This window comes from Cololabis saira, chromosome 6 (genome assembly GCF_033807715.1).
Source record: "Cololabis saira isolate AMF1-May2022 chromosome 6, fColSai1.1, whole genome shotgun sequence".
Lineage (NCBI taxonomy): Eukaryota > Metazoa > Chordata > Actinopteri > Beloniformes > Belonidae > Cololabis > Cololabis saira.
Window position 1 is genome coordinate 18,820,557 of NC_084592.1, and position 144,179 is coordinate 18,964,735.

The 144,179-nt window shown below is 39.7% G+C and overlaps 7 protein-coding genes across 9 annotated transcripts; 5 read left to right on the forward strand and 2 right to left on the reverse strand.

The window, feature by feature from the left end:
* The first annotated feature begins 1,997 nt into the window (after positions 1 to 1,997).
* LOC133445930 (acetylcholine receptor subunit alpha-like) lies at positions 1,998 to 10,827 on the forward strand. The gene is made up of 9 exons (XM_061723500.1): positions 1,998 to 2,201; positions 3,061 to 3,203; positions 3,289 to 3,333; positions 5,144 to 5,253; positions 5,663 to 5,858; positions 6,536 to 6,773; positions 8,774 to 8,997; positions 9,184 to 9,423; positions 9,517 to 10,827. The coding sequence occupies exons 1-9, from the start codon at positions 2,159 to 2,161 to the stop codon at positions 9,643 to 9,645; spliced, it is 1,368 nt and encodes a 455-aa protein (XP_061579484.1). The 5' UTR covers positions 1,998 to 2,158; the 3' UTR covers positions 9,646 to 10,827.
* A 1,602-nt stretch (positions 10,828 to 12,429) lies between these two features.
* gpr155a (G protein-coupled receptor 155a) lies at positions 12,430 to 22,916 on the forward strand. 2 transcript variants are annotated; one of them, XM_061723498.1, is made up of 17 exons: positions 12,430 to 12,593; positions 12,776 to 12,819; positions 13,765 to 14,286; positions 15,267 to 15,666; positions 15,969 to 16,137; positions 16,251 to 16,406; positions 16,998 to 17,081; positions 17,193 to 17,313; positions 17,432 to 17,516; positions 17,808 to 17,898; positions 18,007 to 18,208; positions 19,121 to 19,210; positions 19,392 to 19,522; positions 19,833 to 19,928; positions 20,033 to 20,094; positions 20,186 to 20,323; positions 20,544 to 22,916. In XM_061723498.1, exons 3-17 carry the CDS (start codon positions 13,842 to 13,844, stop codon positions 20,737 to 20,739), a joined length of 2,466 nt encoding a protein of 821 aa, XP_061579482.1. In that variant the 5' UTR covers positions 12,430 to 12,593; positions 12,776 to 12,819; positions 13,765 to 13,841; the 3' UTR covers positions 20,740 to 22,916. The 2 variants fall into 2 exon arrangements, with proteins under 2 accessions (XP_061579482.1, XP_061579483.1); XM_061723499.1 differs by lacking the exon at positions 12,776 to 12,819.
* Positions 22,672 to 26,518, reverse strand: scrn3 (secernin 3). The gene is made up of 8 exons (XM_061723501.1): positions 26,482 to 26,518; positions 26,065 to 26,232; positions 25,779 to 25,960; positions 25,373 to 25,572; positions 23,739 to 23,951; positions 23,490 to 23,652; positions 23,218 to 23,398; positions 22,672 to 23,123 (listed from the first exon to the last, which is right to left on the reverse strand). The coding sequence occupies exons 2-8, from the start codon at positions 26,218 to 26,220 to the stop codon at positions 22,962 to 22,964; spliced, it is 1,257 nt and encodes a 418-aa protein (XP_061579485.1). The 5' UTR covers positions 26,221 to 26,232; positions 26,482 to 26,518; the 3' UTR covers positions 22,672 to 22,961.
* A 459-nt stretch (positions 26,519 to 26,977) lies between these two features.
* On the forward strand, positions 26,978 to 36,625 carry cir1 (corepressor interacting with RBPJ, CIR1). The gene is made up of 10 exons (XM_061723503.1): positions 26,978 to 27,147; positions 28,391 to 28,485; positions 30,500 to 30,573; positions 30,693 to 30,709; positions 30,871 to 30,923; positions 32,823 to 32,871; positions 34,007 to 34,127; positions 34,582 to 34,688; positions 34,953 to 35,038; positions 35,346 to 36,625. The coding sequence occupies exons 1-10, from the start codon at positions 27,076 to 27,078 to the stop codon at positions 36,133 to 36,135; spliced, it is 1,464 nt and encodes a 487-aa protein (XP_061579487.1). The 5' UTR covers positions 26,978 to 27,075; the 3' UTR covers positions 36,136 to 36,625.
* A 1,431-nt stretch (positions 36,626 to 38,056) lies between these two features.
* On the reverse strand, positions 38,057 to 40,732 carry sp9 (sp9 transcription factor). The gene is made up of 2 exons (XM_061724463.1): positions 40,605 to 40,732; positions 38,057 to 40,083 (listed from the first exon to the last, which is right to left on the reverse strand). The coding sequence occupies exons 1-2, from the start codon at positions 40,623 to 40,625 to the stop codon at positions 38,770 to 38,772; spliced, it is 1,335 nt and encodes a 444-aa protein (XP_061580447.1). The 5' UTR covers positions 40,626 to 40,732; the 3' UTR covers positions 38,057 to 38,769.
* A 3,120-nt stretch (positions 40,733 to 43,852) lies between these two features.
* LOC133446441 (obg-like ATPase 1) lies at positions 43,853 to 98,242 on the forward strand. Its single transcript, XM_061724464.1, has 11 exons — positions 43,853 to 43,990; positions 44,105 to 44,196; positions 49,780 to 49,923; positions 53,387 to 53,514; positions 73,572 to 73,747; positions 76,987 to 77,067; positions 77,377 to 77,474; positions 91,032 to 91,172; positions 91,723 to 91,819; positions 95,439 to 95,561; positions 97,562 to 98,242. Exons 1-11 carry the CDS (start codon positions 43,976 to 43,978, stop codon positions 97,661 to 97,663), a joined length of 1,197 nt encoding a protein of 398 aa, XP_061580448.1. The 5' UTR covers positions 43,853 to 43,975; the 3' UTR covers positions 97,664 to 98,242.
* A 9,033-nt stretch (positions 98,243 to 107,275) lies between these two features.
* Positions 107,276 to 121,349, forward strand: sp3a (sp3a transcription factor). 2 transcript variants are annotated; one of them, XM_061723505.1, is made up of 7 exons: positions 107,276 to 107,432; positions 110,428 to 110,519; positions 111,775 to 111,861; positions 114,916 to 116,113; positions 118,108 to 118,291; positions 118,405 to 118,601; positions 119,450 to 121,349. In XM_061723505.1, the coding sequence occupies exons 1-7, from the start codon at positions 107,426 to 107,428 to the stop codon at positions 119,740 to 119,742; spliced, it is 2,058 nt and encodes a 685-aa protein (XP_061579489.1). In that variant the 5' UTR covers positions 107,276 to 107,425; the 3' UTR covers positions 119,743 to 121,349. The 2 variants fall into 2 exon arrangements, with proteins under 2 accessions (XP_061579489.1, XP_061579490.1); XM_061723506.1 differs by lacking the exon at positions 111,775 to 111,861.
* The last annotated feature ends 22,830 nt before the right edge of the window (positions 121,350 to 144,179 follow it).

Genomic DNA, 144,179 nt, shown 5'->3' on the forward strand with positions numbered 1-144,179 from the left:
AATTTTAAATGTTGCTCAGCTTGAGTTCAATCCACGATGTAAAGGTGTGATATCTTGTATGTGTATGCGTTCCTTGCAACATCGCACATTCAGGGTTTAATCCAAGGGAATAGTTCTGGTATTTCTGCATTTATGCTCACATTTTGTGTAATTTGTGTCGCTTAAAGCGCATGATAATCTCTCCCGTAAATGCTGTCTAATCTTCCTAATCTTCAACAAGGCATAAACATCCAGTATGTCCATTTCTCATCAACCCCCTGCAGATATTACGAAGATGCTTTCTTTCAGATTCAGTGAGCATTTGAGCAGGAGCAGAGCACATGTAAACACGTTGGGTTATAGTCGTCCAGAGAGTGAAATCACACTGAGACGAGCTTCACAGAGTTATAATTAGCCCCAGACCGAGCACCGAATGTGTCCGTCTCCGGCGAGGGTGACACAATGGAGGCTGTTACTTCCCAGAGTTGGAAAAAGGAGAAAGCGTTGAGGTAAATTTAGGTGACCTGAGTGACTGCAGAAAAGGCTGGGTGTGTGTGTGTGTGTGTGTGTGCGTGTGTGTGTGTGTGTAGATGGAGTCAAATCTCTCTTAATTCAAATGTTGCCAGATTGGTCATTTTTCTCTAAGTGAGATGAATGAGGCGTGTGGTTGAGTGGCTGGCTGATTGAAGGGATCGGGGATGTGAGGAAATTGAGTTGCTTGACCCGTCACAGGCCCAGCGGGGTGAGGGGCTGCAGAGCACAGAGGAGACGCGGCTAGACGGAAAAAGAGGACAGAACAGAATAAAAGTTATCATGAAAAATGATATAACGTGATGTTTGTCTGCTGCCTATATGTTAATGAACACTTAGAGCATTATTATATTTATTTACAACTATGCTTTGGTGTCATATAAACCCATTTTATTAAATGTAGCTGTAGTGGTATTTTTTTTTTATAAAATGCAGTTTTGTAGGTTTACACTCATGAATGAGTGTCTTATTCTTTACAGATCATGGTTTTACAATGAAAATACATTTCTTATCACATTTGAACAAACCCAGAACAAGTTTTAAGTAACCATATTTTACGTAAAAAAAAAAAACTGATCCTGTTTCATACCATAAACATCTAGAAGAAAAATAGAAATCACATCATACTTTCCTCATATATCTAATGATAGCAAAATCAAATTCAGTGGAGCGGCAAAATGCACTGTAGCATACGTTCAGTTATAGCTCCTGATGCTTTTTTGTTATTGAAATTCATAACATACATTTTTGAAAAATCCCTTGTTTCCAAAGAGATGTGGTTTGGAGTTTTGTCATTTTTAATTCAGTACAGAAGTTCTTTATGTGATATTTAAATACAATCCGCCAAAAGTGAAAAGCAGAACATCTTTCATTTTTCACATCATCTTTTGTTTCTTTCAGCATGTCCCTTCATTTGCTTTTTACTGTAGTTTATTGATGCCGGCATGTCATCAAGAATCAGTGTTACAATGAAATTACAGAATATTACTGATATTATTTATAAGGTATGTATTACTAATCAAATTTAAAAAAAGTAATTGTAAGAAAAAGCTGTTGATTCTAAAATATTCTATAAATCTACACTTTTAGCGTTAAAAACGTCAATTTTTCCCTATTTTCAGACTTATTCACACCATGTGCCCACCACAACCTGAGGATGGGTATTTATAGCTCATGTCTGAGGCTGTTTTGCAGTAAAGAACTGTTAACAAGGCTTTTGAAAGTAAAAAAACAAATACTATATGATTTAACTTCACAAGCACAACTGAGAAATATGTTTTTGAGTCTCAAGCTTCGATACAAGAAAAACATAGACGTGAGTGGCTGTGCGTCACCTCAAGGATGTATGATGTTGATGGTGAGATGGTTCAGGGTTGGGTTACATTACGCTGGTATGTTGAACTTATAGCAGATGACGAGGAATGTGTCCCTCTCAAATGACTCGCATTGGAGGGCAGTTATTTGCATCCGGTGTCAGACAAATACAGCAGGGTTTTCCAGTGGAGAGCCTGGAGCCTGTACGGTAGGTCATTTACCAACGCTCACACAGTTTTCTGGTGGGTCAAACCTCTTTTAACTCTCAAATTACCAACGGCCAAAGCGTCAAAGCTGGATTGTGGTTATCGAATGCCTGAGCTTCTTGGGAAGAATGAAAAGTGAATTATTTGTTTTTCATCTGGTCATTTTGGCAGGTAAGACGCTAAATAAAGGGTGCTTGATGCTTGCAGAAAGTAATGCATTTAATTTGATTAGAATTCAGTGTTGTAAGCGTAATAAGGCTGTTCATTTATGGAAATAATAAACCTGACTTCAATGGCTGTTTTCAATGCAACTTCTCTCAGATCAGATAAGCTAATTAATGAATAACTAATTCAAAGAACAAAACTAAACAGCACGTTTAAATTGTATACAAGAGGCTGTTTGGCAAGTGTGTAGTTCTCTTTTTTCTTGAGTTTGTCTTCACATGGGGTCATCTGCATAATCATAGGTTGGAAATTCTTAGTTTACGGTGTCTCCAAGAATCAGTGAAGCATTCAAGCAACACGTTGCTGTAAGGTGACCTTCCTCTCGATGTTGGCTGAAGAGTGAAAGGAGATCCAGCTGGGGCTTGTGGCAAAATAAGTTGTGGAAACAGTGAGAGTTCACATATCCAAGACCTTACCTCGTACGTGTAAATGTTTCTCCATCAACAAAGCCTTTGTAAAGCTCGATTACACTCACGACATCAACACCGGTCAGATCCAGTCTGTTATACAAGCGCACTCACGATGTTACACCTACAGGAAGATGCTTTTCAGAGATTTTCAGAGAAGTCATATTAGTTCAAGTTCAATTTCAAAGTCAGAAATCCCCAAAAGGAAGTTAATCAAATCAGTTCACCTGAACTATCAGTATCAATATCAATATGTTCTTTGGCACAAGAAATATTTTGAGACCTCTCGACGCTTAAGGGGGTTCTTTTACTATTTAAAGTGACTCCAAATACATACTGTAGCTTGTCAGGGAAACAGCTTATGAGCCTTTATCTGTACGCCGTTGCTTCTGTTGCAGGTGCTGCCTTGGCCTCCGATAATGAAACTAATCTGATTAAAATCCTTTTCACTGGTTACAACAAGATCGTCCGTCCCGTCAATCACTTCAAAGATGCAGTGGTTGTCACTGTGGGTCTTCAGCTCATTCAGCTCATCAGTGTGGTGAGGCCTCGTGTTACACTGTATCTCCAAATATGCATGAATATCTCTTCCGACTGTCATCACCTGCCTGTCTCTGGACCCGCAGGATGAGGTCAACCAAATCGTCACCAGCAACGTGCGGCTGAAACAGGTTTGATTTTTATCTCTTTCTTCTGTTCTTCTGTCATCAAGAGAGGTATCGGCTCTGTAGAGATAAATAAAAATATCATCAGCGTGAAATCTGTGTGAAAAAGTGACGAGACAAAACATGAATTTGAGGGACAGCAAATAGTAGAAACAGAATACGGTAACTGCAGACAGAGGTGTCAAAAGTATTCACATTCATTACTCAGGTAGAAGTATAGATACTAGAGTTTAAAAATACTCCTGTAGAAGTTGAAGTATCAACTCAAGTTTTTTACTCAAGTAAAAGTATAAAAGTACTGGTTTCAAAACTACTTAAAGTATAAAAGTAAAAGTAATGTAAGGGGGAAAAAAGCCATTAAGGACAAAAGCCATTGAAAATTAATGCATCTTAGTATAATGCAAATAATTAAAGAACCATATATGTGAACTATTGAGCATTAACATGTGTTTCAGAGAGCAGGAGATATGATGACTAGTTGCCTATAAGTATTGTAATGGTGCAAAAAGTCAAACTTCCGAGGCATGTTATCATTTATCCTAACCTTTATTGGAATGTACATCCAAGTTTAGTTGCAGGAATCTGAGGGAAACGGATGTAAGAACAAAACTGGACAAGAACATCTGAAACAACCACAACCAAATTCACTCTATCCGGATGGAGCAATTTAACTGGATAGTTTTTTTTTAAAGGCTGAAATGAAATAGAGTAACAAGGCTGTTTTTAAAATGTAAGGAGTAAAAAGTACAGATAATTGTGTGAAAATGTAAGTAAAAAGTCGTCTGAAAAATAATTACTCCAGTGAATTATGGATAACCAAAATTTCTACTTAAGTAAGGTAACGAAGTATTTGTACTTCGTTACTTGACACCTCTGACCGCAGATTACAAACACGCTAATGTGGAGCCCGAACGAGGGAGATGGGAGGAGAGCTGCTCCTCAGCCGTGCATCATGGGAGGTCTAGAAGCCTGGAAACACAGGATAGCTAAGAGATGGATCAAGTCAGGCCTATAACTTATAAGCTTTGTACAAAAATTAGAAGAAGGATTTCTGTGCTGGAAGGTGAAGATGGCTTACTGAATCCAAAGATAAGGTCGGTTCCATGAAACATAAAATTACAGATAATTGTGAACTTTAGGGATATTATTCTGTGCTGAATGGTATAAAATACAACAGAGCTTTATCATGAAGTGGTATTTATGCAAGGACTTATACAGAGAATCAGTGAAGTAAAGCTGATCTGAGAGTTTAACACCGACGAGGCTGATCTTCTTCCCGTCTCATCATCTAATGACACTTTATGAGCTGATCTGTACTGAGACTTATTTACCTGCTTTAACCTACTTTGTTATGTTGGATAGTCCTAACCAGTGAATTAGCACTAAATGAGACAAAACCTACAGGCAACTGGAGCCACAAAGTTGGTTTAGAAACCTTGAGAAACGTGTAATCACGTGGTTTCCAGGAATACAACATAACCCTGTTTCCAACAACTGGGAAGAAACATCAAACACATCAAAAGAAAGCACGAGTAAGTACAAAATAGGGGAAAAAAAGGACAATAATGTCGTTTCAGATCCTCTCTATGAAAGCTAAAGTCTAGAGTCAGATGTTAGTCAGGTGAATCGCTGATGCGGCAAAGGTTTATCAAGAACAACATCAGTTTGGACAGAATGATGGTAAAAATAGTCTCTGAGTTTTCTGTATGTTATGCAAGATGTACGATTCACATTGGAGAGGCACTCTGGGAGTTTACGTAATGTTTTCTGGTCGATCCTTTACAGAGTGGTTCTTTATTGCTGCTTATTTTTCCAGAAATGGAAAGACGTGAACCTGCAGTGGAACCCGGAGGATTATGGCGGCATCAAAAAGATCAGAGTTCCCTCCACTGACATTTGGCGTCCAGATTTGGTTCTCTACAACAAGTATGCCATCCGGCTATATTTGCTCCGGCTATAAGTCCTGTCCTTTTATTTTTTTTGAAAGCTTAATCTTTAATTACAGTCAGCTTCACAGTGACCGGAAAATCCTGACCCTGTCCAGACAATCAACACTTTTGCTCAGGATATTTTGGAACATGCTTTCCTATATTGCACCATGTAGCCTCTGAAAGCTCAGATTTCATCTGGGTAGATCTGCCCTCTCAGTGCTGAACACCCTCCCCTCTCACATACACACTACAATGACCATATGCTGTATCTGACACGCTGACGTTTAGACCCGACAACCAGCTCTGCTTCAACAACAGCTCTATCCTCAGGCGCTGGTGTCTCTCTGCATTAATGTCTGAGATAAAGTTGTGTTAATGTGGCCTGTGTTTGTCCGTGCCCGCAGCGCCGACGGTGACTTTGCCATCATTCATGAGACTAAAGTCCTGCTGGAGCACACTGGAATGATCACGTGGAACCCACCTGCCATCTTCAAGAGTTACTGTGAAATCGTGGTGCTGCATTTCCCCTTTGACCTGCAGAACTGCAGCATAAAGCTCGGCACCTGGACCTACGACGGAAAGTTGGTCGTCATCAACCCAGTAATACTACACATAAACACTCTGCTACTGAGAGTTAGATTACAAGATTGTTCTGTTGTATCTGTAAGCACGAGGACAAATCCAGCTTACCGTCAAAGCCCTTTAAAAAGACATCTAGACTCGGATCAGAGAAAAACAGCACTGCTTGGGCAAAGCTTTCATATTTTATAAATACAGCTCAATCAACACTGAACAAAATAGGACTTCTTTTTCAGATGCAATCCCAGTAGGAGATGTTAAAACGTTGCATTCGGAGCATTTAAGCCATTTATGATCATACACAATACAAAATACACATGCAACAAACCCTAAGAGGTTGAAAAAGGTCAACTCTACTTAAATAAAACACAATTCCAGCGTCAACCAGCTCAGGAAACATATTGTACAAAGACAAGAACATGACATGCCCAGAAGCAACCAGCTGCTTCAATCTACAAAAAAATTAATTAACCATAAAATAACTGGGGATGTTTTTAACACTCCCTCCAATGAAGAAGATTATATTTACCCAAGAACACTTAAAAATGTTGGTTTTTTTGGGGGAATGTAAAATTTTCTTTAACTCATTATCTGAAACATTCTTCTTGAAATCATCACCTATTCTACCTTAGAATAGAAAGAATAGAAAGACAATGAACCAGGAGCGATGCAATCACTGGGTGTACTTCCTCTAACAGGAAAACGACCGCCCTGATCTGAGTAACTTCATGGAAAGTGGAGAGTGGGTGATGAAGGATTTCCGTGGCTGGAAACACTGGGTGTACTACGCCTGCTGTCTCGACACCCCTTACCTGGACATCACGTATCACTTCCTCATGCTGAGGCTTCCGCTGTACTTCATCGTCAATGTCATCATCCCCTGCATGCTGTTCTCCTTCCTGACTGGCCTTGTGTTTTATCTTCCTACAGACTCTGGTAAGTTTATACTGACAAAATATTCTGCAGACATTAATGAGAAAATTGTATTAAATGCTTTTATTTAATATGATTTGTTTCAACCACTGCGGTGTCTTCCCCAAGTTATTTGAAGAATTGCATGTTGTATCTGCATTTGCATTTCTGGGGGTTGTTGTGTTTTCTTTTGTTTAATGACCATAAAAATATTTTTAAAGCTAGTGTATTGCTGATATAAAGCAAATAAGTATAAGCTCATCTTGGCATAAAAAGTATCAGAATAAAAACACCATCAATTCAGGCTACAATGAAAAAAAATAAATAAAAACAGCAATTTTGCATTTTACCCTAAATATAGAAATCGTACCGTTTTCACCTTGGTTGTATGAATTTCTTTCTCATTTCCAGTATTTATGTTACCCATTAAATTAATACTATAACATTAATGTAAAACCCACAGTGATTAATAGCTGTCCTCCAGGTATGAAACTTTAAATATCATATAAAGTATCTGTATAAATGAGAGCAAACATGAGACACAAGACACAAGTAGTTGGCAAGAAGCTAAAAAAATACTTCTATTGTTTCCTGGAAAAAAGAACAAAAGGACATTACATTTTCATTTCAGTTTGGATACATAATCAATGTTGTATTTGCTCTAACTAAAATAAATTGGGATTTTTGTTAGTTATATACAGTAAGTACTGTAATTATTTTACTAATTTCTCCTTTTCGTCTTTCATTCATTGAAGACGATTTTCTCGAGTGCAACCTGGTGAATTTGAGTTTTTTTTAGCAATACTGGGATAAACAAAACCGGGCTCTAATGATATCTATTTATAATATGTACATTATTGGCCGTGTTTTGGTACAATTTTTGCCAAATCCACCCATCAGTGTAAAGTGCCTTTACATCGACTGCTGCAGAAACTTCCCAGCTTCTGTGCACATCTGGCGGTTTTCCCAGCGTTCGGTCTGCTTCATTACCCAGTGTCCCTCTGTGCTGTCATGTCTGAAAGCAGGCCTTTGCTTTAATGTATAATACATCACTTGATCCCTGTTTCTGATGTGGCTGCTGACAGGATGGTGTGAAGGAAAAGCTGGTGCCAAAACCTGCTCTCTCTGGAATCACTGTTTCCACTGAGAAGCTCCAGCAGCAGCAGCAACAAAACATGTCCAGCATCATTCTTGACTATAAGAGGCTCAGAAACAGTTTACTTGTTCGATTGTTGGATTTGTGAAAGAAAAAAAAGAAAAAAAACCCATAGAAAACTGTTTCATACTGTTGAAATATAATTTACTCATAGGGCAAACTGAGCAGTATGAAGAGGTGGATCCTAACTGACGTTTTTTTTTATTATTTCTTTTTTTTTTAAAGAAAAAGTTGATTTATTGCCAGAATTTGTTGGTGTCCATGAAATCTGACATTATATGATTCAAACCACAGCTTAATCTTCATCAAAAACAATTTATCAGCACCTGTAACACAGAAGTCTCAACCTTTTAATCTCATAGTCCCTCAAAAACCAACATTGAATTGCCATTTTTTTTGCTCAAAAATGTCTCGTAACCTGTTAAACTGAATGATTTTCGGGAATCCTTAGGTGATCAGCAATCAAAACTGATATTCATCACGTATATATATTTAATTTTATTGTATTATTTAATAGGCTTTTATTTTGGTTTTACCCGATGACCTTTGAGATGACGTAGGAAATGTATCTTTCAGTGACTCATATGAAGCCTTTGTTTATATCACATTAATGCAATCTGTCTACTGATATGGACTGTTTGCTACCAAATGAACTTTGAAGTTAAAATTGTGTGTAATTTAATTGCTGCTATCGTGCTCCAGGTTAATCTCACCAAAATGTGACATTTTCATGGGGAGTTGGAACCCAACTGTTTTACTGACTTCTTATATTTCACCCTCAGCAACTAATATTGTCTGACACATTATGTGCCTCATAGTGGTTTCAGACAAGAAACATCCATTGAAAGTGGTTTTCTGTGTTCTCCAGGTGAGAAGATGACTCTCAGCATCTCTGTCCTGCTGTCTCTGACCGTGTTCCTGCTGGTCATAGTGGAGCTGATTCCCTCCACCTCCAGCGCCGTGCCCCTCATCGGGAAGTACATGCTCTTCACCATGGTGTTTGTCATTGCATCCATCATCATCACTGTCATTGTCATCAACACCCACCACCGCTCTCCAAGCACTCACACCATGCCGAACTGGGTCCGCAAGGTGAGCACATAAGAGGAACTAAAAGGATAAAAATGATTCTCCCCAAGCCTCGCATTTTTTTTAAATTATTCTTTTAACTCAGTGTTACAGTGCCATCTAGTGTTAGGAGCCTGGAATACTCCTAGTTATGTATTTATTTATACCTCTAACGTTTTCTTCTCCTTCATTTTTTTATTTATTTGGCAGGTTTTTATTGAAACTATTCCCAACATCATGTTCTTCTCAACAATGAAACGCCCAGGGAAAGAAAAGCAGCCGAATAAAACCATATACGGCACTGATTTTGACATCTCAGACATCTCTGGCAACCAGACCCAATCCACGCCTTACCAGTCACCCATCGTCAAGAATCCTGATGTCCGCAGTGCTATTGAAGGAGTCAAGTACATTGCAGAAACCATGAAATCAGATGAGGAATCAAACAATGTAATTACCATTTTAATGAGAACTTTTTTTTCTAGCATGGTTTTACTCTCAGTCCTGGTGATGTATTTTCTTTTTGCTTTCTCTTTTTCTCAGGCAGCTGAAGAGTGGAAGTTTGTGGCCATGGTGCTGGATCACATACTGCTGTGTGTTTTCATGGCTGTGTGTTTCATTGGCACGCTAGGCGTGTTTGCAGGCCGCCTCATTGAGCTCAGCAGGCTTTAAAGTTAAACCTTTTAAATGTATTACATGTGTTCAATTGTAGTTTTTGAAGATACTTTATATTTAAAACCTTCCATATCCCCGTAATTGTCCCTCTCTGCGTTTGTTTTGTGGAGTTTCTGCTTTGCATATACATAAGAATATGTTATATGCAATAGTGCATCTCTGGTATATTTTGACTTTTATAGGGACGAGTGCATATGTTATCATCTAAGATGTTTTATTAATCAAAAATAAATGAAGAGTTACAAATGTTGTCTGTTTGTACATATAATCAACAACTGTGATCAGAGAACTTCACTAAGGGACATGAAGTTAATCAGATATTGTAGATTTACAACCACGGTTTCATAAATGTTGGGAAGCAAAGTCTCTCAAAAGTAAAGCTGTGCAGATGTCCATCAGTCTATGAAGATTTGCAGACTATAAAACACTTTCAGAACATTGTTCCCCCGTGTAAAATTGCTAATATTTTAAATATATCACCAATCATTGTCTATAATATCGTCAGAAGATTCTGAGAACCTGGAGAAATCTGTGTGTGTGCATGTATGTGTGTGTGAGAGAGATAGAGAGAGAGCGAGATGACTGAAAATGAATATTGGATGTCTGCAGTCTTTGAGCTTTCAGGTAGTACTGCATTAAAAACAGGGATGATTCTGTCATGGACTTCATGAACCCAGGAAAAGTTTGTGAAATCACTGTCTTAAAAACATTGTTCATCATGCCATACACAAGTGCACACTTTATTTTATTTTTCTAACAATGGCAGCTCTTACAGACCTATGCCCTCCTTTTTAGACCCATGTAGCAAAAGCATCTTTTTTGAATGTGCAAGTTAATTTAAAACTCCTGAGACAAGGATTTCAAGATCTTAGTCGTGCTTTGTTGGAGGCTGGTGAGTGTTGTGTCGTTTTATCCTTTAAGTTTAAAGGGAAAAACTGCAAGCATTAAGCACTTTTTAAGGGTTTTATTGGGTTTTGTGATCAGAAAAAGGTTAGTGCAGCTGCTTTTCTTTTCTTTTAAGAACAAATTCCTAAAAAGGGCCCTACTATGTGTGCATCATACAGTCTGTTCTCTGCATGTCCATCACTGTCTGGTTCAGATCGGCCACCAAACTAGACACACACAGACTGCAACTGACAATTAGGTCTGCGGAGAGGATAATTGGGACTAACCTCCCATCTATCCAGGACCTGTACCGGTCCTGGACCAGAAAACGGGCAGGTAGCACCTCTGCAGACCCAGGACAGTCTGTTTGAACTCCTCCCCTCTGGACGGAGCTGTCATTTGTCTATTTACTTTACAGTGAACAAAAATAACCGAGTCAAATTCCCTGTCTTAATTCTGATTCTGTTTATGTAATAATTATGTAATAATTGCTCGGGGGTCATGTTCTGGGTCTCTGAAAAGCACCTAGAGACAACTTCTGTTGTAATAGATGCTATATAAATAAAATTGAATTGAAAATTGAATTGCATTAATTCTGATTCTGAGGATACATTTTTTTCTACATTTTCTATTTTTGATTGGCCAGGTTTTGTTTTTGTTATTTTAGTTTTTGTCTTTTTTATGCAGGTAATAGTTATTTTACTTCCATACCACATGGCTCTAGGTGTCATGGGTATCAATAAAACAAACAAAAAGGGTGTGCCAATCAAAACAACCAAACAGCTTAAAACCGTGGCCTCTGTTCTGCCAATTTCTGCTGCTTTACCAAAAAATGTTTTTTTTTCTTATCGTATAATGTTCACAAAGTGTAATGCGATTCATGTCATGGGTAGTGTATTTTTGAAGTACAAATACTTTGTTACCTTACTTAAGTAGAAATTTTGGTTATCTATACTTCACTGGAGTAATTATTTTTCAGATGACTTTTTACTTTTACTCCATACATTTTCACGCAATTATCTGTACTTTTTACTCCTTCCATTTTTGAAAACAGCCTCGTTACTCTATTTCATTTCGGCCAGTTTATCCAGTTAAATTGCTCCATCCGGATAGAGTGAATTTGGTTGTGGTTGTGGCACAGATGTTCTTGTGCAGTTTTGTTCTTACATCCGTTGCCCTCAGATTCCTGCAACTAAACTTGGATGTACATTCCAATAAAGGTTAGGATAAATGATAACATGCCTCTGAAGTTTGACTTTTTGCACCATTACAATACTATAGTAGGCTACTCCTACAATAGGCAACTAGTCATCATATCTCCTGCTCTCTGAAACACATGTTAATGGTCAATAGTACACATATATGGTTCTTTAATATATTTGCATTCATTTTCAATGGCTTTTGTCCTTAATGGCTTTTTCCCCCTTACATTACTTTTACTTTTATACTTTAAGTAGTTTTGAAACCAGTACTTTTATACTTTTACTTGAGTAAAAAACTTGAGTTGATACTTCAACTTCTACAGGAGTATTTTTAAACTCTAGTATCTATACTTCTACCTGAGTAATGAATGTGAATACTTTTGACACCTCTGTCAACATCCCATTATCAATTTAGCGTGGCAATCAAACTTTGAAAATCGACTGTGCGCATGCGCAGAACCACAAAGACGCATTTCTCGGCAGGTAGCAGAAATTGGCAGAACACCCCCATTGATCAAAACAACCGTCACTGCACTGACAGATAGTGGAACCGAGGTTAGACCCGCCCCCCTCACCATCCCTGCAATCTGATTGGTCAAAGTCTGTTGACAAATCAGAGATTATGAAAAGCCGTCTGTGGGGGCGGGGCATTAAGCAACGTGCTTATAACACTTTACCGCAGTGCGTATGTAATGTTTATTTCAGTTTTGAGAGGAATGAACCTCGGATATCCTATAAAGATATTACTTTGCATTAATGTGGCTACAGTTTAAATATTCCTCGCTGGTTTAGTTTAGTCTTCACGGCTGAGCGACTGAACTATGACCGACATGAGAGGGCGCAGCCGCTGTCACAGAGGTAAACTGAGCCTTATCTGTGTCTAATACTAGTTTAATAAGTCACAGAAGTCTGTGGACTATTAGGTAACACCTTTACGCCTTTTAATCACAGAATTTCAGTCATGAAATGGTACGTGAGGATTTAATTGAGAATGTAACACTTTCTCCCCCCCCTTGTCTTCCGCTTTCATTATCTGACAGTTTGCATGTGACTCGACCAGTGGCGTCAATTCAGTCTTACTAAGGTATGGCAAGGTTACAAATCACAGAATTTAACTAGAGTATCAATCAACATGTCCAGTAAATACTCATCACAGAAGTCTGCTATGGAGCTAATCTGTGTGGTCAAGAAAATTGGAACTTTTATAAATGCAGTCTCGCTCACTGCAAAAACTCAAAATCTTACCAGGAATATTTGTCTTATTTCTAGTTAAAATGTCCCATTTTTAGTCAAAAAAATCTCATTACACGTAAAACAAGAGTCATCACCAGAAAAATAACTTGTTATTTGACAATTTTCACCTGTTTCAAGTCCATTTTCACTTGAAATAAGTAGAAAAATCTGCCAGTGGGACAAGATTTATCTTCTCATTACAAGCAAAACAATCTTGTTCCACTGGCAGATTTTTCCACTTATTTTAAGTGAAAATCTACTTGAAACAGGTGAAAATGGTTGTTTTTGAGTCTTGTCTTAAATGTAATGAGATTTTTTTTTACTAAAAATTTGACATTTTAACTAGAAATAAGACAGTAAAGGTCTGGAGGCTGATGCACACCTAAAAAAAGACTTGGTGAAACAGGTGCGTTGGAGTAGGTAGGAGTGAATCAAGGAAAAAAAGGGGTCCACAGGACCTTTCTCAAGCAGAGATTTTTCAAAAATCTCTGCTTGAGAAAGGTCCTGTGGACCGAAACGTTGCTTATTTGTTTACCCTATTAAAGTTTTTTGCATTTGACTTTACAGTGTGCGGGAGACCCCTTTTTTTCCTTGATTAACTAGAAATAAGACAAATATTTTTGTTAAGATTTTGAGTTTTTGCAGTGTATAATAACTAGTGAAATCGATCATGTTGTTCGGATTTGCATTTGTAGTTATTCTATATGTATTAAGTAACAGAATAATCAATACAAATAGACACAGAGTAATTCCATAAATGTATTTAAAAAACAAACATTTACATTTTCCCTTGAAGCCAAGGTGTGGCGGCTGCCATACCTTGCCATACCCAATTGACGCCCCTGGACTCGACGTGTGTTGACAACGAGCCTGATGACAGTGATGGAGGCGCCGGCCGCAGCCACCGGCTTCAACTTCACCCACATGGAGGAGGATGCATCCAAACCTCCCGACCTCTCCTCCTCCATGTCCATAGAGAAGCTGCTGCCGGCTCTGCTGGAGTGTTTCGGGATAATATTGTGCGGGTACATCGCAGGGAAGACGAACATCATCACCTCCACTCAGGCCAAAGGATTGGGGAACTTCGTGTCCAAGTTTGCGCTCCCTGCGCTGCTGTTTAAGAACATGGTTCTCCTGGACTTCAGCGACGTCATCTGGCCATTCCTGTGGAGCATCCTCATTGCCAAAGTGTCTGTGTTTTGCATTGTGTGCCTCCTGACTCTGATAGTCGCCAGTCCTGCCAGTCGCTACAGCAAGGCTGGAATCTTCTCCATATTTGCCACCCAGAGCAATGACTTTGCCTTGGGGTATCCAATAGGTACGTTTTTATCCTGACACCCACAGAAGTTTCAAATTCACGCTTTCCAATTATGCTTGCAAGATGCCCTGCATTTATCAAACCAAAGGAGACTATAAACAAAAAAATGAAGAAACACATTGTCCACTATCCACTATTTATAGGAGCCATTTTAGTGTTTATGCAAAAAAGAGGGTAGAAAAGACAGTTTGAAGCACTTGAATGCTTTCAAATTGTGCTTGCAAGATGCCCCGAATTTATCAAACCAAAGGAGACTATAAACAAGACAATCATAAAAAAAAAAAAAATGAAGAAACACATTTTATCCACTATTTATAAGAGTTATATTAGTGTTTATGTGAAAAAAGAGGGTAAAAAAGACAGTTTAAGCACTTGAGTGTAAGTTGCAAATTTATAAACAGATGTTAAAGGATGCTTATGTCAGTAGTAGTTAAATTGAAGAGATATATAGTTTATGACAACTAAGTATTTCAGCAATGTAGAAGTTGGAGCAGGTTGAACCTGTTTGCAGGCTATATTCTTACATAAGAAACTCATTGTTTTGCTGCCAGTTATGCAATTCATAACTTTTACAGTCGTTAGCTCTCGGCGTCAGAAAGATTCCCGCTCCTACATGGAGTTGTTTCCAATCCTGGAAAGGATGATAACCCTCAGATCCTGAAAAAGGTTATCACTGGTGCTTAAAAAAAAAGAATTGGTTTAATTTGAGTCTCTTTCCCCACATAAATAATACAGATTTAAATTAACATCACTCAATACTTTTCATGCTGTGTTTGCTTATTTCAAGGCAGAGTTGAATAAATGTGGATTACTAAAGAAAGAATGATTTCAGAACCTCGATAAATGTGTATCGTGTTGCGCTACTCACAGGTGTCCGCCCTTGTCTCTATGCTTCCTTGTATAACAACATTTTGCAAAGTTCTGTTTGTGAGCTTTCATTTTTACTAACAAGGAAATGTTCGAATGTTTTTCATCCTCAGTTGAAGCCCTCTACCGAAGCACATACCCAGAGTACCTCCAGTACATCTACCTGGTGGCACCTGTGTCCCTGATACTGTTAAATCCCATTGGCTTTGCCTTCTGCGAGATCCAGAAGTGGAAGGATCAGAAAAACCACCAACAGCGCAAACTAGTGATCGTGGGACATGTGCTGCTGCAGGTCCTAAAGAACCCCATTGTTTTCATGGTTGTGATTGGCATCATCGCCCACTTTGTCCTGCACCAGACAATCCCTCCTTTCATGGCGGAGTTCGTGGACGGCCTGGCCAACTCTTTTGGAGGAGCAGCTCTGTTCTACTTGGGTCTGTCCATGGTGGGCCAGCTGAGAAAACTAACCAGATCCACAGTCGTCACACTGATATTACTCATCACTGCAAAACTGTGAGTGGAAATCATTCAGGCTTTTATTACACCGACCTCATAGGCATTATATACCAGAAGCCTCAGTAGTGTAAACAGGGTCGGTAGACTGGAGCGTTGAGCTGTAATTCCTCCCAACATGTTGTTTTGTGCTGATAGTTTGGATGAGTCAGACCTTTCTCCACCCACAACACATTAGTTACCAGAGTGATGTCCCTTTATGACTAAATAGCATGATAATAGATCAGAATAGAGCATTTTACAGTGTAAACCAGCTGTTCAAGTGATACTACATGGCCCAACTCTTTTGCTTTGACTTTCAGATTATTAATGCCCCTGATCTGTAAGGACATGGTGAATCTGTTGGACAACAGCAACACCAGCTCCTTGAACCACTCCAGCCTCTCCGATTACGCCTTTCTTTATGGAGTGTTTCCTACTGCACCAAGTGTGGCCATCTATGCCGTCTATTATAACGCAGAACTAGAAGTTGTGAGTTCCTGAAAGTTATCTACTCATATTAGATCTTCCATAAAGCTTTTTTTTTTCTTTACTACTTTTACAGCCTCTCTAGACATTTCTTTTTCTTTGTGTAATCCTGACAGGTGACCTCTGGAATGGTGATCAGCACTTTTCTCTCTGCTCCGATAATGTACGTCTCGGCCTGGTTACTCACGGTCCAGTGGATGGACCCCCAGCTGCTGATCAATTCACTGCAGAACGTCAGTTTTAATACAAGCATAGTGAGCTTAGTTGCACTGGTGAGTTTTTTTCACTTTATTGTGACACCTGCAAGCTTGTTGTTGACCAGACTTTTATCAGCTGTTTCTTTTGTTTTTTAGAAACTAAAGTTATAATAAATTGTATATTATGTGTCTGATTATGTACATAGTTGTCTCCCTTTATGCCCTTTATGATTATTTAGGTCACTGCGCTTTCCATAATTAGTTATCGGTTCATATTGCACATCTTCTCATGTGATATTGCGTCATTCGAGACGAACGATAGAAACCCACAAGAATTTATCATAACAGATGATTTCAAGATCCAAAACAGGCGATCTTGAAAAGGCTCAAGTGTTTAGAGGATGTGGGGCCTAACAGATGCTTCACTGGCACTTCCTCATTCTCACTTTCACTGTGTGTTTTTAGGAACTTACAATTAGGAACCGTTGCTTTTGGTTTGCTGTTTTCATTATCATATTATTACATTTTTCGGCTCTGGTCCAATTTTTAAAACACACTGTATTATTATCATAAATAAAATATATTTGCAGATAGTGTTCACCATCTGTGCAAAACTATCTTATGTTCTAAAGGAAATATGCTTCTTTTTTTTCAATAATCTGATAGGTGTGGACAATTGCTGTTATGTTTTTAAGTAAGAAATTCAAGAGACTACCTCACATGTTTACAGTCAACCTTTTCTTGGCGCAGGTAAATATGCTGCCACACATCTTCGACATGCATCTTATTTACCATTAAGTAAATGACTGAAATGTCACTACAGTTGATTAATGTTTATAACTGTTATGCTGCGGTTTCTAGCTGCTAACCTGCATCGGGATGATCCTGTGGAACTTTGTGGTGAAGGAAGACAACTTCATCGGGCAGGTCCTGACCTTCGCCTTGTTATGTACTTCACTCTACAGCAGCTTCATTTGGCCAGGTAGACGCACAACAAACCGCACACAGGAGCGCCACAATCAACTGCGTTCATTAAGACTTGACCTCTGAAATCTGAAGTGTGATTGTCAGTTTTGTAACCCACCTCTTTGTTGTTTTAGCTTTCATTGCACTGTCCATTGTGCTCATGAAAAGGTACGATGATCTGAGAGGGTCGCCAGGCTTGTTGGTCATCGCTGGCTGGGGGTGAGTCACTTCTAGTTAATGCAAGATAGTGTATTTGTTTTACAAAACAAACAAATATCCAAGGCGCCTGTGCTATAATTATATGATAGTGAGGCTTAGATTTGCATGCATGAAAAGATACCATGAAAATGTTCATCAATACTACTGTATTGAGGATAATCTCACAGAGTTAACACTATCCTTCCTCCAAATTTACATAGTTAGGGTCTTAGATCCCTTTTTCAGGGATAATTTTGACGTTTTTTGTTTGTTGGACATTTTGATGCTATCAGTGACTTTGTTTCATAACAGGATCCCGACTTTAGTAACTGCTGTTCTGCTGGTTTCTGGGAAAAAGATACCTGATACTATTGATTGTTCTTTCTTCTATGGCAGACTGCAGGTAATGAAACACGTGCAGAATAATCCTCCCGTTTTTCCTCTCATCTTCAGTAATAATGGACAGATGCATAACAGTCTGCATTGTGTGTGTTTTTTTTTTTCCTGTCAGATCATTTGCACTACGGTTGTAGTCAGTTTCAGCATCCTCCTGGGAGGAGGCTCACTCGTGTGTCTCAGCAGAGGAAGCTGGGCCCAAAGTGACCCAAATCAAGGGGGAAACTCTTCATTCTACAACGCAGATGATCGTGTGATTGAAGCTGAACCAGAAAACCAGACTCTGATTGAGTCGGTAACCCCAGAAGGAGACAGAGGTACTTGTGGAGTACAGTGTTTTTCACTTTAGTGTGAACTTTTGTGTACGTCACCTTCATGCACCAAAGATTGGGTTGGTAAATCGCAAAGGTTCTCTATTGAAGTCACTAAATACTACTAACTGTAACATCTTTTAGAATATCACCCTGTTCCCTAATATTTAGTTTCAGTTACATGTCCAGAAAAGTCCTCTTTGGTTACAAAACCAAGAAGCAAAAACCAAAGGAAACCGAAAGCCTTTGCATGTCATTCTCTGGAGGAAACATGATCATGCTGAAAATGTCATCTTGCATAAGTTTAATTTCATAAAAGAATGATGACATAGAAATGTTATGCACCAAAAGCAGCACTTAGATGCCTAATTTGTTATCCTGCACAACAAAATATGATTATAGAGTGTTATTACCAATCCAGTGTCATTAATTAAATTAATCGATAGAACAAATAAGGAGCAAAGAAATATCTTTCAATTCTTTTTTGTGTGTGATTTTTACAGCAAAAGTAATTTCGGGACATTTTAAATAGAAAACAAACAAAGCTTGTATGAGACAGTTACACCTATCCCTTTATATTGTTATTCATTATCAGGCATTTATAACCCAGTACTTTCTGCTTTAGTCCATTTGTGATCATCGTCATATAATACCATGAAATAAAACAAAGCTGAAGAAAGGGAACCAAAAATGCACTGATCGCCTTGTCTTGAGCATACACAGGGATGTGGGTGACCTACACATATTTAAATATCCCTTATTAAAACGTATTCTATTTTGATATTCTTACACCAGTCAATAGTATTGCCAAATGCACGAACTGAAACAAGTACTATTATACTTCCTGCTTTTAGTGAGCGCTAACTTGAAGTGCTCAGACACATTTTGAGTCACTTTAACGTTTGTTTTCTTTATCAGAATGCGTCATGTGTGAGTGTGCTCCACCTCTGCCCATGCCTGACATGATCATTGGCACAACCATGAGCGACGCACCAACCACAGACACCGGTACGGTCCTGATAAGCAACTGACCTTTTTTTTTTTTTTTTTGTGAAAATCTAAAATGTGAGAAAAGTAAACCAGATATGAATAATATTGATGCTAAATGTTCCAAGAAATATCTTTTAGGAGCAGGAAAGTGGTTAGTCTTGTCCCATGTTTGCTAAATGCCCCCCACTCCGCCCCACAGTTCAGTGCGACAACAGGTGCGTGTCAACAGACTGCCTCCTCACCAAGATGGAGGAGACCCAGCAGGTCGCAGAGAGACAAGTGGTCCGTCACGTGCTCATGTGTTTGCTTCTGACTGTCAACCTGCTGGTGGTGAGTAAAACACCACCTTCTGCCGTCGTGCATCTGCATTATTATACTTAGCTCGTCATAAACCACAACTGATACACACGGAGGAGCTTTGACACGTCAAACTTCTGTCAGCACAATAATCTTAGAAAAACGGTTAAAATAATGATAATAATATTGATGGAAAACCCTGTGTTTTACTTGTATTAGTTGTTTTTGCTTGTTGATTCATGTACTTGTCTGTAAGTCTAATAGCAGGATTATATGACATTAACTTTTTTTATGGCATGAAGTAAATGCAGGACCAGTGTCTAAGTCTTAAATCCTCCGCTAGAACTTATCCAGCTGCCTGTGGCTGCTCTACGACGAGGATCCTGGAAAACTCTATCTGGAGCTGCAGTTCTTCTGTGCTATAGCCAACTACGGACAGGTTTGTGTTTGAAATGTGAAAATAACACGATCTCAGAATCCTGGTTGTTCATTCCCGTACCACACAGGGTTCCTAATTATCACCTTTCCTTTTTCTGCTGACAGGGCTTTCTCTCCTTCGCTCTTTTTGGACTGGACAAGCATTTGATTTTACTGCCATTTAAAAGGTAAGAAACATTGATGTTGTGAAGCTTCGGCACATGTCAAAGCTCTTTCAACGTGTATTACGTGTCTGTGTATTTTTTTTTTTTTCAAAAGGTTATATAATCAGTGGTTTAGAAAGAGACGGAACGAACAGCCACAACCGGATTTACCTGATGACATCAGAATGACCTGCACCCAGTTCACCAAATACCACAAACAGCAGTGTTTTCATGACATTGTGAGGAAAAGGAGGTGAGAACGTTGGGTCTTACTCACAGCTGATTAGAGAATATCTTGAATAAACAGTTCTTCCGGCGTCCAATCTACAGCCCATTCTTGGCTGTTAGCCACAAATCAGAATCACCTTTTTAAAAATGCTTTTTAAACACTGATTCTCGCGCATTGCTTGTGGTGCATTCGGGCTCTGTCAGCTCCTTCTCCGCTTGCATCTGAATGCTTTATTGACTTTCAGGTGTGGAGAGAAGACCTCGGTGGACTGTTTCCTGGGCTGTGAACTGGTGGAGTGGCTGCAGCGGGTGGGTTTGGTGCAGGACCGCGGCGCGGCTGTGCAGTACGGCACCAAGCTGCAGCAGGGAAGTGTGCTTCAGCACATCAAGGAGGAATACAGCTTTCAAGACGGCCAACTCTACTACTACTTTATTGCATAAAACAAAGGTGGCAACGCATTTCATCACAACGATTCCACTACAAATTGTATCCCTTAGATATCAGACGTGGATTTTAGGTGTGATCAGAAGTGCGACACACTTTTGAAGCTAAAAATAACACCGGGCATTGTGCATTTTATAACTAAGAACTCACTGTGTGGTTAAATTCTGTATATTTAACATTTGTGAAATGAGAAATTGCAGCTGCCTTGGTTTTATGGTCGCTCAGCATTTGTCGACGTCTACCAGATGTCCAGATGAGAATAAACCTCACTGTGGTCATATTATCAGCAGGTGAGGTGGTCTCAGCAGTTAGTCTGCACTGCTTGAAAACAGGGATATAAATCTGCCAATTTCTAGATTATTAGACTAGATAAGGGATTGCTGGTTTTATGAGGTCAAATAAGACTTTGAAAGACTAAGATTTTAACTTTCTATGCAGTCAACACACGTGCTATGATTTACTGTTGTTTTATTTGATGCTTTTATGTAATTGATTAGGCACAGAACGGTTTTTACATTAACCACATTAGTTGGTTGGTGCAGGGAAAAACGGGGCTCAAATGTATCTGCTGAATGTATTTTTGGGGTGTTTTTTTCAAAACGTTGAGACCCCTGCACATATTCACTCCAAGAACAAAGTCGCTCCTTTATCGGGAGTAAAGGGAAGATGGGATTAAGTTTCAGTTTTTAGCATTTTGCCAGGTTGTTTACTAATCTGGATTTAGGCACAAGTTTGGTTGTTTAAATAACTTGAATGTAAAATGTGACTTTGCATTATGGTAGAACAGGGTATAGAAAATGAACCAGAAATGTTTTTGAATTGTTATTAACATTAATATTGTTATTTGGATCTCTTAGAATTCTTCAACCAAAGATGTAGACCATTCTCAACGCTTCATCTTTGTGGCTGTGGCCATATTGATACATTTCTGTATATTTGTTTTAAATAACAAACTCATGGAGCAGGATTTGTAGCATAACATTATTTCAGGTTTAATTTATTTATACTGCAAACCCTATCTGCTTTTTAGCAGGTTATGTGTGAAAAGATTGTTACATGGGAAATAAGGGACAACAAAATTACTCCTGCATGTTGACAGTGAGAGGTTCTCCCGACTCTTCTGTCGCTCTACTGAGGGACATGCCTGGATCTCTGGAGAGTTGGAAAACCTTTGATTCTGGGACTTTTTTTCTTCTTTTTTCAAATTTGTTAACCTTGGTGCAATAGAAAATGATCCGACAGACATAAGTAGGCAGTAGGCCGTGTATGTTTTGCCATGTGCTTGCTTTCAGGAGCCTTTAACTGTGCTAGTTCACCCTGAAAGCAACAAAGCAGAAAGTGTCTGACATGCCAAGTTAGAGAACATCCAAATGTCATTTTAATCAGATCTACCGTGCCTTAATCGTGTGGCTGACACTGATCTTGAGAAGCTTATTAATGTACACATTCACTTGTGTAGATGCTCTGAGCTTGAATTGCGCAAATCCCTTATGTTTGTTTTCTAGATGAAAATATGTGACTATTTCTGCCAACGTTGCTCGAGATCTTGAGTTAGAAAATCCGGGTTGATTGGAGTTGGTGACTAGTGGCATCTTAACATGATCCCAAATGTTTGTCCACCAGAGGATAACCAGGGCTTACTGATCGTACCTCGTGGTCGTGGTACTCAGGTGTGTGTACTTAATAGTACTCATCTTGACTAAACTTCTGCACATAAAGCTTCAAAACCAAAATTTGATGCTGCTATTATATTCTTCAGGGAAATAACTATGAAAGTAAAGATTAATTCCTTTTCATGTTTTTTTTTTTTAGAAGCCAAAATAAAATTATAATAATTTGAAATGTTGAAAAATGATTACCGTTAATGACATTTATTGTAATGCAATGTATATCACACTCTGTGTCAAAGGTTGCAAATATAAATGATAATATCTGTTTCAGAATTATTGCTATTTATCACCCTCGATATACATACAACAAACTTGTTGTTTAAGCATTTCAATTGTTCATTAGAGAAAAGCACAAAAACAGTAATCCATATTTTGCATTATTTGCATTTATTTAATTTACTACTGATGTTTTGTGTGTTTATTTTCAGTGGTGTTGAGATTGTATTCAAGCATGTACACACTGGTACCTGATTAAAAGCTGAACTCAGAAACAGCTTGCTACTGACATACTTTTGAGCCTCCTGCGTGCTTTTTACGTTTCACATTATTCAGCTTTTGCCGTAAATGGAAATCTCTTTCTGAACGGAACCAGAAAACAGGTTCGCCAGAATATCCGGCTCCTCAATGCCCTCCATAAGAATCTTCTCCATTGTTTTGATGGAGTCTTTCTCGAGCTGCTTCATGGCATGTGTGATCTTCTCTCCTCTGTCCTAAAAGAAGAAGAAGAAGGAAAAAAAGATTAGGAACATTTTAACAGACATCACTAAGCTGAACTCGGGTTACTGATTTAAAAAAGTGCTGAACCTTGTTGGACTCGATGATGGCAGCCACCAGTTCATGTTTGACAAACAGCGGGTGTTTCCGATCCGGCTTGGTCTGGAAGCGAGGCATCTTCTTCACGGGGTCGTCTGCACCGAAACTGGGAGAGGTAGTCTCCTTTAACGGAACCGCGTGTTTCACAAAGATGAAAGGTTTGAATGTGGACCTGTTGAACGGAAGAATGATGTAGTAAATCATTTGTAATTGAAGTCAAACTTTATTTCCTGGAGGGCTTTCTGTGCTCAAGAGAAAGTCACCTTTCGGGGTCCGGAGTAGCTGTGAAATAATGAACCCCCGGCAGAGCGGCATGTGTGGGTATCACAGACACCATACTTCCTGTTGTCATGAACATTCCCTCCATATTGATGCCACTCTCTTTATCTCTCAGGATGTTCATCATTGCGTCGGCGGTAATTTGACCTTCGGTAAACAAGTTGAACAGGAGATAAAAAACCTTTTTCCTGCCGTGACTGCAATTTTCCAAAGTGGCATCTGAGTAAACGAACCATTGCTCTTTTCCAGCAGCTTCTTGCCCTCACAGTATCGGCTGCCGGCAGACTCTATCCTGGCTGTAGTCAAAAAGGAGTAGACTGTAGCGAAGTTGAACTCTGTCTTTCCATCCCACCAGCCTTTGCTTTGGGCATATGCCCTCATTTGTGGATGCTCCTTGTCAATCTTGGTTGTTATGCTGTACTGGTTTGAGATGTTGCGATATCCCTCTGAAGACAAAGCAGGTAATGACACGATTCAACCCAAACTGTGCAATAATAATGTTTAACTTGAAAACCTTGCATAAATCAGGGTCCACGTAGTTATGCATTCACTCATCAACCCAGTACAGCTTCTAGCATGCTGTTGGTGACAGCAGCAATAAAGAAAGCAGACTCAAAGTAACTATCTGCATATAGTTTAATAAATATAAAAACGTTCAATGTATAAATGTTAAAGGTATTGTGACATCATTTTTAACATGCTTTTAACACTATTAAAAGTCTTGGCCAACATCCCTCAAATGTGTCTAAAAGAGTGTAACAAGAAAAACTTCACTCTTAGTACTCTTTTCCTGGCTTTTTATTACAGTGTTTTTTTGCGCCGTGAAAAATGCTTCCTTTCCCCGCTTTCCTGTCAATCATTGCTCCGCTCCTCCTCCAAACCTCCTCCAGCCCAGCCATACGCTCACAGCGGCGTCGGAGCGACAGGCGAAGCATGCACGGAAGAGCAGGAGGGAGAACCACAGCAAACAATCATAAAAATAAAGGCATGCAAGCAGCACTGTCCCCTTATCTTAAGTCCAGTCAGTGGCCGCGGGTCTTCTTAGCAGTTTTCCTCCGGTGATTAGAACAAAAGACGCTCTAAACAGCTCCGTGTTAAGCCTCATTTATGGTTCCGCGTTAAATCGACGCAGAGCCTACGCCGTAGGGTTCAGCGTATGGTGCGCGTCGCAGCGTAACCCTACGCCGTAGGCTCTGCGTCGGTGTAACGCGGAACCATAAATCAGCCTTTATGGTGCGCTGGAGAGGAGCGGAGGCAGGGAGCTGGGTGGAGGGGGCGGTGATTTAGCGGGCCGTTACGTAACGGCCCGCCACCAAACCAGATGCGCCGTTTTTGCACAGTTATGCGGAAAATCCCAGAAAGCACACAATACACTGAATGTTAAAAGTTTGTTGTTTTTTGGGTGTAATTGATGTCAAGACACCCAACAAAACACAAAAAATCAAGAAAAATTTGTTTTTCATGTCACAATCCCTTTAAGAAAGTGTTGGAATTGGAAAGTTTTCAGGTGGAAAAAAAAACAGTGGCTCCCTCTAGTGGACAAAACGTGTACATTAAGGTTTTTTAAGTTTTGTTTTGTAAGAAAGAGATCTGATGTGAACTGGCTACATAAGTTATCTCAATTTCACTTTCATTCTCTGAAATAGCAAGTGTGAATCTTTCCTATCTCCATTCAGAAAATTTTAAGATATACAAGTTGATCATTTACTGTCAAACCTTTGAAGTACTAGTTTTCACATAGCTTAACGATATGTATTACTGCTTGATATGTGGACCATGCTTTTGTGTAAATAAATGCGGTGCTTAAAGTGAGTTTTGCTTTCATTTACTAAGTTTCAAATCTCTATTATCCTCCCCTGGTAATTACCTTGCACTCTCTCTGCTGCCCAATGTTTTCCTGCCGTTTCCAGCACCCATGCCTCCTTCCTGTCTGAGACGAGAAAGCTGTTGTGGTAGGTGAAACCACTGTCATCTTCCATGCACGATCCTCCCTGACCGTGCTTCTCCAGCAGCTCAGCGATAACACCGACAGCTTTCTCAGCTGTATCACCTCTCTCTAGTCCAAGCCTGTACAGTCGGGGAATCACAGATGCAAGTGTCATCCATCATCTTGTCACAAACTTAGACTTAGATCTGGCAAAAAAACAACTAAAAAAATACCCTGTTAGTGTCTTATAAAGTAATTAAAATACACTTTGCAACTCAAGAGTAAGGAGTATAGTTAATCATCTGACAGGAGCATGGAATGATTGTTTGTTTTAGAGATTATTTACCTGACAAGATCCATGCCGAGCAGAGCCTCCTCACCGTCGGCACTCTCTCTGCCCCACACTGCCTCATTTCCAATGCACACTTGATGCTCATTTGCTCCCATCTCTGCCCCCCAGAGCCATGCCGGTCTGCTCAACACGACTGCATAAGTATGGGCAACCTGTGCAATCTCTATGTAGGTACACTATTTACAAATGTCACAGGACACAAAAAAAAACTGTTAATAGCTGTCAACTGGTCTGGTAGAAAACTAAGGGCTTATATTAAATATTTATTTTTGTCACCTACCTCAACTTTCTCCTCTGCATTATAGTCTCTGGCAGCAAAGTAAACAACCTCCTGGACTTCATCACACGGCCTGTCAGAGTTTTTCCCAAATATGATGCGTTGTCCCTCAGTGGAAGGTGGTAAAGCCACAAAGGTGTCACAGGAAGACGGGTACATTTTATTCACACACTATCAGGGAGTCAGAAACAAAGATTGTCAAGATTGTTACTCAAACAGTCAGTCCTGTCTTCAGATTAACTGAGCAAACCTGAGCTGCTTATGTAATTTGAAACATAAGTTAATAATAATATACATCTTATTACTAATATTTAAACAGCAGCAAACCCCCGACTTTATACGTCACTGTAAGGACTATACCTTGATTTTGAACGTTTGATAGAAAGAGGAGTTTAGTTAAGAGAATCAAAACAACCTTACCAGTCTGATCTGAGCGTCTTCAGTTTCACAGCTGACGTCACTAACACGGAAACAGTAAAGTCACGTGGCCAAAATGAAACATATTCGTTGTAATAGCGTGATACCAATTTGATATTTATTATTTAAACATTTCTGGGAGATTTTATAGTTACAAAAAAAGATTTATTCTGTCAAAAATTTTACTTTTTTTGTTTATTTTTACTATTTGTTACCACCGTTTTACTTCCCCGGTGTTTAGATAACTATTTACGATAGAATATGTCGTTTTATTTTTTCCTTTTTCGTTTTGTTTTTTTAAGATAAATGTCCAGTGTCAGAAATGAACAAAAAGGACAAAAAATAAATAAATTAAAAAAAATCCGAATATATAATAATAATCTGGGCTGCACTTGAAATAGATTGGTATTAATCAACATATTGAAAAAAACATTAATATTAATAATATTGTAAATGTTGATGGCGTTTATCTTTTCAGGAGTTCGTGACGTGTCAGGTTGGTGTTTACATCCGGAGCGGAGCGGCAGCAGCATCAGCTTAGCTCTCTGCTAACAACAGTGGTCGTTTTACTTTTACAGTTTATGGTCGACAGCAGCCATGGGGAAGTCGTTTGCCAATTTTATGTGTAAGAAGGATTTCCACCCTGCTTCAAAATCAAATATTAAAAAGGTAGGTTCTTCTTTACTGCCAGCTTTATTGTTTTTAAGATATAAGACGTAGCCCCTGGTGCTGGGCTATCATTGAAACCAATGGAGAGCACAAGCTTGATCTTCATATTGTTTTTTAAAACTTAAATATGTATGTTACAGATAGCTCACCACAGTCATGTATTTTGGTCATGTATAGTTATAAGAATTTTGAATTTTGGGAAAACTCTGTCAGAGAATTGGAGAATATTTTTGGTGTTTCTTTTGATAAAAATCCACTGGTGTTATTACTTGGAAAAACACCAGAAGAAATTCAGAGGAAAGATACTCACTTGTTTTTAGTTTTAAGAGTAGAATTAAACAAATTACAAGAAATTGGTTAAAGGATGATAATTTAATTCATTCTAAATGGAAGGATCTTGTAAATGACATATATGAAAAGGAAAATAATAACAATGAGACTTAGAAATCAAGTTTATATTTTTGAAGAAAGATGGGAAACATGGGTGAGGTACACAACAAACAATAGACCTAATGACCCATAACATGATTTTTGTGTATGTTTTGTCTCCGAATGTGTTTACACTTCTGTCCATGTAGTGTATATAGGGTATCCTCTGAATGAAATCTTATATGAATTGACAAAGTGATATATATGTATGTTTTTAATTTTGTTTGATTTTTATTTATTTTTTTGTGTGAGTGTTTTGTTGCTTATTTTATTCTGTTGTCCTTTTATTTTCCAAAAAAATGAAAATAAAAAAATATGTATGTTACATTAGACGTTTGTGATAAAATATGCATATGCTTTTGTTGTTTTCCGACTTAGTTTATGAGTGTTGATTTTTTTTTTTTTCTTCATTTGTTTGTGTACGCGCATCGTACGCGTGCATGTGTCTGGTCTCTCTTTTAATTATATTATTTGTATGTAATATAAATGACCACATTAGTTAGGTAAAGAAACACACTGGATCTTTGTTTTTATTTCACATTTAAGACTTGTTTGATGACGATGAACTGCAGATATCGTGGGTCCTTGACTTGTCAATCATCCACCCTTAATTTTCCAATGTTTCTTCCAAAAAAAAAAAGGCTAAATGTCCTAACAAATACATTGAAAGATATGCACACTTAAATTATGATATGTAGTGATGCAAAGAAGTTGGAGGAGGCACTTTCATTTCCAAAGATTTCAAAAAATAACTTTTTTTTTTCAGATTAATCAAGGAGAATATGCATTCACCACATCTGTCTTTCTCTTCTAGGTATGGATAGCCGAACAGAAACTGACTTTCGAGAAGAAGAGGCAGGAGGATCTTATGCAGGCATATCTAAAAGAGCAGGACACTTACAACAACAGGTTAGGTTGAAAGTACTTTCAGGAATATGCTTTGCGCTTCCTTTGCAAATAATTATTTTAATACCTAGTGTGGCATGGCAAGAAAAGCATATGAACCCCTTCAAGTTAACTGGTTTTCTGCATTCATTTGCAATATAATACCATCTGATCTACATCTAAGTTACAATAATTGACTAACACACTTTGTGATAAGTCACAATCAATTATAAGTTATTATTTTTGTATTTAAAAAAATAAAAACGTTATTAAACATTATTGGTAGTTTATGGACACACTTGGAGCCCATTTAGTTTGGAGGTGTAGGTTAGAACTATCTTGATCGATAAAAGTAACAAGAAGCATTTCCTGATGCGAACCGTAGCCCTCAAACAGGAGATCACTGAAATTATGACTCTAAAATCATGATACAGATTCTTCAATGAAGTTGAAGATAATAACACATCACAGGAAATGTCAAACTTCTCTGCTCGTGAGTCTACTATATATACATTTTTGAACAGCCGTGCTTCCAATTCAGTTCAGGTCAATTTTATTTGTATACAATCTATTACTATAGAAGTTGCTATAGCACTTTCCAGAACTGCAACCCTGCATGACCCCTTAGCAATTATTAAATAAACAATGGCCCGTAAAAACTCCCCTAGCGGGAGAAAAGCGAAATAGTGTCACGGCAAAACTCCCCTTTAACAGAGAAGAAACCTTGAGCAGGACATGGCTCATAAGGGGGGACCGTCCTGCCGAAGGCCAGCCGGTTAGAGCAGGAAGAGGGAGATAGGAACGAGAAAGGAGAGTCAAAGATATAGCACAAAAAATAATTATATTTATTTTTGGTAGATTCTTTCTGTGTTGTAACAATGATTCTTTGCCATAATTCTTACACTGTTGGAAAACCTTTTTATTTCCTTTTTTAAATGGTAACACACTTGTAAGGAACATGCATTTGTGGGATGAGCAGCAGAGCTGAGTATGTGGGTTCTGCCCATAAAACATTTGCCAAATCTTCTCTGCCAATGCCATTGCCAAACAACGCATTTGTCCATTGACTCTTGTTGGGTGTTTCGTGGATTGGATGATTGAAGTTTGAATAAACAACACATATTGGCAATTTAATAATTGATCAATTTAACAAACATGAGCCCCAGTAGCGTGTAGAAGAACCACACACAGCCTCAACAGCCTGGTCACTCACTGCTGTGGGATGGCATCCCATCCTTCAAGCAGCGTTTGTCACACGTGAGCCAACGTGGTTGTGTTTGTCACTCCGGCATAAACATCACACCCAAGCTGATCCCACAAGTGTTCAGGGGGGTTGAGGTCAGGACTGCTGGCAGGCCTTTCCATCCTCTCCACTCTCAAAATCTGGAGGTATTCTCTGCTTAATCCGGCTCTGTGGGGGCGCGGCCTGGCGATGACCATACGCATCAAAGTAAATTCACCGCAGAATGACTTAAAAACAAAAATAAATCTTTTGAAGCCACCTTGTCAGATTCACTCCAAAGGCAGATTAGAGTTGCTGTGAAATTACCTTGAACTTCTCAAACCAGACGCTGTACTAATGTCTCTGAGCTGAAACAGTTCTGTAAAGAAGAATGGTCAAAAATTCCTCCTGAACTATGTGCAGATCAGATCCAGAGTTAACCAAGTGCTTGCTAGAACTCATTGGGGCAGAATGAAGTTATGCCTGCAACAATTCCAAAGCTTTGGTCACTGTTTGGTCAGGCAGCACCGGGAATATTCAGTGTGTTTGTTGAAATAAGATCAAGGAAATTGCGATTTTTGTTAGATTCGATCAGATCAAATTCAAGCAGAAACCAGTTAATTCCAAAACATTCACATTATTTTTTCTTGCCACAGTATTTAAAACAATATTGTTATTTTAGTATTAGTATTTAATATTTTATGACGATTTTTAAGGAACATTAACTTTAATAAGGCTCCTTCCGCTTAATAAATTATTTAGATTTTTCTTCAAAATTTTGATTAACTGTTTTTTTTTTGTCCCCCTCATCTGTAGGGTGTTGATGGGAGATGATCGAGTTAAAAATGGTCTCAACTTCATGTACGAGGCTCCACCCGGAGCATCTAAAGGTAAATGACTGCTGCTGAACTACCCTCTGCTTCTGAAGAGTGATTGATTTTTAAGAAACGGATTTTAATATTGTCATGCTTGTTCTTTCTTCCCTTCCGTGCAACCTCCGCCTGACCAGAAGAGGAAAAAAAAGAGGTAAAGTATAAACCAAACAGTTAAAAACACATTTAATAGAGTAGCCAGCTTGGTTAGTGGGCTCCCAGAAAGTTGTGAAATGTTTACATTTTGTTCAGTTATAACATAAAACTAACCTGATAACCGAAACAAAAAATCATGAAAGTACTTCTGCTTTGCAGGATGGACAAGAAGAATGCAAGTTTGAGTGGCAGAAAACGGCTCCTCGAGAGAAGTAAGTGCTGGATTCTAACATTTTCTCATCCAAAAGAGTCATTTGTATGTATGTATTTATATACCTTTTATTCAGAGGTGATGTAAATAAAAAAAAAAACATAATAAAAACAAGTGAATACAATTCGGGTGAGGAAAACCACTTATTAGACAAATTAGACTGTAATTATTTATTAAACGAAGCTAAACCAAACTTCAGAATTAGTGCGTTATTAGTTTGTAGTGGCAATAAGTTGAAGTCAACTTCATCCAAAACATGATATCTCTTTTTCACATGGTTGTAGAGGTATTTTTGATCAACCATTCCTTTAATTGTTGCTTCAGTTAGTTGAGATTTGATGCATTTGTTTATGCACAACTTTTTTATTCCTCACTAAAGTCATAGAAGGGTGACGCTGCATCCACATTAATGTTTTCATTTTGAAACGCACCGAAGTAAACATGCTAGAGCTTTGCCTAACATGCACAGCACTCCAGTGAATTCAGCCCTTAAAAAATACAACTTAAGATGTAATATCAGCCATTAATGAAGTTAGTAAATGTCTTGTAGTGTAATGTGGATAAGCTAAAATATAAACACTTGGAAACACGGAATTCATCAAACTATAGTCATGTGACTACGAACGGATGAGGACGCACGGATGCGTCTTAACAACGATCTAAACATGGAAACACAGCAGTAAGAGCTGTATCAGCTGTTATACAGCAAAAATCTGTTTTTATTAAAGCTTCAACCCCCTAAATATAGTAAAAGGAACCCGTTATAGGAGCAATCAACAACTGTGTCACTTCCAGCTCTAAGCCTGTTTTTACTTTTGTGTGAATGAATGGGTTTGTGTCTATGGTTACTCAATGTGGAGGAAGATTTTACCAGCACAGAGCTGCTGAAATGTTTTTTGGGTGTTGTGTGAACCAGTTTAATAGAAAACTACAGCTTTAGTTTCCAAAACGATGGTGTCACATTTGTCTCTTGAATATTAATGAATATAGATTAGTTCATTGAAAACTAAATGGATGGACGTTGCCCAGGTCCTGTTGCGCTAAGACTATCTTAAAACAAATTTTTACTCACTAGCATTTAACTTGCCATGATTGTTTTATTTAATTTTATTTATGTGTTTTATGTTTTACGTTGTCCTGTTTTGTTTTTATTTTCCTTTCGCTTGTACAGCACTTTGGTCATCTGTTGTTGTTTTTAAAGTGCTTTTATAAATGAACTTGAACTTTGCAAGACATGTTTATCCTGATACGCTGTGGTTACTACAACTACTGTCACTTAGCAGACGCCTTTCTCCAAAGCGACTTACATCTGGATCTGTATCCTTTTGCATTGTAGTCAAACAGTTGCTTTGGTCTTGTCCGTTTAAAGAACATTACTCCAGAAAGCATGTGGTCTGTTCACATGCAAACTTAAGCCAAGCCACCTTGTTTTACAGGGGAAAGAGGCAGCCTTTTGAAACTAGCTTCTAATTATACCGTCATGCGCGCTGACATGCTAAGTGAGGCCTGTAGAGTCAATTGGGGAAAAAAAAAACCCTGCATATTTGACCTTGGTGTGAACTTGCTGGGACATCCATGTCTGGGGATAAATATCATCCTTCTCACTATGGAATGATGGACTCCAAATTATTTGGCCTATAAACTTTTTCGAGGTTACTGATGTTTTTCCTTGTGGGCGTTGTGTTTACACATACTTTTATTTTCCGGATCAACAACCTACCAAAACTCTTGCGGTTGCTGATGATCAAATGCATTCGATCAGCCGCCTGCGGCTTCCGCCCCCCCTCCCATGACCACACTAAGGGTTTATTTTCTTGTAAAACCTTACAACTGAAAAGTGTGTATTTTCTATGCAACTGTGTGGATATTGGTTTAATGACTTATTGCTGTTATTTTGTAGGTATGCAAAGGATGACATGAACATTAGAGATCAGCCATTTGGAATCCAGGTGTGTGATGATTTGTTTTCATTTTTCACGGGTGTGTTACATAAGGGATTCCCAACCTGCTGCCACAGACTGGATTTATTTAAAAAAATGTGCGTGCATGTCTTCTGAATTTCTGACATTGCAAAATGCTACGTACATGCACAAGCCCGAGTTCCACTCCCTGCTTTAATGATCAAAAAAACAAAATTTCCCTTTGACATTACCAGACATGCAATAAAAAAGGAATCGCAGTTTAAAAGTGAAACCGATGAGACACTCACACGAAAAAAAAATCAGAAGAAAAGTGTTTTATTCTTTGGTCTTGGCACTGGAAATGTGGAAAAAGACGTTTGCGTGTCTGCAAGTTTAGATCACAGACAAAGATAAAAATTCAGTTCAATTATCTCAAACTTAAGCCGGAGAGGATTTTATGTAAAGAAGTCGTAATTATCCAAAAGAGATGCTAGGATTTGTCACTCCAGCCATCAGGACTCACAGCTGTCTGTGGTTAGTTATAGCATTGATAATAAAAAGATACATCAATGATAGGCCCGATAAGATCAATTGGACACGTTAATTTATTTCTCGTTTGAATGATATATTCTATATAATAATCGTGTCTGAAATAGACAGGTGTGCACACTCTCACGGCACAGTGTTCATTAAAAATAAATATTAAAATAAAACATTGTGTGTGAGATCAGCTGCATGAACAGTTTAATAAATTACACACCAAGTCAATAATTTACAGTTAAAAAAGAATCAAAGTTTTAATGGACACTTTATGTAAATAAAGTCTTTTGGGTTTTGTTTAAGGCTCTAGAAAGTTATTCTTTAATTTCTTACCTATTCAGCCCTAGTTAAGGTTTTGAAAGATAAAATAATAACTTCCAAAACCGTCAGGTGTTTTGGTAAATTTGAAATGACTGACCTTTCCCTCATTTATCAATATCTATTTTTCTAATCATAGCAGTTAAAGTCTCTTGAAAATATTGTTTTCATCACTCCAGGATCAAAAGGTCAAAGCAGACGCATGTCGCCTCAGGTCATCATGAGATAATTACTGATTCAGATCTGACAGAACTGGTCAACCTGCAGCGGGGATAGTGGAGTGTTATTTTAAGAAACGTCTAATGCCTGTCGTTTACTTCCGAAGGTGCGTAATGTGAGATGCATCAAATGCCACAAATGGGGTCACGTGAACACGGACAGAGAGTGTCCCCTGTACGGACTGTCGGGGATCAACGCCAGCTCTATGGCCCCAGAGGAGGCACCAGGTATGTCGTATTCTGTAGGCATAAAGGGTTTTCACCTGATGAAACATATTCCTAGTAAACGTGGTTGATGTTGGTACAAGTGATATTTAGCAGGTTCAGGTTCTACAGCAGGTTTTTGCTGATTCTTCGTTGTACAATCAGCAAGCTGAGTAGTGCAGTAATAATGTTTACGCTGGGAGAGTCCAGTCGGTGGGCTTGATGGTGGAGTGCCGTAATGGTTTGCCTCCTGTGCCGGGAGGGGGAGAAGAAAGTAATTATTGTGTATTCTGATTCCCTTAACTGATGTTTCGGCGGAGAATGATATTGTATGATTTTCTCAGCCGGAAGTGGAGTGAGTTGATTTGATGTCCCATTCTGTTAACAAAGCCAGCCTTTTGAAATTCCCAGTGAGGAGACGGCGGACGGCGCGGGCCTGACATCAATGGCGCTCTGAGTCTGTGATTTGTGCCAACAGGTCCGTCGATGCACCCCTCAGAGTTAATGGCGGAGATGCGAAACAGCGGGTTTGCCCTAAAAAAATGTGTCCTTGATACGAATTCTATTGTCAGCGATCCATCACAGGTAATCATCCGTCTCGCACTGTCGTCTTTGTGCACATGGGACAGAACACAAGCACACGCGTGTACAGTAGGATCACCTTGAGAGGGAGAGAGGATTAGACTATAGCCGGGGTACATCTCTACACAAGGCTGCAACAACTTGAACCAAGTCAAAGACCTGATAAAGAAAGGTTATTTGTGGAGGTTGCAGCAGAAAGTGTTTTTATATCTGCATGATGCCGATCTGATTACGGTGTTAATTTCAATGTCCTTTGTACATCACCAGCAATTTGTTGCCAGTGATGAGGAGGAGGACCCTGAGGTGGAATTTCTGAAATCACTAACGACGAAGGAGAAGCAGAAACTCCTCAGGTAAAAACCTGCTGCCCTTTATAATGTTCACGGTTGCAGTTTAACAAAGACACCCTGCAATGTGAATATGGAGCAAATATTACTTTAAACTGAGTTGAAGAGGCCAAACCGCTGTAATGTCTTTTGATATTTCATAAATGTAATTTTTCTAATACATTTTAAGACTTTTTTTTTCTTTAAATCCTGTTTTTTTACCAGAAAGTACATTATCTGGATTGTTTTCAAATACCCTTCTATTTTTTATCTAAGTGGTTTACATGTATTTCAAAGATTGTACCCAATAGCAGTTTGTTTTCCTGTTTTCCAGAAAACTTGATCGGATGGAAAAGAAGAAGGCCAAGAAGAAGAAGAGCAAAAAGCAGAAGAAGAAAAGCAAAAGAAAACACAAGAAGAAGCAGGAGAGCAGTGACAGCTCGAGTGAATCCTCCAGCAGCAGCAGCAGTGAGAGTGACGATGACTCCGCTTCAGACGGTCACAGCAAGTCCAAGAGCCGAAAGAAGAAGAAAAACAAGAAAGGAGAGTCCCGTCGGGATAACAGCTCCGAGAGCGAGCCACAAGTCAAGAGTCAAAGAAAGGCCTGTTCTCGCAGGAGCAGGTCACCGAGCCCTAAAGAGTCTGGAGATCAGAGACGGGGGAGAACGGAGAGGGGGGGGAGCAGGAGTCGCAGCCCTGGAGCCAAGATCACTTCGGAGGGAGGTCAAGACAGAAAGAGGCACAACAGCAGGGACAGGCAGAGACCGAGCAGCTCCAAGGCGGGACCGGACAGAAGTAGGAGCCGCGAGAGACGCAGGGAGGACCAAAGTAGAGATCCGTGTCACAGCGGAGATGGAGAGAGGGACAGAAGAAGCACAGAAGGAAGGAAAGGCAAAACAGCTGACAGGAGGAGCAGAAGCAGAGAGAGGAGGAGAGACGACAGGGAGGACGGAGGACGAAGTAGGAGCAGAAGCAGAGAGAAGAGGAACCAAAGGAAGGACAGAGGGAGAAGTGGGAGCAGAAGCAGAGAGAAGAGAGACGAAAGGAAGGACAGGGGACGAAGTAGGAGCAGAAGCAAGGACAGAAGAGAGAGAAGCAAAGACAGAAGACAAAGAAAACACTAGTTTATTACTTCATTTTGTTTCCTCGTGCAAAATATGTGAAAAAATACATATATTTCCCCCCTTTTTTTTAAGTGAGGACTTAGATTTTGGAAACCCGTAGTAGCCCAGGGCTCTGCTCTAGGAATTGTGCTAAGTGTGCGTTATTCTCATTTTTGTCCAGTAGAGGGGAGCAGTGGACAGATAATGTGGAAAAACATCTCATTTATCTCTGATGCTGTTTGTTTTTTTTCTTTTTTCTTTAAGAAGCCTGCTGTATGAAAGGGTTCAAATTGATTAATACTGCAAGCAATTTTACCGCTGAACGGTTGATGGGAACATGTTGGACTCACTTTCATTCAGTTGCAAGAAACACGGTTTTTGTTTTTATCCCACTCGTGTCAGTATAGAAATACTCTTGAAAACATGTAATATTTGAACAGCTTACAACTGCTGAAAATGTTAAACTTATGCTTTATGAATAAAATTTAGAAAAAAATCTGTTTAAAATTGTCTTGTTAATTACCAGTAATTAAATAAATATCAACATATCGTCATATGGGGGGAGGGTGTGAATTTGTCATATTGAAACAACAGTAACCTACATTACTTAGAACCAAAAAACAGCTTAATGGACTTCTGTTTAAATTTTTGTAGTTATAGTTCTTTTTTATTATTATTATTTAGAATAATAATTACATTTTAACAGAGAATTCAACTCCTCTGTTAAAATGATGTGATATATATATATAAATTACCCTTACATCAAATTCGCCCTATATTTTCCTGCTTAAAATAAAAATCAAATTAAAATGCATATATATATATATATATATATATATATATATATGTAAACATAATGTATTAACATGGTGTTGAATTAAAATCATATACATTACTAAAACACATAGGCATCAATTTGTCTCCCGTTTTCCCTGTGCCAAGTTTTTTTTATACTACACATTTTTTTTTTAAATTGGATGGAGAGAAAAACAAATCAGCTGTTTATTTGACTAAAAAAAAGAATCTTGATAAAATAATTATAATTTTCCTTTGTTGTTAACGGTATACTTTGTGCATTTTTTCTTTTAAATGTTTTCATCAAATTCGAATTGGAAGCATAATGTCATAGTTTTACTATCCTGGCCCTTTCCTCCAAGCAGCTGTTGCACAAAAGGAAATGAAAATAATTTCCCTCTATTGCCTTCTGGTCAATTTAACATCCTCCTGAAAAGAGAGGCTGTCTGGATGAGATGCTCCTCCGTGACGTATTCCCAGTCCTGGATTCACGCTGTAATTATTCCACGGCTTTTTCTTCGCGAGTCGGACGCTGCACTGGGTAAGCACAAAGAAGTCAGGGAGCATCCTTGAACCCTTTCAATGCGGGGCCACTGAAATTCAAATAACACGCAGTCGCCGTTTGACTGCGCCGCGCAAAGAGCATTACAAATTCCGCATTTGCATGTGACTCTTTGCCCCCTTCTTTTTTCCCTGAGTTTAAGGAACTGTTCCTGCAACATTTATGGGATTTCTGGCCAAGAGAAAGGAAGCCTTATCCTTATTCTTGGTTCTATCGATTGGTATGCAAATTGAAGCAGTTAATTTGGACAATTAGAATAAATATTCGGGGACCTTTGTCAGTGAACCCCCTTGGAAACCCCACGATAAAGTGAGACTGAACAAAAGATGTCTCGGAGATTAATTAGATATTTGATAAGACACGAATCCCTAATCGCAAATACAAGACACATGGGGCTGCGATGTGCTCCAAGTCATAATTAATACCATTTAACAAGATTTTCATTTAGGCATGAAATGTCTTTTCCGGGGCATTAAACACTGATTTATTCCACAGGGAGGCAAACGGTGAAGATACTGTAGGTTATTTTAAGTGGCAAAAAAACACTCACGCTTCGAAATAAATTCTTAAACGGAATTATTATTATTAACGCTTATATATTTGTCATATTAAATTTTAACAAACACATATAAAATCTACATCACACAGTAAAAGCCTTTTTTTTCAGACGTTTTAATTACGATAAAATGAAAGCCTCATACGTGTGACTTTATACAGGTAAACATTTATATATAGATATTTTTTTTTTAGCAAAGAAATAAAATGGTTAACCAAAGTTTAAAAAAAAAAAAAGCTGTATTACATACATATCCACAAAGTGCGTCCAAAGTAAACTCCCTGATTTCCAGGATAACAACACCGATGAAACAATCATAGCCTAACATTTACATGAAAATAACACAGAGTTTAGTGGTCAATATACAAGATGCGACTCACATTGTCCAATCAAAGTTCAACAGGTTCCGCGCACCTTCAGCCAGACATCCAGTTCTTTTGCGAGCGGAAGTCTATTTAGGCCCATCTGAAAATCCCCCAAGGCCAACAAGTAAAATGATTCACTTATTTTCATCATTATTATTTTTTTTTCCTTAGATGAATTTAAGAATGAAATGCTCAGCATGACCATGGAGAATTTATATGTATATTTATATATATGTATTTCTTTTTAGTTTTTGAAATCACCTCTTGAGATATTTTCTCCTTTTATTGTCTTTCAAATGGGACCCGTTTTAATCTCAGAGCAGGTTTTGAAGCTGCTTTTTTTTCCTCGTTTTTTTTTTTGTTTTTTTTTTGGAGCCTCAGGGCTCGTCGTGAGAAGACGGATCCTTAATTCTGGGGTTCACCCCGTCCAGTATGAGTTCCGGGGACTCGGACCGCGGCGTCTCCAGGTTACTGGTGTCGGTGTCACTGTCGCTGCCCTTTTTGCCTCCTCCGCCCGCCGTGTGCGTTTTGATGTGCTTGCTCAAATGGTCACTGCGCATAAAGCGCTTGTTGCACACCGGGCAGGCGAAGCGTTTCTCGCCCGTGTGCGTGCGTAAATGTCTCTGCAGCTCGTCGGAGCGGGTGAACCTCTTGCCACAGAAAAGCCAGTTGCAGACAAAAGGCCGCTCGCCGGTGTGCCACCTCAAGTGCGCCTTGAGGTGCGACGTCTTCCCGTACACTTTACCACAGCCGGGGATGTGGCAGCTGTGCAGGCCCTTCCTGCGCAGGCTGGCCCCCGCGGGCCCCAGCCGCTCCGCCTCCTGGCAGTTCGGACAGTCGCACGTCGCCCTGCCCGAGTACCGGCGGGACGACCTGGACGAGCCGCTGATGCCCGAGCCGCCCCCCGCCGAGATCATGGCGTTGGCGGCGGAAGAAGCGTCCGTGTAGGCGGGGATGACCGTCTTGAAGCCGTCCTGCGTCAGCTGCAGGTGCTGGCCCGTGGACAGCAGGTGGGAGGCGGACGGGCTGATGCCCGTGGAGCTGAACGCCGAGTGCGTCAGCGACGAGAAGTCCGGGTTGTAGCCGCTCAGCTGCGAGTGGATGGCCGCCTGGTGGGGCGTGCCGGTGTGCAGCGAGGTCTGCAGGGAGCCCGCCGGGTTCTGCACGTCCAGCCACGAGCCCGGGTTCGTGTGCACGTCCCACCACGAGGACGCGCCGTTGGCCACGTCGCCGGAGATGGTGGAGTGGAACCCGGACTTGTACCACGACTCGTACGGGTGCGCCATCCCCACCCGCGGGTACAGGCTCTCCGCAGACGTGTGCACTTTGGAGATGAAGGCGGACTGGCCCGACTCCTGCGTACTCGTGACGCCCGCGGAGTTGGAAAACAGGCCGCTGTACTCGGTGGAAAAGGCCGAGGAGGTCGGGGAGGTGGAGGCCAGGCAGAAGGCGCTGCCGCCGGCGCCGCCGCTGCTCGCCGGTAGTCCCGTGGACGCGCGGCTCGTCGCGACCGTGAAGCCGGGCAAACTGGATCCTAAGTTGCAGCTGGAGGAGGACCTTTTCCACGGATGAAATCCACCTTTGGAAAACGCGCTGGAGTCGGGCAGAGTTGTGAGAGGACTAGTGTTACCGATTTTGTTGCAAGTTGCAGCCAGCATCGCTAGAGGTGTCGTTCCAAACCGTGGCTCTTCCTGCAGGAAACACACAAAACAAAATATGAACTTAAAACATTGCCATCGGGGAATAATTTTTAACTTCTTTGCAAATGTAAGCTCCAAACACGACTCCAACTTAATTATAAAAGTGAATTTAAACACTTTTGGTGGGGGAAAAAGACGCGAAAATGAATTCCAGTTAAGCTTCTGTACACGTGCATCGAAAAAAGTAGACCCATAAGAAATATTCATGTTCAGTTTAATGAAGTTTCTAAGAAAATTCACCACACTGGGTCGAATAATATCAAAACCACTACATAGGTCTGTTTTTCTTTCAAAACACATAGGCGCGTGCTTCTTTAACGTGGAGAAATGTACAAATAAAATGCACAAAGATAACTTAAGTAAGAGTTGCCGTCACATAGTACTAAAGTATAATAACAGAAGTGAAAACATGCGTGTTTACTTTTGGAGGAAGACGTACTCTGTTCCAAATGAAAGTAGGAGACGGTAACTTTACGCACAACTTTTACGCACGGAGGCGAAGCGAGACTCACCCCAAGTATAGACGTAGCCATATCCAGGGTCTGTGCTGGGGTGGGAACTCGCGATGTCAGCGCTTGTGCGGCTCCGATCCGGTTCAGATTGGCCGTGCTGACTCGGGTCACACGGTTTCTCTCTTGGCTCGCGGCTCCTAACACTACCTAGTTGTAGCGTGCGTGTTCTTTGAAGTACAGCTGGAGAGGAAGCGCAGCCAATCTGGTGGCCGCGTCCGTGGACGGGGTTTCAAGTGAGCCAATGGGAGCCCCGACCGCAGACAGAAACACCAAAAACCCCGCCGTCAATCAAGTGCTGTGCAGCCTCTGCTCCGACTGTCATACAAGACACGATTTGTTGTGTTTTTTTTTTAATGCACAGTTATTTTTTAATGCATTCTCACACGAAGGCGCAATGTCTCTTTTCATTACCGAATTGACGTTAAACATCCAAATCTCCACGAGGTAAGCCTTTCACTCATTTCTAAACCGGTTTAGGGATTGTGGTCGCATCCGTCTGGGTCTAGACTTCCATTCTCATTTTCTATATTCAGATCATGCGCAGCACGTCATCGAGAAAATGATTTAAACTCACACGGTGAGTCTGAGCGATAAGTCGCAGATGACTTTATTCAAACAGTCTGTATGCCGGTGCGTGTGTGTGTGTGTGTGAGTGTGTGTGCTGCTGCTGTGTGTCTGGTATGCCACAGTTAATGCACAGAATGAAACAACTGGTGATGTTTTGTTTCTTATTGTAACATCATCTTGTTATTATTGGCAAAAAAGATGTGAATGAAGTTTAAACACTCCAGACCATTAAGAACCCACCTGTCGGACCGCATTTACGAGATGATAGGAAAACCACAAGTGTCTGCAAATTTGGAGGGGAGGGAAAAACGACTACTCTGATCAATGTGTAAATTTAAAGTTTGATTCCGACCTCATTTGTGTTTGAGCTTCTCGTGATGCTGTTTTCATAAAATAAGGGGTGTTTTATAGGTGGGGAAAGTTTCAGCTGTCACCAGAGGCCGCAAGGGATTTAAGTGTAGGCATGATGCCCGTCTTATATTTCAGGAATACAATCTAACAACCAGCCAAATCACGTCGTTAATGAAATTGTTGACAATCAAAATGATGCAGTTAACCACCAGTTTCCCCTAAACTCCAATCCTTAATTTTTCCACCTCGTCGCTATCAAAATTCAATAAAGCCATCATGTTCCATGGCATGTTAAAACGCTCTGAGATAATGGTATAAATGTAAAAATTGAGCTGCTTTGATGTGATTCATCATCCCTTTAAAAGTTAAAGCAATTTTCCAGAGAGAGAAAAGGCTTGACCGAAAGATGTGCATCACACTATTCAAAAACGGGCTAATAATGCTCTATTATAGCGGATGAATGCTGCCAGTAAACACAGGCGCAATTTGTTCAAATACTCCTTTTCTCCTTCCTTTTTTTGCTTTAAAGCCCCACCTTTGGAAGGATGAATAAAAATCAGTCTCATCAACGACTGAGCGCTGCCAAGAAAATTGAATCATTTTTTTTGCAATCATGACAATTTGGCAGAGTGCTGTTAACAGTATTAACTGGCTTTTATACACGAGCACAGCTGATTGTTGCTAAAGAGGTTAAATTAATTCCAGCGTTTAGAAAACTGAAATGCATTTCTATCCAATATAATGCCTTCATAATAAATCGGAAAATAGCTTCAGCATTCATTTAATTTTACATTTTCATTTAAAAATAATCATATTAATAATAATAATACAGCTATTTTCTCATTTTTTTTGTCTGGCACCATTGGTAGAAAGATACTGCAGCTGCAGGTCTTTCTGTTCAAGTGTTGATATTCTTGTGTACACCATCACTTGCTCAGTGTGATATCTTGACAATTTAAGATAACCCTATGACTGGAGGAAGTCCTAACACAAAAATGTGTGATGGAATCATAGGATCACTGAGGTCTGATAAACGCTGGCTACACACTTCAGTCTTTGCTTAAAATATTTTCCTTAAAGAAATGCATGGTTGCAGAAGAATATAATATATGGTCTTTCAGAGCTTCTTTTTTTTCCAACAAGATGGGATAACTTGATCTTTCCTTGTCATTCAAGTGAAAATTCCCAGTTGAATCTGTAATTCTGGACTCCATTTGTGAGCACTTCTCTGTGGCAATTAGGAGCCTATTACAAGCCATTAGATTGATCAATGTACCTTAAACAATGGGAATGATTTATTTGGTCGAACAAAACGCTCTGCATCTATTGTGGTGAGTCTAAGTGGGGGTGCATCCATCAACAAAAGATAAATGATTAATTCAGACCTATTCATTTAAATTCTTTCTACAAAGCCACCCTGCTCTTGCCCCAAATCCAGATTATTAGAGCCTCATTTTCTGCATGTTAAACCAGAAACCTGCTGCTGGATCGGCCAGCGGTTTTCTGGTTGTGCCCCTGTGTGCTTTAATTTGTACTTCTGCGGAGGGAAGTTTATTTGAGGACGTTTAACTAATTGTTGTAATTTTGAGTGCTCATGTGGCTACACCTGTTTCTCTCAAAGGGGGCTGGAGTAAACTACGTGTGAAGGGATGGTTCGCTTCATTTCTGTGGTGCTGAAGCTGCACATTCACATCTCGCGACTCCCCTCGGATCACAGTGGTTCAGAGGAGGCTCAGGGTAGAAAAAGTGGACACAAGTCGGTAGATTATGTCAAGAAGCTTCCGCCCACTTCGCCCACTTGTGTGTCTTTCTCTCATATAGAAATTTGGGGGCTTGAAATGAATTAGATTGCTCATATATAAAACAGTTTAACAGCTTATTTATTTTAAAAATCTTTATAAAATTACAATCCTGCATTTTATCTTTTATTTTCCCCTTGGATACCCCCCCCCCCCCCCCCCCCTTTTTTATCATTATTTGTGCATTATTGGTTCCTTTAAAGGTGAAGGCCATGTCAGGAGAACATAAATTAACATATCTGTGCATATTAAGAGAATTTATTAAACAATAAGGATTTTTAGCTGTAAAACAGGCAAACACCAAATGAAAATAAGTGATAATTAATGTTAATCTATAGTGCCCCTTAAAGTCAGTGAAGCAGCTCTCCTTTGAAAGATATTACATGTCTTATAAGTGGTAAAAGTTTTTTTATTGGTGCTCATCAATCTGCATTCAACAATCAACAGCTATATTTGGAGGCGCTGGTCAGCTTTCCCGTGTACAGTGTCAACTTACATTTCTAGAGGCTGCATGTGCTATTTTGAGCGCGTTAGTTGAAGTGCAGTCGCCTGGTTACATCTGAGGACTGATCTTAGATCCCTTTTCTGCTAATGAACGGGCTTCTTTGAGTTTGTGAACCGCCGCTGAAGTCGACTGAGAGTTAAGTGTCAGATATGGCTCCAAAAAAGGTGTGTTTTCTTAAGGAGATTCATCCAATCAAGGGAGGGAAAAAATGGGTGTACAGTATATGTAGACGTGTGGGTGCTCACTGACTGAAGATATTTCTACACTGTCTTCGTTAGGCAAAGGGAGACGCTGTTCCAAAGCCGCCACCGCTGATTGGAAGGTTTGGCACCTCACTCAAAATAGGAATTGTTGGCCTGCCCAATGTTGGGTAAGTTGTGTTTTTTTTTTTCCTGTTAATATTATGACTTTCTCATTGAATTTACCAACATGCACCTCCCCGTCAACTAAGATTGCATTCCTAATATCACAAATATACATAATATACATACATGCAAAACAAAATATACACAGAACATTTCTCTTCATGTCTAAAAACACTGAGGTTTGCACACAACTTATGACTTTCTTTACATGTTTGGATGGGAGGTGCATAAATTCTTCCAAAATAAGGGATTTCCCACCTTGCGAACTAAAATAATATAACAACAATAATTATAATCAGTGTATATCGACACATATCTGCCAGTATGAGCAAACATCCTGCTCATGGTGTAATGAATGTGAATGTGCTTCTCAACAACTGCAGCTTTGCCTTTGAGTGTGTTCAGAGTCTGGAGCCAAGTGTCCCCGCCAACCCTTGTCATACCTTACATGGATACCAGCGTTCTGTCTTTTAAAGTGTTTGAGCAACATACCGTATCTTGTCCGTTTGTTTTGAATCCCCACTGACTCCCGTTGGCCAGCGGGTTACGTTCCTGACAGCTCTGCAGGTGAATCACACTGATATATTCACATTTGAAGCTCTTTTTGAATTAGGCTTGTGGGTCAGACGAGGTCAGACCGGTCAAATAAAAATCCTCTTCGTCAGTGTCTATGAAAACGTTCCTTCATACAAAGTCCTCGTTAGTAAACCCTGTGTACCCCTGTAGCCCTTTTTGAGTTACAGGTAAAGGTTTACATCCACTTATCAGCTGACAGGTTCTCATTCGCTTTGCGGATCTTTAAAGTACCGTGTGAGTCATCGTCAAGTGAAAAGGCAGCCTAAAAAAAGCCACAGATGAAAAGGACATTATGTTGACATGTTATGCAGCAATTTCTTATAAATATAGTGGGTCCTATTGTTTTCATCAAACTTTTAATGGAATGAGGGGATTTAAAAAAATTCTGAGCACTCATTAACAAAATATCTAGAGTGCATATATTATATACAGCTGCAGTTTCCTATGTTTGCTCTCATGTGATGTGTATTGGTTGCAGTTTTGCCGGGAGAATACTGCATATAGATTTCACTCTCCAGTGTCCAGTGTTTTTCATTTTTTACAGCGGCGAAACCATAATTTCTTCCTGGTATAAGAAGTAGGACTCAGTGATGTTGCGGCCTGCCAGGCCTCATCTGTGTCAAAGCAGGGCTCATCTACCCTCCTCTGGTTCCTTTATGAATGGACGGTTTTCAGATCCAGCTGTTAGTTGGGTGTGACTTTGCATACCTCACACTAGGAACTGGCTGTCTTTTTTGTTTGCTAAAAGGCAGGAAAAAAGGTTACGCTTATGTAATAGACCCACCTTAGAATCAGCAACTGCCTCAGCTCTTCACAGTTCACCAGTTTGCTGCTGCAGATACGAATCTGCACTCACCTTTTGTCTTGTGCATCAGCTTCATTTGATTCATGACACTGATTGTGCAGACACTGTTTGGACATTTATTTCTTCAATTTCATCCTTTAACTATTCATGAAACCCATATTTTATTTTATGAGCTATTGAATATTATTTTCTACTGCTCTTGCAGACAAATTAAATAGACGTATACTGAAGGAAACAATGCAATAGTCTCGTGTCCTTGATTTAGGCAGCTCGTTTGTTGACAGCCACGATGATCAAAATTAACGGGGCATTCAAGCAAAAACACAAAGAGGCTCACTTCCCAAACCAGTCCTACAATAAAACATGTGACCTGGAGACAGCAGAATATCTATAAAAGCTGTAATATTTTGCAAATGATTTACAAAGGGACCACAAAACCAAAACAAAACTCTAGTTTAATCAAGTTGATCCATCCCCACTGCTGTTTTACATAGCCAGATCAACACTCATTGGCTCGGGATATATGTTCAATCATCAAGCAGCCATTTGGACAGGATAAATATGCTTAAATGGCACTGAAGGGGTTGCACTAACATCGCAGCATATTCGATTCAATCAACACCTTAAGATCCCACCAGCAAATTGCAAAATGGCAATCAGGAAGAGGCCCTACAGAAGTCAGGCAAAACCAGGTTCCTATAAAGTGTAAGGCTGGTCCCGGAGAGCCACGGGAATGGAAAGTCTGAGCCATCTTCAGGTGTGAATTCCAGTAATTAGATGTGGTGCTGGTATGATAACCTGTCCACAGCAGGAGAGGGAGGCCACTGAGGTCAAGACAAGAACATTCCTTATAATACATGGATGGTTTCATCCTAAATCCAGCACCCACAGACTGTACACCAAGAAGAAGGAGGTCTGGCAAGTCTCATAGCTACCATCTAGGATGAAACAAATACCCCCACAGGATGATTTCAGGTGATGAATTCCTCAGCAAACGTCTTAGGCAGGAGAAACATAAAGGGAGGAGGAGACGCCATCGCAGAAGGGAAAGGACCTGCGAGGCATTTATCACCATCAGACTAAATAGGTGGCAGATAAACAGAAGTCTTACTAGTAGTGTTGAAATTCTGCTCTGAAAGACAGCGCTGGGGCCTGAATCATAGCAGTGCAGGAGTGATAGAGGCAGATCAGACAAGACCCCAGGAGCAGGGCTTTTCCTGACCATAACCAGCCCCAACCCCAAGGCTATACCCCCAACAGAAAAACAGGGTCATACATGTAGGCACAGGCACGATGCACATGGAACGTCATAACCAGGTAGCCGAAAAAACCTTAAAACGGAACGGATACGCTCAAGGTTGGAAAAGAAAGAAAGAGCAAAGTCTTTGTGGATAAACCGGTGTCGGCTAAGTAGGCATGACCAATGTTGGGTAAGTTATTTTTTTTTTGCTGTTAATATTATGACTTTCTTACTGAATATACAACATGCACCTCCCCGTCAACTATGATTGCATTCCTAATATCGCAAATATAAATACATGCAAAACAACTTATACACAGAGAACATTGCTCTTCATGTGTAAAAACACTGAGGTTTGCACACAACTTATGACTTTTTTTCTTTACATGTTTTGGGAGGTGCATAAGTTGTTCGAAAATAAGGGATTTCCCACCTTGCAAACTAAAATAATCTCAGAGGTGTCAAAGGTATTCACATTCATTACTCAGGTAGATACTAGATTTATAGATACTAGATTTAAACTAGATACTAGAGTTTAAAAATACTCCTGTAGAAGTTGAAGTATCAACTCAAGTTTTTTACTCAAGTAAAAGTACAAAAGTACTGGTTTCAAAACTACTTAAAGTATAAAAGTAAAAGTAATGTAAGGGGGAAAAGGCCATTAAGAACTAAAGCCATTGAAATGAATGCATCTTAGTATAATGCAAATATATTAAAGAACCATATATGTGTACTATTGAGCATTAACATGTGTTTCAGAGAGCAGGAGATATGATGACTAGTTGCCTATAAGTATTGTAATGGTGCAAAAAGTCAAACTTCAGAGGCGTGTTATCATTTATCCTAACCTTTATTGGAATGTACATCCAAGTTTAGTTGCAGGAATCTGAGGGAACGGATGTAAGAACAAAACTGGACAAGAACATCTGAAACAACCACAACCAAATTCACTCTATCCGGACGGAGCAATTTAACTGGATAGTTTCTCTTTAAAGACCGAAATAAAATAGAGTAACGAGGCTGTTTTTAAAATGTAAGGAGTAAAAAGTACAGATAATTGCGTGAAAATGTAAGGAGTAAAAGTAAAAAGTCGTCTGAAAAATAATTACTCTAGTGAAGTATAGATAACCAAAATTTCTACTTAAGTAAGGTAACAAAGTATTTGTACTTTGTTACTTGACACCTCTGAAAATAATATAACAACAATAATTACAATCAATGTATATGGACACATATCTGCCAGTATGAGCAAACATCCTGCTCATTTGTGGTGTAATGAATGTGAATGTGCTGAATCAAAGCAGTGCAGCTGCAATCCCTGAGTGCAGGAGTGATAGAGGCCAGATCCTGACCATAACCAGCCCCGACCCCGAGGCCACACACCCAACATAACAGCAGGGTCATGCCTGTAGGCAAAGGCATGATGCACGTGGAACGTCATAACCGGGTTGGAAAAGAAAGAAAGAGCAAAAGAGCAAAGACTTTGTGGGATAAACCGTTGGTGGCCAATTAGGCGGTGATGGTGACAAGGTGCAGATGAATCAATACCAAACGACAACAACAGCAAGAAGAGAGAACATCTGAGGATATAAAACACCAAACATATTGAAAGAGGAAGCATACATGAAGAAGTGAAGTTCCCAGGTGTAAGTGAGGCTAACAACACTGGAGATTTATCATCCAGGAGAATCCAACGCAGATAAAACCCTGAAGCTCCCGGGTCTCTGCTGGACCTTGAAGGGGCAACCGCCCACACTGGGAGCACGGGGCTGTTATTATTATTATAAATGGGTAACACAGCGGTGTGGTGGTTAATGCTGTTGCTTCACAACAAGACAATTCCTGGCTCAAATATCAGCCAGCGTATTTCTGTGTGGAGTTTGTGTGTTATCCCTGCATGCGTGTGTGTGTGTGGGTGGGTTTTCTCTGGTGTGAGAGTGATTGTTCGTCTTGTTTGGTCCTGTGATGGACTGGCGAACTGTTCAGGGTGAACCGCAGTGTAGTTTGAAGACACTTCGAGCCCATAGGTTTAGGAAAAAAAGCTGCGTTATGGCTTTACAGCCCGATCATAAGATCATCAAACCTTACAAATGATATAATACTGAATGGAGCTTTTCTGACTCGTGACTAGGGCTGGGGATCGATTCAAATATCAAGAATCGATTCGATTCCGATTCTTAAGATTCACAATGGATTATCAAGATTTGATTCGATCCAATATTGATTTGGGTTACTGTTAATAAAACTGTTTTTTCAGCTGTTGCATGAATTATATGACTGTCTAGTTATGCAATATATTACTACTAGTATTATATTGAGATTCAACAGCAAGTATTGGCAGCTAATGATGCTGTAAGGACCAATCACCTCCCAGAATGCTGATAGAACTGCTTTCAGAAACATCGTGTGGCAGAATTACCAAACAGATCCAGGGCAGCAAACAGAGGACGAAAGAAATCGCTTTTATTTTTTTCCCCATTTATGAGAATTTGGTTTTTAACATTTATGCAAATGTAACCCCAAGACAGTATATAAAGCAAAGAAATATAGACAATTTATGCAATTATAACTGAAAACTTTAATGTTTTCATACCTTTAAACATATCTAAAGGCAAAAACATGGCACCAGTTATTCTCGTGTCCAACAAAATATTCCTTTTTTGGCATAAACAAAAAAATACCAAAAGTTGTAAAAAAAAAAAAAAAAAAAATTAAATCGATCTTTAGACATATGAATCAATTTTTAGGAATTAATATGAGAATCGATTTAAAATCGGAGAATCAATCTTTTCAACACAGGCCTACTCGTGACCTCAGTTAGTTAGTTGATTAAAATGACATTTTTATACCTTGTATCCAAAACTATAATAACCTTGCATAATAATCCGAAGTGCTTCATGTTCATTCTGTAAAACTGCACATAAGCACGTTCGTACGTCTTGACCGCACTGCTGTTTTTATTTTCAGGAAGTCGACCTTTTTCAACGTGCTGACAAAGAGCCAGGCTGCAGCTGAAAATTTCCCCTTCTGCACCATTGACCCAAATGAAAGCAGAGTGCCCATTCCAGACGAACGCTATGATTTCCTCTGCCAATTCCACAAACCTGCCAGGTATGGGGTCTCATTCACGCATTAGTCACACCTCACAGTCGTAGTAGGCTCCGATGGCGCTCTTGCCATGGCCGCGGTGAAATCACAGAACAATGCTGTGGTCGTTATGTGGTCGATGAGATCTGCACTACGAGACAAAATCATGCACTTCTATCGACACCAGCAGCCATGCAAATAAAAACATCCATTGGATGAAAGGCTGTGCAGTTGTGCAGTAGCTGCTTGTCTATCCTGCCAACCTTTTGAGAAATAAAATAAAAAATCAATGGCAAACTGTAAAGCTGTGCATGCTGCTGCTTTTGTTGTGTTTATTAGCAATTTTTCAGCAAAGTGAGGATTTGTTGCGCTATGATTATAAACAGCAACATCGCTTACTGGCTTCCTCTGGTGTGTCATCATAAAAGTTATGACTTCTGGCTAGATGTGTATATACTACAGCGTTTTCAGACATTTTTCCAGATCCAAGTGCATGAAGATCATTCTTACTCAGCCACTGCATAAACTTGTGACATTTTGAAAACATAAAGGAAATACTTCAGGGCTTAACCAGTCCTGCACCTCTAAACTCTAGCTCTCATTAATCCACAACATAAAATAGTCCTAATCTAATTATGTGAGAACTGTTAACACTTTTTAACCCTGTTGTCCACCCATTCCTCCCTGTCTTCACTTTCTTCTTCATCCTTTTCCACACTTCCCATTGCACAAGTATTTAAAGTCCTGCATCTTCTTCAGCCTTCTTTACATCCTCTCTTGCTTTGACTGAACTTCATTCCTCTTCTCTCTGCCACACACCTTCATCTCTTTAGGAATTTTTGCACTTTCATTCTCACTACTGATCACAGTATCATCCGCAAACATCTGACTGCAACTGTCGACCTATCCATCATCACAGCAAACTAGAGGGGCCCTTGATGTAGTCCCACTTCCACCTGAAACCCCCCTTTCACTCCAACTAAACCCCTCCCCACTGTCATGCTGGCATCATACATGTCTGTACAACTCTAACATTGTTTTCTGGTACTCTGGACCTCCTCACAAAATACCAGAGTTCCCCTCTCTGCACTGTTTTTGCTGAATCTTCACAGACGCGGTGCAACTCACGCTGACTTTCTCCATCAACCTCAAACCAACCAAACTACCTCCGCAGTGCTCGTCTCGCCACGAAACACACTGCTGCTCACCAGTTCTCCCCACTTTTCTCAAACTGGCTTCCTCTACTCTTTCCCAGATTGCCATTGTGTGGTTTACACATCAATTACCGTGTACCGCTGGTTGAAAAGAAGATAAAATAGAGTCATGCAGAAGTTGTGACCCGCTCTTTTAGTACTGAAATCTGTGTGCGTGTGCTTTGGTGTGTCTGTGTGTGGGTGTGTAAATAAAAGGAAAATAATCTCAGACAAACAAAATATAAATTTAAGCTGAGAGAAAGTAAAAATCACGTGGGCAGTACTGAGTACCCCAATGATTCAACAGCTTGTATATCCTCTTTTATACGCAATAACGTGAGGTCATTGTTTCTTGTATGACTTTTTAGTCTCTCCCATCATTGTGGAGGAATTTTGACTCGTTTTTCTCTGCAGTCTTGTTTCAGTTCATCAAAGTTTTTGGACATTTGCTCTCTTAAAGTCCGTCCGAACCATTTCCGTTTGTGCAAACTTTTCCAAAACCATGATTCTTTTATTTTTCATCCATTCTTGTAGATTTGTGTCTGCTGGTAGCTGACGGCAGGTGTGACTGTCGTTTATTGCTTTTATCGCACATGATTGGACTAATATGTCACGTCTTATTCAGTTTTCAAATTAAAGTATAGACACATTATCACTTTTGTATCTCAATGTTTGTGTTACACTGTGTTTAAAATGATTGTTCTTAATTGAAATGATTATAACTCAGAAGTCCTTCGATGACTTTTGCTGTGAATTGGACTGACACTAAAATTAAATAATATTTCCTTTGATGTTCATGTTTTTGCAAATTGCATGAACTCAAGATATTTCATGTTTTTTCTCATCATCTTCCTCGATTTATAAATATACATAAACTTTTTTTCATCTCAAGCCTGGAACACAAAAAATTGGGACTGTAAAGCTTCCACCACTTTTTTAATATCACAATTTTTTTCTCATAACGCTTAAAAAGCATTCTGGGACAGGCTCCAGCAGACCCCCGTGACCCTGCAAAGGATGAAGCGGGTATAGAAAATGGATGGATGGATGGATTGAAGATGCCAAGCGATTATGAATGTTTAATGTATGAAACAGTCTGTACATCTTGAAGTACGCAACGGTACAGAGTCTCTTTTGTTCCACTTTCTCTGATAGTGATGAGTCAGGACTGCGAGCCGGCGAGTCCTGTATCTGCACTCTACACTGTCCAGAATACCGACTTGTGTGACCACAATCCACATTTACATTGTGTCAGGGTCGATCCACAGACTCCTCCAACACCAGAGACCGGGGTGAGGAAGGTTAAAATAAGACCTAAGTGGTTCTTGTGATTTTAGCTCCATATTCCAGAGCTTGGTAGAGGTTTCCCACAGTGACCCTTTGTATATTTTGCAATCTTGACAAATGACCCTTTTTTAACTGTGGCATTTAAGATCATGGGTGTCCATGTTATACTCCTGCCCGGCAGACTGAAAATCCTACAGATTTTTTAAAAATTATTTTACAATATAAAGCACCCTAGAAAGAGAAAGAGTCTTTCTTTGCTCTTCACAGAATCAGCCTTTTACTGCTTTTGAACAAAATCAACATTGCGATCACCTGTGGACATCACCTCTTTAAAAGATAAACATCTTTACACTTTCTTTTCACCTCGATATGCATAGCTACGGTTCCAGCTTTTAGAAAAAAAAATTAACTATAATTTCTAGCGACATTATTTATTCTTTTGTAAAATAACTTTGTAGTTCACTTATTAAAACACTTATCTTTTACACAGTTGCTCTGACAAAAATAAGTCTTTTTACAATCAAACCTTTTAAGGAACTGACTTCAAAATCTGATCAAATAAGATTTTTTTTTTTTTTAAATCAACTCTTAATGAAAATGAGTGAAAGAGAGAATACATTATATAACATCTGATCAAAAATGTTAAATTCAAGCTATGATTATACTATATTAACATTTATTTAATATAGAAATGTCCTTAGGATAATATAGTATTCTTTTGTTTGTTTCAGCTCATAAATTTTGCCCCTGGTGGTGTTGAATTGCTCCTGGCTGGTTATTATTATTATTTCAAATCCTAGTATTTTGTCTTTCTTATAGAGAAGCAACATGCATAGCGTTGACTTTGTAAAGTACTTTAAAATAAAAACATTTCAGTGGAGAAAATTAAATCTGTGCCTTTGAGAAACTGGATAAACAAAAGAATTTAAAATTAGTTCTGCATCGTAGCGCCCAGAGGAGATTTTCTGTTTCATTTCAGTCATTTTTTCCCCTTTTTTCTTTTTCAGCAAAGTCCCAGCATTCCTGAATGTTGTTGACATCGCTGGCTTGGTGAAAGGTGCTCATGCCGGCCAAGGACTGGGAAATGCCTTCCTGTCCCACATCAGTGCCTGTGACAGCATCTTCCACATGACACGTGAGTCACATATATACGTCTTTACATTGTCCACAAATCACCTTAAACACTTGTGAAGTAGCTATTACGCCATTGCTGAATTGGCTCCATCGACAACATTTGGTCCAGCTGAGACTCCACAACCAGATCTTTGAGCGCGGAGGACGTAATCGAATGAGCTCTGCTTGTGCACTCGGAGCCAAGATCAACACAGCGGTTAGGATTAATGAAATCAGACCAAACCTCACATTCCTAAAGGGAGGCTCCCTAAATGAGGTTTCTCACAGTCAGTAGCACATTCGGAGGTATGAAAACTGTACTGTTGAGAAAAGTGCAACATATTATTATATGATTCCTAATGCCACTTCTGATTTAGCACTAGGACATGAAAAGGCAGTAAGTATTTATAAATAAACCTTTCACGGTGAATCTTCTTCTTCTAACTTTTTTTGCTCATACTACACTTTATATCTTCTCTTCTCTAAATGTTTTCTTTGGCCTGTTTCTAGCATTTTGGATAATGTTTAATTGCTTCACTTGCAAATATAACCTTCTGTTACTTTAATGTCTTCAAATAATTTTCTCCGTCTCAGATTCTCCTGAGTCTCTGACATTATCTCTGTCTTGGACAATTAGAGTGTCAAACGCTACAATAATTGAAATTAGAGCAAGTGAAATGAATGCAGAGGCCCATTTCAGAAACTGCTGAGTTTGTTTGCTGAATGTATACCCTTATTGACTTTCCCGCTGTGTGAAAAGAGCTCTGATTAGTTGGTAAGTCGATAGTGGCAGGCGTTAAAAGGGTTAAGATTGAAGCCATTTTTATGTATTGTTCCTTGGTTGTCCCCATCCGTCACAAACCTGCTGCATCTGTCGCAGGATCATTTTCATGTAGCATTTCTGCATCTGTGATTATTGAGAAGCACAGCCGTTGTAGAAGACGAGCTATGGTAAGATCTATGACCGACAGAGCACACAAGTCTGATGAGATTAGTTTTACTGACATTTTCTATCATAAATGTCCAACAACAGAGCTGATGTCATTTTGTATTTCTTACAGTTAAATGAATTTATTATTCTAGGTTTGATTGAAATAAAATGAAAAGAGTCATGTTTAAAATCCGTTAAAGAGTACTACCTGCATAACATATCCACCAAAACTGTGTGTCACATACTGGTTTTTGCACAAATCTGCATGTTTGTTTTGTTTATGTGACTCTGGCTTTAGAAGAAGTGACACACAAAGCAGGAATCTGAGGACACTTTGCATTTGAATAACGGTAGCAGCATTACCCATCTGTAGAAAGCGTAAATACCCTTCATTTTGTATAATTTCATATTATATGATACATGTAAATTGCTGAAGTATGTGAAACTTCACCTCATGAAAAATAGTTAAAGACATATAACCATTTTTCTTTAACCAACATGAAAGAAACGTGTTCATGTCTCATACAAAGTTTTGCATTTGAACAAGTAGTGCATGATTATATATGAAAGAAAAAATGTGGCAGGTTGCTGGTGTGAAGCATTCAGGTGTGCATTTACACAATTCCAAGGAGGAAAGACATCAGCCTTGATCTTAGAGAAGGATTTATTGCAACCCATTAATATGTGAATGATTATGAGGTCATGTAAAAAAAATTTGCGGTCCATTTGTTTACAGTGATGAAGATTATTCACAAGTGGAAAACATTGTGCTGCCAATATCCCCAGGCAAAAATATCAAGCATAGTTCTTCCAGTGGTCTGGCCATGCAATGCTTAAAAAAAAAAAAAAAAAAAAAAAAAAATAGAGCAACATTTCAGACTCTCTTTTTTTAGAAAACTAAAGCTCATATTCCAAATAAAAAAAAAAAGAGTTTAAAAAAAAAGTTATGATAAAGTATCTTGCTTTCAAAAAGAGTACGACAGCAAGACTGCCAGGGAGGACACAAAAATACTTTTACAACAATGTTTTAAGCACATATGAGCCTAAAGTGAAGATGTTTGGAACATGTTGCGGACAACCAGAACAAAGTATATCAATATGTTGTAGCAACTGTCCAACGCTGTGGTGGAAGGTGATGAGTTGGACACCAGAAAGAAATGGACTAGATCAAGAACTGAGTTGTATACCAAAACATATTCTGGAGGTAAAGGTTGGTCATGCAACTGTGCATTCATCCCAAACTTAAAATGATATCCACACAGCTCCAGTCAAAGTCCATGTGTTTATAGCCACACTCATAATCCTTACTAGACTGAGGTAATGTTGTAAAGGGTGTAATGGGTCAGAATTCTTCCACAGCAAGGTAAAGTATTGATGACATCATTAAAAAATGTTTCTGCTAAGTCTGGTTCTAAAACCTGTTGTACCAAAGACTGTACGGAAACAACTGGACAAATCCTCTGCAGGTCCGGTAGAAGGTAGTAGGCTGGAACACCTCCATCTCACCTCAGTTACCACAGGCTACATATTTGAGCTTAGATGGCTCGGCCAGGGATGACAATGTTTGATGACCCAATGAATGTCCTTGTTACTGGCTACATCCTCGTCCCCAGACTCTCCCACACCAACCCAAAGCTACCTGAGGGTGTTTACTAGCACAATAAGAGCAGAGCAAGTCAAATTATCTTTAGAAAAAGAATGATTTGCTCTCTTACATCTTTATGAACAGCTTAGAGGTCGAGTTCACCAAAAGTGCTATGTTAGTAAAGTGATGACAGCTAACCATTTGACACCATATATATTGTAATGTAGTAGTCTCTCTCCAGCTACACCTATAATTCTGCATACATTTGTGGTTTAATATAATTGATCTGATAAGGTATAGAAAAGTTATCTCCCCACGCAGCTTTAATGGAGGTGAAATCTAGCAATGGAGACAAATACTATTTTAAATACCGGCCCAGGTTGATTTTGCTGTACTTTCTTTGGCAGTATTGATAAAAAATAGCATTTAATATAAGCAAAGTAAACAAATGCAGTATTCCACTTCACAAATGATTTATTGGAGTACCTAAAGGAGATGCATTTCTCTCATTCTTCTTTCTACCTGATGACTTGTCCGTGGACAGACGTCCTGCGACCTTGAACTTCCTCCCGCTGCTCCTTCCTGTCTGTTTGCGTGGTCTTTCCACTCTTGGCTCTTTCTGCTGCAGCTGGAAAAGTTCTCCAAAAGTGAACCCTCTGTATTTGTAATGTTTATTTGTTTAATGTTTATTGGTGACATAACACTGGCAATGTTAAAGTAAATGAATTAAAACTATCAGTGGATCAAGTTTAGGTACCTCAGTAGGTTTGCAGCTAATATGTTTCAATGGACTAACTATCACTCGTAGATTTGATCGTATATCTACATTTTGAAGTTTGCTGCCGGTTACTACAATACGTTTAACTTTGGTAAAGCCAGATCAGAATCAGAACACGTACAAGGATTTAGTTAAAGTTAAATAAATTTTATAAATATTTAATGAAGATAAAAAAGTGGGAAACAGGAAAAACTAAATGCAAACGTATACATACATATATATAAAGCTTTTATGCTGTCAGTTCATATTCCAGTTAACATTATTCCTGTGACTTTAAAAATCACTATGAATCACCTTATGTAGTGAAATAAACAGGCTGTATTACATCTGGTACATATATTTCTGACTCTCAACACCAGCCCAGAATCAAAACAATAAATGCATAGGTTTATGCAATTAAAAACTAAAACTTTCTTTTTTTTTTTAATCTAAAAAATAAAATAAAAAAAATAAATAAAATAAAATAAAATCTGGTCTATCTGCAACAACAATAATAATAATAATAATAATACGTTCATGTGTAAACTAATCACAGACTGTCATATTTTATGTAAATGATCAAAGACCTTCTTTTTCTGAACAAACTTGGACTGACTTCCTGAACTTGAAGTTCAGGTCGTAACACCTGCTTTACTGCTTTTCTCTTTGCTGCAGTTTCTGCTGACAGATGCAGAAGTCTTTAAACTGTTTCTCATACAAACCGAGTAATTTTTGCTGTTGCCACGGGGGTGTAACAATAAAAAAGGTGTGAACACAAACTGCTGGGTGTCGAGTGGAGGAACCGCCAAACAATCCTCACTCATCTAGTTGTCGTCGTAGGAACCGTGCGTTTGGAAACGGCACGGTTGTGCTTAGTGCAAACAGCAGGACTGTTTCATCCACTGCATGCACGTGGCTCACTGATACATTGCTATTTTTTATAGGGGTGTCAAAGTAGCACGTTATTTGCGATTAATTAATTACAGGCATATTTAGCACGTTATGTTTTTTAATCGCTTAATCTTTTTTTTTAATTCTGACTTTACTTTTTTGTTTGCGAGTTGGCTTTATTATGAAATCTGTGTTTGTGCTTACCGGTATGTTGTGGGTGGAAAACAAATCAGTCCCACCTTGAAGTGGACACTGATTGGCTGTCCCGCCGGTAGCGGGACAGGCCTGGGGGGGGGCGGTGCATAGTAGTGATGTTCAATACTACCGATTTCGTTTTCCATCCGATATTGAGTAGAATTTAGGCTGGTATGGGCGATACCGATTCGATACCAATACATTGTGCAAATAAAGCTAATGTGCCTGATAAATATAAAAAAAATTGGTGTATTTTAGATTAAGAATACAATACATCAGAGTCACTTATTTAGCCGTTTATTTTAAAGTCAGGAGTATAGTGAGGTAGCGGCAGAGTGTTTGATAAAGGTGTTTTCATCAATAAAAAAAGATCCTAAGTAAAATAATAAAACCATGAAGATAAATATAAAAATGGAAATGAAAAAAATGTGTTCCTACCAGCAGCGTGTCATTTACACAAAATCTGAATAGTTTAGTTACTTTCCACCGTATTCCTGTTAATGATATACATTACCACAAAAGACTGAAGTATCAAAAGTATTGATATTTTAATTTGAGAATCGATTTTAGAGCATACAGATCTGATCTCGGAAGTATCAGTATTTTCAGTATTATTTCAGTATCGATCTGCACATCACTAGCGAGTAGCGGAGAAGAGAATTGAAAATGGAGGAGCATGTGAATGTTGTCGCTCCAGTGGATGGAGAATTTACACTTCTAAAATGCCCCAACGGCAATTTTGATAAAGGTAGAATGGTATGTGTTCTTTGTGGAAAGGACTTTGCTACCACCGAAGCAGCTCAAGTTTAGCCACATAAACGCAAAGCACCCGGTCGCGAGCGCAGCCACAGCTAACGTTAGCAGCAACGATGTTGCCACAGTAACGCGTTTCCCTGAATTAAACTCGAGGAGAGCACCGCGCGCATGTCTGGGGCAGAGGCTGGCGAATGTTCTTGCCAGGTGGATGTAAGTAGCTAAGACTGCATCTGTTCAAGTCTGTTAAAAAAAAAAACTTTATAAAGCCACTTTTTTTGTTATATATCAATATTTTGAACTGCCACAATTATGTAATGAATTTAAAGGAAAACACCTCAAGTTGAGGGCTTTTCTTTTTTTTTAGGTGAGTTTAAAAAAGAGATTAATTAGATTAATTAATTAGAGATCTTAATTAATTAGTCTTTCAATTTTTGTAATCACTTGACAGCACAAATTTTTTAATACCGCCTGATCCGAACCATGTCCCGTGGAAGGTTCTGGAGGAGAAGCAGCTGACTTGTGGGTCGACCCAGATATGTTGTTTGTAAAGAGTCAAAAGCAAAATAAGTTGAATATTATTATACAAAAGTCAGAAGTTATATCACATGTGTGTAGGGTCTACTTATTGTTCTTCTAGAAATGCTCAACAACACTTTTGTTTTTCCATTTGAGTTAAACCAGAGAGGGAAGTTTCTTTTTTATCCATTTAGTTATCTAGATTAGTATTTTTTTATGAGACTCATTTATTTATTTATTTATAACCCACATAACACCCATAGCTATTCTGACTATAAGCCGAACGTATGTACCAGATCTTTATCTCAAACCGATTCCTTTGTTTCTGCTCAGTCAAACATTCCCGGCAGGCGTAAATAGAAATCGAAAGCCTCTCGTGAAGTGTGTGTTTGTGCGTCTGCGACTATCTGCGCTGGCATGTCATTGTTTCCATTCTTGTGAAGTGCTCAGAAACAATGTGGTTTCTTTCACAACTTCACCCTCCAACATAGCTGCTTTTTTGTTTTGTAATTAAATCTAAGGAGAATACAAGACTGAAGCCACTACTTTTATATAGCTTGATTATATGCTTGTGTGAATTTTTTTTGTGCGTCTTGAGTGGTATGCTTTTTGTCTGGAAGTTAACAGAAGGCGCTTGTGTACAGACTGAGTGTCTTACAATTGAAGCAGTTGACCTGAATCCGATAAAATTGAGCCCTGAATTCTTTCTGCATTTTGAAATATTATGTTTGTATGAATCCTTTGTGGGATCATGTTATTCCCTTCACACTACGACAAAGTTTTCCTCCTGATGCCTGCTCCGCACGTCATGAAAATGTTCTTCTCTCTAAATTACTTTGAAAAGGCTGCATAAACAGAGGATTGGCTTTCAACAATACCCCTCCACAAACCGTTTAAATCCATGATGACATCCTGAAAGCTGATTCTGGTGAATGGGTGCCCGTTTCCTCGTCTCGTAACAGAGCGGTTTGCAGGCGAGACACTCCCGGGTGCAGTGACTGGAAAGCGGTCGGAACCTTTCAGTCTGAGACAAGACACAGACACGTTCTACTTCATCTGCTCCTCTGTTTCCCGCCCGCAACTCTGCCAGCTCACCTGGCCTTATTCCCAGATGTTTGGTTTCCAGCAATTAGATGTTTGAATGCTCACACGGCGACCCCCGCGGTCCCTGCTGGAAACCTCCAGCCTCACAGCTAATGAGGACTTATTTACGGTTGCAGAGCGTTCAGGAAGAATCTAGCCTTAAGATAACGTGATGAAGCGCATTTCATCTTGAGGGACTTTTCGCTGCTGTGGCCAGCTGAGTGGAAAGTAGCAGCTATTTTTGGCAAAGACTGTGATTCATGCTGTTAGCACCTGATTTTCTGGTTAAATCTTCCTTTTTTTCCCCATCTTGCTTACATTATTATATTTCTATCACTTGTAGAGCCGTAATGTATTTACAAAGATATTGTTTCAGATTATTGTCTGTACTAATTAGTTTGCTTTGCCTTATAGTGAGTTTGAGCATTAATTGTTTAAGGCAACAGGATCATTATTTTAGGAGGCGTTTGTGTTTTGTAATCAAATAAACTGACTTCTTTTGGTCCATATTTAAGTATGGATAATTCTCCATATTTCATATTCTTTTCTTTTATCATTAAGAAGATTTAACGGAAACAACTGGTTAGTTCTGTTGCCTCAGAGTAATGAGGTTCCTGGTTCAAATCCCGGCAGGGTTCTTTCCGAGTGGAGTTTGCATGTTCTCCCTGTGGCTGTGGGGATTTTCCCCGGGGACTTCAGCTTCCTGCCACAGTCCATAAAAATACATGTCAGGTTAATTGATGGTTCCACGTTGTCTGTAGGAGTGTGAGGTTGCTTGTATGAGGCCCTGTGATGGATTAGAGACCTGTCCGGGTTCTGTCTTTTACCCGAAGAGACCTGGGGTGGGCTCCAGCGAGGGTCCAGATGACATGGATACCCTTATTCAAATAACTTGTCTTACACAGACTATTTGCAGGAAATTATTGCTCATTTTCACAATGAAAATAATTTATATTTCAAGCTGGATTTTTATTAGAAGAGCTTGATGCTGCATTTGCATGGATTATAGTCTTGGATACCTGGAAAACACCTTTTTAACAGGTTGAAACTGTTCTTCACAATATCTGCCGTGTTACGTGATCACATCCTGAAAGCTAAATCCGCCTCCATCAAGTTCTGAAGTCCTTGCTCTGAAGTCACGGACGCAGTTCAATCAAGCATGGAGAAGTAGGATAATTATGTTTTTTAAATCCTTAGAGCACAAGTACATTCATACGAAAGAAAAAAAAACAGGTATTATTATGCATTGCTCAGCTTTTAGTTAACTGTCTTTTTAATAACCTTCAAAAACTTTGAAAGCATCTCTTGTAACTTGTTTGTCTTCCAGACAACAAGATTTTGACAGAGGTTGCCTTCCATGTATCTGCTAGAGTCGCTGAAATCCGAAAACTTTTATGATTTAAAAACATTCACTGTCCTTCCCTACGTTCAGTTTAATGCAATCCTTCAGATACTTCACTAATGTTCTCCTGAGAAGAGAAAAAAAATCAAGCAGATTGTTTTAACCACAGGCATTTCAAGCAAACCGGATCAACGGTTCAGACGGAGGTGATTTATGGCTGGCCTGCCTCCACACTGACGCCAGCAGTGGCTGCTCTCCAGGCTTTCTGCCTTTTCACTCAACAACTCACAAGCTGTCAAACTTGACAAATGTCCAGGACACCTCACGCAGCCACGATGGGCTCATCAATGAGCAAACGGACTGTTTCATTGTTAAAACAGGCGGCTTTGGCTGTCTAATACTTGTTCTTGTTTGCTTGTTGATGAATATATCAAGTTAATGTAATAATGTTGACCTACTCCAGAGAGCCAAAGGCAGATTGTGAAGACAGACATAAATACTTCTATAAATGCTTTTATATTCTACAGTCTAATAAATATTTAAATTAAGAGTATAACATTTACAGTATCACATCAAATCAATAAATCTGAATAAATGATGTAAACCTATTTTTAAAATCTTTTTTTTCTATTCATTGATGGAGAATTGACTTACTTCACAGTAGGGATGCTCTGATCTATTGACCACTGATCATTATTGGCCAATATTCAACCTAAATAATCTAACTGGTGGTCACTTAAACAGAGGAATCAATAGAAATGGACCATTACAGACCTGTTACAGACCTGCACTCGTAGAACTACAATTACAGCCAGTAACTTCAATTTAAAGTAATTTAATGCTGAATGATGGAGATAATGTTGCTACCAAGTACCTACTAACTCCTACGTTATGTGCTTACCTAATCTTTAATTGTTGTTTTTTTCCCAAGTTGCAGATGTGGGTGTATCTTGCTTTATCTTGCCATTTAAAAACTGTGGCTGTAGATGTGACAATGGGAAGAAGACGAACTGCAGACGGGTAGAAAAGGGTGACCATCCATGATGTCCTCAAACATGAACAGGGGTTGAGAATAGTTTAGGAGTACTTGAGGCTGAGTTGGGTGGAAGTTTTGCAGACATTTGTAGAGAAAGAGTCTCTGACAGAGGCAGAGCAGACTGGGACACCAAGATTGAATCTAGAGACGGTCAGTACGTTTACATGCACTAACAGAATAGTCGGCTTAATCCAACTGACAGAGCCGTCTGGGAGATTTGCGAGGCCCTGTGCGAAATGGCTGGGGGGCACTCGCGCACGCGCGAAAATTTTGGGTTTTTCGGGTCGGATCGGGTTTCTATATGCGCAATTTTAACTCTCCAATTAGCAAAATACTGGATACCTTCCCCTGCTTCATCATCATCTCTTGCCTCGACATGGGGCCCCGCGGCTGCTTGAGACCCGGTCAGATCGGTGATTTTTGTAACAAATGTATCAAACGAGCCTTTCAGAGAGGCATTAAACTCTTCCATTTTCTTTAGTTTTTTTCTTTTTTCATCCCCTGATGGAAATTTCCTGAATCTGTCTCGTTCTCTCGACATTGTGTGACAGTTTTTTACACACCCGTCTGGATCAGAGCACCTTGTGTCAATGCGCTTGGTCTGATCAGTTGTATTGAACAACAGACACGCGCAGCTGCGCAGCGACATCAATCAATCAACATCATTGCACATATATTTATTTGATATGCACGGACTAGTACACATTTAGGTATGTAATGGAACGTGACTGTTGATATTTGTAAGGGAAAAAAGGAAAAAAAACTGGAAAAAAAATTGGAAAAAAAAAAAAAAAAACGGCCCATAGCGCGAGGCCCTTTGGGCGCTAGGCCCCGTGCGGTTGCACGGTTCGTACACCCCTTGCGGCGGCCCTGCCAACTGATATCAACTTTTTAAAAGCCATGTATACACCTTAGCTTTAGTCAAGCCAAACGGAAGCTCTTGAGGTCGAGCTATTAGTGCCAGATAATGCGTCCTAATTCGAGTTATTCCGGCATGTATACGCAACCCACCTTTAGCCGAGCTAGTGTCTGCCCCGGGACTCCCCCTTCAGGAAGTGACGACACAGCGAAAGCCAGAATATCAAAACAGTAGGAGGAGAAGAAGACGGACAACAAAGAAGGAACCGGAAGAACACTTCCGTTTGGCACCACCTAGTGTCGCGGAGTCGAACGCACCTCACTTAATAATTGATTGTTTACTTGGATTTCTGGGAAACTCCAGTTTAATCCTTAGCTAGATTGTTGCCAATAGCTTGATTTATATGTGCATGTGACCATGAGTGTTGAGGGTTTGTAGAAGCCACTCAGTTAGCATGCATCCGCTTAAAGGTGCTCAAAACCATTACATCCACAACTGATTTGCGGAGGATCTAAATGTGTACGTTGGTAACCATCAGAGAGGAAGACCAGCGCTGATGTCAAAAACACATCTTCAAATGTTAATCGCATGGATCTCAAAACAGAAAAGTACAGTTTTACAGTGTTTATCCGCCACGCTAAAAACCCACAAACACATAGTTAGTGTGAACACTCTCGGGAATCTCAGGCTACATCTTATGATCAATGCTGCGGGCCTTGGCAGAGGAATGTCGGGACACCAACGAAACATCTTTATTTTTTACTTATGTCCATTTAAAGCACAAAGTGGTGAAAAACATGTCCACTGTCATGTTGTTGTTTAGTTTTTTGTCACGGTGCTGTTGACCACAGTCTCTCACCAACAGTTAATTCAACTGAAGACGCTGATTTAACGGGAGGTTGCTAAAGGATCAATATTAAGAAAATAAAGATTTTGTGCCTAACAAGGATAAAACTTTCCGTGTCCTGATGCTCACCTGCCCAAATATGCAACTATAGACTTTGCAGTAACAGCTGTGACAGGCCCACTTTGTTGTTTACGAGTGTAACGATTTGCTCACATATGATGCATCTGTGAAACGAACAAGTTAGATGTTCAGGGATGCAACTGTATCAGACTTGCTTGCTTGTCTGTGAAAGTTTATGCGATTTAGTAATTTCTCAATGATCGTGCTCGTCTGGCTGATTTCAATACAAGGGTTATACTTGCAAAAACCTCAGACAGAATAAACTAAACGGAACCACTTATATTAACATAAATATTTATCCCTTTATATTCAGTCTACATTTTAATGTATAAACAATTCAAACTGGGCTCATTTATTAAGAATTTTAATAGTCTTAGTCTGGCAAATTAGAAATGTAAATAAAATGCTCTCAACAATATATATATATATATGAGATGCTATATTCTGTATTATATTGTATACAATATACTACTGATGAATTACAGTGTCAGATTTTTTGATTTTTTTTTAAATTGAAACTAAGTTAAGTGGTTGAAGACAAGCAAACCATTTTTTTCTAAATCTGTTTTGCACGATTCAGCTTCCAGTTTTAGCTTCCATTGTGGTTATTCTTGGATAAACATAGTCATAAATATGGTTCTTTGTTTACGCTCATCGTTGTTTAAACTGATACTCCAACTGCAAAAAGCGCAATTATTTGGCTGTGCTGGCGTCGTCCCCCTTTTGTGCGTTTTAAGGCTGTGTTGAGGTGCTGTCACAGCATTTAAATTAGCATTTTGCCTCAACTAGAATGAGGGGGGGGGGGGGGGGGGTTTCAGCCTCCACTCATCGTTGATGATTAGAGAAAAATGTCTACCCATCTTGACTGGAGATCGCCAAAGCCCCAGATAACATGCTTGGTGATTGAAGGTCGCAATATTTTGAATTCTAATGGGCCTGCAAGATGAATTGCCTGAAATAGACTGTAGAACCTCCCTGCTTCCTCCTCGTGCCCCCCTTGTCTGTCCGCTGTGAAAAGAACCACTGGGAATGGCAAGGCCCGACGATCATAGAATTATTGGATGGTGATTCTACACCCTTCAAAAGGGAGTTGCTATGGAGATGTCGTTCCAAACTGTGAAATGATTCACCTTTGAAAGGCTGGAGGGCCTGAAAGCTGAACACATCATTGTTCAGGTGGCGGTTGGTTAGGAAATTGGTGGTATCTGTGCAATCAGCAGCACTATAGTAGTTAGGGATCTGAAAAGGTTTGTTCTCTGAATGATGTGGGACAACACTGGTCTGCATATGACAGTTCCTTTCAATCAAGGTGTTCTCATGCTCAGCAGTTTAAGAAAATAAATGGATTGCCATAGGTTAAGTCAATGATAGGGAAATTAATACAGCGCTTTTCTCTCTGTTATCAGTGGAGGGAAACCACACATTTCCCGCGACTTTCAGCGTTCTGCTGCATGCAGGTCACCTTTCTGATCAGCTATGTCTCATTTCATATGAATCATAGCAGCTGTCAATTACATATATTCTTACTGCCGAATGCTGTGATTTTAGCGTGCTCTGTTTTGAGAGATTGGTCATGTAGAAAACATGAGGGCATGTCGAAAGGGCTTCAACCCATCACTTTCTAACGTGGACCCACCTTTAACAGCCGATGTATTTTTCCATGACACATGTACATATCAGGGAAATAAGACTAAATGTTCCAAAAGCTCACCTGGCCAACCCGGTATACCTAATAAAGTGGCCGGTGAGTATAAGCACTGTATTACAAATTCCTGTCAAATTTAATGTATCCGAAAACGAATGCCAAGAAGATAAAAACCTTGAATGAACATAAATTCTTTTCTGCGTGTTGCTAGTGTTTTTATGCTGGGAAGACATCCATAATGCGCTCTTCCTGACAGACTCATAAAATAGCTTTTACTGCTCTGAATACCAGGAGAATTGCGGCACTGAGTTTGCATGAACATTTTAAAAGCAGCGTGAGGAATGCAAGTTCTTCAGATGTGCTCTTGCCCATCTAGCATGTGAAAACATGCACAGGAAGTAAGGAGTCAATGAATACTGTAATTTAACTGAATTATGTTGACCACATATCCTCCCAGGTAGAAACTTCAGAGGAGGAGCTCAATCCGTATTGATCTTGACTTGACGCAGATAACTGCCTTGTCTGTGTACCTGACAGAAAAAGTAATGACATAAGCTAACTCAAGTGTGCTTGATGTTTTGAGGTGTTAAACTTGTGAAAACTGCAAATAGAAGGGACAAAAGTGTTACAGTGAACTTTTTCATGGTGAAGTTGATTTTTTTTTTGTCCACTTAAAATCTCATTTGTTTTTACATCCCAATTCAAGTTATTTGTCCTCTGACTACACCTGCCTTTTGGCACAACTCAACCTTATACATAATCAAGACCTTGAATACCGCCCGCTCTCCAGACACTAATCCTATACTGTTCTGTCAGTGAAGGAGCACTTGTTAATCCTGCCTTCGGACGTGTCTACACGTACCATTTGACATGAAGCAGTTAAAATTTTAATAATGAGTCAGACGTGATACTGAAAGTGGCTCTTTAGACCGTCTTCCTCCTCCTTTTTGTGTGTATTTATTGTTCTGCGCGAGGCTTTATGTGGCTCAGCAGTTTCACGAGGCTCGTCCTCAGCGGCGCCCTGCCCTGACCCAGCCTTTAAAAGGTCTCATTTCTCTCCTCTCTTTGTCTCCGTCCATTTGTTGTCCAGCCTAAAGCCTTGAATAGGACGGTGTTAAAGTAGACATAGATGGTAAATTAAGCGGAATGAAGTGAAGAAAATTACTTTGGAATGAGAGGACTTGGTAGTGAGTGATCAGCTGCTCTTTAAAGGTTTTTTTTGAGAATTTGGATTCATTCATTTTTATCATTAAGATCTACACTACTTTAAAAATAGCTGATTGCAGTAGAAATGTGATATTTTTTTTTTATTTATTTTATCTACAACAATGATTTATAACAACCATGAGTGGTTTAGTAAGGATGTAAACCTTTTATAAACCTCTTTGCACTAATTAATATGCACTAAACTGAACAACATACCCGTGTATTTTCCATTTCAAGCACAGCTTACCAAAACTGTACATCATAATTGTGTATAATGTATGTATATTATTGCAACTAACAAAATGATTACTCGGCATTATATTCCCTGAGTTCATGGAGACACAATAGCAAATTTTCTTTCCAATCAGCGCTGAACAGGGAGCTGCTAAATTGGAGCAGCAAAACAATAATTCCACTGATTAGCCCCTTTCTGTGTGGCGTAAGTGAACTGTTTATACTGTGGAGTACCTCTGCAAGAGGAGAGGAACCAAAACAGCCTGATTAGGCAAAGAGTAATTGAATAAGTTCATTTCACCATGAGGACAGCTCATGGGATGACAACCTGCACAAAAAGTCTGCAGCTTCTGTTGACTTGCATCGGTAATATGGTGCATGCTGGTCGGCTTTCAAGCTGGATTGTAAAAGTGCACCTGATAAGGGGTTTGTCTCTATTTATCCCAGTAAGGGATCATATTTGGTGTATGTGGGATTCTTCTGCTGGGATTCTTCTGCTTAAGTACAGTTAAGACACATTCAGCGACGGTCCAAAAAGCACAGTGTTGTCTCAGACCGGCTTAAACGAATCACCACAAGCTGAATTTGTTTTAATTAAGCCAATCTTAATAGACATAATACCCCAAGAGACAACACTGTTAACATCAAATGTTTTGACCACCCTCCAGCTAAAGGAACAGATTTTAATTTTACAACTTTTACCTTAATGCAATGCAATTGTGTCTTGACATGAGTGGGAAACAGGTTGGGACAGTTTGGCTTTAATCCATGAATATCAGCTGCCTTAGGTAAAATATTTTTTTTAAATGTACCTGGTGAAAGTGATGAATTTAAATTGTTTAAGAAGCTGCATAAAAACAGTCCACTCAGTGTCCATTGACCATAGTAGATGCAACAACCTCTAATTCTCTCCATGTTGCATTTGCGCTTCACAAAATAGTAACACATTGTTGCTCCTCTGAGCATGTGAGGATACAATCAGATTGTTAACGTAGTTACTCAGTCAGCCAAGAACGGATGTAGTTCTCTCAGCATAGTTCCTCTAACATCTATGGTGTTGCATTTTGGCTTTGCTCTCACAAAAAGAATCCAGGTTTTGTTCATTTCTTCATTAGTCCACAGTTTAGAGCTGGATTTATACTTCTGCGTCAAAGCAGCGTAGGTGTGAGCCATAGACTGTAAAAGACAACACATGGAGCATTAGTCACGTGACCTATTGGTTTTTGAAGAACCGATTTCGAAGCCTCTTTTTCCGACCATGACGCTCGGAAAGTTGGCAGGGAACATGCCCACCATATTTCAATCAAAGTTAGCAGTAGCTACCAGCTGTTTCAGCCTATCCCTGCTGAAATATCTGCAGAGCTGCAGGCAGGCATTTATAGTGAAATATGCCGCTTCATGTGCTGACTCAACAGTAAACTCAAAAATTACTGCTGCGTTCAGGCGATGCTGGGTTCGTACAAACAGCTGGTCGCTAAGCGCGATAACATGACAATTACAGATGACGATGTGATAATGGCTAGCCATTGGCTGAACTGACTGTCAATCAACCATATTAGAAATAAATGTAATGCTTTATATAAACTCTCCTGGTGTGGTACAAAAAATTCACTCCCCTCAGAGTTGTCATGGGTGTGAAATAAAACGACTGAGACCTAAACGTTTTTTTGAACCAGGCTGTAAATACTGTATGTTTTTTTCTGCCCTAAAGTTGGACATTTTAACATACAAGTGAATGATAATCGACTCACATTGGGAGCCAGCCTCGAGTTGCCAGTCGAGGAACGGCAACAAATCTTTCTGCATGAAACTCAACTTGGAAGCTCGATAGTTGCCGCTTGTTGTAAACCTAACAGTGTAGGTTCCGACGTAGCCTGACATGCACCTCTCTCCGAATGTAACTATGCGTCAAATCAACGCAGACTACAAGAAACGTGATTGATGGATTTGTTCTTCTTTATTTTTTTTAAAGTTCCTGCCGCTATTCCCTCTTTGTCGTTTGGATAAAGGTAGTTTGCTGTGGTGTCTGTAAAACCGATTGATGCTCAACATTTATCAGCTCCAACTTGCATTAAAACATGCTTTGTTTTCGCCGTTATTATGTCTAAGCTAGAAAGTAAACAAAAGGAAACTCAGCACTGTGCGCTACGGTGTTGCAGAAAAATAACCTACACTGCCCCCTAGCGGTGAGTGGTGTTATTACAGAGCGACACAACCAATGATGGAAGCATAAACACCAATGACGGCGTAGGTGCGGTGCATAGCTTATGTGCGTAGCTGCTATGCAGAAGTATAAACCAGGCTTACATAGGCTATCCAGGTTCTACAAATCCTGAGATCTAATGGGTCACAAGATGCTAAACGCATTGCAGTATAAACTTTATACTTCATATAGTATAGAAAAGTCTGTTTGTAAAATGAGTTTTGAAGTAAAGTCAAGTTAAGTCGCATCAATGAAATACAGATTTCAGGCGCAATTTAAAAGTCCAAAAACAATGGAAAATGTTTGAACAGTCTATTTCCATAGGTATTATTCTGAGTCTAACATGGTTTAGTCAGTTAATTTTTTCATATGTATAATATAATTTCTGAAAAAAATCTCTGAATTTGATGAAGGACTCACTGTAAGTCTTAACTGTTCAGGAGCTTATTTTTTCGTACTTTCTGATTTTTATAGTACAGTAAACATCTCAAAAGCAGACCTGGGCTGCAGACAGGCTGGTTTAGCACCCATACTCTTACTACAGAGTCATGCTGCTGTAATATGTGCAGAATGTGGTTTGGCTTTCCTTTTCAGGCCTGCTTATCCCTTCATCACCACCACAGTATTTCAATCAGGTTGCGGTCTGTCACTGTATCATTACATACGTCCATACAGAATCTGTGATCATGGAATCACACACGGAGTCATGTAACGTCATAAAAAAGATTGAAAGATCACTTAAAACACCAAATTTGTAACACAAGCCTTTTCAAATATAGACTTTGCTCTCTGTCTTGCCTCAAATGAACCTGTCTCTGCCAATTCCAGCTGCAATCTGTCTGTGACAACATCTGCCAATTATCTACCAAGCTTTGGGCATGTGCTCTGAGTATTGTTTACGACAGCATGGCCACTACAAAGATAGAGGTTTGGAGATGGGCGAAAAGCTGCTTTGGACAGTTCCCGGGACATCTTCGTGTTGACTTTGGGGGCGATTGAATTGCAAAGTCTGCATGCAGTGAACAAGGTCCAGCAGGCATCAGACGGGCATCGTCAGCACCAACCTCAGCTGCACTCCTTTTCTATAAACTTGGGTATTTTTACAACCATTTTTACAACATTTTTTACTCCAAAATACAATCTTGCCTGACATTCTCCCAAATTAATAAAAAAACCTAATCAAATGAAAGTTTCTGCAAATTAACGCAGACCACTAAGCCCCTAATTGCAAGTCCTTGGTTCTTTTCTTTTTCAACATTTCCGTAGTGCTTTAGATTATCACGCTGGTGTACGATTCAGTTTTGACCATGTATAGATGGAATCACATTTGTCTTCGGAGAAATGTTGGATATACTCAGGAGTGTGTGCTCGCCTCAAGGAGTTGCACATGTCCTGTGACAAACCCAAATCACCACCCCTCCACCACCGTGCTTAACAGTGGGCATAACCATGTGCTTAGGTTTTCTCAAATTGCTTCCTGATTTCCTCTTAGTTTTGTTTAATAAATAATGAATAAGTACTGTTTTATATAATGATTTTCATACTACATGATACATACAGTAACACCTTGGGATTTAAAGAGCATTTGCTTTATCTTTGTCATAATTGTATGACACTGCTACCAGTTCACATCATGGATGATGACAATAAGAACTCAATCTTCTCTGCTCAGTTTGTTGCTGGCTTCAAAATGAAAATATATTTTTTTAAAAACAAAAAAAATAAAATAAAATAAAACTATATGTTTGGGGTGGAGTAAAGCAGTTTCATAACAAATGTTGACAAACCTTTTCACTCAGAATCAAAGATGTCAAACTCGGAGGCACCAGAGGAAACCATGAAGAGACTTTGAATGTTTAAGTTTCACTTAATGATCTTTTCATCTGATGTGTGAGCTGGTCTGAAGTTTCTTGGCTAGTAAGGTCTATCAAATTCCTTTTTCTGTAACCTTTGAGTGGGTGATTTCATACATTACACAGCTCTGCCTAGCTTTACCTGAATATCAGGTAGGATGTTAACGAAAGCAATAGAGACACACAGCTCTGAATCATCAACAACGTCTGGATGCGTCACTGCTGGGACCTGTCTGGATGTTGTCTGGCGCGTCACCTCACCTGTCAACAGCTCTTCTCAGGTGTTAACAGGTGAATATTGATTTTTGCGACTCCACCGTGCAAATTCCAGGCATCGTGTCCCTCGACACCGCTGCAGTTAAAGGCGAGTCGTAATTCCCCTGACATCCACTTCCTTGTAAAATTAGAAAGCCTCCGTCTCACCCCCCCATGTGAAACCTTGCAAGTCACTGTCGTTGACTGATTTACAGTTAAAGCCTGACAAGAGTATGAAAACATTGTCTGAGGTTGCTTCATTTGTAACTTTTAGACAAGCAAAAATATTAAGGTACTTGTACTAATCTTGAGCTGTAGAACGGCACCCAAATATTTTTAAAAGTAGTTAAGTTATTTTCTTCTCAGCATGAAAAGGCGAAGCGACATTTGCATCAATGATGAAGCTTTAATGATACAAAGCAATGAAATAAAATATCTTACTGTATCAGGGATTATTTAGAGTTGCGAGTATTTGATACTTTAAGCACATTTGCAAAAAAAAGTCATCACTCAAGTGAAACATGAAAAGCACTGAACTTAAACTGCAGTCCTGCTGAGGGGCTTTTAATCCTTTTTTTTCTTAATTTGCAGACACTAATAAATATTTGACATTATCAAACAAATTGTGCCCAAATCATCTGGTATATTATATTTACATATTGGTATAATAACATGTTAATAACATTCAAGAGAACGGCCTCTTACAGTTGTCACTGTTCATGTTAAAGGGTGTCACCCTCATTTGGCAGATGGACACCCGTCCCCCCTCCGCCCCCCCTCATGGAGAATCAGAAGGAGTCCTAAGAGCTGCTGGTGACTAAATGGTCTGTTTTAGAGCCTCATTACCTAATCACCAGCCTAGCCACTGTTAAGATGCAAATGATTAGGAGAAGAACGTCCTTCATCCAAGATTCCAGCTTTGCTCAAAATCATGTACTGTATATATCTATATATATCTATGTATGTATGTATATATATATATATATATAATATAATATAATATATATATATATATATATATATATATATATATATATATATATATATATATATATATATATATATATATATATATATATATAGATATTATGATTTAAAAATCTATATACATATTTACATACATAGATATATATATATATATATATATATATATATATATATATATATATATATATATATATATATATATATATATATATATATATATATATATATATATATATACATATATATATACATATATATATATATATATATATATATATATATATATATATATATATATATATATATATATATAAATAAATAAAATAAATATATTATATAATATATATATATTTAAATAATATTCAAATTGAGTGACCACGGCCAAATGCTGCACACTGTTGATATGTTACACTGAAAGCCAGATGTAGAACTATTTACTTTGACTTGGTTTCTCACATTTGTGCAAACTGGAAAAGAAACATAGGAAATTTGTTTATATTTGTTGTGACTTTCCTGGGGACTTTCCCCCAAGAGTGGTTTTTCATGTGGATGTTGATTTTCACCATACTTGCAGCAAAAAATAACGATTGTTTTTCTTTTAGTTGAATCTTATCTGTTTTATATTTGATCTCAAAGATGTCAATATCATTGATTACAGTATGTCTCTCTGATTCCGGCTGTGTCATATAAAGCATGCATAAAGCAGGAGTATTTGTGCAGAAAAAAATGATACCTCTGCACTACAGCTCAACCCTGTGTTTGTGCTCCGTCCCTGCAGGTGCTTTCGAGGATGAGGATATCATCCATGTTGAGGGAACAGTGGACCCGGTGAGGGATATGGAGATCATCCACGAGGAGCTGAGGCTGAAGGATGAAGAGATGATCATCCCCATTATTGACAAGCTGGAGAAGACAGCCATTAGAGGCGGTGACAAGAAACTCAAACCAGAATATGTGAGTCAATGTCCCAGCAGGCCCTTTGCTCCCCTTCACAGCAAGGCACAAATAATAACCCTCCCACACACATGGCCAAGGAGGGAAGAAAAAAAAAAAACCATGTTTTTTCTTTTTTTAATCTCCCTCCAATAGGTCTCACCCCTCCCCCTGGTCCATTTTTTTCCCTCTCTGAGATTGAAAGTGATCAGAGGTCAGGGGTTTTCTGCTGTAGAAATCATTAATACAGAGTTACTTATTCAGCTGCTGACCCCGGGTCACAGCACTGGGCTAATGAAAGTGTTTCCACACAGCTCTTTTCATCTAAAGTAATACTCAAATCATGGCACAGCTCTCGCCCATGCTTATACTCCTACAGCAGCTTGAGAAATTGTTTAAGGCCATACAGCGGGTGACACATATGCCTATACCTTGCTATGAATACTGTAAATGTTTAGCCTACTCTTTGGCAGAATAATATTTAAAGGCTCTCTGAGGTTTGCAGGGCAAAATGCAAGGAAAGGCAAAGGGGTGAACAAAAAAAAAAAAATCCACATCCATCCGGTTGTATATGATCAAAATGTATATCCATTCGCTTATTCACATTGTTCAGTAATGAGGCAGACTTCCCCGATGATTCGGCTGCAAATGTCACATGATGCCTTTCCATCACTGGAGGAAGATGGGATGCAGGTCAGCGAGGGGGATCTTGCCTTTCACTCGGAGCCGCATGCCCAATTTCAGGCCCTAACACACCGATGCTCTGACCACTCATTACACTAACGAGGGGGGCTATTTCACCTGCTGCAGACGCCCCTGCGACTGTTTGGTTCCCTTCAGGCGAACCCCCTCTTACAGCAGGCAGCACTTCCCGACACCCCTGTACCCCCACAGACAGGAGCCATTCAGGCTACGCAGGTGGCCGCTTACGCCCATAATTGCTAACAATTTTAGGCAATGAATAAAAATAATCTACATTGCTTGTCAAAGGTTGTGCACGCGTCTGCAAGTCTATAGAAGACCTCTTTAGACGGCGAAGAATGGTAGTTATCAAAGGCTGCTCTAAGCTGTTAGATGGGAGGGGATGGTGTGATTGTCTTGAAGGCTGAGCCTTGTCTTTGACATGCACAGCCGCATGTGCACAAGCTCACATGCACGTTTATGTCAGCATCTATATGCAGAACTTGCTTTCATCACAGTGGATTTAAATATTTATTGAAACTGAATGTACTTGAGATGAGCTACGAATATTTCTATCAAGATGTGTGTTCCCGAAATTGTGAAAATTAGATTTTTTTTTTTTTATGCAAGACCACGACCGAGTACAGGAATCACCTCGTTGCAAAATGAAAAAGATGCCCGATTCTTTGAGTGAAAGTATATTTGCTTTCTTTTTTTTTTCATTCATCAAGTCAGTGAATGAAAGGGAAAAGTGGTGTCTTACAGAGAGGCTGAGACAGTGAGGGAAATTCCCTGTACTTTTTTTTTTAGCCTTTCAAGGTATAAAACTAAAAGGAAAAGTACTGTGTAAAACAGTATGTCATTATGCAGTTCATCGTAAAACCTTGTTCAGGCACTTATAGAATAATACCAAGTATTTGAGGGATTTTTTTAAGGGCATTTTGTCTTTTGTTTTGTTTGTTTTAATGTTCCTCCAGCATAAGGGATGTCGAGACAACATGAAACCCCCAAGGGGATGACTGACATTGTAAAACATAAGAAAATATTGGTTTTAGTTGAGGAGGTGAGGAGGTAGAATTAAAAAAAGAAAAAAAACTATGAAGAGTTTTCAAACACTTAGTGCTGCAGTGTGAATGTAAAGTAAAAGACAATTAATTAAAACACTAAGAACCTAGAAAGTTATTGAATATTGAATATTTGCTGTGAAGATGGAAAAGTCTCAATATTTTGTGATGAGTTTAAGTCAAACGTACGTGCGTGCAGCAGATTAGAGCTCACATGCATGAGCTCATATGTATGCATTGTTGCAAATCCATTTCGCTGGCGCTGTGTTTACAAGAACATTGTTTCATCGTTTTTGTCCGTATGAATCCTCAAAATCCCTATCCTCACAAAACAATAATAAGAAACCGGCCCACCAGCGGCGCTTCACGGTGGCAAGCGTATGTGTTTGACCCCTGTGGGACCTATATGCCTTTTATTAACACCTGCCTGTTAGACGAGCGCTGCACGGCGGCTGCGAGCTGATGAGGGAAACCTGGAGCGGGTTCAGCCCGTGTCACCGGCCGTTTGCTGTTTCCATTTCACAGATGATTAATCTCTCTGTGAAGACTTGGGCCGGCGCGGGCGGAGTGTATGCAGCTCTTCCTGCGCTCTCCCCCGCTGGCTGCACTCTGGCTGCCTGACTAAAAGGCCTTTAGAATTCCTGCGGAGAGAGATGTGCAGAGAGTGAATGCAGCTGGCTGGGGGTCAGCGTGTGGAGCTTTTTCTGCCATTGTGTAATTGAGGCTCTGGCAGGATTTTTTTCCTCAGTTCTTTCAAAAGAGAATATGATTGTGAAGTGCGGCAAGGGTTTGAGGAGGGAAAAGGAGGTAGAGGGAGTGTTGCAGGGGGTGGGGGAGTTTTTATATGAAGGGGGAGGTCAAGTTGACAGGAACAAAAAGAATGTGTTCCGCTAATTTCTGTGGGGCTGGATCAACAATAATGGGCTCAATTTCTTTATTACGAATTTTATAACTACCTCCCACCCATTTTCCCACCCTTTTCCGCTTCCAGATCCTGTCAGGACCCAGTCCTGCCTGTGGTCTCAACTCACAAGTGCGTCAGTGATGAACACGTAGCTGGAAATGCTCAATATTTTCAGAAAGAGTAAATAATTAGATCCATAGTTCACAAGGGCTCATTCAGTGTGGCTACACTTTGCAAAGTGCCTGAGGAGGGACCAATAATTTACACCTTATAGCAACTTCCAATTAGTTCCTCACTCTGTCCAATTTTGTCTCCTCTCTACATCCTTTTCATTAAACGGTCCCGGTGGAATATCAATGTGTAAAGCGGCGACTCAGCGAGACACCCCAGAAGGCATTTTTTTGTCAGGATTTAAAGAAAGGAAGGGGGTCTGGTTCATGGCATCCCTGTCAAAGCTGGGCCACTCTTGCCTGAATGAGAGCAAAAGCCATTGTTCTTTCTGGCATCAGGATGCCATGCATTTAGGAAATAATTACCCCATACCCTGCTGGGTTTATTCTTTTTCATCTCCTTTAATGGCTTCTTGTTCATTCTATTTTAACTCCAAACAGGACATTATGTGCAAAATAAAGAGCTGGGTACTGGATGAAAAGAAAAACATCCGCTACTATCACGAATGGAACGATAAGGAGGTAAGACTTTGATGTTTCTGTCAAAAATTTTCATCGTGATTCACCCTGATCGTCTTTTTCATTTCGAGCAGAGCCACATCCGCTATTTCCTCCTCATGCACGGCTTTCTGCTGGTCATGTTTTGATATTATTTCTGTACACGCTAATGACATCTGGCCGCAGTGATTTTGATTTGAAAGTTTCGTAGCCGCTCCTCACAGCGCTTTTCTTAATTTCATTTTGGCCCTCGTCTGTCTCGGCCTGTGTGGTCCTCGAAGATCACTTTGGAAAAAGTTGTGGATTCTCACAACTTTCCTGTCTTCTCCACAGATTGAAGTGTTGAACAAATACTTGTTTTTGACGTCCAAACCAATGATCTACCTCGTTAATCTCTCGGAGAAAGACTACATAAGGAGAAAGAACAAATGGTAAGTGCTCAGAAGGAGGGAGGGGGCAGATTCATTACACCCACTAATCATCACCAAAGAGCTTTCATTGCAGTTACGCAAGAAGTTGCATTCATGTCAGCTAACTTTGACTAAGTCTGCAGTCATCCACAAAAACTGTTGGTGCCCGCCCCTCGGCGCTCACGCACTAGCGTGTTAGACTCGACCCCCCCCCCCCATACCTCTGAGAGAGGATCTGGAGAGACGGCCTGGAGGTGGCACTGAGTAAACTCCAACACAACTTCCACCCCTGCCAACTCGAGCAGCCCCCCAGACTATGCACTTCATTAAGCACACGCTAGCATATGGTCTTCATTTGCCATCAAAATTTCTCATTTCCATATGATATAAAAGAGTAGGAGGGCTTTTAACAACAACAAGAAAAAAAAAAAAAAAAACAAGCATGTGTACATTTGAAGCCAAACAAGTGATTAATTTCATCTGGAGGCAACCAGTAACTCATGATGACAGTTATTAGCTTAAATACTTTGCTGTAGAATTTTGGTTTTGTCCTCACACGTTGTTGCTGTTGCTTAACAAGCATCTCTTTACTCCATTGATGAGTAGATGCATGGATTTTATTCGCTTTGTTAGAGTAGAATAGGTTTATACTTTTCTGGGTGCAACTTTGACTTACTATAATACTCACTTTCTGTCATTTGCAATTGTTTATTTCCGTAGTTTCACCTTTCCTTTCACTTTATTACATCTTAATGTCACAGATTAGAGTATAACCTTTACACTTTATAGCTGTTTTAAGAGTAACGCCGATGTGGGGATTGTTATCCCACTTTTCCAGCAGGCGTTCAGCCTTCTGGTGTGAGTTTTTTTGCACAATTCGCCGGCTTTACTTGGCAGGATTGTATTTTAAGAGAAGTTGTTTACCTATGGCTGTTTGTTAAAAAAAAATGTTCCTGTCACAAAAGTATGACTGTCAAGACAGAAGGAGGAGGGAGGGTTCATAAATCAAATGATTCATGGCGTGTGGAACATCCGTCATCAGTAGGAAGATTTTTTTTTTCCTTCTTTTCTTTTTCATGTTGACTCTGTTTTTTTTTTCTTTAACAGTGTGAAATGCAATAAATCTTGGAGTGTTTTTCACACAAAGGCAAACAGTAGCGCTCAGGTGTCCCGAGGGGTTCGGCGGCGAACAATGCCGACATCAAAGTGTTGATGTTTGACAAGTGATGAGTCACTTCCCTTGTCCAGAGAGGCGCTCACACCTGTATAGAGATGATTACAGGTAGATCTAACTGGCCCTAATTGTACAATAAATGCTGCTCTCAGCCCTAATGGCAGCTAGTCTGCTGCGGAGACGCCAGACTGCCATTTGGCTGTCGCCATGCTCCCGTGTTTTTCCACCAGCACAGTTGAGATGATGATACAGTTAAGGACTATTCAAAGCAAACAGAAAGACAAATTGCAATCTCAGCTTTAATGGTGTCAGGCGGGGCGGGGGGGGGGGGGGGGCGGTTATGACGATGAATCGCAGAATTAGGCAAATAAGCCAATTTTAGCTGTGACTCTCAGGACAAGCGTTCAGGCCAATTCGCACTTTCACTTATTTGAATTTTATTTTTCTGGTGTGGTTTTCAACTTGACAAAAAAAAAAAAGGCTGCCCAGCGTGATTTAGGTTAATTTGGTCAATTCAAGCAACATGCACCAGGGAGCGTTATTTTTGTTTACGCGCCGTACAGTAGTTGATCTGAATATCACGGGCACTTAATAGCAGGCTTTAGAGGGCAGCCTGTGTTTTCCCGTTATCAAACATCGCGGGCCTCCAAAACCAAGACGGATCATCCTGTTTGGAGTATGTGAACCTCATACCAAGCTGCCCTTGTTTAGACAAGAATACACACTATTAGCTTTAGCAAGCCATCATTAATGGAGGGATCAGACGAGGCGCAAGGCCCGCTTTCATCCTCAGGTTCTCTGCTGGAGACAGAACATCATTTACTGTTGAGAGGAGCACATGGCTTCAATCCTATACAGTGCATGTGTATGAGAATGCGTACATGTGCATGTTTGAAGTCTGTTTCAGAGGCGACTCCATGCTCATTTGGATGCTGGTGTAATTGCGGTGTGGAGATCAAAGGCGCGCTGGCCGAGTGATGTTCCAGAGGAGACTTTACCACACAACCCTCTCCGCTGTGCAGAGGGGGCCGCCTGCTGCTTACCGCTCCCTTCTCCCCTCCAGCCATGCACTGCCCCCTGCACATCCCCGCTCGTAAAAAATGATTAAGGCTGCATTTGTCATGTGTTTATGACTGAGAGGCATTGCGTGATAGGGAATGGCATCTAGAAGAGTCCATCAAGAGGCTTTCTCCTCTTTCCGCGGCGTCACCGGGCCGCCTGGACGACTATTCCTCTCCGCTGCGCGCCCCAGTCTGCGCGGTGGAGAAGGCCATTAGAGCACTGTTGATGTTGTGGTGTTTGCAGTGTGCCCAGTGTTGGCATCTCTCAATTGTCATTAAAGATTTTCTTTACTTTACAAGCATGGGGCCTCTCACTTTTTCATCAGTCTGTATTCCTTTTAATCGATTAGATATCAAATATTTATTCAATCATCCTCAGAGAACAAAGAACAGACTTTTTTTTTTTTTACCCTCAAAAGAGACACTTAAGAACACTCCAGCTATATGCTGTGATGTTTTTCTTCCTTGTCATTTCCTTTTTTCTGCTTTTTTTTCCCCCTCGTCTTCTTTTGGACAATGTGCATTAAAGTAAATTGGTGCCTCTTAAGTAGATGAGTTGACCTTTAAGGAAACCAGCAAGCGTGACCTGTCTGTGAGTGCCTCTGCCGACTGGGTTCTCCCGGTGAGTGTAGAACTGCAGGGTACCTCTGCTTGGAGCTTTTATTAACTCTGTGTTGGTCTGGGTCTGTTTGTCTGTCTGCCCGTGTGCTGTTGTCTGTCTCTGGTGTAGGTACAAGCATATACACCACCCTCATTAGTTTTTACAGACGTACGGTGCATCCAAATGCCATACTAAACAGTATATACTACAAAGTATACTTAAGTTCAGCACACTTTTGAGTAAATATCAGTAGTGTGCATTAATTCGGACATACTATTCAGAGCGCACACGTCACTTCCTGCCGTTGGGAGGAAGTGACGTGTCACAACAGCAGTAGCAGTAGCAGCGCACCGCTCCGCTATTTCCCGTTTATCCTGGCCGAAACAAGATGACATTAAATAATATTATTATATACAAATATTATAATATTAATATTATATAATAATATTATTATACTTAATATTATACTAATGACATATACGTATCACTTAGCAACCAAACACCGCTGCATTGCATTGTGGGAAGTTTCTGCTCAGTTAGTGTCCATCAATCCACACTAATACATTTCTCTGGAATGAGTATGGATACTAATGTTTCAGACGCACTAAAAAATCTCACATACCGGTACTGTTTTTGCTACTCATAGGGTGGAAGTATGCAATTTCCGAGGCAGCCATATTCTCACTCTGTTTAGAACCTAGTATAGAATAACTTATCTCTTTGAACTTTATTTTCTTCTCAGTCTGAGTTACATTATATACTTGTGTCTTAGCTGTCTTGGCTGCATACCTTAGACTTTCTTATTGAAATAGATGTATTTTATTGTATTTTTTAACTGATTTGATCTTATGAATCCGCTGATCTGGACCTCTACTACTTCAATCATTGAATAAGTTGAACGATAAGGCTCAAATATTTTCTTTCACGTCAAGAATTCCTCAAAAAAAGTCAAGACGGATAATAAAATATGTAATGTTGCATTATATTAATATGATAAACACAAATATTGTAGTTTATTAGCAACTATTTTGCCATAAATACTCAATACCCCTCAGAAATGCCCCCATCGCAGCTGTCTTTTTTTTTTTTAAACATATTTATTCAGCAGGAACAAATTGGTTTGAGAGAGGGGAGTGGCTAATTCAGTGGTTTAATTTACTGAATTGGATATGTTAGCAGTGACGGGGCAAAAAAAGTGCAGATTAACCCGAATGATCAGCAGAAAATAAACATGAAGTGTTATGTCTGAAAAAAGGAGGAGAAAGGCAGGAAATTGTATTTCCTGCAACTGATTCTGAAGTCTGCCTGTAGGAGGAGCTTTCACAGCTGAAGTGAAGAAAAGCTCTGAGAGGAGCAGCGGCACAGCTGTAGCTCCTCATTCACAGCAGATCATTTATAGAAAAGATCAGATTAAGAATCTCAGTAACAGAGTAAACACATGTTTTCTTTCTGTCTGATTTATGTCACTGTAGATCGAGAGATTCAAGAAAGAGCTGAGAACCCGTCCACGGAGGGAGGAGGGGGCACCTTGTGACTCAGTCACTGTTAGCCACATCAGCTTCCCCAAACCATAATTCAATTACAGTGAACTTTATTAAGTGCAAAACCACTGGCTCCATCCAGGTTTTTAGCAAGCACTTTTGAAGGAATTGGGAACTTTTGTTTGATAAACAATCACATGCTTCCCTTTTTTTATTTTGTGCACAGTCGTCCACTCTCTCTTTTTATGCTGTGTGGGATCCTGGGAAAGACTTTCCCATGGTAAGACGCGCACCCCACACTGCCCGCAGTCAGTGCTAATGGATGCCTGCAGCGGGTTTTCAGTGGGAGAAAACAACAGTCCAGGGTGTAAAGGAAAGCTGAAACAGATGTAAGGCCCTGTCGGCTCAGTCAACCCAATTATTGACTGTCCCCAGTTCAGGTAATGAGAGGACATTGTTGACTTGAGCCATGATGTCACTCGCTTTCTGTGGTGTGTGTTGTTTAGAAGACACAACTCTGTTGGTGTAAATTAAGAGGCAGGACCTAAAATGAGCCTAAGACTTTTTTTTTCCCCTTCTTCTTCTTGTTTCTTCTTTTATTTCTGTGTCAGAAATTAATTTGCTCGGAAAAAATAAACTTGTGCAGACAGGAATTCTTTTCCTGCTCTATTAGACCCAAGCCTGCAGGAATAAACTGGTTAAGTCCACCATGTTTCATAATGCATTTGGGCACTATTTCTGGCAGGACATTGATTTTACTTTCTTTTGAAGGTAAACTAGGAATTCTTCACCTGTGGAAACTATTGGAGGGGATTTTTCTGGCAAAATAACTCTACAAGCATCAAATTGGTTTGATCAAAGATTTTTTTGCCCATTTTTTTTTTGTTTTTCTTTCTGATAAGGTTAAAACAAACAGGCACGGCACCGTGAGCAGCCTGTCGCCGCCGTAGTCCTATCAAGACAAATAAATGAATTTATTTTTGCCACTTACGCTCCTGAAAGCTTATTATCAGGATTATTGTTGAGCTGTTATGAATGGGGGAGAAGGGAAGAAAAAAAAGATGTTGGATTGGAAAGAGGGCATGATTGGCTGATGTTACATATGTCCTTGATTACCTTCCTTGTGCTTTTATTCTAATAAGTGGCATTCTTTGTTCTCCCTGGGACAGCTAGACAGTCTGACACACGATGAGAATAAATATTGCATGTGGTAGACATTAAGCTGTCATCCAGGAAAAAAGAAGGGATGGAGAAATCCGTGTGGTGTTCTTCGGCACTACTCTTTGCCTGCTCTTGTCACAATTGTCACATCTTGATGACTCCCCCCCCTTCTCTCTCTACCCCAGCCCCCTTATTTTCTCTCACCCAGTCGACTGCCACGAATGACAGCATGGATACTACCCCATATAGGGAATTATTTTGGGTGGTGCAGAATGTACTCCCTCTCCCCCCAATTAATAGCTTTAAACAAGGCTGCAAGGTTGTATCTTTGATGATGTCATTTCAACAAGCCTTTTACAGGCAAAACCGGGACTAGTGGCTAGTTACGGTTTCATCATGTGCCGATGTTTAAAGTTGCGAGATTTAATGGGTGCAGTTATCAAAGAAAGAAAAGTTGTTTTAAAAAGCTTGTTACCAGCACACCGTCGAGGTTTGATTGAGATACGATGCGCGACGATGCTCTTAATTAAAGCTGCTCCCATTGTGTGTGCACCACGTTCTGTTTCCTCCAGCTCGAGATCGCTTTGAAGATGGAAAGAAGTTGATAATATTGGTGAAAGTGTGTGCGTATGTGTCAGATCCTTCCTCCTCCCTTCCCTGAGAGTGATGTGTAATGCCCTTGCATGCAGCGATGGCCACAGGGAACAGAAAGCATCTGCATTCTTGTCGCTCAGGACCTCACCACTGGGAGGATGAAAAGCATCCCACAGAGCCCCCGACTTACCAGCCTCAAAAGCCACCATGAGATCATACCTCTTATTTTTTTCTCCCTTTGCAAAGGAAGGGGAAAAGGAAGTTGGTGTATGTGTGCTGCATCATCCCAAACCCCTGAGCTGCTCATCCCTGGAACCTGCAAACCACAGATGACTCTGTGTTTATAGCTTCATGAAACTCTTGCAGCCACGATATGAAAAATTGCATATTTTGGCAATGGCAAGTGCATATTTTGTCAGTTTCAAGTTATTCACTGTGTCAGTGATTGAGCTATGGAGGATGTGCAGGTAGCACATAAGGCTCATTCATTGTGACACTGAGGTCCGTAGTGATCTCTCCCCACCCAAAGTGAACAATTATACAAATAACACAGATATGTGTTATTTGACGTAAACCAAAAAGCTAATAACCATAGACTGTATAAAAAGAACTGGACAAAACCCCTGTGGCATTAACCACAGGTTTACCAGTGAATGCTTTTAAAAGTCTCTTTTGGTGGGAGCTTCTGCTGTCCAACCCCAAAATAACACACACACACACACAAATACAGCCACTCAGTCATATACATATACACACACACATACACACACATAGCCACACAGACATGTACATACACACGCACGTATACACACACACACACATAATCATATACACTGGTTTGTTCACCTGCATGCTTGCTCTGTAGTTTTTGGGGTTAGTTAATAGCAGTAGCTTAGCTTAGACTGTGATCAGATCTCAAGATTTGGGTCGATTGCTGCTCGTGTTTTGGTCGGCTCCGTGTCGGTTTTGTGTTTCGTTTGTGGCTTTTGTTGCAGATTTCCAGTGCTCGACGTGTGCCTCCGTGTGTTCTTGCTTCCGGGATGGCAGTGGATGTCACCCCCCCGTAACCACCGACCCCCCCCCCCCCAAAAAAAAATATTGTATGTAAATAATTTGTATGTGTATATATATGTATGTGTATACGTATGTATGCGTATATATATATATATATATATATATATATATATATATATATATATATATATATATATATATATATATATATGTGTGTACATATATTAAATATAGTAATAATGCACATATATATGCCTTAGGTTTTTACTGGCATGGTATCAACCATTAATATGTGTGCAGACAAGGTAAAAAAATAAAAAATAAGCATCTTTAGTTCAGTTACCGCAAGTTAACTATTTTATCTTAGGTGGCTTAGCTCTGCCCCCCCAGTGGGTAACCACTGCCTTGCTCTCATTATGATTAAATCCGTCCAAACATCCTCATTTCAGATTTCGAACCACCCAAGGCCCCCACAAGCACAAGGACCAGCGAGCTCTGCTGATCCTCATTTTCAGCTCTGCCAGCATTCATGTTGGATATTGTCAGATATTGGTTACTCAATTTGGAAAGGTCCTGAGCTGATTCAGCCGGTGCAAGAGGTAAAGGCTGATGAGCTAGAGCCAGTTCAGCTGGCGTCATCTGGTCAGCCCTTGCTGGCAGCCTTCAACCACGGGCAAAGATAGTTGTTCAGGCTGTTTTACAAAGATTCAACCCTTCACTCTTCCCAGGCCAACTCCAAACTGTTTGCAGTAGTGTCTTAGTAAAGATAACAGCACAACAAACCAAACAAAATCTCTGAAATTAAGAATGCTCTCTTCGGTCTTCATTCACAACTCAGAAGTCACATGACTTTGCTCAGCATTAAGTAGCTATAGTGATAACAGCAACTAATGACTACAACTGTCAATTAAAAGACCACACTCCTAACAATGCATACATTTGCGGCTTTATAAGTTATTTTCATCACCACGCAACCACAATACATGCATTTACACTACAATTACTAATACAATTTACTACTACACAAACCAATGCATCATCATACAATACACATCACATCCATCACTGTCTTCGTGCTTGGTGGGCAGGGATTTTAGTCTTCTCTGACAGAATCAATCTAACGTCCCAATAAAGTTTCACACATTTATTCTTACTCTCACATAGGCATAAGAAAATGTAGGTCAAATTACATATTTAAAATGTCCTAGACGTGAAATCTCGCTGTGGAGACCAAAACCGGAGACTAGCAACCCAGATGTAGCACCCTGATAACAATACATCGCTCTGTAGACGATACGTGTAAGTTGAATGGGGGGTTAACAACAAGTCATTTCATAACAAAGACTACAAATTGCCAAAAACTTTGAAAAGCAGAAAATGCATGGATGAAACATAAACAATAGGCTTGGTTTTGATCCACTGTAAAGCAGATCATTGTTTCCTGTCTTTTCTGCAGCGCAGCAATGCTAAAGGAGGGGCAACAACAGACCAACATCAGGAGTAACCAAAACCTTTGATTACTCTGCAGATGTCTGATAATATCTCTAAACGGTAGCGACACAATCACATGCAGACATGTTTGTGAGAGCCGACGGGGGGCCTGTCGTAGAACCACGTTCAGCCTCCAGCTCCTTGAGTTTGTCAGTATTCAGTTGCAGCTACCAGGATCGCTCAAACTGGAGGCGACAGCCCACCTTATGCAGGCTCAGCACTCGTTAACGATGGCTGCCTGTACCAATGCATGTCAGACGCAGACCCAGGTCATGGTCTCAGGTAGCAGCCCCTGTACTTAAGAAAATCCTATTGTTTTCACCTCCTGGGCCATTTAAGCAGATCAAAGCCCCGACAAAGCCCAGGGAAGCCCCAGGCATACAGAAACATGGAAATTACCCCCCGCCCTCCCCTCATGAGTCCTGCACAAAAAGACAAATAGGCTCCCGAGGGTGGCCCCTGTGGGACATCACTATTCAGAGCCAGTCTGTTGTGGAAGGTCTGATTGTTTTTTGTTTATTTTTTTCTTAGCAATGTCTGCAGCCACAAATTAAATGTACTCTAAATACAATAGGTTGTAAATTTAAAGCTTGGAACAAATAACATGGCAGCTGTTTGCCCAAATTTAAGATAACCACGGTATTGAAAGGGATAACTTTCATGTTGTTACCATTAAAAAGATAAAAAATAATTTAAAAAAAAAACGCATGCATGTCATAAATCTGTAAAAGTTTGATGAAAGTGTTTTCAGGAAAACCAGTTTTTCTTCAGAAGAAGTAGAAACCCACAAACACAGCTTGTGCTTGCCTTGTTTGAGCCTTCATGCTGGTGAGTGATTAGCAGAAATAATGTCCCTGTCACCCTTAATCACATTAAAACGTGGTTAACATTTAATTTTTCCCACTTGATATGCAAAAATTTCCACTTGATTTGCATCAAAGGCCATTGGAATTCCATTATAAAAAGAATAAAAATTTCAGGCATCATTTGTTCAGAGAGGGATATCAAGACCAGAAAAGTGCTGAATCTTTCTATTAACTGAGCAGTGAGAGATGGTACTCAGAGCTGGGACATAATAGGAGACTGACAAGACACATGCACTCACTTACAATCTTTCTTACTGATATTAATTTAGACTTGTGAAAGCTTTTGAAAGTGGACCCACATGAAGGAATACATTACTTTTTTTTTATTCTTCTTATTATGCATTTCACAAAGGCATGCAGATCTGTTTTCTTTTAAGCTGTTAATGATAAACAGAGATGGAAATAGTCTTTAAATCTGCATTAAAACAAAAGTCAAGCCTAATTTTAAAGCCACAGAAAACTCTGAAGACCTAATATTGAAATGTCTAGATGCACAGGCTTTAAAGAAGGCAACAACACATGCAGAATGACGGAAAGATAAGAAGAAGTATGTTAGCATATATGTCCACATAAAATTTTTGCACAAATAATTGGAAGGCACATATATACACATTGCAAAGTGGCATCGGGAGGCAGCGGCGCAGCTGACAGAATTGGTTTTGGAAGTCATGTTGACGGTGCATCAAAGCTCTTAATTGACAGAGCTTTGTTTCTGGAGTTGAGGGAAGGGGGTGTTTCATGTTCCTGTGGCAAGGTGTTTGTCTGGTCCCGTGTCACTCAGTGCAAGGACCCAGAGACCCCCGTGCTCATTTGCAGCTCACATTCTCCGTCTCGGGCTTCACATTATTAAAATCATCCCTCAGCCTTCTACCAATAGCCTCTTTGTTACTTGGTTGGCTTGGCTCAGCTCTGTCAAGTCTTCACCAATTACAGTCTCAGGTACAATGGTCTATTCAAAGGATCACAGCCCTTGACTGGTGTGGAGAGAGTGATTTGTGAATCATTATTCAGCCGCCTGTAGAGAACGCAATACCTGAGGAATGCAAATAACGTGCCACCAAACAGACAGCTGTGCTGCTAAAAGTGACAAACTACAGCTGTTATTATCTCAGATTGGATTTTTTTTCTCCCCCTCCTGCTCTTGCAGCACCTTCCATCTCCCATGTTTTCAAGCTTTTGGCTTTCACTATTTTTCCTTCCTTTATTGGAGGGACTTTGGTTACTACCTCATTGTAGCGGCAGTCAAACATCAGCTCTCCGTGGGGTTTTGTGAGCAGAAAGGAAAATATTGGGTTACGGATTTGAATATATGCTTATCTGAACTGAGAGATAAACTGGCCCATGAGGCATTTCAAACTGTTGCGAAAAACATTCAATCAGCTCCACCTTTGCTCCACTTGTGCCCGTTACCCGATCATCTGCTGTATATTGATAATCATTGGGTAGGAGCAGTGATGCGGGGCTGCAGGTGATGCAGCGGTGGCATTGTTATTGGAGTAGATGTGGTGTTGAGATGGTTGGATTCCTCGCCGTCTTTGATTCTCATAGTCTCTAAACAGGAAACTAGGATTACACCTAATGACAGGGCCCCTTAGAATCAATCAGGCCTCAGAGCCGCCGTGTGAAAATGGATTTGTGCGATGCTGTTCGCTGTGATCCGTCCAATCCCAGCCTCAGAGCTTCTGGACCTAATCTCATAATTGCCCCAACCCCCCTGTATTGTTCTGACTGAGAGCTGCCATTAAATGTGAGGATATCTTTGTCCTACAATGTCAGGTGCCCTGCTGGACAGGAAGACGGAGGGAAAAAAGGCAGTTGAGACTGACAAAGACATTCAAAAGCAAGGAAACACTAAGTGTTGAGTTGTTCTGCTCCCTCCCGGCTCTCTGCTAAATGGTTATTTAACACTCAGCAGGTGAAGTGAGACAAACTCAATGGTTGAACATTCGGTTTAAAGCTCTCTCTCCTCCAAAATGTTTTTGTGTTTGGTCATTTTTCCTTTTCTTCCCTTCAAACCAACTCCAAGTCATGCTTTTTACTCTGCTGCATACATTGCCACTATGGCGTCTACCACTCATCTTATCTTAGAGGAGGCACAAAAAGTCTTCTTCGTCTTTCAGGTTTTTCCTTTAGAGGTTGCCACAGTAGATCACCTGTTGTGTTAGATCTTCAACTGTTGCACCAATGAACTGCATATTTCACCACAACCAGAAATCTCCTCTCCGGTCCCGCCCTTGACAGGAACCTTTAAGTTAAGGTTAAGACAGTGGTCCCAACAAAAGGTCCATGTTAAGCTCATCTACCTGTACGTTCACTCAGTGTGGCATCAAAAATCTTCAAAATTGGTATAGTTTTGCACCTTTTTTGTCTGAAAAGAATGATTTTTAGCCTCAGAAAGAAATTATGGTTCAATGGGTTCAGAATAAATCAAATAAAGAAAGAGACTTTTAAATTCAATGAAAAAAATGTAAAGATTTATACAAATGCCTTGAAAAAGGCCTATATTTCCTAGCTGCCATCGAGCTACAGACTGGATATGTCACCTCTTCTTTTCAGGGGCATTGAAAAAGACATAAAAATGAATAAAAACAACTCTCTATCTTGGTTATCAGTCTCTATCAGTCAAGTTAAGGTACATGTTTTTGGGTTATGGGAAAAAGCCAGCAAAAAAAAAACAACCCATAGGCAAAGAGAAGACAAACTCTACACAGCAAGTTCCTGAAGTTCCTGAATTCAAACTATGGACCTTCCTGCTGGTAAGCAACCATACTAACTTTCAAATCACCCTTGAGCCAGCAATAATAATGAAATTACTGAAGGGACACAGACAGATCAACGCTGAAACTGCTTACTGAAAAAACGAAACGAGACATTGCAGACTGCGGTAAGAGGAGACATCAAATGTACTCAGTCTACAGTCAAATACACTTTACAATTAAATGTAATATTTAGAAGATCAAGAGTTTAGCCATTATTAAAAGGTGCAAATATGTACTTGGTTATTAGAGAAGATCTGTCCCTTTATAACTAAAGGGGACCTATGATGAAAAACACTTTTTTTCTTGCTTTAACATATATAAAGTGGTCTCCCCTCAGCCTGCCAACTCAGAGAAGGAGGAAAGCAACCAAATTCTGCAGTGTCTGTACAGCCGCCCGGATGATCCATCCAGTGTGATGTGGATCTACGAGCCGTTCAGATTCTGCTCCCGTTGTTACGTAACGACGGGAGCGATTTGTGAAACCACACCCACAACTAACTCCGCCGGCCGGAGCTTCCGCCATTTTTTCGTAGCGGTGTATCGCGTCTTTTGCGTCTTTTGCGTCTTTCACGTCATCGCGTCAGGCAGCCAATCAGCACAGAGCCTCATTATCATAGCCTCCCGCCCACTCAGAATCCCACATAGAGAATGAGGTTAGAGAATGGTAAGATAAAGACATGGCTCAGAGGCTGAATTTCTAATTTATTTAGCAAAAACAATCAAAAGCTTGTTTTTAAGACATTCAAGGCCTGTTTAAAATAGGTATTAGATGCCATAATAGGTCCCCTTTAAATGAAACAATTTTACTTAAATAATCAATCACCTGTCATTTGCAGGGTGCTTTTCTGAAAGCTATATATGTGGGTAAAGAAATGAGACCTGTAGAGACTCTTTTAGGTGTCTTAAATCCGAATCATCTCTTTAGTCTTATCACCAGGCCAGAGTGAGATTCCATCAACGTCACAAAACTGACGTTTCCACTTCCTCCAAAACTGCAAACTGGAGCGAAATTAGCAGCATCATCACAGCTTGTGAGTGGTCCTCATTTAAGGCATTCTGATCTGCAGATTTAACAAATATGGTGCAACAGAAACAAACTATAACATCTTTTTTTTCCCTCACTGTCGTCTGGTGAGCCTCTCTCAAATCTACCAAGTCCCACTCAGTATCTTTCTTTTGTATCTTATTTTATTAAGGATTTTCTTTTAAAGTTTCCAGCTGAAATGTCCTTTTCAAGCTGTCTTTTAAACCTGCAGTCTCCTGCAAACCCTATTGTTCCCAGCTGCGACCATGAATATGCATGCTCCAGTCCTTGACTAATACTTCCACATCGATCAAGCCCTCCACCGAGCTCCGCGGCTGCTGTTTCCCGACAGGTTGGTGAAAATCAAGGAGTGGGTGGACAGTCACGACCCGGGAGCCTTGGTCATCCCCTTCAGCGGGAACCTGGAGAGCCAGCTGCAGGACAGGAGTGAGGAGGAGAGCCAGAAGTACTGCACGGAGCACAAGACGCAGAGGTTAATTAGCATTCAGTCTCCCCACACTTTATTATCAGCTGTGTCCTATGCACTCCTTTAATTACATGTGCTGATAGAATAATAAATGGCAGAGTAATTACCATTATAAAGCAAAGGATCCCTCTTCTTACTGAACAACTCAGTCACAGGGTTTTCCTCTAAATTAAGTTTTTAACTGTCATCTGTCATCTGTAGGTATAATTATAACTTGGCCATTTTGGGTTTATTGTTCTCCTGTGAAAACCTCTGTGGAGAGAAAAATTGTGACAGCAGAGATTTTTTTTTCTCCCTCTCAGCACAAAATGAGGCATCGGGTTGAATTCTTAAAAATGTTAAATGAGTCTACAAGTGTTCCAATTAATCACGGGAGCCATTGGAGAGTTGAATGTCTTATGTGAAACGAAGTGACCCATCTTATGCACTTAATGAGTTTATATTGAAATGAATGGCGCCTCGCCGCCAAAGTGAACTTTGTCGAGGGATCAGAGGCAATAAAGAATACTGAAATGGTTCAGACCCCTCAATTCAGGCTGATATTTCTCTTCGCCAGCGTGCTGAGCAAGATCATCAAGGCAGGCTACGCTGCCCTGCAGCTGGAGTACTTCTTCACCGCTGGTCCAGATGAGGTCCGTGCCTGGACCATTCGGGTAAGAGCCAGCTGCCTGCGAGTGTGAGGGTGTGTACCAGACGCACGGACACAAACACACACACACACACACACACACATATATACTATCCCCCTGTTCCACCCTGCTGGCCCCTTCACTGATATCACACACTTTCAACTTTGTCATGGTTGTGCTTTAGCTAGTCATTACAGACCAAGGATAACTTCAATTACTGGTGAGCTGCTGAACGGTGAAAGTGGGGGCCACATTGATTGAGGAGGGCAACAATTGATTTTGCCCATTACGTCCATGAGAATGTTTCCATCCTGTGCAGATCTGCCTGCCCTCCTCCTGCCGCTGGAGATAAGGAGCCCGTGCATTGTGCCTGCCTAATCTGTGTGACGGAGGTTGTCTGTGCCAAAATTGATGTCGCTTTTCATTCGACTGTTTGTGGGCCTTGCTGGGGGCTCCTCCTCCCTGTGTGTCTCAGTTTACCGAGCCCAGCCCGCCAACAGCTTTGTGCAATGGGATCTCAGGATTTACATCAATACAGATGTTGGCTTTGCATGTTGGTATTGTGTGTGTTTTTTTCTTCTTTCCTCGAGCAGATAAAAGTTCAGGTGTAATAAGATATTTGACCGAGCAGCATTTTTGTAAATGAATATTGGTAGTTTAAGATAAACTCTAAATAACTTAACAATGTGTCATTGTCGCAGGCATCTGGACACTCAAACTGTTACAATACAGAATGATTTCCGTGGTATATATTCGGCATATCCACTTGAAAATGCATTTGCAATTTTCCAAAATAACATCTTTTCAAAGAACTTGTCACCAAACAGATCATTATTGCTTAGTTCGCGACTATGGCTTTGTTCACTGTTTGGAAGGCAGTTTGTTCAAAATCTTTAAATAGGCAGCAATAAAGCATGTTTCTTTGAAAACAATAATCATAGGGAATTCTAAAATAAAATAAAAAAAATCATGTGACTTTTAAACTTGTTTAAACTTTGCATGGAGACAGAAAGAGCTTACACAAGAAGCTACAAGAGGCTGCAAACACAGGTTTTTTTTTTTTGGCTTCTTTTATAACACGATGAATTGGAAATTTTTAAGAGCTGTTAAGAGTGTTTTGTTTTTAGTATTTTCTTAGTGTACAACATGGCACCAGAGTGTGCCAAATAAACAACATTGTAGCCGGTATTTCAAACTTATCATCAAGATTACTCACTATATCAGCTGGAAATATTACCGTAGATGCTAGAAATTAGTCTTTATATTAACATTTAATTTATCCATAAATGCAAATAGAATGCAATTTTTGCAACAGGTGATTTTCTTTTCAGTAAATAGTATAAAGATTTTTTTTTTACTAAAATGAAATGAATACCCACTGGCAGACGTCATGGATGACTTAAAGTCCTGTTTTATTCTCAAGATTTAAGTGGTTTCATACTGCACATCTCGCACTATATGTCCCCGATATTCCGACAGCAACACAAGGTCGTTTTGTGGTTAGTAACTGGAGTGGAGTTCATTCCTTACAAAATAATTAAAAACTTTTCCTTACTCATCTTGTACGATCATAGTAGTTATTCAAGATTCAAGATTCTTTGTTGTCATTGTTCATACACAACGAAATTACAGGTGCTTCATCGCAGGTGCTGGTGATAAATATGTTAGTTAAAAAAAAAAAGTTATGGGTACAAATAAGAGGGTTCAGAAATGTCAGCAGGGCTGAAGAAGAACTGTGAGCAGCGGCTGTTCAAGTCAAGGCCAAGTTGACCGAATAGAGCAAACTCAGAGGGGCATTTCCCAGTGAACCCCAACTTATCCACTTACCCCATCAACAAACCTCCAAATCACACAACCCCCCCAAACTCACCCCAACAGGAAGATAAACATGGATATGATAAACATGCAGATGCAAATATCACTCATCCTCGTGTGGTTTAAATGTGTGTTGACCAAACATGAAAACTTTATGATTACAGAATGTGATACCCTCCATCTTTAGAGTCTGAATCATAGAAAATAATGATGCAATGCTGATGTAAATTTAATAACGATGGGTTTTTCATCCAGGAGGGTAAAATGAGGTAAGTAAAGAGTTTTCAGAATCTAATTGTGCCAGGGATTACCAACATAGAAAATAAAGCTTTCTTTTTTTTAAATTCACAATTGAATAACTTTGACCTCAAGATCAACCAATGTCATATCGGATTAATAATACATTTTGATCAAATGGAACTCATCCAATAAAAAGCTCCTCAGACTTTGGAGGAGAAGGTGAGCTCGTTGCCTCTTTCTTCGCACAGGAAATATTACGTTTCAGACGGATGACATCACCGAGTTCACGCGTGCATCATCTCATCGTGACTGATGTCCTCGCTATTTACAGAAAAGCCCCAAAACACTTCAAAGGCATCCTCCAAAACAAGCTCCTTCTCCTCAACAGATAAATAATTACAGCCAGCCTTGATTGTGTGTGAGGGGCATTTAGTCAGGTAAGCATCACTGAGTAACTGTATTAAGCCAATACATCTTGCATTGTAAAAACTACGCTCAGTAATGTCGTGTTCCTAAGTCCTTTAACATGCTTTATTAGGCAGCCTCGAGGTGACCATTATCTATCAGCCTGCCCTGCGTAGCTCTTAACTAGGACAATGTGGATGCACCATATGAAAAAAATCCCTCCCTTAATCTATTTTTTTTCCTCCAGATAGACAAACCTTGATGCTGATTAATGGTAGTTAGACTCACAAGTACTCCGTCAATGAGATTGCAAATAGATGGTAATGCATTAGAGTCATTAAATACGCATCATTCTTGTGGAATGAAATATGTTGACCCCTGCGTGATTATATACATAATTAAAACTGCTCAACAGCTCCTGAGCAGGAGGCTGCGGAGCAGAAAGGAGAGCGAGCAGGTCGACAGGTACGAGTCATAATGATGCACAGCGGCCACGTCACTTATTTGGGTCATTTGTCATTTCTGCGTGTATTCTTTCGGTGCATATAAATTGCACATTTTATCAGTCAGCAGTTGTGTTATGGAGTGTTACAGGCGGCTTAAGGTGCAGCATTTTAATAAAACTAATAAACCTTTTAAGATGAACCTTTAAAAGCCAAATCTTAATTTGAAAAAAAAACCTATACAGCCTAAATTCAGATACAGTAGTTTATAGTACTTGCATCTACCACAGTGCAATATTTGCAGGGGGTTGAAAATGAACCTGAATGACCAAACTCTGGCGTGTCACAACCGTAAGGCCCGATGCAGTGAGCTCTGTAGCGTCCCGGCCTTTCACTGCAACACTGAGTCTTCTTGCTGTCATGACCAGACAGCTGAGCAGCGACCCACAATGAGGCAAGATTGCTTGGAGAGAAATCAATACCACCACGGAATGGGAATCAGAAGGCATTGATAGCAACCCCGGGTCCTTATCGGTGTCCAAGCTGTCCCAAGCAGGGCACAGCCGAGTGGAAAAGCTATCCAGAAAATCAAGACTGAAGCAAGAATACCCCCGTCTGAGAAACACCCCCTGGCGCGATCGCGGCCTTATCGCCGGATCAAACACCATGTCTCTTGCATGCTGTAATCCATCTTCTCCAAAACAATTCATTTGTCCTCTCTTTTCCTCTCCTTGTGACAGAAAGGAACTAAGGCTCCGCAGGCTGCGGGGAAGATCCACACAGACTTCGAGAAGGGCTTCATTATGGCAGAAGTAATGAAATTCCAGGATTTTAAAGAAGAAGGCAGCGAGAACGCTGCCAAGGTGAGCAGTCAGGGTGCCATAGGAGATGAGGGGAAGTCTCATGTGATCAGTGAAGCTGACAGTCAGCACGCAGCTTCCACTGAAAACTGCTCTTCACCTTTACTCGCGGGAAGAAATTACTGCACACACTCCAGCACCACTCCTGACAAGTCAACTGATTCTGGCTCTAAACACTGCCATTGTGCTCCAGCTGTGCATATCTTTATCACAATGTGTCTTAACTGGCTGATGGTAGTTCTCGCTCGTGGCTCGGCACAGTCGCTCAGAGAGGAAGCACTTCTTCACCTCACCAGGCATTTATCAGATCTATAGAGTGCGCTGTTAGCTCAGAGCTCTCCAGCCAAATCCCCGAGCCGCTGCAAGGCGTGTGACAGTGATATAAAGCGGCAAGTTAAATAAAGTGTGAAATTTCTCAAATAAGTACTGCTTCATGGATGGGCAGCGCAGGAATATGGCTTGCATATCTTTTTTTATTATGGCCAGTGTTTGTTTTGACCTTTTAACTGTGCTGTGGGTTGTTCATGTGCACACTCCTGTCAAATGTAATGACTGATTTCATGGTGAATTGGTGAAGACAATAACCGGGGCTCTAACTACAGGCAGTGCACTGCAAAATGCATCAAAGTGCTTTTCCTTGCCTGCATCAAGTTTAATTTTTAGAATGGGTAAGATGATAGCATGAGTTAGAACTCAGCTATTTAACAATGTGGGACAAGTCTGCAAAGACAAAAAAAAAGAAGAATCTCAGTTGAATTCCCGGTTAATTAAATTAGATCAGAAGTGACTAACTTTGCTGTGCAGCAGCTGTAAGCCAAGTCGCTGCAGTTCCTCTATCAGCGCCATCCACTGCATGCACCCACTTACAGACTGAGCTAATGTAATTATGGTGGTACAAAAGGCCCACAGGGACCGGTGTAGAAGGAAGCACTAAAAAAAACATTTAAATCTCCTTACTATTCAAATCTTTTTTTTTTTTTTACATAAATATTTGATATTTAATGCAGCAGCAGAGTATTGTCCAGCACTCTCCATAAGCTGCTAAGAGCGAGTGAAATGCATCAGTCTCAGGGGGGGTTTGGCCATTGTTATCCGAGGTTGAGATCTGAGTGTCAGGTCCTTACTGCATGCTCTCTTACTAATCCTTTTTTGAGCCTCAGAAGAACATGGAGCGTTTCTGACTGTGGCATTAAAGTCTGTGCTATTTAATGCCAGTTGTGGGAATAAGCTGCCTGAATAGGGCCAGTGTACGGGGATATCACATTATTAGTAATCATATCTGCTTAAGCCAAGCTTGCTGCTCCAGATGGCTGCTTTCAAGTGCAAATGAACCAGTTAGACGTGTCTGGTTTAATACATACTCAGGAATCACAAATAGCCATTGATTTTTTTTTTTCTTCCCCTGTCTCCCTCTCCATCCACCCAGTGTTTCTGGTGGTATTGAGCTTGGATTAAATGGTCTCCTGAGCATTTAAAGGGACATTGATTCTTCTAATTAATTGTGCGCTGTGCAGAACCAGAATGCATAAACCTGTCTGTATTAGCACTTCAAGTCAATTATTTCAAGTTTGCCGGGAACGAGAACAAACACTTACTGTATACAAAAGAAATGTTAGAACTTATTTAGTTTCCTTGAGAAGTTTCATACTGTTGTAATCAAAGACTTATTAACATTTTGTGCTTGGGCATGAAATTGAAATGGGCAGAGGAGAGGATTACTTACTCAGTGGGAATTCAGGCACCCCATGTGCAAAGCATGCACGCAATTGTGTGTGCACGCGTGTGCGCAGACAAACAAGAGTGTGACATTTGCAAGTGCACTTAAATTATTGTAAGCAACAAAATAGGCTGGATACTAATCCTGCACGACTACTTTAAGCTTTTATTTACAAAATACAGGCCATGTCATGCATTACATATAAGATCCACACATTATCCCTACAACAAAACCATGTTTTGCTTTTGCTTTTACTTTAATTCAGCTTTTTTTGGTTTATTTACAGTCTGCTGGGAAATACAGACAACAGGGACGGAACTACATTGTTGAAGATGGAGACATCATCTTCTTCAAATTCAACGCACCAAACGCGCCAAAGAAGAAATGACTCAATAAGAATGATATGTTTCTTTACATAACTGACTTTTCTGTCCTTTTTTCTGTTGTTGTTGTTGTTGTTGTTACTTGGGGCAGATACACAGATACATTTTTCAACTCTGTTTTCCATCCTTTAAGATCAAGTCCCACCTCACGTGCCGAAGCCCAGGCTCAGTGGACTCTGTGACAGTTGAGCTTATTTAAGATCAGGACTGCCCCCCACTCCAAATTGTAGCAGCATTTGAAGGAGCATATTACTCTCCAGATACTTCATTAATCTCCATCACGGGTGCCAACACTGACACAGCTGACAGTGGGGACAATGCCACCTGCTCCTCTCCCCCTTCTGCAGATAATGCATGTTTTACAGTAGGCCAGATGTCTACACTCAATAAAACATTTGACCAAAAAAAAACCCCGTCTGTGTGTGTTTTGGGATGTCTGTATTGAGTGGGAGGCTGTATGGCGATGGTGATAGCGGTCCTGCCGACCACTGATTAGAGAATTAAAAGACATATCTGACACTGACTGTAGCATAAAGGGGGACGGTTATAATTAAATAAGTGATGCTGATTTTGGAAGGGTGTTTGCAGGATGCAGGTGCCCGTGCCAAAGAAAGCGATCAGTTTCAATAAATATTTCCAAAGAGATTGAGCTACCCTTTCATTGACATTTTTTTTAATTACATTATATATCTTCTCACTCAGACACTCATACCAGAGCCCATCTACAATCCTGAAATCTCAACAGTTTTTCATGTCTCATGTTACTTTTCCTGAAGAACGAGGATAAATACAAACAGATAAAATGGATAAAAGGAATATTAATTCATGCCATATACTGTATTGACCAAAAAGGGGGCAATATTCAGTTTAGCATGAAAATAGAAGTTGACACAATCCACAAGTACAGCCTAAAAAGGAGAAGAAAAAAATCCTGTTGTGTGAAGTAGTGTTGTTTTTCTCGCCCCTATACTTTGTGTGTAAGTGTTTGTGAAGCATTTATGCTGATGGAATTGTACGGCTGCAGCCGCTGTGCTCCAGAGTAAGATTGTGTTCTCAGTGGGAGTCCGAACAAAAGAGCTGTAGATCAGCGGTGCTTCGCTGAAAGTCTTGTAACCATTAGGACTGCAGAGGGGGGGGGAAAAAGGAGACAAAAAAAAGCCATTTGATGGGAACGAAAAGATTGAATAAAAATGGTCATTTTACTGAGAGAGTATTGCATATCCAAGTTTTGGATGGGATGGTTTATGGAGCCTGAGCTAGCACGACAAAGCATAGTGTTTGTCATGGAAATAAGGTGGATTATAGTCTTTAAGGTTTGAGATCAATGGCAAAATATAGGATGGTGTTTATTGTGGTTATTTAAAAAGAATGGCAGATGAAAACATGTTCATCAAATAACATTAAGCCTATTTTATGCTTTGAGCTAACCACTGATATTAATCAATCAAATATCATGCAGCAGAGGAAGAACAGACACTCTCATATTATATATAATTCTACAACAAGCTTTAGCTGACTTTTCTTTTCTTTTTTATTTTTTTTTTAGTTAAAGTGAAACCATAAAAATCCTCCAGAGAGCAACAATGAGGGTTTGAGACAAAACTGTTTTTGCATTCCTCTCTGGGTGGTGTTGGCCAGCCTAAACCCCTCTCTGAAGATTATTCATCTGCTGCAGTTTTGAGGCTCGGAGATTGATGAGCTCTTCCCAGTGGTCTGGGGCTTGGAGAATTTTGTTTTTCATAAAATGTCAATAAATCTTTTCTGGGCAAGTAATAAAGCTATTTAGAATCAAAACACCATGCAAAAGAAAAGAAAAAAGAAAAAAAAAGTCCCTTGCTCTGGAAGCACATCCTCATCGAGCTGTTTTAGGTTTTGATACCAAAGATTTTGTTGTCATGGGAGGACAGGTTTTGATTGACTATAAACTGTTTGCATATCTGTTTTTGTCCCGACTTCATGGGCACATTTCAGATGTACAAATGCATGTATAAGTGTACCTAAACATAATCCCCCCCCCGCTAAAAAAAGGGTATGCATTTACAGGTAGGCTGCCGTAAACGTTTGTAAACGTCATCGTGCGACGTAGATAAAGCAGATTGCAAAAGCATCTCAACGCTATTCACAAAAACGAGCCCAAAAATGTGGCAGCATATCTGTAGATGTCTTCTGTCAGCGTCATCAATCAAGTGGTGCCACTCTGGCCCGAGGCAAACCACAGTGGCATCAAACCACGGAGCTGGCTTTAAAACACACACTTAACCAAACAGACAGTTATAAATCACACTCTCACCAAAGACCTTTAAAGATTTTCTTTCTCTTTTAATGTAGGAGTTATAACAAATAAACATGTGGCATTGTTCAGGGAAGTAACGACGCACGGGGGACTGTTTTGGGAAGTTCATTGGTTGTTAAACAAAAACTATTTCATATTATTACAGAGAGGAAATCATCTCTATTTTAGATGACAATGAAAGCGTTGCCATGTTGAAATTGTTCCTATTGTGTGATGTCTCTGCCTGCCGCTTATATCTTTAACCAGTCAATACAGAAACCAGGATCTAAAGAAAATAACAGCTGATGTTCACATATGAGGGTTTATGCAACAATTTCCCCTCGTTGGTGTTATACTACCACTCTACTTTGATTGATTGTTGTCACTGTTGGGAGGTTGGGATATTGTCACTGCATTGCTGAGTGAAAGGAATGCCGTAAACAGCTGAAAGTAAGCTTTGACGGAGTGGAGTGTTTAATTCACCCTGTGGAGTTTTGTTTCACTGCTTCTCTGTCTGCAGTGCCACAGAAATCATTTCTCATTGTATCAGTTTTTGAACAACAGGTTTGTTGTTATCATTATTCTGCATTTATGTTATCATAGTCACCAAAATGCAGCTCGGTTTGATCTCATTTGCAGTGTTTTTTCAACACACAGCTATTACAATGAGAATACAAACCCACACATCCTTCCTGCACCATACATGTTTATTGCAGCACAATGTGCTCTTTTTGCAGCACCGCCCTTTCACTTTTACCTGCCTGTTCAAATGGGCTGCCTGCACTGTGCACATATTCACGGTTGTCACTTTAATATGAGCACCTGCACAATCAAGTTTAATTCAACATGATCATAAAGGTGCAAATTAAATTACGTTTTTCACTTTTCCGGTTAGAGCTGAAAGTGATGCACAGAACCACGATGTACTGAGAGGTATTCCTTACCTTTTCTCCTCGTTGTGTGCAAACACAGAGGAGTCAGAGTAATAGAAACAGAATACGATTCAGTCTGATGCAACTCCTCTGCCTCAGCATTGAAACGTGGAATTGTATTTGTGTGATCACCTCAGTACCGTCTTACTTAAAAAAGTGTCCACTTTGTTTCAATGAACATTTCAGCACACACATATAACCAAATGTATAGTTGTGCATGGAAAACAAGAGATGATCTAACCCTACAGCGAAACTAAAGTTATGACACATTAAAATGTACATTTTATATGAAAAGGAGAAACATATAGGCCTAAGCCAATTTAAAATGTTATCCCAACTGACACATTTCAAAGAGTTTGGGCCCTGTCCTGCATCACCTCTTCTTTTAAAAGCCTGTTGTAAGTGTTCAGGAGCTGAGGAGACCAACTGCTTAAAGTTGCACAACGGAGGAGTTCAGCCGCTCAATAGTTTGAAGCCTCTTTTGTCATATTTCTTCGTTTCCTAATCTGCTAAACGTTTTCAGTAGACGACACATCTGGGCTGCAGGCAGCCCTTATGGAACCAGTATGTGCAGATTATGGTTTGGCTTTAGCTTGTTGACATAAGCAAGGCCGTCCCCGAGGAAGACGTCTTGATAGCGGAATATGTTCCAGTATCCTTATATGTAGCTCATCATTAACGGTGCCGTCATAGGCGTGCGAGTTATTACTGCCACAAGCTTCTTGTCCAGCATTATTAGCATACTATGTATACGTCTCTTTACGTTAGACGGAGAAGAGTATGATTGCTTTTGTTTCAGACTTGTATGTAGCACACATTTGGTATTCTGTCCACATGTCCTCATCCTGCACCAGTTTCAATTTTCTCTCTCAGGTCCCATTTACAGAGCCTCCAGTAGGGCAGTTTCTCTCAGTGGGGTCACTCTCTTGGACTGGTCTTCATGAAAACAACTGTCAATATGTTAATATGAAACACTCAGCCATTGTGGACTCTATTTTTTTCTTCTTCTTTTTTTTTTTCTTCTTGCAATGCGTCATGACAGCCATGTAAGCTCTCACTGAGAAATGGTTCTGGGACTGAATACCAATATTTTTGCCGTTAATTTCTTGTTCATAATTTCACAGCGCCTTGTTAATGAAGGGTAGTGTTTGCAACTGAATAATGTTGAAATAGAAAATGACAGAGAAAAGTTCCATGTTCATGCAAAGGGCCCGAGATTCGCTGTTGAGGGATCTACCTGCACCTGACACCCTGAATTTTAGTAGATGCTCTCAAACTCCCACTGAGTAATTGTTGTGCTGACTCTTCTCATGAAGTAAACACGAGTACCGTTGGTGGAATCTCATCTTTGTTTGTTTGCAGCTCCAGCTGGAGACAACAACTCACCATCTTAAAACAAACATGATGGAAGTTACATTTCTATGTAGATTGCAGCAACCATCATCGAGGTGTATTGCTTTTAAGAGATTTGACTTTCCTCTTTAACTTGGAGGTCTTTGTAGAAATTGTTGATAAGTTTCCAAGGACTCCTGGAGTAAGACAGTTGCACCCGCACGGTTTTTCTAAAGCTGTTTCCATTGGCCTGTGTTTACCTGACACTTAGATTGACAGCAAAGTGATTGGAAATATCCACCATTCACTGCCATGAGCTCCTAAGTGCACGGAAAGTGCTTTTGTAGTCTGGCTGTAATGGGCCAAGTTTGAACTGAAGGTTGGGAGAAATAGCCTCACTGCAGTCACGCGCTGTGAGGAACTGACACACCACAAATAATACCTAGAAGTGGGGTTCTGATAGCGTCGCAGCACAGAGCAGATACAATAGTGTGCAGGCTCTCATTTCCATTCGCTCTCACAATGTTGTAATGTGCGCAGTCAGATGGAGGGGAAGAAATCAAGTAAAAAACACCAAAAAAAAAAACAATATGTAACATCTTCACAGAATCCTAAAAGAAAATGTCACTTATTTTCTAAGAGCAGTGACTTAAAGCAATACAGAGAATATCAAGATCAGTGTAATGTGTGCAGGGTATTGTATTCCCTCATATAAACAGTCATAGCAGAGCACCAGCTCAGCTTTAAATCAATGCAAATCTCATGTTTTGTGTTAGTTTATGTTTTAAAAAATAGATATTTCTTTTGACATATGCACATTTTAGAGCTTGCAAAAAGTCAGCTGTTTGATCAGGATCATTACTGATCTTTGTATATTGCAACTCATGGATTCCTTCAGATGACAAAGAAGAAATAGTTCCTGTGTACAAAAGTACGATATCGGTTTCCTTCACAAAAGATTTATGAGCTTCAAATGTGAAGAGAGATGATAAAGATCCATGTAATCATCTATAGAAATATTACCTTCATTTTTGCACTCTTAAACGAACTGATGGGAGAAAGAAATCCTGTCAAATCTAAGGTTTTGCTTGTCAGGACACAATAAAATAATACTCAGATAGTCCTTACAAATCCTGAAAATCAAGTTTATGCAACCTCAGATGAGAACCAAAACATAGCAAGTCACAACATGCCATTACTTATTCAATGAAACTTAAAACAAAATGCAGAAGCATTGTGTAAAAAACTAAACACACCCTTAAACTGCTTCCGCAGGAATTAAGATGGTGAGCGGTAGTCAGATGCTGCTAATCAGGTGGAGTTAAATAACGGATTGTCTCTAAAAGCCATTGCTGCAGGGTTTCCAGAGGTGTGTGGACACAATACCAACAAGGAAAGACATCAGTCATGAGCTCAGAGAAACAACTACTACTATCCTTCAATTTGGGGAAAGGTCATAAGGTCAATGCCAAACAATTTGAAGTCCTTTGTTCTCCAGTGAGAAAGGTTATGTACAGGTGGAGAACTTTTCAAGACAGCTGGCCTTCAAGACAGCTGCCAATCTCCCCAGGGGTGGACGTCCCAGCGAGTTCACCACAAGGTCAGACCATCGAATGCTCAGAGGAATTACACACACAGAAAGCTTACTCTCAGACCCCACTGAGCTTTATTGGCATGTTAAATACCAATGCTCATGCCAACAGAATTAGGAAAATAATGCAAAAGGAGGCTATGGCTTGGTTAAAAAGATTGCCAAGTGAAAGTCTTTTCCCTTTAAAGAACCACAAGTTGTTTGGACAGACCAAAGTGGAAGGGTTTAGCCTAATGCCGAGTGTCACATTTGGTGAAAATTAAGTACAGCATATACTGTAGGTACAAAAACGTCATGCTAAATGTCAAACACAATGGTGGACGGACTGTGATGTGGACATTTGTATCCACCTGGGCGCCTCACAGTCATTAAACTGACCATGAACTTGGTCAGCTTAACTTGGTGACACCAGTAAATCTAAAAGAATAGCTGAGAAGGATTAAGGTGTCCAAACTCCAGTGTGATTGAAACTGTTAAGGGACTTTATGAAAGTTGTGCATCAACAAGTATCTGAAAACTTCAACAAAAAGGAAGACTGTTAAGGAGAGTAACCTGAAATCTTTTCACAATAAAGTGGCAGAGGGGAAACAGAAAACGATTACTTACTAATTGTGGCTAAAATTGATTTTGCAATCTTATGCGACCTAATTTTGCATTTTGTTAAATAAATAATGGCCCAAAGTAATAATTATATGTCATCAGAGTTGTAGAGTGTAGCTTGTTTGACATACTTTCATACACTCTCCCTTTATGTAACATTGTTATAAAATATAATTACAGAATAGATGTAACTCCAACTAGTTACGGTAACCAAGGGAAAGGTGTAATTACATTTCCAATTAAAATTGTGGAGATTTTAAGGATACATGCTCAATTAATTTGAGATTATGATTCAATTTTGGAGTGGTCCACTTTTCTGCTTTTGTTTGATTGCATACTATTTACAATCAGTCAATCGAACCAGAATAAAGCCGAAAGGCTAGCACATTGGACAAGAATATTCAAGAATTTTTCCTTTTTGAATTAGATTAGGGCAGTAACATTGCTGTGGAGAGCATGTTTGTTTACTACAGTTAAAAGGTAGCCGAGAAATCCCGACATACTGCTGGCAAATTTAAATTTGCTTTGCAGGTATGTCTAGCTACCATCTGTTGGAGCTCATTAACTATGCCCAATAGTCATGGGGAGCCAAACAAATCAGTCTGTCTTCATAGAGGGAGTCTCTGGGTGGGCTTAACACGATGACGGCAGAGCAGCGATGTTGAAATCTGGATGTAAACAGTGTAAATGGCTGCAGCTGAGAAATAGTGCACATTTGACTTTGGCTTTGGCAGTTAAAGACTTGAACTTTTTCTTTTAAAACAGACAAAAGATGGCACTCAAATCATTCCTTTGCAAAATAGAAGTAGTTGCTGTTTTGCTGAAAGGCTACAGTAAAAGTTGATTTACTCTTCCACATGACATGCTCCTGTTGACTCATTCCAGTTGGTCTGAATACATCACCTTGTTCCTTGCTCTGATTAATCTTATCACCAACCAACCGAAAGCGAAGACAGCTTGATAAGCAACCGCTGGTTGCCGCCCCATTTGGATGGAGAATCCCTATGGATTATTTACCAATCCTACATCTTTGTAGATGTGGGTCTGATATATCCGGCTACTGAAAGAGCTGTTATCAATCTTTAAGTCAAGGAAGCATCTGCATAAAACACTTTAAGCTTAATTGTCAATCCATCCTTATCTTAATCTGTTTATTTCTAAATCACAGGGATCTGCTGGATCCCACTCCTAGACAGGCCATAGTTCACCACATACAATCACTTATCTAGGTATATACAGATGTGTAACACTGTTACACTTAATAAAGTGGCCACTCATTACTACTGCTTTTTTTAACCGTGAGAGAAGAAAAACCCACACAAGTGAAGGGAGAACATGCAAACTACACACAGATAGGCCCCATGCTGGGATTTGAACCAGCAGCCTTCTTGTGGGGGGGCAACAGTTCAAATCAGTAACCCACCATTGGTGGCTTAATTTAAAAAAAAGAGAAAAAAAAGGAAAGAAAAGCAAAACAAAACAAAAACAGCTTTCATGAATTTTGTTAATATATTACTTACATTTAAAAAGGGTAGCAGTCACTTTTCAAACTCTAACTATCATGCACAATATTGTTACAAGTAGCCTTCACAAAGATCAATTTCGTTCAGTATTGAGACATTGTTAAAACGTATTCAAGCATTCATTTTCAATAGGTTGGATTATTGCAATGGCATCTTTACAGCCCTTAACAAGAAATCTATCAGGCAGCTGCAGCTGATCCAGAACGCCGCCAGAGTCCTTACAAACACCAGGAAACTGGACCATATTACACCGGTCATGAAATCACTACACTGGCTTCCAGAGAGTCAAAGGATAGAGTTTAAAATCTTACTGCTGGTCTACAAAGTACTGAATGGTCTTGGACCAAAATACATGCTTGATCTGTTAGTTCCTATGAAGCTCCCAGACCCCTGAGGTTCATCTGGATCTGGTTTGTTGTTTGTCCCAAGAACCAGAACCAAGCAAGGTGAGGCAGCGTTCAGTTATTCTGCTCCTCACCGGTGGAACAAACTTCCTGTAGACCTGAGGTCTGCTCCAACTGTCAGCTCCTATTTAAAGGAGCTGACAGTTGGCTGACAGGCCTAAAAACATTACTGTTTACTGAAGCGTACTCTTATATTAAATACTTGTGCTTTTTATTATTTTACTTCTTTTCTTATCATTTTATTTGTTATTTACTGTTTAATTGTGTCTTGTTGCTTTTAATGTTGATGCAAAGCACTTTGAATTACCTTGTATTGAATTGTACTACACAAATAAACTTGCCTTGCCATAAATGAAATACTTACCTGCTGTACTCTACTGTCCTTACTTTTTAACAACTTGTGCTTTTTATTATTTTACCTTTTATCATTTTATTTCATTGTATTTGTTATTTACTGTTTAATTATGTCTTCCTGCTTTGAATGTTGATGTAAAGCACTTTGAATTGCCTTGTGTTGAATTGTGCTATACAAATAAACTTGCCTTGCCTTAAATGAAATACTTACCTGCTGTATTGTACTGCCCTTACTTTTTAACAACTTGTGCTTTTTATTATTTTACCTCTTTTCTTATCATTTTATTTAATTGTATTTGTTATTTACTGTTTAATTGTGTCTTGCTGCTTTTAATGTTAATGTAAAGCACTTTGAATTACCTTGTGTTGAATTGTGCTATACAAATAAATTTGCCTTGTACAGAAAGTTTATCAATAATAATACAATCTTCATTTTAGCTACACCGTGACGTCGGACGTGCATAATAACAGGAAGAGATTCAAGGAAATAATGATTGACATGTCGTCAGACCAATGATAGCACAGGTCCAGAAACGAACAGCCAATCAGCTTCACGTAAAACGGTGGGATTTCCTGTGTGACGTAGCCGCTCGAGTGGTGGCCCCGCCCTTCGTGTTACCTACCGCCCGTCAATCAAAATAGAAAAGAAATCTGAGAGTTCCCACTTATTATTGTGCGTATATACAGCAAATGTAATCCGCTGATCATGCCCCGTTGCTTGTGACTATCAAGACCTCCCGGTTTAAGACAAGGCACGCAATGACTGGTACGTGCTGCCTTTTATTCTTCACTCTCGTCAGCTAACGAGCTTGTTCTCGGGCAGCGTAACTGGCTAAATTAGCTCGCTAGCAGGCTACCAGCCATTTCGGTAGGGGGTGATGCTAATCATCCCCGGCTAGGTTAGCAATCGTGGCTAACGCTCTTAGCTCGGCTAACTGGATTAACGTGTCATTAGTGACCCCTCGCTTAACAAATCGCCAGCACGCCTCGGACTGAGAGATGACAGGGGGGATTTGAGGGGCGTATTTGTGGTTGTGGTTTTAAAAGATGCTCCTCATCTGTCTCTGTATCAGGTGTGTAGCTCTCGCTAGCGGCGGCTGCTGCCTCACTTTACTAACCTGCAGCTCTTTTTATTTCATCTGTGCTACGGGATTTGATGTATACAGTTATATGTAGAATATCTAACTCTTTAAATAGCATTATCACCTGCTTGCTTTTCCCACTGTTAATGTTCTTTTGCACTTCATATTCTGTGTTGCCATTTGTTCAGCATAATACTCATATTATCATGATCATGTCTACAGTCATTTTTTTTAATCTTTTTTTATTTTTTTATTATTTTATTTTCATTCATATTCTACATGCAATTTTTATGATATATTATTTATTTTTATTTTTATGATTTTGTATCCTCATAACTATTTTGTTAAATGTTATTAGGTGGGGGCTCCTCATAAGCCTACTGGCTTGCTCGCTCTTCCCTGCAGTTTCTTTTAACTGCACTTATTTGTGTAATGTTATTTTTTTATGTTATGTGCTAAATTAAACTAAACTAAACTAAACTTAATGAATCCTGCTCTCAGCTCAGTCAGGTTCACATAGTGGAACCACTGGCGTTCATGTCTCTACATTTGCCCCTGACACTGTTTTCTGTTTTCAGTCTTCTGCAGAGGTGTCAAAAGTATTCACATTCATTACTCAGGTAGAAGTATAGATACTAGACTTTAAAAATACTCCTGTTGAAGTATCAACTCAAGTTTTTTACTCAAGTATAAGTATAAAAGTACTGGTTTCAAAACTACTTAAAGTGTAAAAGTAATGTAAGGGGGAAAAAAGCCATTAAGGACAAAAGCCATAGAAAATGAATGTTTTAGTTTTAGTTTATTGTTTTGCACAGTTTTTTAAAAAATATACAGGAAAGATCAATGATAAACACTATAGGTGCAGGAAGAGGCAAAAAACCCAATGGGCTTATTTGAAGCCTCCACCGAAGATATTAAAATTCCATGTCAAGATTAACATACAAAAAACAGAAAGTAAAACTACACAAAAGTGATGGCAAACTAATAATGCAATATATAAAGAATAAAGACAAAAAATAATTGTGTGTGAGTGTGCATGGGATATTGTTTTTGCAACTTATATTATATTGACTCCTGAGCAAATAAGATGGTACATGTCACTATGAGTGAAACACAAAAAAAACAAAAACAAAAAAACAAAAAGAACATGGATACATGAACAACAATACATTGGGAAAACAGCAGTCAAGTGGTCCTTCAAACGTCTTTTGTAATATTTCAGAGAGGACGAGCTCTTTGCCAAGTGGGAAAAATCATTCCACAATTTAGTGCCCCTAAATCTCACCGAAAATTGATGCAATTAATGCATCTTAATATAATGCAAATATATTAAAAAACCATATATGTGTACTATTGAGCATTAACATGTGTTTCAGAGAGCAGAAGATATGATGACTAGTTGCCTATAAGTATTTTAATGGTGCAAAAAGTCAAACTTCAGAGGCATGTTATCATTTATCCTAACCTTTATTGGAATGTACATCCAAGTTTAGTTGCAGGAATCTGAGGGAACGGATGTAAGAACAAAACTGGACAAGAACATCTGTGCCACAACTACAACCAAATTCACTCTTTCAGGATGGAGCAATTTAACTGGATAGTTTTTTTTTTTAAAGGTCGAAATGAAATAGAGTAACGAGGCTGTTTTTAAAATGTAAGGAGTAAAAAGTACAGATAATTGCGTGAAAATGTAAGGAGTAAAAGTAAAAAGTCATCTGAAAAATAATTACTCCAGTGAAGTATAGATAACCAAAATTTCTACTTAAGTAAGGTAACAAAGTATTTGTACTTCGTTACTTGACACCTCTGGTTTTTAAGTCTTCTGTATTGTGGTTTTTGTTGTCTTTTATATCATAGGTTGTTGTCTTTTATATCGTGTATGGGTCAGTGACGTGATGCCTATATTTTCTGAAAAACAGACTTTTTTTGAATTCAAAAAAGGTTTAAATGGATTAAAAAAAATACCAGGTATATGAAATACCTGTCCCACATATGGACTCACTTGAATTTTACAAAAAATACTAGTTATTTTGGATTTTGTTGTCGTTTTAAGCATCAAAATGTCATGTGGTGCGACCGTCCGACCATGACTCTGGTTTTGAAAACTTATTTTGAAAACGCTCTAAATGTTTTTAAATCAATCTTCTTCTATCTGGCGTGATTTCCGAACTGTCTTGTAGTGTGTAAGATTGCAACACATTTGTATTTATATTTCCATCATAGCATACAAACAAAGTTTGACTGATGATGTCCATTTTATGAAATATCATGTGGCGCGACCATTAACAAAACAACCATTTTTGTATAATACTGAACTTGTAAAAAAAAAGATGTCAAGATGTTAATTAATTAAGGAAATTAATTTATTTTAATATGAATCATGGTTGCACCACATTACCTTTTTTAAGGCTAGTGCCAATTCATCTTGACAAAAGACTCTGAAATCACCTAATTTAAAATGTTTATATGAATTTATGTGTACACAACATTCTTAACGTTTGAAATACTGCAATAGATATTCTTTTTTTTATTATTTTAAAATTGATCTGTTGAAAATCCTTATTCCTCATTGACCCATATGTTATATGTATAATTGTTTATGGTACTATGGACCTCTTCTCGAGATGTGTCTTTAATAAAGTGTGAATTGAATTGAACTATCTATTTTTCATGTCACAGCCCCAGAACAGCCGCTGAAACCAGGTGATATGGCTGCCCTGGACGTGGACGGCAGTCAGGGCGATTTCATGCAGCAGGATGAAGGCAATCAGGTAAAAAAATCCCTTTTTCTGCATTGTGACTCTCATTGTTGTTGCCTCCTAAAGTTGATACATTTCAGATTTGAGAGGGATTATGCCCTCATTTGAATCTTTCATGCAACATTTCCTCTTAGGTTAAGTACAAGTCTCAGTTTTCAAACGAGGATTGAACTGATAAGCTGTAATCAAAAAGGCAGAATTAAACATTATTTGGATTTGATAGTATGTGCTCAAATCTGGACAAGAAAATCCATTTGACCAGGGGTCTTCAACCCTGGTCCTCGGGACCCCCGTCCTGCATGTTTTACATGTTGCCTTGCATCATCACACCTGATTCTAATTAATGGTCATCATCAGCTTCTCATCCAGGTCTGAACAAGTGTGTTAATGACACATACTACGTTTACATGCAGTCAAAATTCGGGTTATTGCTAATATTCTGGTTACTGAAGCATTCGGAATATTCCGTTTACATGCGTGAGCAAACAGGGTTATCCCTGTATACATGGTAATTAATCATTCGGGATATCTCGATCAAAACAGTGGACAAAACGGAGAACATCATGACGCAATTACCGTCATTTCCGCTTCTTCTTCCTGTATCCAAATTCAAAACAAATGCTGCTTCGCGCAACTTTTCGCTCACCTTCTTGTACATCTCCCTATCCCGGTACTTTCTACCGTCTACAAATGCCAAAACGTTCATATCCTTCATTACATTTATGAAGTGATTAGTCTCCTCCTCACTCCAAAAGTGTGGCATGGTCTTGCGTTTCTCCATGTTTATAAGTACGTCCTGGACTCAAAAGACCAAGATTCCTTGCGAAAAGAGCATGGGCAGAAAACAAATTCATGTTCCGTTTGATGGGGATATTCCGTTTGGAGTATACATGACCGAATATTCGGGTTTTAAAAGTAGTAACCCAAGGGTCATATTTTGGTTTTTAAAAACCCGAATATGAGCAAATTTGTTTATTCAAAGGGGTTATTGGTGTTAACATGGCCGTGCAAAACCGGGTTATTGCTAATATTCGGGTTTTAAAAGGGTTATTGACTGCATGTAAACGCAGTCACCGTCCTTTTGTATCATGGTGCGCTGAAGCAGGGTAGCATGTAAAACATGCAGGACAAGGGGGTCCTGAGGACCAGGGTTGACGACCACTGCATCTGACTCTTCAGCAGTGAGTCAAGTCTCTCTGTGTGGCCCTGACTAATGGCCACCCACTTTTTTCCTCTTAAACGTGCCCATTGGGGGTTGTACGCTCAGCTATCACCCCTTGACCTGCTGGCAACGACCTGCACTAAGGTTGGGTCGCCATCATCACAGGTGGACAGAGGTGCTGCTGCTGATGAGGTAAGTCAGCACCTCTGCTACATCTGATACAGCTTTAGAAGAAGTAAATCCTTCAGTTACAGCTGAGCAAAACTGGTGGTGGGAATGTAGGTGAAGGCACACTTCAGAACATGCTTTTCTTTTGAATGTAGTTTTGAAGTAACAGTGTGTTCATAAGACACAACTGATAAGTGACAGGTCACACATGTTATATGAGGGCTCAACCCAGACTTGGCCATGTCATCTTTATGGTGCAGTATACACACAAGTCTCTTGTCACTAACATTACAATATGATACAGGTAGCTTCTGGGGAATAAAACTTTGACTTATCTGGTTGTTAAAGAAAACTCACAGTTTCTCTCCATACCTATTACCTATTACAAATCCATTACATATGTTAATTAAGAAACTCCTCTAAAAATAAAAATGTATGCAAGATATGGGATTGGATTCTGTCAGCAAGCTTTATGAATGACATCTTTGAAGCACATACCAATCAGTCCCTATTAAATGAATGCAAAATTGCCTCCTATCTGGGCCATTTGTTGATACAATTTCTTTTCTTTTTTTGAAAAATGAAAAATGGAACTTAAATTGCTATCGTGTGAACTTAGTTGAAATTTCATTTTGTTCATGTTTGGTGGAATAAATCCAATTGCATTTTGATATTTTAAGCTATTTTTTTACTTCTGTTGTTTTTACTGTACAACAAAATAGGCACCAATTTCTATATGAAAACTCATTGATAAGCTGATTATGAAGGTTAAACTGTGTTGCTTCTATTTATGACTCTCTGAATATAAATATAGCTATCAGTGGAAGACCAGGCTTGTCAAATGTTTATCTTTTTGTATTTTTTTCCATTTTATAATCTTGGTGCACTCTGGTCAAATGCTAACATAAACTAAAGAAAGGAAAGTTGACCTCTTTTTAATTCTGAGGTTTAAAAAAAAAAAGAAAAAAAAGAAGTTGGACCAAATATACAAATATATTCTGGTCCTTACCAAGTATTTAAATTAGGCATGTCCAAGAAGGAAACATCCAGACTGGATAAATGATCAGGTGAGCCGGCTCTGTGATTGGCCTGAAACTGGACCCTGTGGTGAAGGTGGCAGAGACAAGAACACTGAACAAACTGTTAGATATTATGGACAATGCACACCATAGTAAACAGTTGCTGTTTTTTTCTTTTTATCCAACAGCAATACTTATTTATTTATCCATGTATCTATGAAAATGGTCAACATATGTGCAATAATCTGTCAACCATAGTGTAATAACTTAAATTTAATTTGACTAAATAACTATTATACACTTTTCACTTGTATAGCCTCTGAGAGTGTATAGTTTGTTATTCAGTCTTGTTTTTTTTTGTTGTATTTATTTTCTTTTTTCCCTTATGGTTGCTGGCTCTTGTTGTATAAGCTGTTGGAGACTGAATGTCCCAGAGGGAGTTATCCAGAAGGGATCAACAAAGTTGAGTCAATGTATAAAGCATATCAGAAAGAGCACCTACCACCTGTTAAGCACGGTGGTGGAAGGATGATGATTTGGGTCCTGGGAACCTGAGCAGTCATTGAGTCAACTATGATTTTCTCTATATTAGATAGTATTTTAGAGTCAAATATTAGGGAATGTGTCCAGCAGCTAATATAATATGATAATAATAATAATATGATAATTGCAATGGGACACTAATCCCAAACACAACAGCAAATCAGCAACAGAATGACTAAAAAGAAAATAATGAAGGTTGCAATTGACGAGTTAAGTCGACACCTTAACCTGACTGAAATGTGGAAGGATCTGAAGAGAAATCTGTCTAAATGAATGTTGAAAAACCTCAATTAATTGAATAAAGATTGCAGAAGGAGTCTGTCAAAATTATCCCATAAGCATATTAGAGACTGTTAATGTCTAGTCATTACTTCAGTTACTGCTGCTAAAGATGCTTCTACAAGATATTGATTAAATCGTGGTAAGTGGGACATTTTTCATACATTGTATCAGATTTTTAAATGAGTTTTTGTTACATGAATAATCACAGAGTATAACATGTAGTTTTTATTTTAAGAGCTGGTAAGGAGCAGTTATACATACATAATGTCCTAATACATAAAACCACAGAACTTAAAGAGGATGTGCTTTCTTTTTCATGAGTGTATGGATCTTATTTATTTAATCATGTTTCTATTTTTCTCAGGCTTATGTAAGTGATGTATAGGAATTTTATATCAGTTCTGACAGAAAATACAGGAACCTGGCTCTCGTAAAACCGAGACAGAATGGAATCCTAATTAATATGATTGCAAACATCTGTATGTGGCAGTGTCTTGAAGCAGACTTAAATCTGTGCTTGGTTCTGAGGGAAGTCGCATTAAATACTGACTTCTGCTTGTAAAAGTCATTGTGTTGTGAACATTGTGTGGTTTTAGTTTTTGGTGTGTATAAACGATGACACATTTTTAATTGGCCATACTGATGCTTCCAGACTTTGTGCGTAATGTTTTTAGAGATTTCCTCACTAAAATGAAATGAAGCAGATACTATATAATTTCTGTTGTGGAAAAAGTTGTACTGCTTATTAGTTTTAACTTTAAAGTGGACTTATTATGATACTGAAACCAGTATTTGGAAATAGTTGCTGACCCCGCTTAAAATAGGGGTATCCTCATTAGGGAGTATTTACTTCTATGCACCGTCGGATACCATTTAACTTTTATAAACTGGATACCAATGCGCCTTTGTTGTTCTAAAAGCCACATGATGTTATGCAATACTGCCTTGTAACTTCTTAATCTGAGTCCCCACATCGAGAAGCAGCGATTTGTTTCCTAGAGCTAGCTACCTGGCAGGGGTGTTCACGTTTATGGATTGAAATAAAAAAAATAGCAATATAAATACAAAACAAACTCCTTTTTTTTATTTTTATTTTTTTACTTTGACTTTTAATCATGCAAAGAGATATATCTCCTTTTGCATTCCTGCTGCAGAGTGTTTGTCCTGGTGAGTGTTTAAAGTTTTAAATGGTTCTTACTCATTTTTTAAAAATTTCACTCATTTTCTTTGTCAGACATCAGATCCGTCTTCGCAGCTCACTGGAGCTGTCAAGTGGGACGCATTAACTCCCACAACAACATCAAAGGATGAGTCTGGAATAATACACATCCAAAGTCAAGGAATACTGACATCAAACGGACAATATGTTCTTCCTCTGCAAAACCTGCAGAGTCAGCCTATCTTTGTGACGTCAGGAACGGATAACTCTTCTGCCAATTCAGTGCCTAGCATTCAGTACCAAGTAATTCCTCAGATTCAGACCGCAGACGGACAGCTGAACTTCTCCACGTCTGGTGTGGAAGGACCAACTCTGACTCAGGATGCCACAGGACAGATTCAGATCCTGCCTGATGGCAGCCAGAGTCTCAATTTGACATCGACTGCGAACATCCTTAACAACAACCAGAACCTCATTTCACAGACTGGTAACGTCCAGCAGATCCACGGGGTTTCAATCGGCAGCTCCACTTTTAGCAACCAGGGCCAGGTTGTTACCAATGTGCCTGTGGGCTTGCCTGGGAACATTACCTTTGTTCCTATTAACAGCGTTGACTTGGACTCCCTCGGACTGTCGGGTGCTCAGACTATAGCAACGGGGGTCACTGCTGATGGCCAGCTAATTATGGCCAGTCCGGCCACAGATGGCTCAGAACATTCACAGACACTACCAGTAAATGACTCAAATACAAATACTGAGATATTTGTGCCAACATCTTCCTCTCAGCTACAAGCTCCAGCAAACGAAGCTAGTGTTCTTACACAAGACACTTCACTGCCGTCAGCGGCTACAGAGCAACCCCAGGAAGGTTTCGTTCAGCAGAATCAGGAGCAGAACGTCCAGGTGTCTTCGGCCCAGCCAATCCTCCAGTTGCAGCAGGTGCCTGTCCAGACCACCAACGGTCAGGTGGTCCAGTCGGTGGCGGCAGGCGGGCAGAACCTGCAAAACGTGCAACTGATCAATCCAGGAACCTTCATCATCCAAGCTCAGACCGTAACGCCGTCGGGTCAGATACAGTGGCAGACCTTTCAGGTGCAGGGAGTGCAGAACCTTCAGAATCTGCAGCTGCCCACCACGCCACCCCAGCAGATAACGCTGGCCCCGGTCCAGACGCTGTCGCTGGGAAGCCTCGGCCCAGGGCAGATCCCCAACCTTCAGACGGTGACGGTCAACTCAGTGGCCCAACAGGAGGGAGGCTCAGGGACCCCTGGAGGTACAGCATCTCTTTTTTTATTTCTCTCATCAAAATACACAGAGAACATTTCTTTTTTTTTTTCCTTTCATATCAATGTGAGAGTTCTGTTTAATTTGACATATTTTCAGGGTTTTACTTGTTACAATGACACTTTGACGTATTTCTATTTGACGCATTCTAATGCAAGTGTCAATGCATGTTGGATGCCTTAATGTAAATCCCCTGAAATAAATTGATAAAATAGATTTTAGAAGTGTTATTCTAAGATTACACAGGCATCTCTTTAAGGGTGCTTTCACACCTGTCCCGTTTGGAGCAGTTGTTCCGAAACAGGGAGCGTTTCCCCCTAAAGATCGGCTCGTTTGGTATATGTGAACACAGCAATCGCGCTCGCATGCGGGACAAAACAAGCGAGCCGAGATCGCCTAGGAGAGGTGGTCTCTCCTCGCTTCCATTCCAGACCTGGAGCGGTTCGTTTGCAGTGAGAACAAAATCGACACAGCATACAGAAACACACAGAAACAAACTAGCCACACTCACTTACGATGCTCCATAGTTGTTGTTTTTCCCAGGTACGGAAGTGGAAACTCTTTCTGACCAATGAGAGAACAGTTGGCATTTGTTAACAGCTTTGAACCGCTACAGACAGTTGCCTTGTGAAGACAAACGAAAAACGAAACAACTGTATCGATTTAGCCCCTGAATAGGAACAAAACAAACGGGCCACAGGTCTGAAAGCACCCTAACTTTCCCGTTAGCTTAGTTGGATATTTTTACTTCAGACCGCGTTAAAACACACGCAATTGTGACCTCGTTCAGTTCAGTTTTACATGGTCTGTATTGCAACAATGGCCTTAAAAGTGACCTTTTTTACATGGATCCAGTCTTTGTTAATGACCCGTTAATTTGGACCCGGGAAACGTCCGAAACATGCACAGCAGTGGTTCCCTAGGGTCGGGGTTGAGAAATGCTGCATGGCTCCAGGTAGCTCAGTGGGTTGGGTGAGTGCACCGTATGCAGAGGCCATCGCCCTCGTGCATGCGCTGCAGGTTCAAATCAAGGCCTGTCCCTCTTTACTGTGTCTCTCTACCTTTTCCTGTCTAGCCACTTTCAAAATAAAGGCCATTAGAGCCACAAAATATTAAAAAGAAAAGAAAGAAGAGCATTAAGAGATTTTCACTGATAATGCACAGGAATTACTCTGTTTCCCACACCCAGTTGTACCTTCACCTCCAAACTCTGGCTGCTCAGATTCAGTGCTGCTTGTCTAAATGTTCTCCAGCCTGAGCTCTACTCCTTATGTTACTTTTTCTTCTCCGTCAAAACGTCGGCCATCAAATTTCGTTCGTTCGTGGAGCTTCATGATACAAGCCTGTCAAAATTCCCTGCCGATAGAGTCCAATATATGACGCTGACTTTGGAGTTTCCCTACAGATGTGCTCATTTTATGATGCAGGAGGTAAAACAAGCAGACCCTCTTACTTAAAGATAGTAAAATACCCTCATAGGAGAAAGATTTATGATCTCTGGTGTAGACCAGTCACTATGTCAGTGCAGGTACAGGTTGATGCTGTCAAAGTTCCTTCTCAGAGATATTCTCATAAAATATCTGTGAAGTGAGCTCCATGCAGCACCCCAGCGGCAGTTTCAAAGAAGGGAACAGACTTCCTTCACAGTTAAAGCAACTTTAAAAAAGTTCCTGCTGTTTGAACGCACAGAGGAGTCGGTCACAGATCCAAAATGCATGATTTTATTTTACTCTCCCTGGGACAGCCACAGCAAAGCTGCTGCTGTCATGTAAACAGCTTTAAATGATCAGAATTATGCTGATACATTTTCAGTCAAACAGGTTATTTTAGCTTATCACCACTCTTCAATTGTAGTTTGTCTTTAAAACTGAATATTCCCATTTTACAGTTACAAAACAGAAATCAGTACTCAGGTTTTGTGTCTGTTGTCTAGTTGTTTTTTTAAGAATTTCTTTTCATTTGTCTTCAATATAAACGTTTCAGCTATTCAGATCAAGCAGGAGCCAGACTCTGGAGATTGGCTAAGTGCAGACTCGACTCTGAACACCAGCGATCTGTCCCACCTCCGTGGCCGGCCCGTGGATGACGAGGATCAGCTCGGCCAAGAGGGCAAGAGGCTGCGCAGAGTGGCGTGTACTTGCCCTAACTGCAAAGAGTCTGGTGGGAGGTAAGTCAGCCTGTCTGGTGTTTTTATTAGTTCTCAGATCTTTTATAGAAGGGAAGAAAAAAAAAAAAAAGCACGAGAGCTTTAAACATCTTCACCTGTTTTTTTTTTTTCAGGGGCTCCAACATGGGGAAGAAGAAGCAACACATCTGCCACATCGCAGGCTGTGGGAAAGTCTATGGAAAGACATCACACCTACGAGCACACCTGCGCTGGCATTCTGGGGAACGGCCGTTCGTCTGCAGCTGGATGTTCTGTGGGAAGAGGTTCACACGCAGCGACGAGCTGCAGAGGCACAGGAGAACGCACACAGGTGGGTGTCTTAATCCAGTCTGGGGTTTGCACATCGGTAAAACATTACAGTACAATGTGTTAATTTTTTTTATGTTAATATGTTAAGATATCACATTGGGATTGGACACCATTGTGAGAAACTCATTGGTTATTTTACAGCTGTTTTCAAGAGCTTTCAGGAGGATCTGTCAGCACTTAATTATACAACCGACTTCACAGCTGAGCTGTGCTCCTCTTTCTTTTATTCTTAATCTTCTTCTCTTATCCCTTGAATCTTCCTTTCGTGGATTAGCCTCGGTTTAAAAGGATCGAGGCGGCTTAATGACACTGTTACTGCAGTAAGAAAGGAGAATTCCAGCTAAAGATAATGACATATGGGATCCATCCAATAACACTTACTGGCAGGACAGACCTTTGAAAGATGTCACCAGTTGGTCATACTGATATTGTTTTACTCCACCGTATCATTGGCAAAGTGAGTCCTCTGACAAGATGTTATGGTAGCATTTGATTACACTGTCAGCTGCAACTGTTAGCGTTTCAGGAGGTTATTTAATCTTTCTCAGCTTCCAATTGGTAATAATTGTAATCTGTTTCGCTGTATCAGTTTGTCAGTTGTGCAAGTGACAGGTTTTAGGCACCTAATTGAGATCAAACCTCTAACCTAAGTTGTGCAGTATTCACTGATAATGAATCATAAAGGGAAGAGATGAGACTGGACTTCCTCGATTAAAAGTTTCTTTACTTATCTGTGATATTTTTTTTTAAACTACACATGTCACACTATGAACTACTTCTGAAGTTTTTCATGAAGTCCAAATGTTGTCTTCATCCAACTGTATCCAACTATCACTTTCTTTCCGGCAGGAGAGAAGAAGTTTGTGTGCCCAGAATGTTCCAAGCGCTTCATGCGGAGCGACCACCTGGCGAAACACATTAAAACTCATCAGAACAAAAAAGGCGTGAACTCTGGCGGCACGGCGGTGGCCTCGATGGAATCCGCGGGTTCCTCCGACAGCATCATCACCACGGGAGGCGGGACGACCCTCATCCTCACCAACATCCAGCAGGGCTCCAACAACGCCCAGGACATCCTGGCCAACGCCGAGATCCCCCTGCAGCTCGTCACCACCATGGCGGCGAGCGAAGTCTTGGACTGATTTGCGCCCCGCTTCTGAACTTTCTGCTACACCTATCATACTGTATACTGCTACCTGCGTTTTTATTCACGTTTTGAAGGAAAATTATAAATATATATATTTTTAACACAGAAATAGACGGCCAATGTCCATTCTTGGTTTCCAGTGAGGAAAAATAAGCAAGTGGAGACTAAAATGTGGAAAAAGACATTGCAGTAAATACACAAGGAAATGCCTTATTTTGTACAATGTTGTGTAGTTTCAAGTGTAGGATTTCAGTCCATTTTACTTCCACGTATTTGTTAAATATGTGTTTTTCCTGAAAAACCGATTGTGATTACCTAATTTTTCCAGACCTTTGGTTGATGTTGTATTTGGATTATCTCTTTGGTAAACCAAATTTTCTTCCGTATTCCTTTCAGCAGAAACTAAACCACACAGCAGTGCTAATTTTAATCAGCTGAAGCTAAGTTGAAAGTCAATGCACATTTCTTTTTTTCATTATCAATTATCTGGCAATCAGTCTCCTCACAAGGTCCTTCTTACTTCAGCTCTTCTTTATGAATTTGTTTAAACGTACTAAACTTTCCACACGATAATGAAAAACAATCAGAATTTTGTGTTTAATCCTCTTGAACGTAAACTGTTTATGACTGACATGATTTGCTTTGTAAGTGTTTTGACTGAACAGGTATTTATAACGGGCTTTACATAGACGATGCATTTGTGATATCGAAGGTCTAAAATATTTCAAATGGCTCCATTATATGTAATTCTGATGTGTTTTTGTACCCTTTTTTTGGAGGATTTCAGAACAAAAACAAAACGTGTAAATATAACGAAAAAAAGCCATTTTGTTTGGCTTCAATTGCCAAATTTGACTCGAACTCAGGGTGACTTTTGACTGCGTGCTATAAGTAGAGTAAATCATCCCTGTAGCTTTTCGGGCCGTGGTTTGGTGGGTTCTCTTTGTTTGTTTGTTTGTTTCTTTCATAGACAAAAAGCTGATTAATCTGTCATTGCATTAACCTGTGCACATAATTATTTTGCTTGCAAGACGACCCTTGTTTCCATAACCGAAACAGCTTTGCAGTTTGGTTTTTTTGTGCAAGTAACTTGCTCAATCAATGCTGTTTAAAAAAAAAAAAAGAGGAAAAAAAAGTACAAGTATTGAAACTGGTACCCTTTTTAGCCGCGTCGCTCTCAGTTTTAATCTTGTTGATCCCTTTTGAAGTGAAATAATTTGGAAGCAGTTTGTTAAAACCAGTGTCAGTTAATGTGCAAAATTTCAGAATATGCATTTTTTGCATTAATCATGTTACATTCCCCCTTTTTTTTTTTTCCATGTTTATGATTTTATCTCTTTATCTCAAACCTTCCTGCCTCCACGTTGTTATATGGAATGCACATGCACATTGAACAGTGAATTTCATGCTGATGTATTTGGATCTTTTTAATTTGTCGGAATGGATGAAAAATATGTCACCTCCCGCAGCCACAGCGAGACTCTGAACATGGATCAGCTTCTTATTCTTTACTAAACCGTAAAGGTTTGTCTTTACTCCATTCTTATGTAAAAATATGTCAATATACAGTATAACAATATAAATCTTTCTGTTAAACCTGAATGTCTTTTCCTTTTGGTTTATTTTTAAATGTTTAACTCGTCTTAGCCATGATGTGTTGTAAAATAGCAGAACATGAGAGAAGTGTGCATTTCTTGATGGCATTTCATTTATCTCTTTTTGAGGACGTTTGGCCAGCCAAGAGCTTGTGCTGCTTACACTCGCGGTTAGTAGTCCAGTAGATGTCACTACAGCCAAGGGAGGAGGACAAGAGGTATGTTTTGACCCCTTGACCTTCCTCGTGTGGGGCGGTTTAGATGAATACAGGAGTCACGGAGGCCAGGAGCAGGCGTACACCCTCAATTAACTACCAGTTAATGTCACGGAAATGTCAGGGGTCTTCTGGACAACAAGCGTGACTGACTGAAGCCCGCGGATTCATGAATGACTGAATCATCAAGCTTTATTAATACATTGTCTTGAATGTGCAGGTTTGTTTATATTTTGAACAGACCTGATATATCTGGCGCACATAAGTCCACACGTACTATCTCCACTAAACAGGACGTTTTACAAACCAGGTAATTGCTTTAATCTTTAATATCTGCTTTGCGTTTTTTTGGTGTAAGGGACTTAAAAGCATATTACAACCTACCTGGTTTTAGTGTCTGCGGACATGATTAAAAGGGTGTCCTCTGAAAAGGGTCTATCTGGTAAATCTGAAGGAGCAGCACATGCTTTTCAGGTCTAAAATGTAAAAAAAGGAAAAAAAAGTGGTCTATGTTGTTAAAATGGACTCGCCTATTTTGTCATTCCTTTCATTTGCATAATTTAATGAATCCAATTCATTGTAATGCAATACCAAGTGCGCCAGGAACATAGAATGACAGTTTGAGTTAATGAAATGTGTTAACGGTATCATTTACTTGTATGTTAATTAGTTCAATTAATTTCCCCCTGCTCGGTAATCTGAATATTGTAATAATCTTTGTTCCCCTGCAGGAATGAAATCTGTGATACACAGACCTCAGGGATGATCGGTGCTGGGAATAATGGGTTTTTTTTCTGGGTTTGAAGTGTTGCAGAGTGTAGATTCTTTAAACCTTAATGTAATTTAAACCCCGAGTACGAAGGGTCATGGTAAATATTGCCTGCGTATAATCTTGTGTGATACAAACCACTCTCCAGCTCTGTTCTGATGTCAGCACGAGTTTGACTTTGTCTCGCTTGACAAAGTGCAGTTTCCTTGTAAGAGGAAGAGACGCGCTTCTTCTGGCTGTTGCAGATAAAAGCTGCCATCAGCAGACGATTCTCCCCGGCAACTTGGCAGGTTAAAGGGGAGGAAACATCGGCGGCTGCTGACCATGGCGCTGTCCTTTCAACTGACTGCTGACAAAGTTAGTTCAGAAGACTGCAAACTGCTCCAGCTCCTTTTTCTTGTACTCCGACGTCTATATCAGGGATGCTATAGATTGCAATGACAGAGCTTTCAAAAGTCCAGCCAATTAATCTTAAGAAGAGCATCTTCTTGCATCTCTGAATGAGACCGAGTGAAATTTAGCCAAATTTGACACAAAATTTTACTTGAATCTTTTCTTTGAAAAGCTGAAGCTTTTTCATCTATTCAACTTTCTTCTTTTTCTTCTTTTTGGGACAGATGGGTATCATTTCAAGCTGTCCTTGCATTACAAGTTGTCTGTGCATTTTTATTATACCAAATAAATCCGGTTCTTCCTGCTCAGTTTTCGAATTGCCGTGTAATTGTATGTGGTACTCAGCTTTCTCCAATTCATGTGCAAAATGAAAAAATAACTACGTAGAGGCAGAGGAACACTGTAATCATGCAATAACATTTCCGACTGTATGTGGGGTAGAAATTCAAAATGCTATTGGGATTATGGTTCTTAACCATTGGGAGGTAATGTGAACTGCTGGCAGTAATGACTTATTTCATTATGCTGTCCCAAATGTATGAAATGTTTCAACCAGAGGGATGCTTCTTCCCTATCCATGGCCAATTTTAACTGTTTTCCCCAGTTGTTGAAGGATAGGCCTGCAATTTTGCAAAATGACTATTATTTGCCTTTCTCAAGGAATCAACAACTTGAAAGTACAGTGCAACGAATTGTTGGGGTTTGTGCAGCTGCATTCATTTACAATGCGTCTTCTTCGTTTTGGCGGCAGCAGCTCACCAAATTTGAAGCAGAAAGCCGTTATTTATTTTTCTTTTCAATATGAACTGAAAGTCTCTTCATAAGTGGAAAGCACTCACCATCCTGCCTAATGTTTTTGTTTACAGCCGGGTACTGATGTCACTTTTCCTCTTTAACCATTAGGGGCATTTGAGACAGCATTTAAAAAAAAAAAATGATTAAAAAAAAAGTGTTGTATCTCCACGGCTCTGACACAAACCTGCCCTTGATCAACTGTTAAAGTCAGACAATAGCCCAGATCATTTTCCCCAGCCAAGGAAACACAGCATGGATCAACTCAATAACCTGATATTCCCCCGTCCACTGAATGTGGCCAATTTAGCAGAAGGTCAGTGCCTTTTTTTTTTTTTAAACACGAGAGACTATTTGGTGACCTCCCTCTGGAGCCCCAGCAGGACCAGAGGAGACAAACAGAATTGTGAAGGCATAAAAGTGTGTGTGTGTGTGTGTTGACATTGCGTTAAGGTCTGCACTTCTCAAGGTGAACAGATACCTGGTGTGTTTTCATGTAAAGCTGACGGTTGCAGCCAGAAGCTGCATCCTCTTGGATTCAGTTTTTCAGCTCATTTTCGTCATCGTTAACAGCTTCTGCTTCATTTTTCAGAATGTTTATCGCATAGAAAAGTGCGGCGAGCTTGGCTGCAAAATGTCTTCCATCCTCCTTTTAAAATGTAGAGGTGCCCTTCGTGGTTTTAAACACTCTTTGTCTCAGCGAAATTGTGCTTTGATTATGTCCTATTTTAAAAGGGGGGGATTCAGATCAGATCAATCTTTGCCGTCTTTATAGGGAAAGATTCTCCTTCCCACTGTTATGCATTTATGCCATGTATGTTTTTCCACATCCAGCTGTGAAAATTGAATCGACAACAAAGAGGCACCTCCATCAAATCTTTCTACATTATGATGCTATATTCAGACGCAGTGTGTGTCTGTTTTAGTGAGGAGATGATTGAATGAGATGACATTATGGATCTATGAGAAGATTATGAAGGATAATTTTTAGCCATTCCTCACAGCAGTCATATAGTTTTCACTCCGTGTGAAATAACTGTCTGTCGTGTACTTCAAGGTCAAACGACTTCAACTTTCCCGGTTTTGAGTGAGGAAGGGGGGAGAAAAAAAAACCCCGCGAGCATCTCGCTCAGTATTTCCTTCTCGTGACAAGAGCTGGCCTTCAGCCCATTGAAAACAATTTGAGATATGAAAGGAAACATTTTGTCCCTGAAAATGTACATTAAACGGTGTCAACAACATCCCAGAGGTCAGAGTAGAGTCCCCATGGCGACTGAATGTGGCTGCTGCGCTCAAAGACCCCTCACCCCTCCCTGAGTGGCGGCTCGGTGATGGCTCTCAGATTCTCTCGTCATGTCTCTGGCAGCTTTGACACAGGTAATATGCATGCAGGCTGACAGTGGCTGGGATGTGCGGCAGAGACAATGATGTACATATCATTTTCCTCACTGACTGATTGAAGACTGTAATCTGTGCTGGACTTTCTCTCTGATTACACACGTCTTAGGGAGCAAAACAAGGACTCTGAGCTGCCACTGGGCTGCTGTGCTCATCCAGGGGCTTTCAGCCTTCAAGAGGACTGAAGCCTGCCTTTAAGGTGAGCTCAATTTTCGTCCCATTCACACTATTGTTACAAGTGTCGGATAGAATGCATCTAGTAGATTGTGGTCAAACATTGGCTATCTGAGGAAGACACAAAAACAGAGATGCATCTTGCACCCAAGGTCATTCCATTCCCATCTCAAGCACTGTCACACATGTTTAGCGAACCTGTAACAACACTCACAGACAGAGAAACAACACGAATCCTACGTTTACCAGCTCTTTGCTTATAAAATGTGTCTCCTGTCACTCAGCAGATCCACTCTCAATCTGAAAAGCAATATCGGCCATGAAATGCAGAGGAGATCCTTTTTTATATTTTATATTGTTCTCTGCTGCTTTAACGTCGAAGCAAACCAGCATGGCTTCTTCTTTTTTTTTTTTTTTTCTCGCATGACATGAAATGTTTGCAATCAGCTCACTTGCACACTTGGTCTGCTCTTCACCTGCCCGTGTAACCTTGTGAGATGTGCACTTGTATCTTTATGTGAAACTTAAGAGATTTCCCTGTTGACAGTAGGTCAATCCTTTACAGAAGGAACCTCGCACATTACAAGGTTGGTCTCCGGGGAGAAGTAATGGGTTCTGGGCAATTGACCAACCTGCCATGCTTTAGTGAACCTGCACTGAGTTAGAGCTGTCATCATTACCACTTTCTCTAACTCAGACCCTCCCACTCGCAGCCATATTTCACTTTGGTGGATTATTTTCACTTTATCTGCATCCCCTCCTGCACGTAAGCGGAGGTATCTGTAAGATTCAAAGCATTAAAGTAACATCTAACAGGCTCTTAGGCTTCTGAGCAGTTTTCAGAATCGTTATCGTCTCTGATCCGACTTGAACTGTCAAGATTGAAAACCTGTCTTTGTAAAAAAAAAAAAAAAAAGCGGGAGAGATTTTCAGGGATAAAAGGTTACGGAAGATGTCTAACCATATTTTCTCAGTGTCAAAATAGGAAGACGATGAAGTTAGTCATTTGAATGGCCTTTATCCTCTATTTTAGTCGGGTTATTCAAAAATGATTGCAAGATTGTGTGGTCTGAAAATAATTATTAGGCCGGTCTGTGAAAAAGCTGTTTGAATGGTTCATTAAGTGAATGGAAAAAGGAACAGGCTCCTGCATTAGTTAGTTAATCAACACTTGCTGTTAGAAAAGCACCTTTAACTTAATTTTTCATTAGTACAATGATTTAGAAATTCTTCTACATTTAAATGAGTGCGGCTACACCACAGACAGAGGAGGAATCAAAACTGTGGAGGTCACCGGCATCACGCACGGCTTACTGATTACGCCGACGTCTGAAATCTGGACTAATCAACATGTACAGAAACGTCTTTGTGCTTTAGCTGCATTAAAGCCAGGAGCCCATCAGCACGGCGCACCATCAAGTGTTATATGATAGCAGGTGTCAAAGACGGAAGAAAGCGTTGCCCTGCAGCATGAACCCGACCATACAGATCTGTGATCACTTCAAATATAAGTTCCCTTTCTTAGCTGGTTATTTCTAATTAACAAGTAAAAAAAAAAATGAATATTTTAGCGAGTGGCTTTACATCTTGAAAATAACAAAAGAATCTCCATCATTTAGGCAACCTTATACCAGGTCTTTCGTGAGAACATACTGCCCAAAGATTGTTTAATATTACTAAATGTTATAAATTAAAGGCAGATGGACAACGCAGATACCAGTTTACATCAGTAGGTGGTAAAATTTACCATTTAATGGGATTTGAGCTGCACTTAGACCATGAGGTTCATAGTTACTTAGTTATTATGAAGAACTTCATTACTTTTCTGACTTAAAATTATTTGTATCATACTTTAATTGTTTTTTAGGAAGTAGGAGTAGTTAAAGCAACTGTTTTTACATGTCTTGCCTGAGGAAACAACCTGCAGTACGATGCGACACCAGGAAAGTATTTCTTTAATCACAGGGTTGGGGGTCACATAATTTAGGATGTGTATGATTCAAAACTTTGCATTAAAAAAAAAGTGTGAATAAAGTTACCGGTACCTATAAAGAACATTAGCTGGGATTTACAAGCAGAGAGCAAGTAATAATACATTTTATAGGATATAAAATTCTGTGACACTCTAAGGTCACTGATCAACAACACACAGTGGGGATAAAAGATGAATAAAGAGTATATAAAGTATATACACTGTTGATCATAAACATATATGATCCTTCTATTGATTCCTAATAAAGTAGGCCAAAGACACACACACACACACACACACACACACACACACACACACCTATTTTGTGGCGCTGCAGTCAACATTAAATCCCAAAAGAAGACTTAAACCATAAATAACAAAAAATAAACCAAAACAAATAATATGATACAATACAACTTGATATATAATACAAAATGATACAACACAATGCAGTATATTTTAATATGATATGATATAAATGAGAATCTCAGCCGTAAGTTTCTTCTCAAAGTTACCACTAATCTAGTCTATTTCACTTTCCAGCTGAATTGTAGTACTGACATCACAACCGTTATTAGTTTACGCTAATGAGATTTAAAATTATCTATAGTTTTATATGGCATAATTTAATATCTCTGAATATATTTTGATAAATTAGGTTATTTGTGCATCGAACAAAAACTATCACCGTGAAACACCCGGCTTGCTCGTATGTGCATTTCTTTTGCATTTAGTGCATTTAGATTGCTAACGTAGACCAACTTTCTTAGATGCCTTTCTTTGCTTTGTGTTTCTTTTAGCATTATAATGATGTGTTTTATTTTGGTTTAGTTAATGAAATGTTATGTTAGAAAAGAATATGTTAGAAAGAAGACAAGGGAGTGAATGCACTTTTTTTTCTTTATTCTCCTAGAAACCTCTTTGTCCGAGACAATTACAAGAACAAGTGAATATTATTATCCTCAGTGAATCGTTGATTTTGAGACAGGCCATCTAAAGTCACACAACCATAACTTACTGCTTTCCGTCATGAACCAAGACTGTAATCAGAAGCTAGAATTAACTTAATTGGATGTATACTATTGTTTGAGCACCAAAAGTCAGTAGTTACAATATCTCTTTTTGAATTCTTCTACGACAACATGTTTTTTTCTTGCACCTCTTGGCAATTATACCGAATCAACAAAGAAAGACCAAAATAGCTCTTTACTGTTTCATACATGCTAAAGATTCTCACAAATGTGAAAGAAAAGTACCCAAGGCCCTTAACGGTGCAAGTCTGCAGCAACTTTGCACTGACGTGCAGATGTTTCTCCCTCGGTTTTCACTTCCTCTTCCCACACATGTCTTATATCGGTATTTGCCTGATCCAAAACGACCAGCTTTGAAAAGGAAGGAGAGGAACTTTACATTGTGCCAGAAAAAGGAATGGAAATTGCGGGCAGTGTCAGATAATTGAGCTTGTCGTAAGAGACATGTTAATAACAGATGGAGATGCAGAAGACTTGTCACTCCGTACCCTGGGTGACAGACTCTCTCTGCTGTTGATGAGCTGTTTTAGAGGGGAAATTGTTCCACGCAAACACCATCGTTATTACAAGCTGGCAAGCTGCTCGCTTGTGTACCCAATTCTGCTCGAACTGACAGAATCCAATTGACCGGCACATATTCATGCACTTTATTTTCTTTATTCTCACCAACAATGCAGATAATTACTGCACCAAGTAAGACTGAAAATAGAATTTCACTGTGTCCCAGAAAACAATGCCAGAGCTGTCTCAGCAACGCGTCTGCTGAAATTGCTGTGACTGGGAGTCCTACTGTAAGACGAGCAGCAATCCAATATCATTTGTCAACTTAAAATCCGCTGAAACCACGCTGACACTTTCATCTGGTATAAAATACTACGAAATAACGTGCCCTTTTCAAACCGTTTTGGCTGCAAAAAACGAGACTCGGCATGCTTTAGTTAACACAACACTTATCATCAAGATGTTTACTGTGTTGCTACGGCTCAACCTGTTTTTAAGTGTGTTTGTGTACTCTTTCATTGGTAAACATGTTAATTTACTATTGTTTAACTTGCAGTATGTCTGAACGTGGTGTGTCATCAGTAAATGCATCTTTGGGCTACTCTTTTGTAAATCAGTTTCCAACTGGAGCAACTTTGTTTTTAGAAATTGTCAGTTTTTTTGGAATCAAGATTCTGTGCAGTCACTTTGGTTTAATTTTAAAGGATTTCCTGAAGCTCAACACCTTGTTAAGCCTCAGTTACGTCAATGAACGTCACCTAAATTAAACTACTTCTTCAAATTGAAGGTTCTGCTTTAAGTATTCTTTTTCAAATGTTTTGCCTCACCTCCTAATATATATTAATTTACAATATTTATATAAATGCTTATTGTTACCCTAATGCTGTTGAATAAAAAGCAGTTTGGGCTTCAGCATGAATTGGAAATGGGATTTTGTTTAAAACTTGTGCCTCTAGTGAAAGGTGTCGCACATCTGTCAGGTTCAAGTCTCTCTGCCACCTCCAGCCCATTTCAGTAACACCAAGCCTTTTCTGACGCCAATGTCAACGCATCATGTATTTTGCTGAACTTTAACTTTGTGTTGAGTCCCCCCGTGCAGCAGAAGATGTTTGGCTGCCACACTGATGTATAGGGACAGTGTAGCGTCGCTGTCCAACAAGTCGTCCGTTATCTGAGGGAAATGTGTCCGTCCAGAAGTGGGGGTGGCTTTGTGCTCTCAACCAGGCCACCTCTCAGCCTTTGTGCCGGTAACAAGCTCAGCTCAGGCTCCAGCGAAGCGAGAAATTGTAAACTCTCCGGAGAGGCCCAGTGGAGAGATAAGGGCTTAGTGTTTGCTGGCAATGTGCATGGGGATGAATCTGATACGGCCGAGTCCCACGCCAGAATGGGAGTGATGATACCTCCCCTTCTATGGAGAGTTATGTTTAATCCCCTTTACCAGTGTATTCACTTGCAAATATTCCTGTCACCATTAATATGTATTAACATCCTTCACACACTGTTCAATACAGATTTATCAGACTCTTATTTTATTTTTTCTCTCTCTCCTATGCTCATCTCTGTGCTGCTCTTGAACCACAGCGTTTTATAAGGAGAAAAGATCTGAGAGCGTCGTTGACACACTCGGAGACTATTCAGATAGCACGCAGCTCCAGCACCCAGACAGTATATAGTTAATAAATGCACTTTATTCCTGTTTAAACTGTTGAGAAATATTCCATTCCTGTTACCACGTATTATTATTATTATATTTTTTAAGCGCTGGTCATGTTAATCTGCTTCAAAAAAATACAATGAAACGTTTAAAATGTTTTGTTTCAATTAAATGTTGTTGGGTTTTTTTAATTCCTGTCTTCACAGCAAAATCTGAGCTTTTGATAGTGACAAAACCTTTTAACCTGATTTTGCAGAATTGAACATGCTTCAAGTTTGTTATTAATCACCCCATTTCTGCCATTTTACCTGTTATATTATAGTTGGACACATTCAGTCTGCCAGTGTATCCAGTTCTGCTAAAAACATATAATTTTAGCTTCCTAATAGCTTTTTAAAAAGCTTTATTTTCAAAGTATGTAAATGTGAAATGTGTAACTGTCTTATATTTTGCTTCATTTCCTTATTGAGGCCTATTTGGAAGTAATTTGGTACGTGGCATAATAAGATAAAGCATGCTGGATGGGGTTTGTGTGAGTTTTTGTTTGTGTTTGGTGGTCTAATCCAGACAAAGCCCCGAGAAGCTCATTACAGCCTGGTGAGGCCTTAAGCCTGCGCCGTCTGCATTAAAGCAGCCAAGAACTGTCTGTCAGCTTTCTGGCAGAGCCCAAATCAAGCTGTCAATTACTGGACGTGTTTATGGAAATTACATGTTTGTTAACATGCTGGAAAAATGTGCTCTGGGCTCAAGCAGCGTGTGTTCAGAGAAACAATTTTGCTCGGAAATCACCTTTCAAATGGATGAAGGTGATCCTCATCAGATCACAGACACAAGAGGCATTTTAAGTCTCCCTGTCCTGATAAGTCGGAGGTAAAGCCCCAGGCGGGAACAGGCGCAACAAACAGTCGCAGCTCATGCTATGTTTTCTTTATAAACTCTCTTTGTAAACTGTTTTTAATATGTAAAAAACTGATTTCAACATATTTCTTAAACTCATAATTTATGCACACTATTTCCATTTTATCTCACCTTGCAGAGCCGTCCGCCAGATGAGCGGCTCTCATAAAGAATAGCATCACTTTAAATACATTTGTGAAAGTGTCTTGTCAAAATGAAGCTCTCTCTCTCTCTCTCCACAGTTTGATGTAACGTCTCCGATGAGATGTTTATGTCAATTTCCGCTCTGATTTTCTCCCACATAAAGGCCTTGATTTCAGCCTCCCAATGATCATGAAATTGAGCCAATCGACATGCATGCCTCAGATGTCTGGTCGAGCTCATCTTAGACAAGGTAATTTTGTCACAGCAATTACCATTGTAATGTATTCCAAAGTCAGGGCATTCGCTGCTGCTTAGGTGAGCCGCTGACAGCATGTTTTGATTTTTAAGCAATTGTGCTTTTCACTCTGAGATCATGCCAGGGTCTGCATTTCTCCCTATGTAACAACCCACTGTGATTCCATTATTTCACATTAACATCTAATTACCGCGCTCAGACCTGCAGCTATATTGAAAAAGCCACCGTGAGTTCTGGGGTTTGACAGAGCTGTAAGTAAGGATGGGCTCGCTGGGTGCTTATGAAGAAGGAACTTCAACTGTAAGACATATACAGTTCCCGGCGGTCCTGCATTACTTACCTGTCACAGATGATGGCCAGCCCCTTCGGAGAACGTGGATGTGCAATGAAACTGTCATCACACGATTACTCGCGCCATAACTGGCCCTGCGTCTCCACGTAATTGTTGTGGCACATTTAACAATTCAGATTGTATTCTCAGCCGTCGGCACTTAAATACTGTGGTCCTTTTTATATAAATATAGAATAGATAAGTATCTGTGTAATCTGCCAAAGCTCAGCCGTCCCCCAAGAGCTTGTCAGGCAGCATGTTGTTGTTCCTGAGAAGTTGTCATACCCTGTAGCATCTCCTTTTGTCGGACTAGAGAAGTCTTTCTTTGCGTGCTACCATTGTCTGCTTGTTGATAGATTCTTGCACATGACGTCGTATCAGTTTGAATCATCACAAGAGGAAAAGTGTAACGTCGCTGTACATCTTCCCTTTGTGATGTTACATTATGAATGTAGAGCTGTGACGAAAGATCAGCACGTTGGAAAGAGATGGCTGATGTGAAGCCTGTCAAGAGGGAACATCAACTTCTCTAACCTCTTGGATGTCTGGGATGGAGCATCACTCAATGGAAACATGTATGTTGGTCCGAAACATTCGTTTTACACATCTTTTACGGGAGGAAGGAGGCACTTTGTGCTAAAAACAAAAGGACTTATCAAAGAGCTCAAAAGCTGGGATCTCTGATGTCCCGGCAAAGGAAATGGTCAAAGACGAGATAAAACTACATCCCACTATTATTACAAAGGCATGGCTGAAGCAGGGGAGGGTACGGACACTGGAATGTGTTGAGAAATATGAAATCAAAAACGAAAAAAAAATCTTGAGTCCATGCAGTCGCACACCTTAGGATGTGCTTGCAGAAAGAACTGAACTGTAGGAGGAAGTAAATCCTACCCATCACATTACATTACAGTCTTGTAATGTGCCAATTTTCATCACATCACATTTTAATTCATTAAAATTTGCAACATATTTGGGAAAAACTCTGAAACTTTGGTTCAGATGACACAAAAAAGACACTCATCTTTCTGTGCAGATATCTGGCTCTAAATGTGTCTCAGTTGCCAAGACGACCCATTTTCTTACACATATAAATACCCACGAATCAGTGGATGACGATTCCAGACAGAGCATATATCTCAGACCCATTTTATGTGTATGTATGTATATATATATATATATATATATATATATATATATATATATATATATATATATATATATATATATGCAAACATAGATAACAACATAAAAATGATAAATATCAGCAGTTGCTTCAGTTTCTAACAGGTCTGGTAACAGTCTAATGTAAAGCCTGCAGGCCTTATTGTGATAGCAGATTGAGTTTAACAAGCCAGATGGGTTGTAATTGACTGATCAATCCCGTGTTTGTGAGCTTTTATGCCTTTTCTTATGGTTTGTTATCCTTACATGCTATTTCCTCTGCTGCACTGCCTTCCCTTGGGGAGTGTCTGTGTCAAAAACACTTGCTGCCTGACCAGCGGTGCTTCTCTCAGGGTGTAGACTCATATTGGGCGTGCTGTCTTCGACAGGCATCACCTCCCCCGTGGAAAGAGACCGGACCGGTGTTATCTTCCAGCCTTTAGGACTGTCGCTGTGGTTTAGCTCTTCACCTGTATGATTAATGCTGCCCTGCTGCAGAAGGATGGTGAGGACACTCTTTCTCATATATCTAAAGAGCCTGTTTGGACTATTGATGGATCATCTTGAACAATTTTCACTGAGATATTCATGCCGCCTTCCCCTTAAATTGAGATTTAAATCAAACAAACATAAATAAGGCATGCACATTTCTTTAAGTCCGAACAGGGACGGCGTTTTAAAATTCAGGTACTGTTATTTTCATGCCACAAGTAACAGCAGGCACTCTTTCCAATCAGAACCTGAGGGTTGGTGCCGGTACAGACATGAGGAGGTTAACTCGTTACTTCTGAAAGCCCGTGGCTGGTTTTTCTTGTTCTCCTTTCCTTTATAACAGTAATTGACTCTTTCATGCCACTTCTGTTTCTTTTCCTAGATCTATAATGCGCTGGATAGATGCTCAACATGCCTAATCACAAAGAACTAATCTGACTGTATTGTTGGACAAGTGTTCCTTCCAGCTTCGTGCCAGTGAAATGCAATCTGAGACAATTATGTCATTTTCTGAGATCAGTATGGGGCAGGTAAGGACCGTTTTAGATTTTCGTAGGTTAAATGTAATGACCACTTTTAAGTTCTGAATTGCAGAGTTTTAGGGGGGACTTTTTATACTTAAAATGTCCTGTTTTTTGTTGTTTTTTTGGTCAGAAAAATAAAAAAAAGTTAATCATATGGTTTAGTTTCTATATCAGCCATTTATCATTTAGTTTATGACAACTTCTACAGCAGAAATGTAGACATCTGATATATACAATGCGTGTTATGGGACGTACATGCTTTAAAATGAAAATAAAAACTACAAAAGCTGATTGAATGCTGTCATATACTAATTATTGCTCTTAGGAAGAAACTCAGAACTGTCCAGAAAATCAAACAGCTCAGAAGTTTGAGAAAATACAAATAAAGATCTATAATCAGTCACCAATAATTCAATCTGTGCATCTCTAGTCCTTGCCATTTCTTGCAGTTTGTTCTTTTTTTGAAAGCCGACCTGCACCTGTCTGCCACAGAAAATAAGATTCAGTCGTTTCCGTCCAGTATACGGCCAGATTTTAATATTAATTCTGCACCACATCAAATACGAAATGTTAAAAAATGGTTTTATAAAAGACCCTGGCGCTTAGAGGTGGTGAAGTGAGAGATCTCAAGGTTGCCGAGTAGCCGGTGAAAGCCACCTGAACCATGTCTTTGAAGCCCCTCTTGGATTTTTATCACCCCTGATATTTGTTCTCAATGGCAAATTAACAGCCTTCATTGTGCCATTCAGTTTCCTTTCCGACGACAAGGCTTAAATTTTGTCTAACTGCCTGAATTTACAACTCCTCTATTTTTCACACGACAGAATCGATAGCAGGACTGAGGAGGAAAGGATAAAAATTTATGGTATCTTGCAATTTAATGGTTGAAAAGATGCAATTTGAAAGATCATAAATTGTGAAGGAGCTCACGCTTCATTGCACTTGATTCAGTGCTTGCTGTTAGAACTTGATTTGCGAGTGTCTGCAAAGTGTGATTAACGAGGCGATCAATGTGCAGCGCAGCACACTACGGCACTCCTAATGCTCTTCATTAGAATAAATAAAATAAATTGACTGCAGCTCTATGAAAACTCTGTAATGGTTAAAAATCAAAGAATGTCATCCCCCAGCTACGATTTAGCTCCTCGCAGCCTGCATCCACCTTGATCACTTTACCTTGACAGCCTCGTCTCTGAACCTGCAGGGACCCTGAGAACAGCTCACCATGAGGGAAGTGGAAGGAAGTGGTGTGTCGACGGGGCCACAGGCTATTGCCTAGTGGACTGGTAATCATAAATCGGAGGCTTTGTACTCAGAGTGCTGCGGGGAAAAGCAGTCTGTGGCGTATTAATGCATGAAGAAGCATTTCAAGCTGATAAACGGTTCACGGGATGGTCAGTCTGGGGAGATTGGTCTCTTTCCTTTTCATGGCAGCATATTGTTTGTAATAATATTTACCAGAAAAATCTATTCCACCTAATCTCGTTTTTGCTGGACAGCTTGTGGTGGTGGGAAGGTGGGTGGTCAGACTCAACTATAAGTCTCTCCTTCTGTCTGTTTCTCCGTCTCCCTTCAGTCTGTCACTCAGTCTCTTAACTCGGCCCCTTAGTTGATTCCCTGCAGCATCAGCTGTGTCACAGGCGAAGTTAATGAAGTAACTAAATGAGCTGATGTTGAAGGATCCACTCGAGGGTCGGTGGGGTGCGTCATGCTGTCTCTTTGTCTACACCGCCACTGTGTTAAAGCAAATATCACATAACACGAGAACTTCAGCTGAGTTTCAGCTTGTGTGATTCGCTGAGCGTGAGTGTCGCCAGGCCCGTCGTCGCTTGACTCATGAAGCAGGATGAGACGAAAGGAACCTGATGGAGTCAAAACCGAACTCTCGCCTTCCTGCCGCCTCTGGGAGGTGAGTCACCTCTCCTGCCACTCGCAGCCGCCGGTATTAGCTCACCGCCCATTAAACATGGTCTGAGCGCTCATTTTGCATGAAGGCATTTAATTGCGAGCTGCCGAGGCGCCGGCTCTGATAGGCTAAGTGCCGGCTCCCAGAGAGACTACGTGAGCACAGAAACTTTGCTCCTTCCTGCACGCCTCAAACCTCATTATTTTAATCATCTTGGAAATTTCACTCTGCTTTCTAATTGCGTTACATTTGTGTTAATCAACTTATAAATTACCCGTAAAATCATTCCTCCTTCACAAATGTTTCCATTAAGACAGGAGCACAAGTGTTTGGCAGCGATTCATGGCAGATCTAAAACTGAGGATCTTTCTTTTGTGTCGTCGTGTGTGTGACATCACATCAGGGAGATAAGCTGAAATTGAATTAAAGGGGACCTATTATGGCATCTAATACCTATTTTAATCAGGCCTTGAATGTCTTAAAAACAAGCTTTTGATTGTTTTTGCTAAATAAATTAGAAATTCAGCCTCTGTCCCATGTCTTTATCTTCCCATTCTCTAACCTCATTATCTATGCAGGATTCTGAGTGGGCGGGGCTATGATAATGAGGCACTGTGCTGATTGGCTGCCTGAATGACGCGATACAACGCCACGAAAAAATGGCGGAAACTCCAGCCGGCGGAGTTGTTGTTGTTGGCGGCTCGTAGAAGCCACATCACACTGGATGGCTCATCCAGGCGGCTGTACAGACACTGCAGAATTTGGTTGCTTTCCTCCTTCTCTGAGTTGGCAGGCTGAGGGGAGACCACTTTATATATGTTAAAGCAAGAGAAAACGTGTTTTTCATAATAGGTCCCCTTTAAATACTTGATGTTGCTGTCCTGGAGTACGTGGTGTGGCCAAAACATGAGCTTCAGCAGCCATATAGATATATTTACTGGAAAAAGTGTTCATTGCAGTTATTCTTGATTAAAGTTTAAAATAAATGTCCTAACAGATTACAGGTGAGAAATGAACAGGGGGCAGCACAGTGGCTTAGTGGTTAGCACTGTTGCTTCACAGCAAGAAGGTTCCCGGTTCGACTCTACGGCTCAGTGGGGTCTTTCTGTGTGGAGTTTGCATGTTCTCCCCGTGCTTGCGTGGGTTCTCTCCGGGTACTCCGGCTTCCTCCCACAGTCCAAAAACATGCGTAGTAGGTTAATTGATGATTTCTAAATTGCCCGTAGGTGTGAGTGTGAGTGTGCATGGTTGTTTGTATATGTGGCCGTGCGATGGACTGGTGACCTGTCCAGGGTGAACCCCTGCCTCTCGCCTGTAATGAGCTGGGATAGGCTCCAGCAGACCCCCATGATCCTGCAAAGGATAAAACAGGTAAAGAAAATGGATGGATGGATGGACAATTGAACAGTCTCTGCAATGACACCTGAAAGCTGCCCAACTTTGAGTACATCGAGTTCAAGGCACCGCTGGAGAGCAAGGTAAAGATTTCAAAAAGAATGTATCACCATAAACAGTTTTTAATTGTTCTCTGCTTACTTGTTTGTGTAAATACACAAAATAATCATGGCATTAAGTATGTTCTGACTAGAATAAAATTGCATATATATATATATGTATATATATATATATATATATATATATATATATATATATATATACACATATATATATATATACACAGTATATCCTGCCACATGTCTCTAAACACTGTATAATCTCATACGGCAGGATTCAGACATATGTGGTCATGTGTCGACTAAATAACAGCTTGTTGTGAAATTATCAACTCTGAAATATCAAAAGTGGAAATAATATTACCATTTAAAAGTTTTGTTATTTAATTTAATCCACCCAGTCATGTAGGCATCTGGTTTCTCATTAGTTTCCTTTGTGACAAAGAATTTATCAGTAAATCTTTGATATTGTTATTTTAGACTTTAGAAATAGTAGAATAAAAAAAACATCTGCGTTACAAATGTTACATTTTTAGTGGGTATTTATGCACAAAATAGAAAAAGAGCTCACAAGTTTCAAAACCTAATCCAAGAAATGTATATCTTCATCTGTCCATCGTACGTATTAGTTTTTCCATCACATCTTAAGTCACTTTTGTACAGACTCACCCGGCACTTTAAAACCTAATTTTGTACATATCTGGTCTACATTTTATTTTATTGTTTATAAATTTGATTTTATCTCTTATATATTTGTTTTTATAATTGTATTGTGTTGCACCAATCACCATAACAAAAATTCCTCGTGTGAAAACTTGGCAATAAACCCTTTTCTTATTCTGATTCTGATTCTCATGAATCTCTTTGATGAGCCTCAGTGGGTCGACTTGTTCGTCAGTAAGATCCAGTAGAAGAACTGGTATTTTAGAACAGTCTTCAACAACTTTGGGATTATTTCAACACACAATTACAATAATGATCATAATAAAAAAATCAATGGGATTGCAGAACATTTTAAATGGCACTTAACTGTTTTGATGGTCACACCATGAAACCCTTACAAAGATGCAATAACACTCAATAAAATCCCCTTTTTTCTTATTTTTGTCTGATTCTTGAATTATAATTTGAGGGATACAGTTCAAGCCTTTTTCCAGTCAAATTGACACTGTTAAGGTTGTGAATAGAAAAAGAATGCCACACAGTTGGGAAGTCATGTTAACCTCACATTTAAATAAAAGTAGTGAAAAGATGACATATCAGGCATTTAAGTAGAAGAATGTTGTCTAGTCAAACCTGTCAAAACAGAGTTATAAAGTCGCACCTCCAGTACGATCATATTTAAACACCAAACCTCTTTATCGTCTCTTATTTTATGCCATATATGAAGCTGCCGTCTTTGTCCAGCTGGTCAGCATCTGCAGGGTTTCCTCCTCTCATCAAGGGACTGCTTTACCTCTCCATGATGGGAGGTGCATTTCTCGTCCCTTGTTCGCGTCAGATTTCTGCTGCCACTGCAGGTCAGACCCCAGACATGGCGGCCACTGATATACTCCACGGGAGAGTACTGGATACCCTAAAGCAATTATGGCAGCACGCAGATTTTTTTGGTTTTTTTTGTTCTCTTGATGATTTCCCCAGGTATCTCTTTTCAAATGGAATACAATGCGTGCAGTCGTTTCTGTATTTTTGTTTTTCCCCCCATCAGAATACTGCAACAACCTGTGAATGCATTTTTCTTTAATTTTTCTTCTTTTTTTTCCTCCTGAAAGGTAAACTGTAACTCTGCGCAGTCGAGCGGGAACTGTCCACAACGAAGTAAAGCAGATCAAGTTTTCTTGTTTTGCCAGTTGTGTGTTTAGAGAAGGCTTCAAGTTGCATGTGTGCAAACAACAGAATGGGCAATTTAATTTCCAGAGTTTGTCTCTAGATCATGCTGAACAGCTTGGATGAGATCAAACTTTCTTAAGCTAAACTTTTGCTTCGTGCATCGCGCCGCAATCAAGGTCGTGTTGCAAAGTTTTAATTTCACCCGTGAATTCACCCCTGCAGCTCACAGCGAGGCAGAACGAACTGTACGGCTGTTGTATCTGTTTCTGTTTTGTTGGTCCAGGTTTGTAATCCGACCACTTGAAGGGGCTGAAAATGAAAAAAAGCTGCATGAAATTAAAGCAGCACAATGTAACTTTCAGCTTTTGTTGAGTTTGGCGGCTCCTTTGGACAAAAGCGGTAGTGCTTTACCAGTAGTGTGGCAGGGTTCCTACCATGCTCCTCAAAGTTACATAGTGCCAGTGAAGGCGATACAGACCCCTCAGACCATGACAGAGGTGTCATTAAACCTGTTGTAAGTTGATGCACCATCACAATGATTCTGGAAATATTATATTAAGGTGGAAAAGTTACATTGTGCTGCTTTAATCTATGAAGTTAATTCAGTCAGTTTTAGAGCAAAGCGACAAGAATGTCTGATCACAACTTAGGATATCACAGTGATGACATCAAATAAAAAGTCTAAATTGCCAGGCTGTTTTGTAATGAAATAGAAAATACAAGTTTAGACTGCACAGTTCACTAGTATCTGGCTACGCGATGACCACGATGGCCTCTCGATGTTTCATGCAGCTGTCCAGAAGCTTCTTGAGCCAGCGTGCTGTTGGTTTCATTTAGTTTCTGCCACTCCTTCCGACCGCTGTGTTGACACTCTTTTAAGTTTGCAGGAGTCCCTTCAGCACCAGGGGATTTCAGCGCTCACCAAAGGTTTTTAATGGAACTTGGGTCACATTTAATTGCTGGTCAGCTAAAAATGTCCTTTTTAACTCTTCTTTTGATCTGTGGGATGTGTGCTTTCACGTCGTTGTCCTGCAGTGAAAAACCAAGAAGTTCACCCCAAACGTAGTTTTCTGACATCGGGTCACACATTTCGCTCTAAGATGCCTCGTTTCTTCTCTGCATTCATCATTACTTGTTTACACTGAGCATCTCCAAAGCCTCAGGAAGCAAACTTACCCGATCACAGGGAACTATTACCCCCAGATTTTATTCTAGTTGGGTATCCACTTCCTTTAAAGTTTTTATTTTGCTTCATTTAAACAAACGTTGTACTGAATTCTCCAAGAACTGCCTTTCGGTTGCCTCTGCCTTCTTCCAAAAAACACTTACTCTGATTTTTTTTCTGTAGATGGTCGCATCCTCTTCGGCTCTTGTCCATGAACAGTTTGGTTCTGCGTTTGGTTCACAAATGCAGAAGTTAAAAAGCTGTATGTTGTTTTCTTGAGGTTGTCTGCAAAAGCAGTTCACTCCCCACAGACCTCCTTCAACTGGAGACAGTTGGTCCTTAATGGGTTTCATCCAGTCCAATAAAAGGTGCAGTACAAACAATGAAATGTCTTTTTCAATTTTTATTTCTGTATTTGAGCCCCTTGTTGTCGTCCTTCTTGTTCAGTGGCTTTATGCATTTTTTTAAACGTAATATACTTCTGAAACCATTTCAGTTGCATCCAGTACTGGAGTTGAGGGGGGATAAGGGGGGATGGCATCCCCCCATGAAATAAAAACGGTCAAAATCATCCCCCCTGTAAAACTGCTACCCCCCCTTTCCATCCCTTATTTCATTTCATCAATGAATGTGGTTTTACTGCTATTTCAACATTTAGAGTCATCACCAGAAAAATAACACCAGAAAAATAACTTATTTGACAATTTTCACCGGTTTCAAGTACATTTTCACTTGAAATAAGTAGGAAAATCTGCCAGTGGGACAAGATTTATCTTCTCATTACAAGCAATAAAATCTTGTTCCATATGCAGATTTTTCTACTTATTTTAAGTGAAAATCTACTTGAAACAGGTGAAAATTGTTGTTTTTTCCAGTGATGAGTCTTGTTTTAAGTGTAATGAGATTTTTTTACTAAAATGAGACATTTTAACTAGAAATAAGACGAATATTCTTGTTAAGATTTTGAGTTTTTGCAGTGATCCATTCTACTTATCCTGTGAAGGACAGAGGCATATTGATAAGTTCAGAAAACTGTTTTTTATTGTTGTGTTTTGATGTATTTGATGTAAGCCCAGTGGATATTTAAAGCTTACAGAAGGCTGCATTTAACTGCTGCTATGTCATTCCTGCAGTATTTCTGCAGGTGTTTTGGTCACTGCTATTATTTGTAATATATTATATTATTTGTAATCAGCACAAATTATCTGTCCCCATATGATAAAATCCACCATCCCCCCTGATTTCTTTTTACAACTCGAGTACTGGTTGCATCCATATCTGAAAATATTGTAAATTATGCTTGCGCAAATTCAGTAGAACTAATTCAAATAATTGTTCACACTGCTTCATGTTTTTAACAGTAAAAATATTAAATGTGGAAAGTCTTTCTCTGTAAAGTGACTCCAGACATCAGATAAAAGTTATGAGTAAAAAGCAGCTTAAAATCAAAAATATTCATTTACTTTGATCATCTGTATGTTCTGTTCAGTTCAACTTGATTGTACCCGAAGGTAAATTTGCCCTGGCTGCAATAAGGTGGTCTAGCGAGTCCAGCAAAAAGACACCATCAGTGCATACAACAAACAACATGAACATAAACCATAATCACAACATAAAAGGGCTAAAACCATGTCTATTTATTTAGGAGGGTTATAGCAGTAGGTATAAAACTATGTTTAAAACGTTTGGTTTTGGATTTTGGTACTTTGGTATATCTGCATCCTGACTGAAGTAGCTGGAAGTGGTCGTGTAGTGGATGAGAGGTGTCTTTTAAAATAGATCCAAACAGCCTTCGTATCTGTCTGGAAAACAGCATGTCCGGATTCATCAGCTGCTCTCTCGATATCTTACTGGACCACCTGACTATCTGGTTCAGACTATTCTTATTTTTAAGAGACAGATCTCCAAACTAAGACACAGTGCAAAAGGATAAAACCGATTCAATAAAAGCTCGATAAAAAAGGGTCAACAGTGTTTTGTTGATTATGAAAAGACGACAGTTTTCTCAGGAAAAAAGACGTTGGTTACCTTTTTTTATAAACAGCCTCACAATTTGCCTGAAATGTAAATTTACTGTCAATAACTGTACCGAGATATTCAACACATTCCACTGTCCGACCTTTTATAGTTGTCAGTTCTTGTGCTAGATTTTTTTTCTGAAATGAATCAGCATGTCTTTAGTTTTAGAGATGTTCAGCTGCAGAAAGGATTCATCACACCACCGGACAAAGTCACAGGTTTCATTGTCCTTCAGCAAACTGACAACAACAGAGTCATCCGCGTATTTTAAAATAAATCTATCCTCCCTTTTTTTTTTTTTTTTTTTTTAAATATATGTATGTTTAGAGATGCAGCATTTATTTTTGGGCTACTTACAGGTATTAGACATTAACATCAGTTTTAGACAGTTAATGCATGGTACTATGCACATTCTATTAGTTAATAATAAGCAACTGGTACGTGCTATGTAGCTTGCTAGCTGAATTTAGTTAGCCCTTTGGACTGAATCGCAACATTTTTTCTTTTTTTTTTTTTCAATACTCAGTGGCTGCAAGTCTGAAATGATAAAAACACAGGAAAACACACCACGGGCACACAAGCCTTTGGAATCTGCAAACAAACAGAAAGGGGAACAAACAGAGACACAAACAGCAACCATTCCAGGTCTCTAAAACTGAATCAGGACTAGGCTACTGCGATTATCTGTCCCCAAAACTGTGGGGTGAGTATGTAGGTGAGTGAGCAGGTGTCCTCCCTTCTACTGCGACAATTATTTGTGTAAAGGATGAACAACAGGGGTGACAAAACACACCATTGTGGAGATCAGTCGAGGAACACACACCGATTATGTTGAGGGTTCTACAAATATCAATGATTAATGTTAACAATTAAAGAGTCTTTAGTTTTATTCAACAGATAAGTTGCACTTTTTCTCTGTAAAATGAGCCTTGACACATTTATTTTTAGCCCGCTCTCCGGCTGCCGCTGCTTTCCTCGACACAACAGTATAAACTCGGAGATTTGAAACTTTGACATCACACTCCTCATCACGCTGGAGAACAAGGAGTCGGGGAGGGGGGGAGTCGGGCAGCCGAGCTGTGAATAGACCTCATCAGAGCGGGTGAGGGTTCACATCCTTACATTAGTAATACTGGAATCACCCTCCCCGACCTAAGCCAAATAAGCCACTTAACGCAATTATTTGCAATCACTAAAGGTGGTATTCATTATTAAAGACTTTTTTCTTCCATGCCTGAACATAATTTCCTATTGTTCCTGTGAAAATAGCAACCAAAAGAGAATATTTTTTTTAGAAGACCTCTTCAGGGTCTGAATAAACTTTTAAATTATGACATTAAACTGAGCTTTATTGTGCTCTGACCCTCGCTGAGGGAGAAAATGGCAGGTTTCTGGAGAAAAATGTATTGAGCTTGATTTGTAAATATGAGCTTTTGAAATGCAGCGCACTCCATCATGAATATTTCATACTTTGATAGTACTTGGACTTTTTTTTCCTTAATTTTATCAGTACAGGTATTGCGATTTTAGACACTTCATCTGCAGCAAAATCTGCTCCAAGAGCTGATGAACAGTCCTTCCAAACTTTTTGCTGCTCGTGTTTATCTGTGCATCTGTCTTTGTTTGATTACAGTTTCATGAACAGAAGCCTCAGTCTCCTCAGCTTCTTATCTGTGCAGGGCGTAATGTGCTATTTGGTAATGCATGCCAAATATGTGACTAATTAGCAGTACCCTCACGTTGCTATATGTTTTTT

Excerpts from the sequence above, each read along its gene's own strand:
- LOC133445930 (XM_061723500.1), top strand. The coding sequence starts at position 2,159 with ATGAAAAGTGAATTATTTGTTTTTCATCTGGTCATTTTGGCAG. Across the intron at positions 5,859-6,535 it reads AGTTGGTCGTCATCAACCCA|GAAAACGACCGCCCTGATCT; the intron begins GTAATACTACAC and ends TTCCTCTAACAG. Across the intron at positions 9,424-9,516 it reads CAGATGAGGAATCAAACAAT|GCAGCTGAAGAGTGGAAGTT; the intron begins GTAATTACCATT and ends TCTTTTTCTCAG.
- gpr155a (XM_061723498.1), top strand. The coding sequence starts at position 13,842 with ATGACAGTGATGGAGGCGCCGGCCGCAGCCACCGGCTTCAACTTCACC. Across the intron at positions 17,517-17,807 it reads TTGGTCATCGCTGGCTGGGG|GATCCCGACTTTAGTAACTG; the intron begins GTGAGTCACTTC and ends GTTTCATAACAG. Across the intron at positions 20,324-20,543 it reads GACATTGTGAGGAAAAGGAG|GTGTGGAGAGAAGACCTCGG; the intron begins GTGAGAACGTTG and ends ATTGACTTTCAG.
- scrn3 (XM_061723501.1), bottom strand. The coding sequence starts at position 26,220 with ATGTACCCGTCTTCCTGTGACACCTTTGTGGCTTTACCACCTTCCACT. Across the intron at positions 25,573-25,778 it reads CTCGGCATGGATCTTGTCAG|GCTTGGACTAGAGAGAGGTG; the intron begins GTAAATAATCTC and ends CCGACTGTACAG. Across the intron at positions 23,399-23,489 it reads GCTACTCCGGACCCCGAAAG|GTCCACATTCAAACCTTTCA; the intron begins GTGACTTTCTCT and ends TCCGTTCAACAG.
- cir1 (XM_061723503.1), top strand. The coding sequence starts at position 27,076 with ATGGGGAAGTCGTTTGCCAATTTTATGTGTAAGAAGGATTTCCACCCT. Across the intron at positions 27,148-28,390 it reads CAAAATCAAATATTAAAAAG|GTATGGATAGCCGAACAGAA; the intron begins GTAGGTTCTTCT and ends TTTCTCTTCTAG. Across the intron at positions 35,039-35,345 it reads GAGAAGCAGAAACTCCTCAG|AAAACTTGATCGGATGGAAA; the intron begins GTAAAAACCTGC and ends CCTGTTTTCCAG.
- sp9 (XM_061724463.1), bottom strand. The coding sequence starts at position 40,625 with ATGGCTACGTCTATACTTGGG. Across the intron at positions 40,084-40,604 it reads TGGCTACGTCTATACTTGGG|GAAGAGCCACGGTTTGGAAC; the intron begins GTGAGTCTCGCT and ends TGTTTCCTGCAG.
- LOC133446441 (XM_061724464.1), top strand. Across the intron at positions 73,748-76,986 it reads AGAAACTCAAACCAGAATAT|GACATTATGTGCAAAATAAA; the intron begins GTGAGTCAATGT and ends AACTCCAAACAG. Across the intron at positions 91,820-95,438 it reads TCCGTGCCTGGACCATTCGG|AAAGGAACTAAGGCTCCGCA; the intron begins GTAAGAGCCAGC and ends TCCTTGTGACAG.
- sp3a (XM_061723505.1), top strand. Across the intron at positions 116,114-118,107 it reads AGGCTCAGGGACCCCTGGAG|CTATTCAGATCAAGCAGGAG; the intron begins GTACAGCATCTC and ends TAAACGTTTCAG. Across the intron at positions 118,602-119,449 it reads GCACAGGAGAACGCACACAG|GAGAGAAGAAGTTTGTGTGC; the intron begins GTGGGTGTCTTA and ends TCTTTCCGGCAG.